The sequence below is a fragment of the Schistocerca piceifrons genome, chromosome 1, assembly GCF_021461385.2.
Source record: "Schistocerca piceifrons isolate TAMUIC-IGC-003096 chromosome 1, iqSchPice1.1, whole genome shotgun sequence".
Taxonomy (NCBI): domain Eukaryota; kingdom Metazoa; phylum Arthropoda; class Insecta; order Orthoptera; family Acrididae; genus Schistocerca; species Schistocerca piceifrons.
The window spans coordinates 541,315,432-541,459,610 of NC_060138.1; the positions used below are offsets into that span (position 1 = coordinate 541,315,432).

The 144,179-nt window shown below is 42.3% G+C and overlaps 1 protein-coding gene and 1 long non-coding RNA gene across 2 annotated transcripts; both read right to left on the minus strand.

The window, feature by feature from the left end:
- Positions 1-18,264: 18,264 nt before the first annotated feature.
- Positions 18,265-33,941, minus strand: LOC124799564 (interferon-related developmental regulator 2). Its single transcript, XM_047262932.1, has 10 exons — positions 33,727-33,941; positions 33,388-33,504; positions 31,981-32,143; positions 31,661-31,862; positions 29,404-29,654; positions 28,517-28,760; positions 23,991-24,086; positions 23,783-23,905; positions 23,453-23,575; positions 18,265-20,320 (listed from the first exon to the last, which is right to left on the minus strand). The coding sequence occupies exons 1-9, from the start codon at positions 33,755-33,757 to the stop codon at positions 23,489-23,491; spliced, it is 1,314 nt and encodes a 437-aa protein (XP_047118888.1). The 5' UTR covers positions 33,758-33,941; the 3' UTR covers positions 18,265-20,320; positions 23,453-23,488.
- Positions 33,942-39,766: 5,825 nt separating this feature from the next.
- Positions 39,767-63,921, minus strand: LOC124799581. Its single transcript, XR_007017048.1, has 3 exons — positions 63,823-63,921; positions 52,565-52,612; positions 39,767-39,866 (listed from the first exon to the last, which is right to left on the minus strand). It is a non-coding gene; the product is annotated as an uncharacterized LOC124799581 (long non-coding RNA).
- Between the last annotated feature and the right edge of the window lie 80,258 nt (positions 63,922-144,179).

Consider the following 144,179-nt stretch of genomic DNA (forward strand, 5'->3'; position numbering starts at 1 on the left):
TTGAGCTGCATTTCAGGAACAGCCAGAGACGTTAAACTGAGGTATTTCCATTAATCATCCTGTGTAGCTCAGTGTAACAGCAATGATCAGATTTCCTGTTTTAATTGAGTCTTATGGACATAGATGAGCAAAAGTGATTTTACTATATGTATTATGGAGAAAAGGGGTGATGTAACTCGTTTTTGGGAACATTGTAGCACACAAATGTAAATATATGTTACTGTTAAAGTTACTGTTAAACATATGAGCTACACACTTGTCCCTACGCATTGTTTGGTCAGCGTATCTTATATTGCAAAGACACTCAGAAATATTTGTATTCAAGGTGTTCAGATAGGAAGAAATTTGCTTTCATGTCACACAGGATATGTGGGACACTGGTACATAATGTTATTTTATTTGAAAACAATCATTTAAATTATCTATAGTTTATCTCTGTGACCCCAGATGTAAAGCATATTGGATTATAGTAGAGAGATTCTGTGTTTATGGGACAAGGGATATTGTCTTTGTACTCCATGTTCAACCAGAGTATGTAAAATGTAGAGTGCCAGCACAGATGATTGAGCAGGGAGTAGTGGTACTAATAGGTGTTCTATCTGTAGTGGCTACAACACAATGGTGTGTGGGGGGGGTGGGTGGGGGGGTGCTATCGCCAACAACTGAAGCGTTTCACAAATATTCCTGTGAAATGAGTTTAACCATATTGCACATAATCTCACGTGCTTAAATAAAGAACTCTCCCTGCTCATTCAGTTCGGAGTTCGGGTACTGCAGTGTGGCACTATGAACACTTGAACAGCACTGGTCAGTGGCTGACAGGCAGTTGAGGTGGCCTTGCGCAATACAACATTGACTTTTGTACAAACTGTATCAAAAGCATGGTCTGCAATTCCCTTACCATTCATTGATACTACATGATATAAGGGATTTGGTTGAATGGAAATGTGTGAACTGAGTGCTGTAAGGTGAACACTTTTGCACCCTACTTCCATGGTCCTTAAACCACCACTTACCACAGTGGCTCATTTAAAGTCAGTTGTCAACCATACTTATTCTAAAATTGGGCGAAAGTGTGGTGCACTCGTACACCCGACTTGTTACATGTCATTTGTAATAGGTGACAAATCAAACACAATTTCACTGTCAGTAACGGTTTGAAGTTCGGTATCCATTGAGAGCTTTGACAAATTTAACTTTAACTCAAAGAAACCAAAAGTGATCAAACGTAACAATATAATTAAGAAATTTGTTGATAACACAATTGAAAGCTAAAAAGTAATAGTACTCGGAATAACTTGCTGATTTTGGTCAGTACTGTTAAAACCATGACCTAAATTCAAAACTTTACCACTAATGCTTATCACTTGTACTATCTGGTTGTGCAGGTTGTGTGTTCCATTTTAACTGAAATACAGCAGAAATGGAGTGAGAGATCATCAGTGTACCGCATATAAGATGGAGCGTCATATTTGAGGTATGTGGAAAAAGTCACTTGACAGTTCATGGTTTTCTGCATCAACAGAAGTCCACTACCTTGTATTTCTTTGGTAAAGGGGGAATTACATTGACTGTTCATTAAAATTAGGCCAGATTTTTAGTTGAAAGAGTAGATTATGCAATCTGCGGTCCATTGCAGGGAGTGTTTTCTGTTTTTTGGGATATTAGTTCAAGGTTGGTCATTCATGAAAAGATCTCTCTCACAGCTGTATATTCAGCTGTCAAATACTATATTCAAAGGACACACAAGTTTCTTTTGTATTCTCACATTCACTTAAAGCCATATGTGACAAAGTTAAGAAGTACCTTCCATCCTGAGTAAGAGTGCTCCTGTAGATGTTACTAACTAAAGGCGTGGAATGGCACTCAAAATACTGGATAAGCATACACACGGAAAATTTGAAAGTGATATTGGCAGTCAGCTATGAGGTTGGTGACAATTGAAGTTAATTCATTGTTCATCATGATATCATCACCACTCAATTTGTAAGATGCCTACAGATTTTACATATTGATAGGTAAGTCCATAGTTATAGGAATAGTTACTTTCCTTTCTATAGCCAACTGAATGTTAAAAAGTCTTTAGGCTGTAACAAAACACTACTCATATGATTACTTACATTAGTTTCAGTATCATACTTCAAATTACAAGCATCCCTTCACACATTGGACAGACTATTGGTAATTTTAAATAGAGTTTTTAATTCTACATGTGCATTCAGAATATTGATTTCATTTTGAAATTTATTAGTTCATTGTGGTCCAGTTGTAGATATACTGAAATGAACATGAACTATGGAACAACCTTACCAATCAAGATTGTGTTATTGGAAACTCTCTCTTGAATATTGTGTAATATTACTAAACATTCCCAAGATTTTATAGCATTATTGTGTACTTCTTTTCATAGCTGCTCCCACTAGTTACCTACATCAACCAATTTCTTGTTAGTTAAGGTTCCAAAGACAACTTTTAAGCATATTGCCACAAAAATCAAATCACACCCATTTACATCTAATAAGACTGTTTTGGGGTAAAGGATCTACAGGGTCTTTCATATATTACACAGTTTTGAAATTGAGTGATAAAATTTTGTTTTTAGTGTTACAGCACTGTATTTAATAACAATTGTCATTCTGATTACGGCCTAAATCTCGTTTATTTTAGAATCTCAGTTGCCATAGAGCAGTTAACAAGTGAGAAACATGTTATCATTGCAAGCACCCATTACAGAACAAGCGAGTGCTATGGAGAGACTGCTCATAGACTTTGTGGGATCTTCAGATGTAATAATGCTTCTACAGCATCAACAGTTCTGCAGTTGATAAAGAAATTTGAGGAAATTGGGTGTGTTGCAACTATAAAATCACCCGGACAAAACATTGCATTGGCACAGGATAGTATGGCTGAGATTCCTCACAAGTCGCTTCAGACTCATTCTCAACAATTGGGAATTTCAACAGCCTCTTTGCAAAGAATTTTGAAAAATGATCTTATGGACCCATACAGGATTCAGTTGATTCAATATCTTAAACTCACAGATCATTTGAAACAGAGAAATTTTGCCGAGTGGATTCTCACAAAACAAGAAGAGAGCAGCAACAATTTTGCAAAAAGAATAATCTTCAGTGACGAGGCACATTTTCATCTGCGTGGGTTCATTACCCAACAGAAATGCTGTATTTGGGGTCAAGATAACCCAAGGGTGATCCAAGAGTGCCACATGCATCCACTGCAAACCACAGTTTGGTGTGGCTTATGGGCAGGTGGTGTGATTGGCCCCTTATTTTTTGAAGATTTTGACAGTAATGCTGTAACTGTTAACAGTGAGCGTTATCATGAAATGCTCAGAAACAACTGCTGGCCTGCTCCGAATGAGGCGGATACAGTCAGTATGTGGTTTCAACAGGTTGGGGCTACATGTCATTTATCCCACAAGTCAGTAAGCCCACTCCACGAAAAACTCCCTTAGCCTGTGATCTCACTTTGTGGTGACACAGCTTAGCTTCCCAGATCTTGTGACCTTACCCCATGTGACTTCTTTTTATGGGGTTATGTGATCCCAAGCTCTATGAGAACAAACCATAAACAGTTCTCCAACTTCAGGAAGAAATTCACTGGGTCAACAAAGATGTATGTGAAAGGGTCATCACGAACTTCATAGATTGAGTAACTCCGTAGCTGAGACAATGAAGGCGAACATATGTCTGATATAATTTTGTGCACTTAAGTGGGAGTGTGTGTAGAGGGATATAAAAAGGACATTTTTATTTTTGTGCCTTTTGACTTGATTACTGCATTTTCAAAAATTGCATAATGTATGAAAAACCCTATAAAAATCAGTTGACTGCCTTTTTATAGGCCGTAAACGCTATTTCCACTTGCATTTTAGCTGTAATCCAACTGTGGTACCATAGGGTTTTTGGATCCCATAATGTATGATTGATGACAACTGATTCATTATCCGTATCCTTAATGTAATGGCATTGAGAAAGGTGAATCAGTTCTCTGAAGGCAAAAAAAAATTAGAGAGAGAAAGAGAGGGATGAGCCTAACTCAGTTTATCAGCTTGTTGCTGATGAGAGAGAAACTGCCTAATTCACTTTTGCATGTGCACACTTAGATGTTCATGCACAATCTGCAGGTGATGTATACACACTTAGAGCTGCCCCATGCGTAGCAGCTACCATGTCATAGTGCTGCTCACGCCCACCCCTTGGCTCATCTTGCGGAATCCTGGCTCATTAGCATTGAACAGCAGATCTCAGCATTGGTTGGTCACTATCTGAAACATTCTCCAGTTGTCGCCGCTGCTTCGTGGGTCTGTCTCGGGTTCATTTGCTGGCCTCCTCAAATACGACTTTACGCTGTTCACATACGCTTTGATAGAGCAAAATGGCAATTGGACTTTTAATGTAATGAGGGAGCTGATTTCAAGGACTTTATTTGGTTCTTTCCAATGCAATTTAAACTTCCTGATGTGGTTGGTTGGTAGGTTTGGGGAAGACCAGACAGCGTGGTCATCGGTCTCATCGGATTAGGGAAGGATGGGGAAGGAAGTCGGCCGTGCCCTTTCAGAGGAACCATCCTGGCATTTGCCTGGAGCGATTTAGGGAAATCACGGAAAACCTAAATCAGGATGGCCGGACGCGGGATTGAACCGTCGTCCTTCCGAATGCGAGTGCAGTGTCTAAATACTGCGCCACCTCGCTCGGTTTCCTGATGTGACTGACCCCTCTTCATTGCTGGATTACTCAAGTCTTCAACACTGTATTTAGACTGAACATATCCACAGTCATATTGAGTGTCCCACTGGAGAAATTGCTGATGATTTTGAGCTTTTATATGCTTCTATATTTCATGTAGTTTGCTGCCTAAACCCCTGACATGTTCATAGCTGCTGTCTCTTGCTGATGTGAAGTCATTCACCTGCCGTAGATGATTTCGCAAGGACTGAGTTGCACATTGGTGTGGTTCTTCATGTTGTAAGTGCTAAGCATGTATGGTACATGTGTGTCCCATGAATCACACTTTCTGCCAACATGATGACATAATTTTCATGATGTTTTGATGAATTCCTTCCACTTGTCCATTCCCCGCGGATGAGCTGATGTCGTTCTTAGTCAGTCAATTTTCAGCAGTTGCCATACTTTCTGTGGCAATTTGGAAAAAAAATTGGAACCCTGGTGAGCCATATTTCAAAATCCAGTTTTTAACAAACACACACACCACTGTCTCAGCACTTTGATGTGAAATTGTTGTCATTAAGAGATATTTGGAGAAGTTTTCCAGAATAGTCAAGATACAATGATTTCCATCTTTTGTTTTTAGTAATAGATCTACAGTATAAAAGCTCTTGTTCAAAAGTTCTGCTCTTTTCTGGGAGTTCTTGCAGAGATGCTTTGCATTGCCCACATCAATCTGCTTACTGCATGAATCACAACATGAAACATAACTGTAAACATGTGATTTCTGGTTTAGTCAGCAACAGATGTATGCTACTCATACATTAGTTGCTCTTTTGCTACTGTGTTCTGCCAATTGACTGTTGTGGCACTCTTTTTAATACTTGTTATTGTAGACTTTCAGGTACAGTGATATGGTTCCCTTTGGCAGTGCTCTTGTACAATATTCCATCAACAAATTTGAATTTAGGATCTTATTTCCAGGATTGACACTGTGTTTCAGTCTCTTGTGCATTCATTAATTCTTCTTCCCTGCCAACTATGAAACATACTCTGACCTCCACAGTTAATCAATTTGCATAGCTTTTTGTAGTTTCCTGGATTGATGAACTACCTTTGAACTGCCATTCGGATGATGTGTCGATCTTTTGAGGGGGTGGTCTGGGTGGTGCGATCTGACCCATCTTGGCTTGTTCTATGGCCTTCTGTGAACCATTCTGGACACACCTGTTGCACTGTCAAAACACTACATCCCACAGGAGCAGCAGTTTCCCAGATGGATGCACCACATTCTCTCATGCCAATAATGCACCCTCTTTCAGTCTCACTGATTTGACAGTATGGTTCGTGCACACATCTGTGAGGCATCCTGCACATCTGCTCAAGTCACACTGGTCTATTACCTTCAGTTTATAATGACAACAAGAGCCACACATTTTACCAGTAGTTGGTGTTGCACCGTGATATTGAAGTTGACCGTGAACTCATAGACAGACGTGGTTCAAATGATAATCATTTCTGCAGAACATACTAATGTACATGTCCTGTGAATATTATTGTTCTATCTCTTGTCATTCAAGGTGTTCCATTTTTCCTTAACATGAGTGTACATTTGTATATGACACACTGACTTTTGTGAAAAGTCCAATCACTACTACATCCCGTGGAAGACTGTGTTTTCTTCTTCCCTCATGAACAATGATGGGTACAGGAACACTGAGGATCCCACATCTAGTAGCCTTTTGTAAGGGATCTCATTCAGGACGAGCAGTGATGGAGTGTGGTGGTATGAAGGGTGATTGAAACTAATAGCTGTAGTCCAGTTAATAGCACCTGAGTTTATTCTTACCACAAAATATACATACAAGCATCCAGTCAATGCCCTGCTGACCTACCAACTTAAACCAGGTGCAGACATCTTGGCTGTGACAAAATTGTATCAGACAGTGTAGATTCTGCATGGGCAGCTTTTATTCCCTGCCAGTGGCCTCACACAGAGTCAGTGACCGCTGTTATGTGTGTATGAATTCCACGAGGTGAAAGGTCGCTCACCCTACGCTCTTATGGTGGGTGCCTGAACACCTCTGTCTGATATGTTTGATTCCAGTAGGTTTATATTCATCTTCACACCTAGTGAAGTAAGTGACCCAATTAAACCTAAAGATCAAGTGGAAGTAATTTGACTGGAGCTTCTTTAATGACACTTGTCTAAGAAAGGGAAGGTAACAAGAAATGTGAGCTACTAGACATACCATCACAATCTATAACACTTCAACACATTCTATTTTTATGTCATTTTCTCCCCAGCTATTATTTAGTTTGGATGGGAAATGGATTAATGGATTACTTATAATCTGACAGTTGAAAATAGGAAAAAGAAAATTATGAGTTTACTCAATTTTATTATCTGTGTTGGTTTACATACTATAAGAACTGATTTTGTTCAGTTTTTTATATGAAGGTCATTTTTAAAGTAAGAACTGATAGTGCATTGTGTCTGCGCACCCTGTCATGTGACATCCATTCATGGTCAGCCACTCTTGGCCACTCTCTCACTATGCTGCCATTACGTTTCACATCTTTGCCAATGTTGGTTGTATGGTCATACTGCTTCATTTGTTGCCATGACAATCAGTAATCCTGCCAGTTGTGAAGTGCGCTTGGTTATTCAGTTCTTAAATGCCAAAAGGTTCACCCTGCTGAAATTCACCAGCAGCTTGTTGAAGTAACTGATGCTAGAGTAATGAATGATGGAAATGTGCATAAATGATGTAGACTGTTTAATGAAGGAAGGTCAAATGTTCATGATGAAGAATGATCTGGACAGCCTACTGTCATACATGAAGACTTGACACAAAAATTTGATGCCAATACATGCTGAGAGGTACTGAGAAACATCATTAAAGCTTAGGCACAGTATTCAAAATCAGCTGCGGGGACTGCTCTCTTCTGCTACATAACAATGTTTGTCCTCACATTGCAGCAAGAACAAAGAGGCAGTTGGACAAGTTTCATTGGGAATTAGTGGATAATCCACCATACAGCCCTGACTTAGCACCATAAGGCTTTCATCAGTTTCCAAAACTGAAGAAACTTCTTGGTGGAAGCACTTGGAAAAGGGTGACCACTATTACTAACTGGTTTAATGGTCAGGTGGCAGAGTTTTTTGATACTGGGATCCAAAAGCTGGTGCCACGACTTGACAAATATTTAAATGTTCATGGTGACTTTGTTGCAAAGTGAAAAATATGGATATTGCAGTTTGCGATACAATTTACATTCATAAACAAAGTTTCTCTTACTCCATTACAAATCAGATCTTACTTTAAAAATTCCCCTCATAATTATTTTGTGTGAGTTACTTATTAAAGCAGTTTCTAGGATGACGTTCAAGCTTAATCTTATACATATCTCAGAGGAAGAAAAAAAGTGAAAGAAGAGAAACCATCATTTCTTCTTGATGATTTTTGTTTTATGGGAATTAGGCCATTGTCCAAGGCATGTTATTGTGCCTAACATTTTGTCTCTTAATGACCCTGTCTCTGGCATTAGCAGACAAAATGTTTGGTGCAGAAACATGGCTTGGACAACAGCCAAACTCCTATAAAATAAAAATTGTGAAGGATGCAAATATTTCTTTCCTTTAGGCATCATAAAATGCATCCTCCCATTCAGCATCTCCTCAGTGTCAAAATATCTTGCTGCTACTCAGTCAAGTAGGTGATCAACTGGACTCACGAGGACTGAGTGTGCCATGCTTTCCCACATAGCTCAGCAGACCTGAGTGGTCACCCATACAAATGCTAGCCAAGCCCGACAGTGCATAACATTGGTGATCTAATGGAAACCAGTGGTACCACTGTGGCAAGGCCATAGAAAAACTTCTGTAAGACAGAACAATATTTTTTTCTGTCAGTTGTATGAGAACGTCTTGTTTGTCCATAAGATCCAAATACTGATCAGTTCTCTTCAGTCCTCCCACAAACCCCTGTTAATTCTAGAATAACTGTTGGTTTTTCAAACTGAATTGGCATTTCTTTCTGTAACTAGGTATCAGTCATGTCTGAGGACCAGAGAATGTACTCAGCATTTTTACCATCCTTTAATCAATGACAGACAGAAACACCATTTGCATGTTACACTGATGGATGCATAGTCCATATTGCTAAAGTTTCTTTTTCATATCAGATGAAAAATCTACCTTCTTAACATAACTGTGCCTTTTTTTAATACATTTTCATTTTATCCTGTTCCTGAGCAAGCTGATGGCTGGAAAAAATGTCAGTGTAGATATGTAAGCCTAATACACTAGTGCACACTTGGAGAGCTAGTTTCAGATGACACAGTATTAAAGATATGAAACCAATGCTGTCATCTGTAGTCACATTTTTTCCTTGCAAGCAAAATTCTTTGCATTTGTTATCAATATACTCACTTTGCTGCTTCTTACGACACCATACTTACTTGAAGATTCTGGGCATGACTGCACTTTTTTCATTTTCTTGCAGCGTGGCGTAATCTGACGTGTTTGGGTGCATTTTTCTCAAATCAAGTGATTTTTGTGATTTTAAGCTGTCCACAATTTGAAGTTTTTGGCAGCAGGAATGTGTACTATGAAAATAATCACATTACAGTTGATTTTTTTGACAGTGTTTCCTTGAGTAATATATTTCAAAATTGGGTTTCTGAACTATGTCTTGTAGGAATAACATTGTAGATGAAAAAAAGAAATCTCCGTCGTTGGTTGGTACGCATCTGTGCACATGCAGCTGGTGTTTCAGTGTACCCACATGTGAACTTACAAACTGTTCATCGTATTTGTTCATCCAAACGAATATTAAAATATGGAATGGAGCCTTGCAAGTGGTGTAAAGCTATAAATACACTTTATAGACTTTGCAAATGTTGTCAGCTGTGGGCCTAAGCTCAGCTTGACAAGCATGCAGCTCACTGCCATCAGGCAGCCAGAACTCAGTTCATTGACCATGGTCGAGGGATTAAACTCCCGTAACTGTCATGTTTTGATTTGTGTTGGTCTTAGTGACAATGTATTGTATAACATTGGTATGACATCTACCTTGTGGTTTTCTGATTGTCCTTTATAGCAACTCCATCCGTGTATATAAGACAATACTTAAACTCTTGACTTCTTCAAAAATAACAGTATAGCTTCTCTCTGTAAAACTGAGCTATTCCAAAAATGAATTTTTAAGATCATATTTGTAATAACTACACAGAAGAGCCAAAAAAAAAAAACTGGTACACCTGTCTAATATCATGAAGGCCCCCGTGAGCGCACAGAAGTGCTGCAACACAAAGTGGCATGGACTCTACTAATGTCTGAAGTAGAGCTGGAGGGAGCTGACACCAAGAATCCTGCAGGGCTGGAGTATGAGGGGGTTCTAAACAGCATGTTGCAAGGCATCCCAGATATACTCAATAATGTTCATATCTTGGCCTTTGGTGGCCAGCAGAAGTGTTTAAACTTAGGAGAGTGTTCCTGTAGCAATTCTGGGCGAGCAGGGTGTCACATTGTCATGCTGGAATTTCCCAAATCCGTCACAATGCACAATGGACATGAATGGAGGCAGGTGATCAGACAGTATGCTTATGTGCAAGTCAGCTGTCAGAGTCGTATCTAGATGTATCAGGGGTCCCCCTTCACTCCAACAGCACATACCCCACACCATTACAGAGCCTCCACCAGCTTGAATAGTCTGTTGCTGACATGCTTGGTCTATGGATTTACAAGATTGTTTCCATATCCATACATGTCTATCTGCTCAATACAATTTGAAACTTGTCTGACCAGGCAACATGTTTCGAGTCATCAACAGTCAAATGTCGTGTTGACGGGCCCAGGTGAGGCATAAAGCTTTGCGTCATGCAGTCATCAAAGGTACACGAGTGGGCCTTCAGCTCTGAAAGCCCCATGTTGATGATGTTTCGTTGAATAGTTTGCATGCGACACTTGTTGATCACCCAGCATTGAAATCTGCAGCAATTTGCGGAAGGGTTGCACTTATGTCACATTGAATTATTCTCTTCAGTTGTCATTGGTCCCATTCTTGCAGGATCTTTTTCAGGCCACAACAAAGTCAGAGATTTGATGTTTTACAGGATTCCTGATATTCACGGCACACTCATGAAATGGTCATAAGGGAAAATCTGCACTTCATCGCTACCTCGGAGATGTGTCCTATTGCTCATGCGCCGACTATAACACCACATTCAAAGTCACTTAAATCTTGATAACCTGCAATTGTGGCAGTAGTAACTGGTCTAATAACTGTGCCAGACACTTCTTGTCTTATATAGATGTTGCCATCCACAGTGCCTTATTCTGTTTACATACATCTGTATTAGAATACGCATGCCTATACCAGTTTCTTTGGCACTTCAGTGTATTTGAAATGTACTGTTTTTATAATAGATATGACTTTATGGAAATAAAATAAAATAAACCCTCTAGTACGTTAAAAACTTTTCTACGCAATGAAGATTATTTCATTTCTTAGTTCCCAGCAAAAATAATATCATCTCTCACTTTTTTAACATTTCAGTGGTCATCAACAGTTTTCCTCTTTGCTGTTGTCAGTTGGTTTCAAAGTGCTGAAATAAGTTAATATCTGTTATGTACCACAAAATAATACAAATTCTTTTAATGAATATTAATATTTTAGCATGAATTTAACATACGTTAAATAATTGCACAAAGCAGTAAGTGAAGTTAAATGTTTCCTGTTAATACACATCATACCAATCAGTTGAAACAAAACACTATTGTTTTTCTACAGCTACTTGCAGTCGTTTTAGTAGCACTAAATAATGTACTTCAAAGAGAATTCTGCAATGTACCTCCTTCTTCTACGTGTACAGAAGAAAGTGTGCGATTCACCCCACTTCTTAGTTGGTGAACAGTGAAAGGTCAGTACTACTACAAATTTGAAGATCCTTTGCTTTTACAGAAGAATATTGTTTGGCTGTAATATGGCTGAACCACAAAAATATTCATTGGCAACTATATTTGGCCCATAGGTTTGACACCACAGTGCACAGGAACTGGTTAAGATAACCATCATAAAGCTTCTAGTTACGTGCAACAGACCGCATATTGTCACTTTCTGCTTTAACACGAATAAATACTTCAGGATTAAAGGAGACCACTTACCAAAAACCTACAAAAACCCTTCAGATTCATTGGGATATAAATAACTGCATAGAGGAACAAATTCTTCTGGCTCACTCTCTTCAGTAGACTCACCATCATCAGGATCACCCTAACACTACTTCATATCATTGTAGCGACTGTATGCCGTTACATTGTGTTGTCACACACATGCTGTATGCATGTGTTTACAAACACTGTCTTGTCAAACATTTCATGCCAAGCACCAGAGGCACTATTTTATGTGAGAGCAAAATGCAGTTGGTGTCCCTGCACATGGCTGTGTTAATGTGTAATTGCTGGAAGTTTCATTGTTGTACGTCTGTTAGTTATTGTTCAGTGCTGTATTGAATAGGAAGTTGTTTCGCACAATTTGCAAATTTCGAGATGGCAGAGCTAGCAAAGCAATGCATCTGCATTAAATTTTGCTTGAAACTCAAGAAAAACTTTACAGAGGTACGCAAAATGATGCACAAAGCCTCCAGTGTTGAGAGCTTAAGCTGTACTCAGTGTTACAAATGGTTCATGTTGTTTAAAATGACTGGATGGGAGTTGTTTAAAGATGACCCTCGTTCAGGATGCCCTTCAGTGTCTACCGACAACACTCATCTCAGGAACATCAATGAAACTGTGCGTGTCAATCAAAGACTGACTGCCCGAGAGATTGCAGAAGAATGTAACATTTCAGCTGGATCATGTCATGAAATCCTGACACAGCAACTTGGAATGCATTGGTTGCCACAGTTCATGAGTCAAGACCAGAAAGACATTCGCCTCACAATTTATGAAGAGCTTTTGGATTGTGCAAATGAGAACGAGATGTTCCTTATGAGAATCATAACTGCTGATAAGACGTGGGTCTACTGTTATGATGCTGAGACTATGGTTCAATCTTCACAATGGGTCGGAATAGGTTCCCCAAGACCAAAAAAAGCTTGTCAGGTCAGGTCAAATGTCAAAGCCATGCTGACAGTTTTCTTTGACTTTGAAGGATTAATTCATCAAGAATTCATGTCACAAAGAAAAACTGTTAATCGATAGTACTATCGGAACATAATGCAACACCTGCAAAAAAATGTGAGAAGGAAACGGCCCAGAATGTGGCCAGGCACTCCACGGCTCAGTCAGGCAGCAGTAGCCGACCGTGACAGACACAGCAACAGATAAGTAAACTGCTTTTGTTACATTTACGAGTTCCTAACCAGGAGCGAATTTTATTATATGTGTGTGCTTTAATAGTTTGGTTTCTTGAGTTTCTGTGTGTGAATTTAAAATCGAATAGCCACAGTTCATGTGTTTTCGTTTGCATCAGAAAGTAAACCGATTTTGTGACATATTACAAGTTCCTTATCAGGGGCAAATTATTTAGTTTCACCTGAGTGCTTCGGTAGTTAGGTTTTTGAATATCTGCCTATTACTAGACACAGTTCGTGCATTTTCATCAGGGTCTACAGTGGATTTGCGCAGGATGTGCTGATAGTCCGTTTATCTGCATAGTTTAGTTTTTCATGGTCTTTAGTATGGACAGGGACTGCGAATGTGTGCAGATTCGAGCCGAGATGGTGACACTTCGCTCTTAGCTTCAGGCTGTGATGGCTTTGGTTACACAACTTGAGGCTGCAGTGGATGGGCACCACTGTTGTGAGCCGGCCGTGGGGATTCAACGGACGTCCACCACGTCCGAGTCCTCCGATCGGTCCTCACCGATGGCCAGTCCAGTTACTGCTCGCACTGAGGTTGACCCCTCACCTGTGGTCGCCCCGGGGAGAATCAGGTGGTGAAAGACTTCCCAGGCGGCCGCACGTAAGGCCTCCCCGGTTTGTCTGACAAACAGGTTCCAGGTGCTCTCTGTGGCTGACACTGTCGCTGAGCCAAATGCTGCTGCCTGTCCTGTTTCAGAGGAAACCACTCAGCCTGCAAGATTTGGGCAATCGCAGAGGGTGGGATTATTGGTAGTCAGGAGCTCCAGCGTTTAGTGCGTTATGGGGCCCCTTAGGGACTTGGCTGACAAGAAGGGTAAGAAAACCAATTTGCACTCCACGTGCATACCGGATGGAGTCATTCCAGATGGGGAAAGGGTCCTCCCGGATGCCATGAAGAGCACAGAGTGCAGCCAACTGCAGGCAGTTGCTCACGTCGGTACCAATGATGTGTGTCATTTTGGATCAGAAGAGATTCTCTCTGCTTTCTAGCGGCTAACAGAAGTGGTAAAGGCTGCCAGTCTTGCTTGCAAGATGAAAGCAGAGCTAACCATTTGCAGGATAGTCGACAGGACCGATTGCGGACCTCTGGTGCAGAGCCAAGTGGAGGGTCTGAATCAGAGGCTCAGAAGGTTCTGCGACCGTGAAGGCTGCAGATTCCTCAACTTGCATCAAAGGGTTTCAAGGTTCCGCTGAATAGGTCAGGTGTCCACTATATGCAGGAGACGGATACACAGGTAGCAGGGCCTGGGCAGCATCGATTGGGTGGTTTTTTAGGTTAGAGGGTCTTGGGAAAACACAAGAAGGGCTTCAGTCACAAAGGGAGCAGGCTGAACACTGGAGGAATGTAGATAAAGGAACCATTGGTATAACAGTTGTAAATTGTCGTAGCTGTGTTGGGAAAGTACCAGAGCTCCAAGCGCTAATAGAAAGCACTGATGCTCAAATTGTTATAGGCACTGAAAGCTGGCTAAAGCTGGACATAAGCTCAGCCGAAATTTTTGCGAAGAACCCAACGGTGTTCCGAAAAGATAGGCTAAGCACGGTTGGCGGTGGCGTGTTTCTTGCTGTCAGAAGTAGTTTAACTTGTCGCGAAATTGAAGTAGATACTTCCTGTGAGTATGGGCAGAGGTCATTGTTGGCAACCAGAATAAAATAATAATTGGATAATTTTACCGACCCCCCAATTCAGATAATACAGTTGCAGAAAGGTTCAAAGAAAACTTGAGTTTAATTTCAAACACATACCCAACTCATACGATAATAGTTGGTGGTGACTTTAATTTACCCTCAATATGTTGGCGGAAATACATGTTTAATTCTGGAGGTGCGCATAAAATATTATCCGAAATTTTGTTAAATGCATTTTCTGAAAATTATTTCGAGCATTTAGCTCATGAGCCCATGCAAATAGTAAACGGTTGTGAAAACACATTTGATCTCTTAGCAACAACTAATCCTGAGTTAATAACGAGCATCAAAACCCATTCAGGGATTAGTGAACACAGGTTTGTCGTAGCGATATTGAATATTGTAATCTCCAAATCCCTTAAAAATAGGAGAAAAATATACCTTTTTCAAACAAGCAGATAAAATTCACCTGACGCCTTCCTGAGAGACAATCTCCACTCATTCCAAATTAATTATGTAAGTGTAGACCTGATATGGCTTAAATTCAAAGAAATAGTATCAGCAGCAATTGAAAGATTTATACCAAATAAATTAACAAACGACAGAGCTGATCCTTCCTGGTACACAAAACAGGTTAGAACACTGTTGCAGAAACAACGAAACAAACATGCCAAATTTAAACAGGCGCAAAATCCCCAAGGTTGGCAATCTTTTACAGAAGCTCCAAATTTAGTGCGGACATCAATGCGAGATGCCTATAACAGTTTCCACAACGAAACGTTGTCCCAAAACCTGGCAGAAAATCCAAAGAGACTCTGGTCGTATGTGAAGTATGTTAGCAGCAAGAAACAATCAATGCCTTCTCTGCTAGATAGCAATGGATATACTATCGAAGACAGTGCTGCCAAAGCAGGTGTAGGCGGTTGTCATTTGTACTAAGACAGGGGTAGGATCGCATTGTAATATCTGTATAGTGGCGTAGTTGTGGTTATTTGATTGCATAGTTCGTAAGTAATTGTTCATATATCGCAGCTCAATCTGGCGCTGGTGACGCAACTGTGAAGTCGCATATTGCTGTTTTATTTGTCGCAACTCTATACATCCAGATATTAGCAGTAGGGGTGGATAGGGCGTGTGCATGCCGTGTGTGGGCGCAGGAGGAACTGGCCGCGGTTTGCGAGCAGCTGTTGGCCACGGTCAGCCATCTTCAGGCTGCTGCCTGAAGGTGCAGCGACGGCGGAGGGTCTGGCGCGTCGCTTGAGACACCCCAGGTGTCGCTTGCTGCGTCCGCTGACTCAGCCGCTGAAGCACCTTCTAGTGCACCCAGCGCATTGGGCCGCCCTCACCTCAGGGTGAGTGGCGGACTGCAACGCGCTTGTGTCACTCGAGGCAGAGGATCAATGTGGAGGCTGGCCTCGCCCGTTCATCCTGTCAGTGGGCAGGTGGCCGCTCCTTCAGCAGGGGCCGAGCAGGCACACGGGGGCAAAGGCTTGCTGGTTATTGGGAGCTCCAACGTTAGGCGGGTGATGGAGCCCCTTAGGGAAATAGCGTACAGAGCTGGAAAGAATTCCAACGTGCACTCGGTTTGTCTGCCGGGGGGCCTCATCCAAGATGTGGAGGCGGCCTTGCCTGCAGCTATCGAGTGAACGGGGTGCAGTCATCTGCAAGTAGTTGCTCATGTCTGTACCAATGATGCCTGTCGCTTAGGTTCTGAGGCGAATCTCAGTTCGTACCGGCGGCTGGTGGATTTGGTGAAGACCGCTGGCCTCACACACGGGGTGCAAGCAGAGCTCTCTATTTGCAGCACCGTTCCCAGAGTGGATCGGGGTCCTTTGGTTTGGAGCCGAGTGGAGGGTCTCAACCAGAGGCTTTGTCAGCTCTGTGACGGTCTTGGCTGCAGATTTCTAGACTTGCACTATTGGGTGGGGAATTGTAGGACGCCTCGAGATAGGTCAGGGGTGCACTACACAAAGGAAGCGGCTACTCGGGTAGCAGAGTATTTGTGGCGTGCACATGGGGGTTTTTTAGGCTAGGCAGTAGTGCGAGGTGTCCTGATGGACACTCATCAGTCAATATGCAGGCAGGGAAATCAGGACACGCTCAGAGTAAAGACACTTCAGCTATCAAGATATTAGCAGTAAATTTACAGTGTGTTCAAAATAAAGTTCCTGAATTTACTGCCCTCCAGGAAGCGTGTGGCGCGCAAATTATTCTCGCGACAGACCTGTCTGAACCCTGAGATAGGAAGTTCTGAAATATTTAGTGAGGGTTGGAACGTGTATCAGAAAGACAGATTAGACACCGTAGGAGGTAGTGTCTTCATTGCAGTTGACAAAAATATTGTGTCTACTGAGGTCGAAGTAGAGTGTGATTGTGAAGTTATCTGGACACGTTTAACAGGGCTAGGAGAAATAAAGTTAATTGTTGGGTGTTATTACCGGCCACCAGGTTCCACCGTGACAGTTCTAGAATCATTCAAAGGGAGTCTATATTCTGTATCGCAGAAGTACCTGGATCATGCTATATTAGTCTGAGGTGATTTCAATCTACCTAGTATAGACTGGGATGTCTATGGATTCATTACAGGTGGTACAGACAAGCCGTCGTGTGAATTACTTTTGAACACATTATCCGAAAACTGTCGTTGAGCAGCTAAATCGACAGCGAACGCGTAATGGAAATATTTTAGATCTGGTAGCCACGAACGGACCAGACCTCATCGACGGTGTCAGTGTTGAGACAGGGATTAGTGATCATGATGTTGTCATTACGACTATGGTTACGAAAGTTAAAAAGTTGGCCAAGAAGGCTAGGAGAGTATTCTTATTAGAAAGAGCAGATAAGTAGTTGTTAGCATCCCACTCAGTAAATGAATCGACTCCATTTACTTCCGGTACAATGGACATGGAAGAATTATGGGCAAAGTTAAATATCTTTCAGCACAAGCGTGCATCGCAATATGGCAACTCTTGCCTAAATATACACAATTATCTCTTAGATCTACCTGAAGTGATGCAGCAATTCATATCTCGATTGTCTGCACTTGTCAGCAACCACGAATTGCAAATCACTTTATTGTGCTAACAAATAAAGTGTGTATGCGAGAGGGGGGAAAAAAGAAAAGGAGGAAGATTGCCATCGAGATCACTGGAGACAGAGTACAAGCTCCGATTGTGTAGAGGATAGGGAAGAAAATCTGCCGTGCCCTTTCAAGGGAACCATCACAGCATCTGCCTGCAGCGATTTTGAGAAATCACGGAAAACCTAAATCTGGATGGTCACACACAGGTTTGAACCATCTCACTCAGTATATGTGAAAGAGGGCACATTTAACATACATTCTGCTCTACCATAAATTAAAAAGATCACAAACTACATAATGACCATAGCCAGTGACAGAATAAAAAATAACAAATGGGAAATGTAAATACTTTAGGATTAAATAACTGTTTGTTATATGCAGCTGTGGACAATTATTTTCCAGTCTAAGGTGCACTGCAAATGTAGCATCTAACCATGTAGAATTTCAACCTGATTAATCTCCCACAAGACCTTATCAATAAATTTTCAAAGACACCAGAATCCTGAAACAATTTATTCATTTACTGATTGTACAACATTTAATGTAAATGTACAATATAATAGCATTTAATGTAAATATACAACCACACTTAACAGATTCCATTTGTCTGCTTGGAACAAATGTGGAACATTCAGTACATGTTTCAGGAACTAAAATTTGACTGTACACAATATATTCCGTGGAATTAAGCCAACAATAAATTATGTGTTACCATTAACTAATGGTATTATATAAAACAGAACAATAACATGTAAAATGAACACAACCCAACTCTAGCGAATCTGTACACAATGTTACCCATGTTTCGTTTTCTATTATATACATTTTACGAAAGAGACACTACCTTTTTAGATATTGAGACAGAGCAGAATCTCACAATTTATCTGTGGGTTGTTTCCTTAGGAGATTTCTGTCAAGGAGTTGTAACAAAGTTAATAATTTGAAAATACCATCAAAAGGGCTAATAAAATTATTATGTTTACAAAGGACAAGCAAAGCCTACACAATTCCAAAACAAAATAGTGGAAGAACATTCAGCCAAACTTTTGTTAAATACAATGACTTAGGTTCAAAACTGTTGTCTCTTGAGAAGTTATTCCAAATATCTACCACCTGTACAAAAATGGTTTTTATATAAATGGACTAGTACAATTACTTTGCATTGATAACAGAACAACACAGTACAACTAACATGAGAAGCAGGCTCCTTGCCTTTCTTTGTAAAACAAATATGACTCATTTTCATTGTGATAATAAATACAAGCATATGAAGCCATTCTGCCAACATGACTTCAGCTTCCATAAGATGTGATACCATTATGTTCATTGCTTGAAACTGGTAAAACAAATATGCTTGATTTGCTTCAATGAAATATCTTTCAATTTATTTTCTGTAAAGTTTTGTGGTTAAGTTATTACATTTATAAAAATCACAACAGACCATTTGAAATATCAAATATACTCTTTACATTACAAATGTTAGTAAAATTAACCTGGCTGAAAGTTTTTGTCTGGAACAGTAACCTCCGACTGCAGAAAACAAGTGTTATGAAAATACAGTATATCTTGCATTTCTTAAATTTGTTTAATCCTATCCATTAGAAATCCAATCAGTTTCAATGTATTTGTTTCTTTACTGTCAAACATTTCCGCTTTTTACTAAAAAAAAATGGGGGAAGGGGGGGGAAGTCAGTGATGAAGTAAATGCATTTTATACACTGATCATTGACACACTTGCATAAAACGAAGCTGCTAAGCACGTAATATTTATCACTTCAACAGTGAATACTGTAAATACCTCAACTAAACCAGTCTACAAAATAAATTACTTGTGTTCAACATTCACAATCTTCCCACAGTACAGTATTTATTTCAATCTGGAATGCATTAATCTCCCAATTTTCATAGTCTGTCACATATATTATGACAGAAGTTAATGGAAAGAATGAATTTTTTCTGAGACATATCCACGGAGTTTCAGGGACCTGTCTTGCCTCCTCTAACAGCAAAATGAAGAATAATGAATGTTTTGTCAATAAGATAATACAAGGAAGATAAAATTCTCTCACCACAAAAAAGTTCAGAGTATTAGATATTCCAGGTTGCTTAACATGTAAGCAATTCATACTGTACAGTCTAGTCTTGAGAATGTAATTCAGTGGAAATCATCAACCAGCTCACGAGACAATTACAACCACAGAACAGCCACAATCCACAACAATAAAAAGTTTACAATTTATCTACATTGACAATGTTCCTAATGCTTACTATACATATATGATTCTGGATACATTTCAAAACAACTTCAAACATTCTTAAATTGTAAAAATCACTTCTAAAATGAAGACTCGTGCCCAAAGAAAAAGAATTACAGCAGTCATTGTCTAGCACCATTAATATTTCTGTCATCAAAGTATAATACCAAAACTATTAAAATGCAACATCTGTGTTATCATAAGAAACGAGTTCAGCAATAAATTATTTCCTGTAGTTTACCACTTCATAATGCAAGGTAATTCTGCTGTGTTTACGGAAGAACATGGTTGTACATCCCCTGGAACAAAAGATATTTTATTTTAAATCTGCTACACACTAAAAAGAAGTATTACACATTCATTTCAGAAGTAAACCCTTCAAGTAACCCACCATTTTCTTTCAACAATAAAAATAAGTTACTTACTGGAGACTGAAAGCTTCCTACATCCTGTAAATATTAAGGTACCTCCCAAATTTCGTATCTTTGCAGCAATGGCTGTCTGTCGAACTTCAGAAGATTCTGCTTCATGCTGAGATATGATCAATTATCTGGGCAATCAACTCAGCCTTAGTGGTACTCTAGAGACATTAAATCACACATGCACACTGGCCATGCAACACATCCTGTAAGACCTACCCAATTGTGGCCAAATTTCACAGCTGTGCTCCCACAACATATCAATGTTTTCATGGCGCCATCATGCTGGAGCAGAAGTCACTGCTCATCTATATGTAGTGATGTACTGAGAAATGTGATACGGGGGCACTGATGCTAATCTCCTCCAGTTAAGCAGGCTAGCAGAAGCACAAGTCACAGATGTCAACTAGCAACCATTTCAGAACATGCTCATACAAAATTGTAGCTGGCTAGTTTAACAGCAATATAGCAATTTTCACAGTTCTCAATGTAATTTTTCTGACTTTAATGAAGAGCATAAGTTAGTAAAACATAGGTTGTACAACCTATACCTGTAGCACATATAATGACTGGAGGCAAATTACCGAGCCTCTCCACAGCATCATGCTTTAAACAGAAGGGCTGTGCCACCAAGCTTTAGCAGCTCTTAAACCAGAAGTCTGATGACAATGGGATTATTTCAGTTGGAAGGAGCATTGTTTTTCAACATCAGAGCATGCACTCAGTGGTTCCCCAATTGCAGCATGGTTTACATGTTGTGAATGGTAAGTGAAGATGCAAGCAGTGCTAGGCCAGATGCAAGCAGTGCTAGGCCAGACAGAGTGCAAGGTGGATCTGTCAAGCCACCATTTTCATCAAATGGTTATTATGGCTGCGAAGGAGGAGTTAAATACAGAAGAATTTACCCTATCTGGTATACATTTCAGCGACTGCCCCTTTTAGAGCCACCACTGGAAAGTTGTTTTGTGAATTTTCAAGGAGGTCCGGAGTCTCTTGAATATAAATCTTGTCCCAGGCACCCAACAACGAAAGTCACTCAAGGAAACATTGATGCTGTTTGATGTTTGGTTTGTTGGGCACTCAGCTGTGCAGCCATCAGTGCCTGTACAAAGTCCCAATTTTGACAGCCAGTTTTTACACAATCCAATCTAGCCACTGCCACGAATGATGATGATGAAATGATGACAACACAAACACCTAGTGCCCGGGTAGAGAAAATCCCCAAACCAGTCGGGAATCGAGTCTGGGACCCAGTGATCCAGAGACAGCAACACTAGCCACTGGACCACGAGCTGTGGACACACTGTTGCTGTGAGGAAAATGTTTGAAATGATCACCTCAAATTTTCTGAAATTGAAGGAACCATAAATATTGGACCGAATGCAGCATAGACCACTGTTCACAATTATTTCAGTCTAACCAAGGTATGTTCTCCCACATTCTCTGGCAAGTCCAAAAAGACACAAGAATGAACTGGTGTTATTTTATGATTGAAAAAATTCGACAAAGGATGGTCTACAGGTAATTACAAATCGTCACAAGTGGCAAAACATTGGTGTGCCATTACGATCCCGAAGAGACTACGTTCTTCACCAATATGGGTCATCTCACCTCTGTGATCTTGGACACACACTGCACAGTCAACGTTCAGTGGTTATGCCAAAAGCTTTTAGCAGGAATTTAAAAAAGTTTACTTACAATTTAATTGTTACAATTTTTCAGAATACTCTCCATGAGCACTTATACATTTTTCCGTACTTTGAAACCACTTCAAAAATGTCTCACTCCAAGCTTCTTTAGGAAGTCACTTACAGCAATTTTACACTGTTGATAGCTTCTTCATCACAAGAAAAATGATGGCAACAATTTTTTTTCACTCATCTTTGGGACCAGGAAGAAATCACAAGTGACCAGGTCAGGTGAACGGAGCTGGTGCAATAGCACGCCCACTTCTTTCCTCCTCCAAGAAGTATATTATTTTGGCAGTTTTATGTGCTGGGGCATTTTCATACGCAGAAGAAGATTCCCACTCGAACTTTGGGTAGTGTGACCTCCATGTAGCAGTAACTTTCAGCAGACATTGTCATGCACACCGCTCTTACATCACAAACATTCCAGTGCTAAAATGCTCAGAACAAACACACTCTTTGGCAAAAACACAAATATAGTGCACAAACAACAAATGTCTGTTCCACTGCTCCACTCACAACAAAATCTGTAATTTCAAGTGGGATCTACAACCTCACCCTTAATCCACAACAGGTAAGACACTCTGAAGGCTCAGAAGAAAAAGTAATAGGCTTTCAGTACACAGGCTTTTACAGCAAGTGTAAATTCGAGTAAAATCCTTCTGGGCATTAGGCTGCAATATTTTCAAACTGACTGTTTGAACTGTTGAGAACAGACCACTGCAAAGGTTCTCAAAATGGCGGTTTTATTTCAAAACACTATAGTAACGTCCAAAAGGATTTTACTAAATACCTTGCAGTTTTATGTGCTAGTAATAGCACATGTCTTAAGGCCCAACTGACAGCTGTAGAGCATTGGTTAAACAGTAACACACCAGTCACTGGTCTTCAACACTGTGGTGACCCTTTACATTAGCCCTTGTAAGAGAGACGATGTGTGTTTGGAAACACCTCTTAGTGAGAGAGTGTTTTTCCTCCTAATTTGTCAGCTTTTAAAAATATCTTTAATGTGAAAAGTCTTTCACTGAAATGCTTAGAAAGATAAATAATCAGATAATGTTACATTCTTAACTCCATCAAACGAAATGAATTTCATACTGGATGAACAACGAAAATAATTTTGTATTTTTTAAAATGTAATGTAACTGGATAGATAAAAAGATCTATTCACCAAGTGGCGGCAGGAGAACACACATACATGAATGTTAAGTTTGCAAATTTCCTTAACCCTTATATGTACGTGTTCTCCTGCCACTTGGTTAGTAGATTTTTCACCTATCCAGTTACATTACACTGGATAAACAAATTTTTTACATCAACTTACCTATGAAAATTTATTTTGGTAAGCGTATTACAGCCATCAACATGCCATTACAGAGGAACGTTTATCTCTGTTTTTACTCCTCGAAATAGTCCTAGCTTTAAACGCTGCTGCATTCATCAAATGCTGTAAAATAATATTGCATGAGTATTCAAAGCTACTAAAAATTTTGTACTTATAATGAAAATAGAAATTAACACTGACTACATGTTACTTTTATCACTGGGAAATCATTACATTTGGAAATAGTTGCTACAAAAGTTACAAATTATCTGCAAGTGTATGAACACCAATATTCTATTAAATTTCACATAAAATACAGAAGCATATTACCCTTTCTAACTTTGTCTGCTTGTGAAGTGCTGCATTAAGAGGTGATATCCTTTCTCCGAGTTCAAATATCTCTCTAACAAGATCATTTTCTGTCAAATGAAGATTCATGCCAGACCCTAAAACCTGTACAGAACGGAAGTATTAGCACATCACATAGCATTTCAAAACGTCAAACTTTAGAGATAATAATGATTAGCTGAATGTTTACCTGGCAGAAAGCATCATATTGCTTTTTCCTGCACCAGGAGTCTAATGCTAACACCTCTTGACCAAATCTCACTTGTATATCTGGTGGATCACCATCCTGCAAATATTAAGAAGACTATGAATAAATTGAAGCAAACGTTGATTGGCTTCACAATGAAAGAGCATCACAAAGTAGCCTAAGAGTGTGCGCACCCCAGTGTCAGTATGTGTGTGTGTGTGTGTGTGTGTGTGTGTGTGTGGAGAGAGATAAACTAGTCCACTCTAAGACAAATCACAATTTTTCTTGCGATTCCATAAGGTTTATGTACATTTTTGTTCCTCATACATATTATAATGTTTCATTCCAAAACCAAGATCAATGTTAATGCATAAAAAACACACACACAAAACGCCTTTCATATTAGTCATTATTTATACAGAGGGGTCCAAAAAATGTATCCACTGTTAAAAAGTCTGTAACTTGCAAACTAATTGACGGAGTTCTCATTTTTGGTGAAAGTGTAGCTTAAAATCCAACTTAAAATATCACTGTAGGTGTTTGAAATGGTCACCATTAACATCCACACACAAACGATACCGCCAAACTGCAGCACGAACTACTGACTGCTACGTGTTCAGTTGGATATTTGCACTTGAATGTACGATGGATTCTCGAAGTTCATCCAATGTGCGTGGCTTTTGTCGATGAATGACGTCCTTTAGTGTCCCCCACAGGTAAAAGTCCAGATGAGTTACGTTTGAGGAACGTGGTGGATACTCCACAGCACCTCTACGGCCTATCCATCTTCCTGGTAGATTTTCGTCAAGATACTCCCCAACACGATTTTGGTAGTGGGCTGGGGAACCATCTTGTTGAAAGTAAACTCTTCCGTCTCCATACAAGTCTCGGATAGGAGATAAAATGGATATCTGAAGCTTCTGAAGGTACACCTCACCGGTAACTGTGCTGTCAAAGAAGAATGGCCCAATCAAGCCCCGGTAAGACAATCCACAACACACATTTACTCCTGGCAAATTCACAGCTTTGTCTACATGGACATTCGGATTTTCGGCGGCCCGGTAGATGCAATTGTGGCAATTTACTGTACCGCCGAGTTTGAATTGTGCCTCATCAGACCACACAATCATCTCTTAAAACTCTTCATTGTTGCGCCTCAAGTTAGTAAACCACCCACAGTACTCCATTCTACGATCTGTGTCGTCCTCGTTCATTGTATGTAGCAATCGTGGCATGTAGCACTTCCACTTTCCTGTCTTCAAAATTCGCCGAACATTTGAGCGACTCACTCCAGTTTCAGAGGCACACTGTCTCAGAGACTTCTGTGGCGAGCGAGTGAACTGTTGTAACACATGACAGGAGTTAGCTGGACTTGTTACTGTTACAGGTCGTCCAGATCGTTGTTTATGTACATCTTTAACACAGCCTTCAGCTTCAAATTTGTCTCGAATGCGACGAATTGTTAAACGTGTCGATGGCTCTGTTTGATTCTCATTTCCCCATTGTCGTTGAACCTCATTAACGTTTTTGTACTTAAAATACCACTTCAAAACTGACTTCCTTTCATCGAATGCAAGCCTTGCGCCAGCCATGTTTACTCGAGTAACTAGGTGCAACTAAGAACAAAACACTGACTATCTGGTGACAGGCATCTGACAAAACAAAACAATGCAATACAATGCTTGTGTGGCGATTGCCAGAACTACAAACTATTACACTACCAAAGATGAGACAACTCCGTTGCCAGTTATGGACTTTTAAACAGTGGATACATTTTTTTGGACCCCTCTATATAATTCAGTTTTCATTTTTTATTTCTGAAATACATTATAAGAACTCTGTATTTTCAAATTAATCTACTCAATACTTCCAGACATTTAGTGACACATGCCATCTCATCCATCAGTGCTTTGGATCCACAATTTTTTTTTGTTTTTACACACACACACACACACACACACACACACACACACACACACGACTGCCAGTTCCCTCAACAGTGTGGTTCATTTTTCCAGATAAAAATAATCCCTGCTCCCACTGGAATGCTATAGATACAAAGTATGAAATGTTTAATAACTCTGTATGTGAGCAAGATTTTTCTACAACTTATACAGGTTCATACCACCTTTTATGACTGTCATGTAAGTCTTATTAAGAGTATATGCACTTTATTTTAAAGTATCTTCAGTGATCACTGTGATAATATGATTGTTATTACAATTCTGTTTGCTATGCCATCACTTAAAACTTCCAGGCTATTAGGGGCAATGTATAAACCTTTCTCCTAACATTTCCTCTCCAACTGTGGAGACATCTTCAGAGGTAAAATGGCGAACTGCAGTCAGAACTCTAGAGAGCTACCAATTTATAGGCAACCTAGGGGGCACCACACACTATCGCATGACTTCTACTATGAGAATATTGTTGGTAATGCCAACATTCTTGATTGAAAGTAATCAAATGTCATTGTTATGTTACAATGTTGATATCCAAAGCTACGGAAGTGTACCCACCTATGTTCTATGGTTTACCCAAGATACACAAACCACAGAATCCTTTGAGGCCTACTGTGTGTGCTATATCATCTTCCACCCATGATTTAACTAGACACATTGACTCATTGCTGTAACCTTATGTTGGTGGAACTGATAGTCACATTAAAAATTCATATCATTTCACCAACAAATTTAAAGAAATGCATGTGGGACAAAGTGATATCCTTGTTATTTTTGACGCTGTGTTATTTACCGTGATTCTGTAGAATGAAGTTATTTCATGTATAGCTGACATTTTTCCAGCAGACATGGTGAAGTTATCCAGACACTGCGTCACCACGACCTATTTTCAATCTGATGTTTTTTATGAAGACTGGCAGTGTGGCTATGGGCAGTCCTCTTAGTCTGGCTATTGCCAATTTGTTTATGGAGAGCTCTAAACAAAAGGCGTTGCACATTGCCAGAAAACGACCAGCCAGATGGTACTCTTAAGTCAATGATACTTTCATAGTACGGACATACGGTGCAGAGGAATTTGATGCCTTCCTGATACATCTCAATGGTATCAATTCAAAAATACAATTTACTATTGAGATGGAGAATAACGGCCAACCAAATACAGAAAAACCTTACATACTGACTGTTACCAGCATTAAGATTCTAATCAACACCCCAGACAAAAAAGAGGAATGATTAAAACCTTGGTAGATGGGGCACACAACATCTGTGAACCAACTTATTTAAAAGATGAGCCTTAACATCTACATTTGGCATTCAAGAAGAATGGTCACTCTAACAATGAGCTAGATAAGAGTACTTCACCCTAGGGAGAGAATCAGGACTGAAGAGGAATGACCGCTACCCGAAGGGAAAGTTTTCCTTCAATTGATCGGTACAATCACAAATCACACTGGGAAAATGTTGACCAAGTAGTGTGGAAACTATCTTCAGACCCACCAGAAAGATAAAAGAATGTTTAAGATCGAACAATGAAAACTCCAGGTAGGAATATCAACAATGTAGGAAAAGGCAGATTGCTACTTACTGTGAAGAAGACACATCAAGTTGCAGACAGGCACAACTAAAAGACACTCACATGTAGCTTTAGGCCACATGTCTTAATTAATAAAACAAGCACACACACACGTGCGCACGCTTGTGTGAATTGTGTGTGTTACAAATGAAGACTTTAAGACTGGCCGAAAGCTACACGCAAGTGTCTTAATTGTGCCTGTCTGGAACTTTATGTTTCTTCTCCATGGTAAGTAGCACTCTGTCTTTTCCTACATTATTAATGTTTAATATCAGCAAAAGATATACGACATCCTTTGGCTACACTAGGTGTATATAAAATTCCTTGTAGTTGTAAACTGGTTTATACTGGTACTGTAAAAAGAAATGTTAACACCCGTCTCGTTGAACACGAAAGAGGAATTGTTGTCTGGGACATATGGATAAATCATCCATAGCAGAATGCCTTTATCGAGAGGGTGAACATGAAATAAAATTCAGTGAGACAAGTGTCATCTCAAAAACATCACATTATCATGTGCATGCGCACAGAGAGACTGAGATTTATCAATAATGGTACCAATTTTAACAGAAAAGATGAAGGTCTTACATCAGATAAAATTTGGATGTGAACATTGCAACATAAGAATGACAATCAATTACTTTCAATGGAGAATGTTGGCATTAACAGCAATAATATCTTAGCCAATATCACACGATATACTGTGGTGCCCTCTACACTGTCCACAAGATCGGCACTCTCTCGAGTTCTGGTTGCAGTTCGCCATTTAACCTCTGAAGATGTTTCCCACAGTCAGAGAGGAAACATTAGGAGAAAGTTTTATACATCAACCACAACCTAGCAGCTTAGAAGTTTTAAGTGATGTCAGTACCTGCCATGAAAGCTTATATTGTATGATCTGTCTGCTACGATTTTTTAATAACTTTGTGGTTTCATCAGCAGTTTTTGAAAGAGGGAAACACAAAATTATTATAGAACATAATACAGATTATAAATACCTCCACATAATGCAGAATGTCTCTGAAACTTGAACGCTGGGTCTTACGATCCTTTTTTGCTCTATATTTATGGGAATCTGTTGCCAATTCTCGCAAACGTTCAATAAGCTGAGGTGTGGCAGCTTCTTGGAAGTCTATGGAATGAGTGCGTCCCATCTCAAACACAAGAGCCATTGCTTCACCTGCCGCCATACGCACATCTAAGTGTGCAGATTCTAAGAGTTCAGCTAGCTGCCAAAGTTGCCTGTATATGAAAGTTTATTATTTGTATATTACAATTAAATCTAACAACAAACAAGTTACTATAATTTATTTGCTGCTCCTTTCATAGCTAAACAATCTCAATAAAAAACTTCAATATTTTCTATACAAAACAGATCAATACTTCACTTTCTTGAGAATCAACTGTCTCCAGAAAGAGCAGTTGTCTCTGGTCAACTGATACTGACAAATATACTGAGGATGTGGCTGATCAATCTGCAACTTTAATATAACTGTCTTGCTAGATGTTAAACTACTTTTCCAATCTTAGGCCATTCCTTAGAATGCATTTGTCCACTAGATGAGATTAAAAGCAGATAATGACTCGTTCACTTTTATACTAGCCACTACAATGCTGCATCAAACACTACAAATCCCATGATTTCACCCTATGTCCACATCCCTACCATAATTAGCAACAGAGATCAAGCAATCAAATATTTTAGAATAGTTGCAAAATTTTCTATTACGTCCCACATGCAAGTTATTTGTATAATAATTTACAAATGTTTAGTGAACCTGTACACCATTATCCAACGTCTTAATAATAATTCTGATTAATTTTGCATTAATAACTTATTTAAGGTGGCAATGTTCTTAATTTAAATAAAGATATTAAAACTTACGGTGAAAATGTTGTATCAGTGTCTGATAACAACATATACACATCTCCTGGTGACATTAAAGTCAAAAGAAGGCTCCATGAAGAAATAGCTGCTGCATGTAAAGCAGCCACTTCAGCTGATACTACTGGTACTGTGCCATTGCCCTTGAGATAGGAAGCACTGTATATTGTTTCCATAGAACGCATCAGTTGCACTATATCATTCATTTCTCCACCTGAGAGAAAACTGCACATGGCAAGAGCCCAGCAGCACTGCAAATAGAAACTCAAATTGTATACTTCAGTGAAAAGAAAAAGGAAAGTGAGAAAAAAGAAAAACAGGCATGCAGTGTATGTTAGTAAATATTTCATTACAACAGGAGGTTACAATCCCAGTGTAACCATGGTTTTAACTTTGTTTAAGAATGTTAGTGTGGCCTCAGCAGCCAGAGACTGCAGTCGTGTGTGTGTGTGTGTGTGTGTGTGTGTGTGTGTGTCAAGGACTGTACAGGCTATAATGGACATTGCGTTACATCTGCTTTAGTGTATCATCTAATAGTAACAGAACGACAGTTGTTAGCTTTAATAAAATAAACTATACCTGAGGTAGTATTAATGAAAAATGCTAGAAATGGGCAAAATAAAGTCTAGAAACATATTACTTGCATTTGACCACATCATTCAGTCTCCGGCATTGACGAGATACTTCCAATTTTGCACTTACTTTCTGAAACTATTTAGGGGAATACGGAAGTGTCCGATTCCACCGTCTGCTTTGACCAATGACATCACCAATATGGCGGAAATTGCTATTCTAAGCGTTTTCAATATGGCGCCTACATCACTACATACACACGGCAACAAACACGAAAAAACGTATAAATAAGACAATAACACCTCCCTCCAAAAATACAATCAAACTAACGAGACAACTACGGGAGATTGAAGGTTTTAGGGAGACGACAAGCTAAATATAACAGTAAAAAAACACACCATGATCCCAAAACACACAAGATGATGAACAAAAAAATAATTACAAAATCTACAGGAATCGGACACTTCCCTTGACCTTTATAGGCCAACGGCAGCTGACGATACCAAAACACCAATGCCTACCGCAAAAACAACGGAAATTGGAATCAGACATTTCCCTTGACCACAGCTGACAGTACCAAAACACCTATACCTACACATAAAAATACAAAAATTGGAATCGGTCATTTCCCTTGACCTCTATTTAGCGTGTTTATGACAGTACTACATGACTCAAATGCTGCATATATAATCTATGTTACAGTGGTACAATGGTGTTCTGGATTTACTATTCTGTAAAATTAAATAATAGTAAATTCAATATAGCATTTTTTCATTAATATCACTAAGGTATAGTCTATCTCATTAAACCTAATAAGTGTGTCATTCTGTTACTGTTACGTGAAAAGTCAACAATGTGGAACTTCTCCAGTATAGCCACACAGTCCACGAAAATGGAGTACTAGCTCTGAAGCACATTTGACGGCAATTAAAAAGTAGTTCTACAAGTTGTCGATTCTTGGTATTACTGTCTTCGTCTGAGCTGCACAGGTCAAATGAAATATTCAATTCTAATTGGGAGTATCTTTTTGTATGGTTTATTATACAAGTATTTGTGTGCATTATTTTCAGTTTTGGAATACTGACATTCTTCTTCTCGTATATTTAGCTTGTTCCCACTCTGAATGCCTTACTTCCTATGGTGGTCCCATTAGTTTCATTTCACTGCTGGAGTAAAATATTTCAGTTCATTTATATCTTTGTTCACAAGTGTATGATGCAAATGGGGGTGTCAGACTTTTTACATTGCAGGTCGAAACAGACTGGCAGAATCTGACACTTCCATATTTCCTAATTGTGATGTGCAGTTGATTTATACTGCTCAAAACAGTGCCCAAGATCTGGGTAAGCCCTTCTATTGACATAAAAAACAGTATATAGAATATACAAATAAGGGAAAGAATATCTTAAGTTACTTCACAGTCTGACAACGTCAAAAATCAAAACATCCTTCCCCCATCATTAAGTTTCAGCACAACAGCTGCTCAGTCATAAATGTATAACAAAGTAACTTGAAAAAGTAAACCACACTATATTTGGTCAACTTGATGCCGAAAGTTTAACAGCAGCCAAAACCTTTGTTATTGGTAGGAGACTGAAGTATCCAACACACCAGGATATTCAAAAACAAGTGAAAGTGTAACAGAGACAGATACATCTGAAGAATAGACTAGCTGCTAACTTACTTTTGCTCTAGCTAATGGAGAAGCGGAGTTGTCGTGAGCAACAACAGTTAACGTTGGTGATAACTCTCGACAAACTTCTTCTGAATGCTCCCCAGCACCCAATTGTACACAAAGAAGTGGTGCCAACTGTGCTGCAGCTGCCTGTTCCGCACTCCGGCCCTTCTTTAGGCTACGTTCCACACTATCAGTCAATGTGAAGCGCCTACATTATTCGAAACAAAAGGGTGTGAGAAATCCGTAGCCACATCAAGAGTGTAAGAAGAAAGTTAACAACCTGATACACCAGAAAAAAGGAACAAGCACAGAGGAGAAAAACCCACCTGTCAATTACATATTCAGGTACACATTTTTTAATGAATGCTTTTGCAACTGATTCAAGGGAAGCTGTTCGTCCCTGAGCCGATTTTTGATTTAAACCATCAATGGCTTCTCCTAATTTTTCTTCAAATATTTCTTCTTGTGTCTGCTCATCAATTTCATCTCCTGCAATAAATCAATACCACATTCATCAATTTCATGTTTGAAAACAGAACAAATAGTACTGTTGCTAGATATAACTCTGTAAGCACTGCTCAGACTGTTTGTTTTCTTGCAGTTCCAGCACTATCCTTATTTGGTTATTCCCAAACCTGTGAATTTTCTTTTTTGTCTATTGTGCACAGAAAATATTGTAGCAATTAGCCATCCTGTGTCAACAGAAATGAGAAGTTCTATGTCTGTTACAAATTACTGCAACGATAACAGGCAATGTTTACAACTGGGAAACAAAAGTAGTAAATAACATCTTGGAAGTTTCAACCCTTGAGGTTCAATGTGCTGCCTTCCAGAACTTATGGTGGTTGGGGTTATTTGTATATGGTGATCCCTTTGTCAGTATTGTAAGAAGTTTAGTAAACAGGTTATCTACAGTGAAATACCTCAGTTACAAGAAATAGTAAATTATATCTTTTAAAAGAAACATTTCATTTCAGCAACACTACAAAGACATGCAAGAACCTATCTTAGGAGCTATACAAATGAATATATTGCACAGAAAAGAAGCTGACACACTGATGCAGTGTTTATCCTGGAACTGGGGTACAAAAAGAAGGTATTTCTTTTGAGTGCATGTTGTTAAGACTTTTCCCCCCACTAATCACAAACACAAGAGATAATGAGAGATTGTAAATTTGTGAGACTTGTAGCAAGAATTGTCTCCACTCAGTAACAGTCTATGGCAAATCCCAAACTAGAGAGCCGGTTTCAGTACCTTTTTCATACATTCCTTTACCTTTGCATAGGCGTTATGGTCAGTACAACACAATATTTGTAATAAGCGTTTGTTATTTCTCAACCAAGAATTATAAATATTGTTGTTAACCTATTTATTAAAACGAGGGCTACCCCCTTCAGCAGAAAATACCTCCCTTCAGTCACTCTTACAGGAGTAGCTTATTAAATTTTACCATATACAGATTGTAGTTCAACATCGATACGGACTGTGAGAGAATATTTGTGTATGTGACTATTAAGGATCTAGTGCATCAAATTTTTTAAAATGAATGAACTAACTTTGGTTCAACCATCAAAGCCAAATCAGAATGTCTTAAATACGCAAGTCGTCACTGCTCTGCAATGTCTTCAAGCAACTTCTGCATTTGTTAGATTCTTGCTAGCGAAAACAGGTGTCGTCAATATGTGCGAGATATTGGGTAACATAACCTAGAAGGCGTGTATACACAACTTACCTTCTTCGACTATGCTACGATTTTCTGAGGCGAGACTGATGACACTTGCATTATCATTTAGTGAATCTTCATCTGATGTTACGCCAACAGCGTCTGGCCGTAGCTTCGGAGTGGACCCTGAAATTTCAAGTTAATAACATCACAGAAGTAGCATTACGCAACTTCTAAATTTAAACTTCAATATCACTAAATACATCCTTAATGGTTTCCTGAAACTTCGTGATCAATAAACAATAACAGGTACGATCATATGTTACACACATATATCTCATACGTCAGCAATTTGCGAGGTTATTTCGTTCGCGCTCAGAAAACCTCACAAGCTGCTGGGACACTTACCTGACTTCCCCTTTCGTTTTCCTTTGGGCATGTCTTCAACAATTATAATCCAGCCTAAAATTTACACTTAATCAAGAAGGTAAACAATTCAATATAGCTTTATGTTTACGTATACTTATCACTTGACATATAAATAAAATCTGACAAAAGCCCATGAACATGATGCAGCTCAGTGCATGCGAAGCAAGCCTTCACGGCCAATGTGATTCGCAATGAATGCTGGGAATGAATTCCCAGCTTGGATATGGAGCACGTGGGGCACCAACTTTGCGTTTTAAAATGAAATATGGTATGCTATTCACTAGAATTTTAGGTTAAATATGATGTCCATTTCAAGTTAATTCATAATTTAAGAAATTGGAAACAAATGTAGGCTTAATCTTTTACATAATGCTGCACTTTATAATACAGTGGCATATTTTACTGAGGTTGGATATTGCCAGAACAACCGAGAGTCTAATCCGCGGCCTACGCAAGTGCAGACATAACGGCCAGGACTATATCGAGTAGGGATATAGTTGTGTATATGTTGGCGATGATTCTGTAAAACAAGTAGTAAAAGTGCCATATATTTTTATGATAAAAATATTGTTTTGATAGTACTGGTAATAAACTGAATACTACTGTTTCTAACTTCCACAGCTAAAATTATGGATTACATCCATGAAATCGATTACATGACATTCTTGCTTGTGTGTCGTATGAGCAACATTCACTACGTTTACATGTAACACATCATCCGGAAGACGAAAATCGAATTTCGGAAACTGTTTTTCGATGTCGCGTTTACTTCGTAAGGTTTGAAGCGGATTTGCTAGCCTGGTTAAATAAGGCGCCTTGAAAACAGTTGATACAGTTTATGATTTAGTAAGCACATTCGCTATTTCCCTTCAATTAGATGAGGCGTCAACTGCTTCAATCTAATATTTCTAGTTATCCTTTACTGTAAAAAAAGCCGCTCCCTCCTTATTCGCCATAGATTAAAAAAAATAAAAAAAGTCGAAACCTGACAGCCCAAGTACGTTTCAAAACCGATTGAGTTTACATGGGGGGGAGGGGGGGCGAAAATCAATTGCGGAATAGGAAAACCGGCAACCAGAAGCGGTATTGGGAAATCTTATGAAATCCGGCTTTGGTAGCCCCATGTAAACGGGATGATATTAACTTACTGAAAGTGAATTGAACTGCACAAATACGTTCCAAAAAACTTGAAGGCCTCCTGGCTCATCTACGGTCAATGTCAATCATTGTTAAGAAGCACAGTGTGCGTCGTTTATTGCGCTGATGCAAAAGCCTTAATTCATTCTTATTTCATGACAGCTCTTTTGTGGGCATAGCGAGTCTTCTGCTGAGTGTCAGTCCATCCATTGACGCGATCTTTCTCGGTACGTGGGTGTCCCTATGCTCTTCGCTAGAGCTCCATGGGGCTGCGATCTGAATTTTAATACACCCCTCAACTTGTTCCCCACTGCAAAAAAATAATGAGATTCTCAGCCAGCTAGGCAAGAAGTTACAAGCTAACCTGCAAATGTCCTTGAAAATACTGTAATGAAAAGATCCGTGGGTACGTATCAACAAAGTGTTCGACTCCACAGCGTATGTGCAGAATGGGTTCCCATGGTTTAGCCTATTACCTGGCAACAATGAATGACTGTCTGTTTCTCAGGACTGTAAGTTCAACCTGTTTGTTCACGAACCACAGAGTGGGAATATCTATGTAATGACCTATTCTATTGCACGCTACACATTTGATAATTAGTTACAGCAACAGCAACTATTGTTGCTCCCATGGATGCAAATTGAAGTATGTCCAAGGAAGAAAAGTTACTTTTCATATGTTCGTACCACAAAGATCTAATAACAGGTATCATGTTAGTAAGATGAGCTGTAGAGGGTGCCTCAGAGGAATGGTGAACATTCAGGGATACGACAGGAGCGATCATTCGAAACAAAAATGACGAGTAAACTTGGGCTCAAAACTGTGTACTTCAAGAGCTAAGAACACTTGTTCCTCTTCGTTGCTGGAAAAACTGAATAAGTGCTTATAGCTCTAGAGGTGTGCATTTTAGAGCCCATGTTTACTAGATATTTTTTACTTCGGATGGTCGTTTCTGTCATATCTCTGAATACACACTAATGAGCCAAATCGTTAGGACTATTGCCTATCTGTGTTGCGAACTCTAAAAATAAACACAACGTCGTGAAAATCGGTCGCATGGCATGGTATGGGGAATCATTTTAGCGACAATAGAGGCCTTAAACGAGGACGTCCAGAGACATAAACGGCTTTGACAAAGGGTAGATGGTTATGGCCAGGCACCTAGGAACGAGCATCTCGGAAACGACAGAGCTGATCGGCTGTCAAAATGTTACTGTCGTAAACGTACACTGAGGTGAGAAAAGTCATGGGATGGTGACATGCACATAAACAGATGGCGGTAGTATCGCATACACAAGGTATAAAGGGACACTGCATTGGCGGAGCTGTCATTTCTATTCAGATGATTCATGCGAAAAGGTTTCCGACGTGATTATGGCCGCACGACTGGAGTTAAAAGGCATTCAAAACAGAATGGTAGTTGGAGCTAGAGGCATGGGACATTCCATTTCGAAAATCGTTAGGGAATTCAATATTCCGAGATCCACGGGGTCGAAAGTGTGCCGAGAATACCAAATTTCAGGCATTACGTCTCACCACGGACAATGCAGTGGCCGACGGACTTCACTGAACGACCGAGAATTTGTGTTTGCATATAGTTGTCACTGCTAACAGACAAGCAACACTGCGTGAAATAACCAAAAATGCAGATCCACACATGCCAAGAAAGTTAATGTTGCACTGAACGACATCACTGGTTGTCTGAGAGCCACACCCGTGGAAAAACTGCACTGGTTCTCCGGCATAGCCACTCCGGTCATCCGACGGGATACAGCAGCACAAAATGAAATGAAAAAGGCATTAACATCTAAAGCCCATCCACTACATGGTCATCAACCGGCACAACAAAGACTTCTGTCTAGAAAGAGCCTTCTTCGCAGCACTCGCTGGACTCCACACCAACACGGAGAGAAAAGATGGCAGGCAAGATAACAGCATCTGGAGGAATGGCTGATTCCACAAGAAGCTCTTCCCCCAGGCCACACACAGAAATGGTCCACATGGAAATCACTTAATCGCTTGCGTTCCTGTGTCACAAGATTGAGAAGCAACCCGCAGAGGTGGGGCTTCCAGGTGGTCTCTCTCAAGTGTGACTGTGGAGCTGCCGTGCAGACATCATCACGTCTTCTACAATGCACATTACCTTCAACTGTGTGCACTATGGGAGGTCTTGTAAATGCTACACAATGTGCACTGGGCGTTGCTAATTTTTGGGCACCCATTGCATAGTTAAATTAACCAATGTTTGTTAATATTATCTACATGTATATATACCTATTTTATTCTTTGACTGGTTTAATTTATAAACCATAATGTATGCAATAATGTTTTAGTTTGCTTCTGACACGAAATAAATAAAAATAATCACAGAAATCAATGTGGGACGAACGGCGAATGTATCCGTTAGGACAGTGCATTAATTGGCTATGGCAGCAGACGCGACCGACACGAGTACCTTTGCTAACAGTACGACACAGCCTGCAGCTCCTCTCCTGAGTTTGTGACCGCATGGGTGGGACACTAGACGACTGGAATACTGTGACCTGGTCACATGAGTCCCGATTTCAGTTGGTAAGAGCTGTTGGTAGGGTTCGTGTGTGGTGCAGACCTGACGAAGCCAAGGAGCCAAATTGTCTACAAGCCATTGTGGAAGCTAGAAGTGGCTTTGTAACGGCGTAGGCTGTGTTTACAATAAATTGGTTGGTCTTCTAGTCCAGCTGAACCAATAATTCACTAGAAATGGTTATGTTTGGCTAATTGGAGACCAACCGCATGCATTTAAGGAATTCATGTTCCCAAACAACGATGGAATTTTTATGGACGACAATGCAACACCAGGCCACAGTTGTTCGCGATTGGCTTGAACATTCTGGACAATTCGAGCGAATGATTCGTCCACCCAATTCTCCCGACATGTATCCCACCGAACATTTCTGGAACATAATCGAGAGATAAGTTCGTGTACGAAATCCTGCACCGGTAACACATTCGCAGTTATGGACGGCTATAGAGGCAGCATGGCTCAATATTTCTGCAGGGAATTTCCAACGGTTTATTGAGCCCATTCCACTTCGAGCTGCTGCATTATGCCGGGCAAAAGGAGGTCCGATACGAATTTAGGAGGTATCCCATGGCTTTTATTTCCTCAGTGTACATGAACACTACAGTGGACAAACTGCATCCCTCCGTGCTCGAAGGTCTTCTCCGACGGCGATGGCATCTTAACATAAGTATAATTGTACATGTCACAAGACCAGAATAGTGCTTCAGTGGTTTGAGCAGCATGAAAGCAAACTCACATTGATGGAACACGTCTGGTACGCTATCAGGTACTAGTTTCGCGTCCGCAAACCACCAGCCCATAATTTACAGGAATTGCGTGACATCTGGCGCCGCGTAATGAAGGAAAGCCAAAGACTTACGGAATCCACGCCATGCAGAATCGATGCTGTATTGCGTTCCGAACTTGTATCAACACGATACTAAACAGGTGTTCAAACGTTCGGCCGTCCACCTCGGTAGCTGCACGGCCAGCGTGTCGGACTGCTAACCGAAGGGGCGCGGGTTCGGTTCCCGGCCTGGTCGGAGATTTTTCTCCGCATAGGGATTGCGTGTTGTATTGTCTTTACGTTTGGAGCGTCATAACTGATATTCCACTGCTGATATGGCTGTATGGGCACGTCCCGAAGCCAGCAAATTAAAAAAAAAAGTTTTGGCTGGTCAATGTCAGTTCAATAGAGGGAATGTATGCTGCCAGTCAGTCTGTTGAATGTATACACATTTCAAGCAATTATCATATGCAGATAAGATTTATATATGTGACAGTCTGAGACATTTCCTCACAATACCATCCAGCTTATTTTGCTGTTGTCACAATAAGAAAGTGTAGTAAAGTATCTAAGACATACATGACGTATATGTACGATTAATATTTTAAATTTGCCAGAAGATGACGAATATCAAACACATTGTGCCAGAAAAATATGCAAGAATTTTGTCGCTAAAAAAATTTCACAGTCTGACAAATCGTTAATTTGCTGCGTATTATAGCTGGAAATTCGACTTTGTTTGGGACACTTTCACATTGGCGAACGGGGAAGGAATTTCGCAATGTCGCTGGAGCATACTTAATTAAAACAGATACGCTAATATAATCACGTGTGTTACAAATACCTACAAAATAGCGGTGGCTGTCCCTCAATACAAGAAATAGCGGCATCTGAACTGTGACACTTCTCTTTAACAAGTGGAATGCCCATTTATTTCTTGAGCCAAGTCCATTCCGTGTAGTAAAAGCAAAATATTTTGACATTTATGAAACGTGAGTGCAAAATCCACAGTACTTTTGAACGGGATCTGTCTGTGCTAGCGATAGAATGACGTCCGAAATCCGTAATCCATTTACGGGCAAACCTTACATTGTATCAATGTCACATGACTTTGGAGGCACAGTTCTGTTCGGAGCATCTGAATGCTTACTCAGGGCTGTTAGCATAGGCTAGATCGGCCCTAAAACTGCGACAGATTAGTTACGGTTACTTTCGTTTTTTGCTTCCCATGGATTTGCTGAAGAGATGTCGTAATACTGTTAACTGCTCATTGATGTTTAATGTTACTGAAACGGACTATCGAAAATCTACTTCTGTTATCCACGAATCGCCGCGCGGGGTTGCCGCGTGGTCTAGGGCGTCTGTCACGAGACGCGCGGCTCCCCCCGTCGGAGGTTCGAGTCCTCCCTCGGGCATGGGTGTATGTGTCGTCCGTAGCGTAAGTTAATTTAAGTTACATTAAGTAGTGTGTCAGCTTAGGGACCGATGACCTCCGCAGTTTGGTCCCATAAGACCTCACCACAAATTTCCGAGATTTATTAACGATCACTTACCTATAAAACCAGCCATCCTCATCTTACGGTCCCAATTTTCGGCGTACTCTGCGTAGTCTTCTTGTGACATATTACACTCACTCCACGTATCCTCCGTTCCTGAAACATAAAACAGTACAAAAACCTCAATAACAGCTGACTAAATTGTACATCACATATAAACAATGGCGAATTTCGCAACTGTTGTTATAACGTAAACCAGCAGTTCACAACCCTGTCCAAAAAATGAGCAAGATGTGTGAAAATCACACTGCTGTATGCGAAATAATCAAATTCGTAACAGCATTATTTGAATGATACACGCTAAACTAAATAATCGATTATCCGATGCGACGAAAACAGCCTTTCTCTGATTCTGATCACCATCCGAGCTTGGGTATTCGCAATTGTCTAATAACTATTAGCAATTAGGGTTTCCACTATCAGGATAATTTGAGAGCCACTTCTAGTAAGAGAGTATATGTGCCAGCAGTCTTAGCGGCGTTATTATTGATACAGAAGGAAGATCATGCAGTCAACGTGCGGCTAGTCTCAATACTTGGGCCTACATCACCAGCGAATAGGAGTCACCGAACAAACACAACAGTCCCTTTGAACATGTATCTCACTTTGCATTAGCATCTTTCTATAGAGAGCGTTACTACTACCACGGTTCGAGTAACAATAATGCTTAGAAACTAAGGTTATTTCACAGAACACACACTGATACACTGTAGTCTTGCACTGGTAGTTATCGCTTTTCAAGACAGTCACAATGATTGTCCAAGTCTTTGACACAGTGACACATTAAAGTATCGATGCTTATAAAGGAGAAACCTGTCATCAGTTCATGACGCTTTTATGAAATTCCTTCGTGAGTTGAGAAGTTTGATAAAAACATTGACTTCCATGCGTCGATTGAAATTCCATTTTTTTTCCCCTCAGAAAATAAAGTCGCGTCCAGTCATGCATAGCAATCGTACTTACAGCTTAGTAAACAGAATTCGAGAATACCAAATACCGCGTCAAATTTGTGACTGGATTCACGACTTCCTCGCAGGTAGGATTCAACGTAGTTCTTAATGGTACGATATCGTCAGACGTAAAGACAACTTCGGAAACACCACAAATGAGTCTTACGGGGATGTTGCTGTTTACAACAAGCGTAAATGAACTCTAGCGGATAACGTCGGAAGATCTGTGTGGCTGTTTACGGATAATTCTGTTGTCTGTAAAGAAGTTACAAGACCAGCAAACTAGAAAAATGCAGGAAGGTCTGCGCAGGGTCAACGATTGTTGGATAGTTTGGCTCTTGAAACCTCACGGTAAATAAATGTAACGTACTGCGTGTAAACAGGCGAAGAGAGCTACATTACAATATTGGTGACAAAATACTACCAAATATGCGCGAATAATCGTCCGGAGTGACCTAAAGTACAATGACCACCAAAAACTAATAGCAGGAGAAAGAGATCCCACGGTGAGATCTACTGGGAAAATACTAAGAGAATGTAGTTCATCCATAAGAGGAGTAGTTTACAAAACACTCGTTCGTCCGCTCCTTGATTATTGCTGTTTAATGAGGGATTCTTACCAGAAGGGTTTAACAGAAACGATCCCGAGAAGTACGGCCCGTTTCTTCACGAATACGTTTAATAACGACAAGAATGTTATGGAGACGTTCATAGAGCTCCAGAGACTGAGACAGAGACCGTGCTTGGCGGAGAAGCAGACTGCTACAATTTCGAGAGAGAAAGTTCCGAGTAGATGATGATGTTTGAACTGTGGGGCGCTCAACTGCACGGTCATCAGCGCCCGTACGAAGTCTCAATTTTTACGCAGTCCAATTTTTTTCCCACAGTCCAGTATAGACATTGTCACGAATGATGATGATGATGAAGTGATGAGGACAACACAAACACTCAGTTCCCAGGCAGAGAAACTCCCCAACCCGGCCGGGAATCGAGCCAGGACCCCGGGATCCTGAGGCAGCAACGCTAGCCACTAGAGTTCCAAGTAGAGTAAGGCAATAGGTTATTAATTTCTTGCGCATACATCTCGCGAAGTGATTGTGATAAGAAAATCAGAAATTATAACTCGTAGGGAGGCTTACCGAGAGTCGTTCTTTCCACGCAGTATTCGCGAAAGGAACAGGGAAGGGAGGAAGTGAAAGACTCTCCGCCACTCACCATTACGTGGCTTGGGGAGCGTGTATATGGACCGTCGTGTCCTCTTCAAAGCTTCTGTACTACAGTCGCCTTATTTCATTTGGGGGAGCACCGGAAAACTCGAACGGGGCTGAGCGGACGGGAATTTGAACGCCGCTCTCTCGAACGAAAGAAGGAAGGAACCAACGAAGATCAGAGTCTTACGCCCCATCGACACTGACCTCATTAGAGACGGAGCACAAGCTCGGAATTGTGCAAAGATGGGAAAGGAGATTGTCAGTGCCTTTTCGATGAAACCATCCTAGCATTCACCTTAATGGATTTAGTAAAATCACGGTGAACCTGATTTGGATTTAGATTGCTGGACTGGAATCCGAGTGCAAGTATTTGCTTTAACCACTTTGTCGTCTCGCTCGGTAAATGCTGTGGTGGCTTCAGGTCTTCCATATTGCTGTCTGATTGCTTCTGTTGTCTTCTAACAAATATGTCATGCAGAACAGCTTCTTTTTTACCTGCAATTATTGCGAAGCACAACGAAGGGCGAAGGCTCCAATTTCTGCACTTCGTCTTCCCCTATATTTCATTACATGAATACGTAAAAGAAGAAAGAAAGTAGTTCAGAATTTAAAGTCCCATAGACGACAAAATCCTTAGCGGAGTACATGCTCCTATTAGGCAGGAATGGTGACGGAAGTCGGCCATAACCTTTTCGGCAGAACCATCCCAGTATTTGTTTTACGCGGTATATGGAAACCAAATATGAGCGTGCGTTCCATTGCTTTACCCAGTAGAACTAACGTATCATCTTATGTAATTCTGGTTCGATCTTTTGATGTCAAGTCGTTATCTTTTAACGACCTTGTCACCGGAGATCTTTATCATACGCTGCGTTACCTTAAAAATGAAAGATCTTGGATAACCGATGGCGTTACGTGTCACGGGATGGTCTGCATTTCCAATTTATTCTCCAACTTTGTACCGAGGTGTTCCTGCGCCCTTGACAGAACTGCCAAAGCGGCCCCTCCCCCCCTCCTCCTTCTCCTCCCCTACTGTAAAACTACCCTTCTGCAAATTTTAGTTTGATATACACTCCTGGAAATTGAAATAAGAACACCATGAATTCATTGTCCCAGGAAGGGGAAACTTTATTGACACATTCCTGGGGTCAGATACATCACATGATCGCACTGACAGAACCACAGGCACATAGACACAGGCAACAGAGCATGCACAATGTCGGCACTAGTACAGTGTATATCCACCTTTCGCAGCAATGCAGGCTGCTATTCTCCCATGGAGACGATCTTAGAGATGCTGGATGTAGTCCTGTGGAACGGCTTGCCATGCCATTTCCACCTGGCGCCTCAGTTGGACCAGCGTTCGTGCTGGACGTGCAGACCGCGTGAGACGACGCTTCATCCAGTCCCAAACATGCTCAATGGGGGACAGATCCGGAGATCTTGCTGGCCAGGGTAGTTGACTTACACCTTCTAGAGCACGTTGGGTGGCACGGGATACATGCGGACGAGCATTGTCCTGTTGGAACAGCAAGTTCCCTTGCCGGTCTAGGAATGGTAGAACGATGGGTTCGATGACGGTTTGGATGTACCGTGCACTATTCAGTGTCCCCTCGACGATCACCAGTGGTGTACGGCCAGTGTAGGAGATCGCTCCCCACACCATGATGCCGGGTGTTGGCCCTGTGTGCCTCGGTCGTATGCAGTCCTGATTGTGGCGCTCACCTGCACGGCGCCAAACACGCATACGACCATCATTGGCACCAAGGCAGAAGCGACTCTCATCGCTGAAGACGACACGTCTCCATTCGTCCCTCCATTCACGCCTGTCGCGACACCACTGGAGGCGGGCTGCACGATGTTGGGGCGTGAGCGGAAGACGGCCTAATGGTGTGCGGGACCGTAGCCCAGCTTCATGGAGACGGTTGCGAATGGTCCTCGCCGATACCCCAGGAGCAACAGTGTCCCTAATTTGCTGGGAAGTGGCGGTGCGGTCCCCTACGGCACTGCGTGGGATCCTACGGTCTTGGCGTGCATCCGTGCGTCGCTGCGGTCCGGTCCCAGGTCGACGGGCACGTGCACCTTCCGCCGACCACTGGCGACAACATCGATGTACTGTGGAGACCTGACGCCCCACGTGTTGAGCAATTCGGCGGTACGTCCACCCGGCCTCCCGCATGCCCACTATACGCCCTCGCTCAAAGTCCGTCAACTGCACATACGGTTCACGTCCACGCTGTCGCGGCATGCTACCAGTGTTAAAGACTGCGATGGAGCTCCGTATGCCACGGCAAACTGGCTGACACTGACGGCGGCGGTGCACAAATGCTGCGCAGCTAGCGCCATTCGACGGCCAACACCGCGGTTCCTGGTGTGTCCGCTGTGCCGTGCGTGTGATCATTGCTTGTACAGCCCTCTCGCAGTGTCCGGAGCAAGTATGGTGGGTCTGACACACCGGTGTCAATGTGTTCTTTTTTCCATTTCCAGGAGTGTATAACAAAGAACAGACTACATTTCTTCCTCATAAATTTCTAACAATACATAAATTACTAATTAGAAATAAAAGGGTTATAATGAAGAGTTGAGAAATCATTCCTTTTTAGGAACTGTGTTTTTATTACTGCATGATTTTATTTTTATTTCCTCGTTCTGGGGGAAGCAAACTCGTTGATTATGTGATCGAAGTCAAGTTTGGCAGCTATGCCATATTCTATCGACAAGATAGCTAAATGTAACAGTCTGCTACTCGAACTCAAGTAGTTTTTATCCTCTTTAATTTGCAAAGGCTGCGTTCACTGATACCGTCGTAAATATTCTCAAAGTTATTCCGATGTCTGGGTAAGCATACTACAAAAAAAAAAAAGGCAAAATGAAAAACGTTCAGTATATTCAAATGGAAATGCTCTTAATTAGCTCTTTCACCTGAAAGTTGAAAGCAGCTGTTTCGGTCCACTAGTTCAGCTGTATCAATAATCTGCTATATTTGGCACGAAAAACAGCCGCACAATTTTACTAGATAAGATACTCTGTTAAATACTTGGAAGCACACTAGCTCGAACAGTTTCGCGCCAGTCCTCAGTCGGCATAAATAGGCTAAAATCGGAAGCCTTCGGTCAAACAGCATGTTTGCTTTAACACCCACACGCCGACTCTACAGATTTCTATACAGTAGCGAAACAGCAGATAGGACTCTATGACCGAGTAGTGTAGGTAGATGTATGTAACAAGCGCACTGTTGTCACGTAAACGATAAGCTACGATTGCGATAGACGTCTGTTCGGTAGTAATTGTTTCTTTATTATGGTACTTGGATGAAACGGCACTGTGGCAACAGAGTGCATTTACAGTCTCTGACCGAGGAAAAGGCTTCTTTTTGTAGGTTGAAAAGAAAAATACCTCTTCCTCTTAATTATTAAGAGTCCTTCTGTATTCCTTTTTTTCTGGTCAGTTTTTGTGCCCCCTCTGTGCCTGCACCTTCCTCTTCTGTCCCTTTCCTTCCCAGCCCTCCTTCGGCGCGGCCCCCACCTCATCCCAGCTATGTTAGCTGTGTGACATTGGCTGAGGTCTGTTGCAGGTAGAAGATAAAAGAAATATGAGTTTGAGACTTGACACCGTTCCGAGTTAATGATCAGTGATAAAGGTACTAATATTATGTCTGTTTGATAACGTCAAATCCCAAGATAAACGCCAATAATGGCTTCTAAATTATTAGCGTGGGAATAGTTATGATCTGAGCTTATAAATTCTCCAGCAATAAAGTTGAAACAATCATATTCAAGATGTCACGTAGAACTGTCATAGTGTTATCCGTAAACTTGCTTCTACATCTACATCTATGTGTATATGATTATTCTGCAATTCATAATTAAGTGTTCATTGAACCACCTTCAAGTTATTTCCCTGCCGTTCCATTCTCGACTAGCGCGCGGGAAAAACGAATACTTAAATCTTTCCGTACGAGCCCTGATTTTTCATATTTTATGATGATGGTCATTTCTCCCGTGTAGGTGGCATCAAAAAAATATTTTCATGCTTTGAGGAGAAAGTCGCTGATTTAAATTTAATGATAAGATCCTGCCGCAACGAAAAAAAACCTTTGTTTTAATGATTGCAGTCCCAATTCGCGTATCACATCGGTGGCACTTCCTCCCTTATATCGTGATAATACGAAATGAGCTACCCTTCTTTGTACTTTTTCTCTGTCAGTCGCCTTTGACGCGGATGCCACACCGCACAGCAAGGGGGCAGTGAAGCGTAATGTAGGCAGTCTCTTTTGTAGGCTTGTTGCATTTTCTAAGTGTTCTGCCATGAAATAGCGATCTTTGGCTTGCTTTCTCCATAGTATTATCTATGTGACCGTTCCAATGTAAGTTATTCGTTATTGTAATCCCTGACTATATAGTTGAATTACAGCCATTAGATTTTTGTGATTTATCGTGTAACCAAAATTTAGCGGATTTCATTTAGTACTTATGTTGATGACTTTTCATTATTTAGAGTTATTTGTCATTTTCGGCACCATACAGATACCTTGCCTAAATCATTTTGCAGTTGGTTTTGATCATCTGAAGACTTTACCGGACGGTAAATGACAGCATCGTCTGCAAAAAATCGAAGAGGGCTGCTCAGATTGTCTCCTAAATCGTTTATATAGATTATTAATGGCAGAGGGCCAACAACACTTCCTTGAGGAACGCTAGATATTACTTCCGTTTTGCTCGATGACTGTCTGTCAATTACTACGAATGTGACATTTCCGACAGGAAATCATCTATCTAGTCGCATAAACTGAGACGGCACTCCATAGGCATGCATTGCGGTTTTAAGTTGCCCGTGGGGAACGGTGTCACCAGCCATCTGGAAATCTAAAAATATCGAATTAATTGGACATCCCATGTCGGTAGCACTCATTATTTCGGGTGGATAAAGAGCTAGTTGTATTTGCAAGAACGATATTTTCTGAATCCGTGACTGTTTGTCAGTAAATCGTTTTCTTTGAGGTAATTCATAACGTTCGAACAGAGTATATGCTCCAAAATCCTTCTGCAAAAAGACACTAGCAATGTGGACCTGTAATTCAGCGGATTACTTCTACGTCCTTTCTTGGTTATTGATGTGACTTGTACAACATTCCAATCCTTACGTGCAGTTCTTTCGACGAGCGGGCGGTTGTATATGATTGCTTAGTATGGAGCTATTGCATCAGCATTCTCTGAAAGAAACCTGACTGGTACACAATCTGGACCGGAGGCCTTGCCTTTATTCAGTGCTTCCTTGAGCTTGTCTACACTAGTTTCCAAGGGCCTTCAGAAGCTGCTCCCAAAGTGAAGCCGTAATTGCGTTCTTATTAGCGTCATTAGAAGGACTGTTTGAAGCACTAAACGTTTCGCTATTGCTTCAGAAGCTGGTAAAACATACCGCAAAGTCAGCCGCTGCAGTTCAGCTCAGCGCTTTAACAGATACGCGCCGGTATTGCACAACTTTTACACAGTATTCAACGCAAAAACATACATCCACGTTCGAAATGTTCCAGGCGCTAGAGGCAAAAATGTTCGCGTATGGCTATAAGTCGAGTCAACGATAGCACATGCTACTGCAAGATTATTGTAAAGATACTGCTACTTTTTTTAATTTTTTTTCCATCTATCGCTCCTGTTACTATTGCAATCTTCATCCCCGTGAACAGTAGATACGCATTGATTGATGTGTATTTCAATATGAAACGTATACTTGTTTTCGTTGTTGGTCACGTTGCAGACATACGAAAGGGAAGTAAAAAGGTCTTTCATTAGTAATATACTTCGTTCGAGAAAATACGTTTGAGGATTGGTTTCAACGCCATCCAGTAAAACAGTACATACTGTGCATACGGCTTAAAATACACCTTTTTAAACGCTATCAGCTTATTATTAAAAGAGAAATTTATTTGTTAGATAACACAGGTTTCAGTGGCGATAAAAGAAGCACCGAGTGTTACGGGAGAAAAAATCCATGCGGTCATAACCTTGATGCGGTACATAGCGACAGCTTGTTTGCCCCTCTGCGCTCGCAGCACTTGTGCCTGATGGTGTGTTAAAGCGCTCGAACGGTCGAACGACGAGGCACGGAGAACAATTCGCTACTAAGGGGGTTCGTTAATACTGAGCGACCACTGGGACTTAAGCGCTGTTCTTACTTTGCAAATATGTTCGAAGGAACACTGCATCGTACATCTGAACGATACATGCACTGCACGCCGACACTGGGCAAGCGACTTTCGATTAAAATATCTCCCCTGTTACGGAATGTACATAATGGATGTACGAGTGCAGGTTGTCGACACATGGTTGACGACAAATGGAAGTTTGTATCTGGCCTTGAAGGGTGCACGGATGGCCTAAGGTAAGGCATCGCTCGCGATGTGAACCTGTTAATTCAACGGATTACGCCTATTTCCTTCCTTGGTTAAGCGGTATAAGCGGGAAATCCGAGTTCGAATCCCGTTGGGGCAGAAATTTTCACTGTCGTCATTCCCTTACACAGCTGATGATTGTCCATATTCGCAACCGAGAATACATTTCTTTTGGTTCATAACGGCTGAAGCCGCTGCAGCGCCAGTTCCTTCAGACGTGTATGCATGACCGAAGGAACATCGTATCGCCCTTCTGAACGACACAGGGACTGCAATACCGTACCTTTTGGGCAAGTTATAATTTGGCATAGCATACAAGGACGCTTCATACTGATGGTACAGTCAGAGGCGTATCGAGGGGATGGTGAGGTAGGCTCCCTCGAAGAACGTAGTCGCTGAGGGTGCGCTGAAACTGATCGAAAAAACAACAACAAAAAAGACTGTTTTAAAGCCAACCGAGGGAGGTACATGAGTTCTCCTGCCACTCATGCCTACGGTAAGAAGTTTTCCTCTCGGCTCGAGACTGTAAACGTACATTGTCATCACAATGCCATTTCTGTAGTGCCATTTCGTCTGAAGTGGCCCAACAGACAAACAACTAGGCTTATTTACATACAGACGTCTATAGCTAATATGGTTTATGTAGCAACAGTGCGCTTGGTTTCTCACACGTTTAGTCCATGTAGTTCCTGTATCAAATCTCATTGGGTAGTTATTATTCAATAATGCTTCACACTTATTAAACCAGCTAACAAAATCATAAACTTGCTTCAATCCGCCAAAAATTGGTTTTAAATAATTAACCTGGGAACTGTTGTGTTCCGATCTTATAAATTCTCTGGGAAGAAAGTAGAAATAGTCATGTGTCAAGGGTCATGGAAAATTATCGTGGAATCATTATGCAAACCCCATCCATTCCGAGCTCGTTTTTTCCGCTAGTTCCCAAGGAACGTGGAGTAGAAGCTGACATAAAAAATGGCAGAAATGTAGTTTTACTAGAAAAGGGGAGGTGGGGGCCTTGGTAAGAATGCTAGACCCAGAGGACCATGTATGGTTCTTGATACAGCAGTGAATGCGGCCTTCTCTGAGCTTAAAAGTGGATCGGGAAAACAAGATGATGTCGCCATTGATTCGAATAGTGGTTAGATGCGGCTCTCCAAGATTTTTGAAAGTCTTGGTATTTGCATGACTACTGCACTTTACATCCATTTGAGTCTGCTTGTCTTGTTCCTGCTCTACAATTTCTGCCCCTACACCCCTTCGATTAACACATTAACTGTTTCTTTATGGGAGGTGCCCTATCAGTCTGTATCTGAAAATACTTTACTCCCCGATTCGATTACATTGCTCTTCATTAGTTGTTCGATCTGTCCAACTAATCTTCAACATTCTTTTGTAGCACTACATTTAAAACGCTAATATTCTCTTCTTATCTTTACTATTTATCGTCCGTATTCTGATTCCAAAAAAAAGGCCTCTCTTCAAACAAATACCTCCAGAAAAGACTTCCTAACATCTAAATTTTTATTCGACATCAGCAGTTTCGTCGTTTTAGAAAAAGATTTTGTTGCTGTTGTCAGTCTGTATATTCCCTTTACTTCCGTTAGACGCTATACATTTCTCTGTCAGTTGATCTCCCAAAGTCCTTTGTCCTCTTTGGTGGAATTACAGTGTTATTAGCAAACGTTAAAGTTTCCGTTTTTTCTCCCTGAACTTTAATTGGCTCTCAAATTTCTCCCCAATTTACTTTTCTGCTTGCTGATTGTACAGACTGAATAACGAGGAGAATAGACTACACCCGTGCATCATCTCCTCTCGACTACCGCCTCCTTTTCGTGTCTCTCGACTTATAGTTGCAGACTGATTTTTGTTCAAGATATAAATCATATTCCATTACATGTATTTTATGCCTGGGAACTTCAGAATTCCAGAGCAGGAAAATAACTGTTAGTTTCATAAGAGAGTGAACTGGTTTTCTTCGTTTCATTAGCACTGATTCTCCACTGTGGCCACGGAATCAGTGGCGAAGTTGTTAGAACTGCCAATGGCTGCCTGCATCCGCTCCGGCCCAACCTGCCTCCGACCAGCTCTGGACCACGTTGTGCTGCCGCGGCCTTGATATGACGGCGTTACTACACGGGGCCAGCTGTTCACGCCGCCAGCTGGGAAGTGGCCACCCGCACTTTCTCTGTTCCCGGCACAGGCCGATAAGCACAGGTTTCCCTCTCACCGAGCTTCTGGCGGAAAAGTGTGTCGCGCTTATGGATAACAGCCGGGAGGAATCGCCTCTCACACAGCAGGATACCTTTTGAAAATCATGTTCCAGTAACAGGCTTTTATTTAGCAGGCAGCAAGGGGGCGCAGAGTTACCGCATTGTCACACCATTAACTGTTTGGAGCAAAGCAATGACGGGGCCACCTACTCTAAGAGTTGGTCCACGACACTAGCAGTTAATCGTCAGCTCTCTATCGTTATCAGGTTCCTCAATAATAAACTAGATTACTATTACGTATCATCAGAATTTCTCAAAAGACTTCGACAGCGCTGCGCAGTAGGGTAAAGCACCCATATTTCGGGGTGGTTAGAAGTTAAGTCCCATAGTGCTCAGAGGCATTTGAACCATTTTTCGGGGTGGTTGCCTAATTCTGGGTAGTCTGGATAGCCCCCTTGCTTGGCGTAGCACTCTGTAGCTCTCTCTGACAATCAGCATCGAAGGTCATTCTGAAACGCCATTGTGAGTTTAGTGCCGGTGCTGTTCACGTTTCGTTCATCACAGCTATTTTTGGATAGTGGTCAACATAAAAATTTTGTACAGAATTCAGTTGGAAGTCCTTCCTCCAGCCAGGTAAGACGTACTTTCAAAGCATTTCATATGAGACAGTAGTTTGAAGCATGCTCTCACTTAGCTAGTCTATAAAAGTGTCGTCTGCAGTTCGCTTAAGGGCCAGATTGTGCCTAAATGGACTTAAGGGATGGTCCCTAATACCGGGTAGTAAAAGGTTGCACTATTCCGCTTACACGAAATTTGGGATGAGTTTATACAAACTCATGTTCTGAATTTTATTCCAGATGCCACATTTCCTGTGTTTCAGATACAAAGACATTGGGCCATTGAGAGGTTGGGCATATTGCAGAGCCGCAGCAATAGAAGAGGCTGCAAACAGTTTCAAAATATGTGGGATCTATCCTTGTGACTCCCTGGTTTTTTCGTCTATGGATTTTCCTCCTCAGCAGTCTGCAACATATGGTGATGAGACCTCAGAAGCTGTAACCGGGCCACTGCCGATAACAGTTACTGGGATGGAATAAACAGTGGTTTCCACTTTTAAAATCAACACGCCTCCTCTGCTTGCACCATCAAACCCGTCAACAAGAGCAGGTAAAAAAGCTATAGACGTCATATCCTTTTAAATACGCTTTCGAGCAGTCCCTGGCTAAAGGAAAAAAGAAAGCAAATTCCAAGAGTACAGGAAAGACACCATCTTCAACATAATTTACGCCAAGGGCTTCATGTGATGCATCAGATAGACGTTCGACATCTGGGACTACCAAAAAAAGCTCCTCGTGAGAAAGAACCAGAGGGTCACGAAGCAGCAGGATCACTCCGATTAGAGCGTTGATGAAATCATATTAAAAGATTCGCCATCTGAATATGAAGAGGACGAGAGGTGCATTTACTGCGACCAATTGTACATCTAAAGAGACCTTGGTTAAATGCATCGGTTGCTTTCGTTGGTGTTATGAGCTTTGTGCAGGTGTCGACGATGATGCTTGGAAAGATTTTAAATGCATCATTTACGAGTATATCAAAAAGTACAAGGACTAAACATTTTTCTTGTTGTGGCTGAAACGGCTGCGGTGCAACCGACAACTATGCAGCACGATTTACTTCCGAAACAAACATTTCGTCGTTAAATTTTAGTGTTTATTTACGACCAGTAATAAGGTAACTCAAAATCTCGAAATTAGGAACCATATTTTCCGGAGGAAAAGACTACACGTTTTATTTCTTTGTTCTGTGATTACGGAACAAGAAAATAACCAAAAGATTTTTTGCAAAGGTAGTATTTAAATATTCCCTAGTAATAGTATAGCACATTTTCCTTAATTTAAAGAAAGCTAATTTATTGTCAGTCTTAAATTTAAAAACAGTACCCGATAAAAGGCCACTTTCCCCGGTATCTCGTTTCACATTTCGACATGCAAAATTAGAAGTTCAGGGGTTCAGTGTGGAGACCAACCTGTGTGAAACGCTCCTCTTCCTTCCGCCTCGCCGATGGCTAAGGCACCTGAAAATAAAAGGGAAAAATACTGTTAACTTTTATGCTGAACGAAGTTCTTAAAAAGAAAGGAGAAATCGCAAAAACATTTGTCATTACATCGTACTTCATAGTCCTCCCATTTTCACTGTCAGGAACGCTGCACACACAGAGCGACTCATCGACTTCACTCCCTTACACGAATAAACAGATATTCAAAGAAGGGTATAATACAGGGATGTGATCTTTCGTACCTACTGTTCAATCTATATATCGAAAAGCAATGATGGAATTTAAGGAGAAGGTCAGGGGTAGCATTACAAACCAGGGTGAAAGAATGTCAACGACGAAAGTCGCTGATTACATTGCTGTCATCAGTGAAAGAGAGAAATTATTGCAGGACGTGTCGAATGGAATAAACAGCCTAATGAGCACACATTGTGGTTTGAGAGTTAACCGAAGACGGACGAAAGCAATGAGGATTAGCAGAAATGAGATTAGCGATAAATTTAACATTCAAATTGGCAGGCGGCGAAACAGACAAATTGAAGGAATTCTGGCGCTTTGGAAGCAAAATTTTTAATCACTCAGTTCGGACAGAGGTTTTCAGCAGGTTTACCATTGTTGTAGGCAAAAGGCGAAACAGGAAATCCCTTCCTGATTTTCTCAATTGGGACCAGATCTACCACCCAGCAACCGAATCCATAAATGTCAACTAACGTTAAGAGCTTCTTAAGAGTGACAAATGAGTTATTCAAAACCTGCATATATTTACGCCAGATATAGTTACTGATACAGAGCCGCCTTCGCAGATAGACTGGAGGCTAGGTAAATTTTACATTTTCGTTGAATCATACGCAGTTGATACCTTTTGTTATTAACATGCTCTCTCATTACCCGTCAGAGGCAAGATCCTTATTGATTTAGAGTATATTAAAATACTCAGTCACACCATTACTATCAGTTCCTCAAAAATGGAAGAATCTGCCGAATTACTATGTTTTCAAAACATACAGAAACGTGAGAAACAATGTGGTTACAGCGATCTGATAAATGACGTCTGCACTTGAATACGGAACTCGTACCGTACACATGGCAAGACAGTTTGTATCAAAAGGTATCATCAAGTTAGTATGCTATGTCTTTATTTCTTCCATGTACTTTATGTTTCGCTTGGCAGATCATTGTATTTAGCAGCCTAATTATATACATTATGTGCTCACAAGCTTTCGGACACCTATTAGTGGACATTAATATGCTGTGTTTCCACCTTTCACCCTTATGACGCTTGAACCCTGCTGGGGATACTTCCAACCGCATGACTGAAGGTCTGTGGAGGAATGGCAGCTCCTTCTTCCCCAAGACCCAAAACCAGAGAAGCTAATGATGTTGGACGGCGGGGTCTGGAAGGAAGTCGACACTGTAGCTCATTGCAAAACTTTTCCTTTGGGTTCAGGTCGCCAATCAGGCCTGGCCAGTCCATTTCCTGTCCACAACCATTGCTTCACAGATGCTGCTTTATGACAGGATGCATTGTCGGGCAGAGACAAACAACCATCTTCTCTGTTCTGTTCCTCTACTATACCAGTTCACAACACTGTCAAACGTATTTATATCTTTCCGCACTTAACCATTTTAATCAGCGCAATAAGGGGACCATCGGATTCATAACTACAAATCATCCGTTTCCACTCCTCTACTGTCCAGGACCGTCGCGCTTTACTCCACATCAGACATCGTTTAGCGTTGACTACAGAATGTGTGGATTACGAGAAGCTGTCCGACTATCGTACCCAATTCTTCTTTACTCCCTACGCACAGTCACTGTGTTAGCCGTTAGCACTTTGGAACTCAGGGGTGATACCTTCTGCTGATTTGATGCGATTTTTTACAACCACCTTTCGCAAAGCTCGACTATTCCCGACTATGTCCGTCAGCACATGAGATGCGCATGGTCTTGGTTTCGCAGTGGTTGTTTCTTCGCGTTTCCACTTCACAGTCACGTCACTAACAGTGGACTTGGGCAACTTCGAAAGGGTGGAAAATGTCCCCGGTGGATTTGTTTCTCACGTGACATCCAATGACTACTCCACGTTCGACACCACTGAACGATTCTGTTGTTAATGCTTCTCTATTGCCAGCACAATAGCCTATTTTCATATTGCTGGGTCACATTGCTAGTGGTCAGTTCCGCATGACATAGGGGTGTCCGGATATTTGTGATAAGATAGTGTACGTCTTGTCAATATTAGAAACACATTTTGTTCTTATTGTGTTAGGTAAAACGATTATTTGTTATTCTGTATTCAACATTGTTTGAATAGCCACTCATACAGTACAATTATACAAAAAAAAAAAAAAAAATGGGATTGCGTCGTTCAAAGAATTGAGTTGAATGCAACGAATACGATAAAATCGAATGTCAGACTGCCATTCCAAATATTTAGAGTTCGATTTCCAGTCTATCATAGCATGTTTCCTGTCATTTACCACTTCTTACACTCTTGACAATGACTTTCTACTGTGAAAAATGGCGCGTTACACTGTAGTTCGTAGTCCACATCGAACTAAGGGTCCTCCTCTAGCTGACCGAATAATGTGGGTGTACAACCTCGACGGTGCTATTAAAATAATCTTCTACGCTTATACAGGCGTTGTGTCTTGAATTGATCGTTTACCAATAGCCTTGATAAGATGTGAGATTTTTATATTGACAAATTTCGCGTTAATAGGAATTTTGCTTACAAAAGGCCTTAGTTTACTTGTAAAAAGTGTGCTACAACATTTATTTGTAACGTTTTGCGTGAAAGATGTTAACATTCGCAACATTTAACGATGTACAGAGCTCCGCACTGGTCTGATGTTACTGTATTTCTACGGCGAAAAGCCCTATTTTTGACGATGACATATAAACATGTCCGAGAATTTTAAAGTCTCATATGTGCTGAAGTAGAATCTTTTGCTGTACCACTTGAAAATGGCCGAAAGATCGAAACAGCAATTGCGAAATAAACAATTTCTGCAGTCAACGGCGAATGCGATGTCTTTAAAAAAATTTATTTAGTATCTGCTCGGATCGCTCGGTATGTCTCATCAGTGAGAACATTATTAGAACGTCACGCATTGTTAATTCACTTTCCGTTAAAAGACGAGACTGTTACATTTCTTACACTACTCTCCCCTGACAAAGGATAGTGGTCCTCTGAGGGCTCGATATAATGAGTTCGAGTAATATGAATATAGAAAGTATATTGCAGCAATAAAGTGACGCTGTTTATTTGTGGTTAATAATAGGGCTGATTTTAGTATGTATTGTGGAATTCACAATCACAGCACTAGCAGTTACTACAGTTTCCACATAGGCTATGCATGATCGTCTCGTGTTCAAAATTGAATTTTATATTCTGGTACTGTACCGATAGACATCCGACAGGTGACGTGGAAACTCCACATATTTAAACGTGAAAACTCCACATATTTAAACAGAAAGAATAAGAGAACCATTTCAATGCTCCTTCCGTAATTTGTCAGAATATTTGGACTCAGATATGAAATTTCGGGTAACTATAATGTTGGCATTAAACGGAATCTGACTATCCCAGTACATAACTGATAAGTGTTCTGTCTTGTTGCATAAAAGCGTCGTTTGAAATAGAAGATAAAAACAGCAGCCGGGTGTTTTATTACGATGAGTAATGACTTTTCTTAAAATAGCTGCTTACTTCCTAACATGTGTATTATATGCATATAGAAGTAATTCCCAGAATGATCCTTGGTAGCAAGGTAGCACTAATTAGAATTTTTTGATAGTATACTTTAGAGAAGCAGCCTGCCGGGACTGCTTCTGCCTGTTCGTGTGTAATTTGTCTCGGTCTGTATCCCAGAAGACCCTCCATCAAGGTGGTTTTTTTGTTTGTTATTAAGTTATTGGCTTTATGTCGATACGAACTTAAGGACAATACAACATCCAGTCCCCGAAGGGAGAAACTCTTCGGCCCGGCCGGGAATCGAACCCGTGCCCCTTCGTTTAGCAATCCGCCGCACTGACGGCGCAACTATTAACACGACGTGTGAACGAATGTAGCCTCGCGAATGGCGCCAGAGGAGTTCTGCCAGTCAGCTGACTGCTGTGACGTTGCGTGCAGTTTCCGCTTTCGTGGTATCTGACACACGGGGACGCAGCGCATTGCACAACGTGAGTCATCGGCTGTCCCCAGTTACGTCACAAGTGTACACGCATCAGACCGCACGAGCGCGTGGGCGTTCCGGTAGGAACACAGCTCTCTACACGGACTACATTCACTATAGTTGCGGAAATGAAATGAACAAAAATGACTGATCCGTTTTCCCTTCAGCGTCCCACTCATTACCTACGAGGAATAGTCATAAAGTTTTAATTATCATCTCGAAAAACTAAAGCTCCGTAATCAATTTTTTTTTAGTTTGCAACTACACGTCTACACTACTACTACACATTGAAATTCCCGCTCCATAGTACCACAACACATCGTCAGGGGCGCCAAAACAATAAGGGAGAAGAAAACTGATTAAGCGGAGACGAGCTGCTGGTTTGTCACCCCTAGCGATGTGTTGAGGTAGTGTGGAGCGGGAATTTCAATGTGTTCTAGCCATTTAGACGCGTGTCTGAAAATAACAAAAAAATAATCATCATTCCGTAAGGCTCTTCGGTGACGATGTTGTCTATACATACACAAACTGAAACAATATCCATCTGGCAATTGTTCAGTTTCTTTCTCTATTTCTCTATCTTGTACGTGGTGTGTGAGAAAAGTAATGAGAATGATTTTTTATCTGCCACCGTTTTTATTTTTCTCAAACAATAGTATTATCGCCGTCAAAGAAACTTGTGCTCTTGATAAGGAATGTTCCCCTTTGGCCTGTTTCAACTTTTCAAATGTCACACTCGCAGGTTCCCTAAGTTTCACATAAAGCTTGATTGCATACCATTGCTTTAAATTCTGCTGTTCCATTTTCGTAACACACGACAAAAACATAACTTCACTGAAGGCTCTCTCAAAACTCACGTGACGGCTGTGCAGATCTGAAACTCGGACTGAGCATCTGGAAGAGATGAACATATCGGTCGACACAAGCAGAACAACACAGTGTTGTCAGATCGCTCGGAGTTTTGTCAATCTCATTACTTTTCTCGCACACCTAGCGTATTAGCAAGTCTTCTGTGGAGCAGACCACATATGAGAAGTTCATTTGCAAAAGGTAAAAGGTACCGTATCCACAAAATCTTAACAGGAGAGACAAAAAGTTTTACAACTACAGTAGCATCAGAATATGTTTTGTAGCTTTGTTGTTATATTCAGACAGATGTTGGGACACATTACGCCAAGTCTAAATTGATTTGGTGCCTTCTGACAGAAAATTGCGTTACTTATGGTAACTGTTGTTCTGGAGTTACTTTATATTACTACAAACAGTAGAATATAGTTGAATATTTAATTTGCAGTGTTCTGTACTGCAGTTTACACTCTTCAAGGCTTACTTTGAACTGTTACTGACTTCAAAGTTTCGAAATATTGCAAGGCAAATTAATGAGTATATATTTATTTCGCAAAATACTTTACTCGTTATTTTCACTTACACACAATCTGAACAATGGACTAAATGGCATTCCCTTGCACTTTTGCAGCAATGCCATCACCACGCAGAAAATATTAAAGACCTACTCTACAACAAAGTCTGCAGGTGAGAAGGAGGTAATCCGCGAACATCTATCATTATCACACATCCGTTTCCTACATGTATGCTTTGACTTTCGTTCCTGTGTAAATTTTTGAAAGATATTGATATTATAAACATAAAAATTAAAACTCTCTTGAAATTCAGTTGGTAACAAACGGGCAGCATTGCAGAAACCACTGTCATGTTCACAACTAATTTGAGGCCTAACACTAGCATTTTTTGCATGCTTATTTTGTCTCGCGACAATTTTCTAATGTACTTTCAGTTTCTGTTGGTGAATCACAGTATTCAAATGGGTCTGAGCACTATGGGACTTAACATCTGAGGTCATCATGAGAACTCAGAACTACTTAAACATAACTAACCTAAGAACATCACACACATCCATGCCCGAGGCAGGATTCGAACCTGCGACTGTAGCCGTCGCGCGGTTCCAGACTGAAGCGCCTACAACCGCTCGGCCACACTGGCCGGCAATCACAGTATTCATCTGATATATCAAACTCTATAATTTAATTAAAAACTCACAATAAAAAAACGCCAGATACGTCCTTACTACATACAATGTCTTGTAAACAAATGTCGGCCATGTTGTGTGTGACGTCATTACCAAGAAGAGCAACGATACTCTTTATTATGAACCGCGAGTCTTAAGGGGAAATGCACAACAGATACGATAAGTTTTGGCAAACACAACAGTTCTTATTCCATAGGTGATGGTTTTAGGCAGCACTGGCACCTGTTACCTTGTTTTTCAGTTTTTTGTGAATTAGGTGTGTGTGTGTGTATCTGTATATGTAGGTGTGTGTAAACGAGAGAGAGAGAGAGAGAGAGAGCGAGAGAGAGAGAGAGAGAGAGAGATGTTGAACACATTAAGTGTGTAAAACACAGTATGCCAAAAAGTAGCTTCAGAGAATAACTTAGATGCTCAGCATGTTTTTTTCACTAAGAAAATGTACTATAATTCTACACAAACCCTACGCGTAACATAACGCTAGAGCGCAGTTACGGTTCATGGAACACGCAGGCAACTAAACTGACAGGAAGCTGTCACATCGCCAGGTGACTGCAGCGCGATGGAGAATGATCTGCAGAGGATTGCTGTTTGCTGCAGGGCCCTGCAGTTGAGATTCATCGTAAATGAGTGTATAGTAATGCACTTGAATGAGCAGGGAGATCCATTAATGTGCCATTGTGCAGTTGGCTATAAATCACAAGGAATATCACCTGCCGTAAAATATCTAGTAGTAAGCGTCCGGAATGACCTTAAGCGAAATGACCAGGGACTGGAAAAGCAGATTCCAGGCAGAGATTTATTAGAAGAGTCCGAAGTCCTAAGCGACGTAACTGATTCACAAAACGGGTGGCTTAGAAAACACTCGTTTGACCGGTTGTTAAGAGTTACTGCTCATTCTGGGACACTTACTCGACAGGACTAATGGAAAAGATGAAGAAAGAACGGGCGTTTCGTCAGGATTCTTCCAATAAGCGCGATTTTAATACTGAAATATCAAAACACACAGGCAGAGTCATAGTAGAGCTGCATTAATAAATCACTGACAATCAGTGAGAAAATTTCGAATTCTGTGCAATGGTATTCCAAACTGAACATGAAAAACGTTTTACAAACAAACTGTTTTAGCAGTTCATATTTTTTATGTACGTTATCAGCGATTCTTAAAATGCCGTTCAGTTTATGAATCTCTTTGTTTAGCTAGAATCTGTGGCAGCAATAAAAAGAAGATATAGCACATAGTTGTGATATTTCTTAAATCCCAATCTGACCTTTTCAAAAGTGACGTAGCTTATCAGAAGGGTGTGTGCAAATCTCGCCAAGTCTTTAGATCAACGCTTATCACAATTCATTGTTTCTCAACAGCTCGCGTAAGAAATTTTTCGGTGAATAGCGGACGTAGCTTGCTTATCGCGCACTTTGTCTGAGATGTCATTACGTGCGTTCTGGGCGCGCAGTCCAGAACCGTGCGACTGCTACGGTCGCAGGTTCGAATCCTGCCTCGGGCCTGGCTGTGTGTGATGTCCTTAGGTTAGTTAGGTTTAAGTAGTTCTAAGTTCTAGAGGACTAATGACCACAGCAGTTGAGTCCCATAGTGCTCAGAGCCATTTGAACCATTTTGTCATTACGTGCAAGGCAAAATATGTTTCTGAAGCTCACTGTACTCTTGTGACGTTGATTTCGTCTATCTCTTTGTTGATAACATTCACGGAGTTCCTGAATGCACGTCTCAGTGGAGGTTACCTTGCGACTTGTTTACGTGTATTTACCAGAACTTGACATTGCTATTTCTGAAATTTTGGAAATTTGTGGTAAGTACCTATGGGACCAAACTGCTGAGGTCATCGGTCCATAGGCTTACGCACTACTTAATCTACCTTAAACTAACTTAACGCTAAGGACAAGACACACACCCATGCCCGTGGAAGGACTCGAACCTCCGACAAGGGGAGCCGCGCGAACCGTGTCAAGGCGCAGCCGCGCGCGGCGCTATTTCTGAAGTGAGCTGTAGCAACAATTTTTTAGCGACGTTGAAGTGGCCGAAATTGCTAACCTGCTGTCGTCTATGCGAGAAGAGACGCTTCTATTGTTGCAGGGATTTCTGTTGCCGGAATTTGGGAACTAAGGCGAAGAGAAGGTTTGGAACCCATTTTATGAACACGAGGTTGTACAACAATCTCCAGTATTAAATTCCGAACGTCTCAGGAATTTATATAGAGTACAGTCAATGGACGATTTGGTTGCTGACTCGTTCTTCGGGCAGCGGCTGTAGGAAGTGCCTTGTTGGCTCGTAGTTCCTTCCTCGCGGAGCAACGTCAGTCACTTGCAAAATCGCAGACACTATACTGCACCACGTAACCGCTGGTTACCGTTAGACTACTGATCCTCGAGAGCTAGGGCGGTCAATGGTCTAGTACATTCACTAGAAACTGGCAGTGAGGGCAAATGAAAGTTCTGGCAGAATAGCCAAGATTCGTGACATATTACGGTGACTGAATTCCTTTTTTCTCTTTTTGCTCCATAGCAGACACCGAAGGTATAGGTGCTCAACATGCATAATGATATATCCCTTAATGGTAACTGCCAACATAGCACAAAAGCTTTATCGTAACTGCATAGGATATGCGACCAGGATGGATACGAATCCAGTAGCTGATATATGGCATAGTGAAAAGGGTTACAGACTAACGTCTCGTCAACTTCGATGTCTTTAGAACAGATCACTTGCTTAGACTAATAAGAATATGCCGAGACGTTACATATTCAACTTAACACTAGCCTGAACTAATCTGAGGTAAGGGAAACACAGAAGGACTAAGCCAGGATTTCGAATCAAACTTCTCGCGGATGCAGGTCCTGTGCTTTACACACTACAGAAGCTCTGTGTGACGACGAACAACGCAAAAACTTTGATTTTGCTTTAAGGTTGCAGTAGTCTCGTAATTGGGTTGGAGTTGTTTGGGGGAGGAGACCAGACAGCGAGATCATCGGTTTCATCGGATTAGGGAAGGACGGGGAAGGATTCGGCTGTGCCCTTTCAAAGCAACCATCTCGGCATTTGCCTGGAGCGATTTAGGGAAATCACGGAAAACCTAAATCAGGATTGAACCGTCGTCCTCCCGGATGTGGGTCGAGTGGGCTAACAACTGCGCCACCTCGCTCGGTGTTCTCGTACTTATGTAGACTTGGACGAGACTATCGTGGAGAGTTAGATCAAACCAGTCTTCAGATCGATGACAGCAACAACAAAAACTCATTTCAGCAAGTGGATCATTGAATTCCGTGATGCGATGAAAATATGAATGCATTCATAAAAGGATTGCAACAGTAGTCACGCTAACTCATTTGTGAAACATAATTATGTTCCACTGCAGCTGATTTCAGGTAGCGCCTGATTATTATTCAAGCCAAGGTCGTATGGCGTCTCCTACTGGAAATGAACTTGAAGAGACAGCAAAGGGCTTGGAAGAGCAGTTGAACGGAATGGACAGTGTCTTGAAAGGAGGATATAAGATGAACATCAACAAAAGCAAAACGAGGATAATGCAATGTAGTCGAATTAAATCGGGTATGCTGAGGGAATTAGATTAGGAAATGAGACACTTAAAGTAGTAAAGGAGTTTTGCTATTTGGGGAGCAAAATAACTGATGATGGTCGAAGTAGAGAGAATATATAATGTAAACTGGCAATGGCAAGGAAAGCGTTTCTGAAGAAGAGAAATTTGTGAACATCGAGTATAGATTTAAGTGTCAGGAAGTCGTTTCTGAACGTATTTGTATGGAGTGTAGCCATGTATGGAAGTGAAACATGGACGATAAGTAGTTCGGACAAGAAGAGAATAGAAACTTTCGAAATGTGGTGCTACAGAAGAATGCTGAAGATTAAATGGGTAGATCACATAACTAATGAGGAGGCATTGAATAGAATTGGGGAGAAGAGGAGTTTGTAGCACAACTTGACTAGAAGAAGGGATCGGTTGGTAGGACATGTTCTCAGGCATCAAGAGATCACCAATTTAGTATTTGAGGGCAGCGTGGAGGGTAAAAACCGTAGAGGGAGACCAAGAGATGAATACACTAAGCAGATACAGAAGGATGTAGGTTGCAATAGGCACTGGGAGATGAAGAAGCTTGCACAGGATAGAGTAGCAATGAGAGCTGCATCAAACCAGTCTCAGGAGTGAAGACCACAACAACAACAATATGATTGTAAAAAGAACGAAAGATGCGTAATTTTCGCAATATTTGTATGTTGTTTGTTTATCGGTAATAATAACAAGGTAGCGAACTTCTATGACCAGTTTAAGCGATGCACTGTCACAGTCTTCAGATCTAAACATGATTAAATTGCGACTGACAGGTAAATAAGAAAATGGAAATGTCATGTAAACAAAACAAAATTTAATTGTCATCCGACACCTTGTTTTCGTGTAAACAAGAAAATATATGACAGTTATATTTCAATTAAGTTTAGAATATATTTTCCTCTCTGTTTTAGATCTGAAGACGGATGCAATCTACAGCCGAAGCGGTGATAGCGTGTGGTGTTTGTGACTGTAGCTGTTAAGAAAACACTGTACTGGAACGGGAAGGTAATAGAAAGCTTTTGATTTGTGCTCGAATCAATTCAGGGCAGCGCTGTAGTCAAAGGAGAGTCCTTAAACATAGGTGGACTTATAGTCATTGTCAACGGAAACACGACTCACAAAAGCGAGACATGTAAACAAAAGTGAAAGCACTTAAACTCCATAGCCAGCCTGTGAAATCGATATTAGAAGATAACGCGGAAGTCGAAGTTCGCTGCGCGCTATATTGCAAAACTGACTGCAGAAGCAGGCATACATAACAATTCCGACTATGCGAGTCTGGCCTAACAAATCGTAACAGCAAGTCGCGCCATGAACCGCCTAGCCTAGGCAGTGGAGAGCTGCGACACGGCTGTCCTCCGGTGGGAGTGAGCGATCGTTACAATTAGGTTACGGATGCAGAGCCGGCTTGGCGGACTTACGGTTCTTGCGGCGTCGTTGACGCTGCTGTTGACGGGGCACGTATATCCATCCCATTGCTGACCGGGCTGCGGCGCTGGTGCTCCTCTCCAAGTGCTGAGAGAGGAATGGGTACCGTTACCGGCAGCGTCCGTATCTATATATCCGGACAGAAGTTGCATGACTCAAGTGCTGCTTTCCGCAAGAGCGCCGCAACCTGTTGCGCAACTCGCCGAAATTTGATGGGCATCGTCTCTCAGTCTTGGCCGTGACCTCTACTGCAGAATGTATTGACCTTCTATGCGCTGACCCACTTATACGGTATTTACTTCCGGATTTGGCACAAAGGCCTCATTTCCGGCTACTTGTTTCGGACGTACATTCAACAGAGACAGTGGAAACAGTCGTATTTGATCTGTGTACCAGCAAACGTGTCATTTAAAAATTACTCCCTCAAAACAATGTTTAACAAAACTGTGAAGAACATTTTAATCATGTTATCCTACTTTTACAATGTATTACGCGTTTGACAATGTAAATCGAAATGTCGTTCTTCTGGTGCTCAAAAACCTTAAGTGAACAACAGAGACCAAAGACTAATTCAATAGTGTATGGGTAGATCAGATTAGTAATGATGTGGTTCTGAATTGTATTGAAAATTTAAAAAAATGCGGCACAACTCGCCTAAAAGAAGTGATCAATTGACCGGACACATCCTGGGGCATCAAGGAAATGTGAATCTGGTAATGGAGGGAAGTGTGGGGGTAAAGTTCTAGAGGGAGACCAATTCTTGATTACAGTAAGCAGGGTGAAGTGGGTGTAGATTGCAATAATTACTCAGATATAGAGGCCTAGACTAGCGTAGAGAGTTGCAACATAACAGTTTTTGAGCTGAAGGCAACAACGGCCATTCAAATGAAAACGAGACAGGTGCAAAAAGTAAATCAAGTGTCTTATTATTTCAAAAATAATTGTCATAACGGGTAACATGTTAATGCCACTGTAAGAGAATTCTGCAGCGTAGCCGAAACAACAGCCACGCCAGATCCGGGACGGTCAAGATGACCTTTTTCTTCGACTGCAAGGGCCCGCTGCTCACTGACTTTCTGGATCACGCCGCCACAATTAACGCAGTAAGTGGGAACCGTGCAAAGACTGAAGCGCGCTATCAAGTCCAAACACCCAGGAATGCTGACAGACGGCATCAAAAATGGTTCAAATGGCTCTGACCGCTATGGGACTTAACACCTGAGGTCATCAGTCCACTAGAACTTAGAACTACTTAAACCTAACTAACCTAAGGACATCACACACATCCATGCCCGAGGCAGACTGAAGCGCCTAGAACCGCTCGGCCACAGCGGCCTGCACAGACGGCATCATTCTGTTCCAGGATTATGCCCGCACCCACGCTGCCAAGTGTTTCGACTGTGCTGCAATGTTTAGTTGGGAAGCTCTTACACATCCTCCATAGAGTCTCCATGCGATTTCGATATTTATGGAACCCAGGAAAAGAGACGTTTGTGGCCGCCGACTTGCTTCGGACGATGCAAGACTGGATGCTATCATGGTTTCGTAGTGTAATAAAACTGGTTATGGTGAGATAGATGTACTAACCGATCCCGGATCATGTGAAACGACTGATACAGTACTGAAAACATAAAAAAACCAAAAGCCGCTACTACATAGGCATGCGAAAATGTTTAAATGCCCACTACTACATAGCTATGCGAAAATATTTAAATGTCACCTTTAATAAACATTTAATGTAGTTATAACGATGATTTTGGTCTTCTTAAAGAAGATAAACAATTATTTGTATTTTATGTATGAAACGTATTTTCCAAAGATGATTTTGCATAAGTAATCAATATATGATTTTAATTTCTTGGCTACATGTTAGAAGTAAATCTCTGGTTTTTAGTTCAGTTGGTTGTACGAGTTTGAAGTGAGAGAATGGAGTACAAGTATTGTATGTTTTAATCATTTGTATTGTGAAGTGAAATGAATGAAAATATATGTGTAATTCTCCAGAAAGTGCACCAGGGTACACATAATTTTCGTAGAAGCAACCCAGTCATCCTCCAGACGATCATAAAAAGCTAAACCAAAGAAAGGAAATGGATATCCAGCCATCATCTCACAACAAAGAAGAGCAACAAAAAAGATGACTATTCTTTGTGAAACTGATTAATTCTCACTGCAGTGTGGCAGCGTGGCAAGTACTGTGAAAATGTGGCCAGCTGCCCAAAGTAGTAACTTAAAATTAATAAATCAACTTTGGGCGACAGGAGGGTGGTGACGGTCAGAGCAGGCAACTGGTAACATTTTTCCATGAAGGAACTGACCTCTTGTCGCACACTGTGATCATATATTAACAACTGTGGCGATTACTTTCAAAGGAATAAGCAGTTTATTTACTTTTTTCCATCTGTCTCGTATTCATTTGATTACCCTTTGTATAAAAAAAAACAAACAGCAATTTTAGACAAATAAAAATAAATGCAAAGGTTGTCACCACTCCTATTCTGCATATTATAGGCAATTAAAGAGTTCTCAGACGACACACTTATGGAAAAAAATTGCACAACGTTAGCAGATTCGCATATGACATTCTGATTACAATCGAATGAAGAATCATACGATTCACTGAAAAAATTGAATGAATTACTACAAGTCAAATTAAAGTTGAAAGTAAACGAGTCTAAAAGAACATTATGAGATTCTCTAGAGACAGATTTTGAAAAAAAGTACAGATCACTCTGGAATATACACACTAAGAAAAAAAATGAAAAAAAAACCGCAACGCACCACGAAGAAATTATCCTAATGGTACGGAAATCGGTAGATGTGTTGTACATGTACAGACAAACAAGTGATTACAATTTCAGAAAAGTTGGTAATTTGTTGAAGGGAAAGACCTTCACGAACTGAACAAGTCAGTAACGCGGTCGTCAACCTATGGCCCTTACGAAAGCAGTTATTCGGCTTGGAATTGAATGACAGAACTGTGCGATGTTCTCCTGAGGGATACCGTGCCAAATTCTGTCCAACTGGCGGGTTAGATAGTTAAAATCCCCAGCTGGTTGGAGGGCTCTGCCCATAATGCTCCAAACGTTTTCAATTGGGGACAGATTCATCGAGCTTGATGGCCAAGGTAAGGTTTGGAAACCACGAAGACAAACAGGAGAAATTCTCACCGTGTGGGGGCGGGCATTATCTTGCTGAAATGTAAGACCAGAATGGCTCGCCATGAAGGGCAACAACACAGGAGCTAGAATGTCATCGACATACCGCCGTGTTGAATGAATGCCACGGATAACGACCAAAGGGGTCCTGCTATGAACAGAAATACACCCCAGACCATCACTCCTGGTTGTCGGGCCGTATGACGGACGACAGCCAGGCTGGTATCCCACCGCTGTCGGGGCGTCTCCAGACACGTCTTCGCCGGTAATGGGGGCTCATTTCGAAGCAGTACTCGTCACTGAAGACCATTCTACTCAATGACATTCCAAGCCAAAGCTCTTTCTTGAGACGCTCCGGACAGAGGTAGGCCACCGGCATAACTGTACCCACCGTACGGCCTGGCAACCAGGAATGATGGTCTGTGCTGTATTTCTATTCATAGTAGGACCCCTTTGGTCGTCATCCGTGGCACCCATTCAGCACGGCGGTAAGTCGACGACATTCTACGCCCCGTTTCTTGCCCTTCACGCTAGCCATCGCATGCTTAAATTTCAGCAAGATAATGCCCGCCCGCATATGGCGAGAGTTTCTACTGCTTGTCTTCGTGCCTGTCAAATCCTAACTTGTTCAGCAGCGTTGACAGATCTCTTCCCATCTGAGAAAACCTGGAGTATTATGGGCAAGGCCCACCATCAGTTCGTTATTGTGAGGATCTAACACGCTAGTTGGCCAGAATTTGGCCGATATCCGTCAGAGAGACGTCCAATAACGCTATTAATCAATGCCAAGCCGAATAACTGTCTGCATATGGGCCAGAGATGGACCAGTCCATTATCGATATGCTCAATTTTTCTGAAATTGTAATCATTTGTTTGTCTGTACACGTAATGCTTTTGTGTGTGTGTGTGTGTGTGTGTGTGTGTGGATTCCTAAGGAACGAAACTGCTGAGGTCATCGACCCCTAGACTTACACACTACTTACGCTAACTTAAATTAACTTGTGCTATGAACAACACACACACCCATGCCCGATGGAGGACTCGAACCTCCGGCGGGAGGAGTCGCGCAGTCCGTGACATGGCGCCTAAAAACCGCGCGGCCACTCCGCACGGTGTCTGTACATGTACAGTACATCATGTCTACCTATTTCCGTCCTATTCAGATAATTCCTTCATGGTGCGTCGTTTTCTTTGTCTTGCAGTGTACAAAACCCACCCAAGTAAAGGATTTGAGATCGCTGTGGAGCATTATCTCCTCATGCGAAAGATGCAAGCGAGAGATAACATCAGGAACTGGTAAGGCCATAGAAACATTTAATAAGAAGGGACTCTTTCATATTAATATCCAATGCAACTTAAACAGGAGTGCGGAAGCCATGTGTAATAATCTTTGCGTGGAGTTTATTGAGCCACTGCTCAGTGTCATGGACCAGGAGGAATATTAAGTAACTGAATTGGAAGCTTTTGAAATGTAGTAGCGGCGAGCATTGCGGATACCATGAACGGACACCATGGGAAATAAAGAGGTTTTGGAAAGAATTAAAAAGTTCTTCGGGAAGATTAAAGGAAGCAAAAGATGACTTCATTAGTGACGTTCTGCATCGCTCCGGGTGCAGCACCGAAATTATTGAATGGAAAATTGAAGGAAAAAGAGTAAGAGGAAGACCTCGAGACCAATTTATGGACGCCATGAAAGAAACACGGTCATACCATCAACCTAAGAAGATTCAACTGCAAAGAAAGCGTCTGAAATGCCATCATGCTTTTCGCTAACCTCCGGATTGAAGAATAGGAGAAGAAAAACAATTTGGGTAAGTGGTCAAGAGTCAACTGTGGTGTATTCATTTTATCCATTACAGACAGAAAAAGACGGGGAGTTAGTATTAAAACAGGTCTGTGTCAGATGTGCAAGGGAATTGGCCGTTAACTTCACAGAGCAACCATCTCAGATTTGCCTTAAGCGATGTATGGAAATCCTGAGACTTTAAATGTAGATGGACCGGCAGGGATTTGAAACGCGGTCCTCCCAAATGAGGATCCAGCGTGTGACCACTGTGTCACCTTTATTGTTCGACTGTGTTCAAGTATATCTCACTGGAGTGTGGCACTACCACAGGTTGAAATTCATGCCCTTTTATTCGTTTAATGAAAGTTTCATTGTGGTACACTCGTATAATAAAATTATATGATTATCTCTTAGTACGCAGATTACGTTTACTGTCAATGTTCCGCAATTAGTAGTCTTACGTCTACGCTACGTGCAAAGATTATATGGCAAAGTGCCTTCAGGTTAAAAATAAAGAGAGTAAACAGAGAAAAATTGTTTTTTGTGTTTTGTTGCGTCTCTGAAGTTTGTTGCAGCTTCTTCTAGGATAGATATATAAGCGAGGAAGAATCTAGAACTTTTTAATACTGTTGTCAAGTGGAACTTCAAAACCGGCAGCAACGTTCTACATCAGCAAGTCCTTATATAACACAAGACTCAGTCAATTTAGAATGAAATAAATGGCCGTATTTTTTCCACTATCATCCTACACGCGGCATCTTTGTAATGTGACCACCGCTGTTCTATGAATTCTTGCTAGAAATTGTTTTCCTGTTCTGCAGTCTATGAGGCGTTGGGTCAAACTGGACGTTGCATCACAGCAATGTTGCTTGCCACGTTGCAGTCTCCGTTACCGAATGATTTTGTTCAAATGCACACTTAAATGAATTTCCTTTTTTGAGATCAGGCACATCGCATGTACTTCTTTTACCGCACTGAAAAGAAATTTGAAATGTCACGTGTTCGACAATGAGAACATGATATTAATTTTTTTTAAATTTTATTCTAGGAACGTTTGGCATACGCACAATGCAGTCAGCGTCGTAATTTGTACGTGGAACACCCCACGAATAAAGTTAATTTGCTTTGCAAGTAGTTACAGAGCATAAAGTAGCTGATGGCGTATCGCAGTAACACAGTTTGGTAGCAGATAATATTTTTTAACCCACTGTTGAATCGTCTCAGTAGTTGTACTTCAGGTACTCTCGATACCCTGTCTTTACGAGTGAAAGATTAGACTTGTCGGTCTTTGATTCTGTGACGATTCTGTCTTGGAATACTTTGCGCTTACGTCAACACCTTTAATTCGTATAATGCAATATACAACCGTTCACTACTTTTTTGTCAGGCAAAGTGCCTCGGTCGTGGAGCACACTGTCTTCCACGAGTCGTAAATGCTAATACTAATACACTATGAGGGGAACAAGAAGTAATCGTTTTGCAGAGCAGTAAACTGGAGACAAAAGCATACCGCCGTACACTTTTAGAGAGACTGTGATGTAACAGTTGCAACAGGACTGCCACACTGTGTGCGTAATAGGACCGAGCCTGGCACGTACTGCATCGAGAGTTACGCAACTGTTACGCTAAAGTGATTGCGCAATGCTGGGTTCTGAATGGAAACAGCTGAAGCGACTAGCGGGCAACTTTTGTCTGATGGCTCAAGAGCGCACGCCTTTGAAGGATTTCACGGCCTATAGAGTCCATTTTACAAGGTGATCAGTTGTTTGTTTTTCAATGTTTATCCACTGTAACACCGTTCACAAAATTACAGTAGAGGAAGATGTCTTTCAACAACGACCATTGATGAACGTCATGTCACGTGCCATTGGCTCCCTCCACCCGAGAACAGTTTCCCTTGCATGCGTTTCAATGTAGAAAGCGAAGCATTTTTTCGCATAAAATTTTCACCGCTGAAACTTAGGTTACGTGCCAGAAAAGCCTTTTTATGGACCACATCATGACAAACACATGGATTGCAAGTGGAAAATATGGTTTGTTTACACGAAAAATATGTAAAATGTGATTTCCGTAGTGGTGGAACTGAACAATAGCATCTGTTCTATGATATGAGGATGGCAAAAAAAATGGTTCAAATGGCGCTGAGCACTATGGGACTTAACTTCTGAGGTCATCAGTCCCCTAGAACTTAGAACTACTTAAACCTAATTAACCTAAGGACATCACACACATCCATGCCCGAGGCAGGATTCGAACCTGCGACCGTAGCGTGAGGATGGCAGATGATGGCCGAAACCAGTCATCATTTCGACGTCGTTGCGATTGTAGAGGACAGTACATTATTTTCAAAACAAGCAATAACCACTTTGTATCTCCAATGCAGCTGAAGTGTCGTTCTTTTAGAAATATTTAAAGCCGATCTTTGTCTGAGTCTCTTGAGCCCGGAATTTCATGTTAATACACTGTCTGATCAAAAGTATCCGGACACTTATTAGTTAACATTCATAAGGGACGTGCCCAACCTTCGCCTTTTTACGATGGCTTGCTGAGGGATGAGGACACTTTCAGTGAGGTGTCTCGATGTCTGTGGAGGAATGAAAGCCCGTTCTTCCTCACGAGCCGAAACCTGAGAAGACAGTGATGTTAGACGCTGGGATTTGGAGTGAAATCGACGTCCTAGCCGGCCGGTGTGGCCGAGTGGTTCTAAGCGCTTCAGTCTGGAACCACGCGACCGCCACGGTCGCAGGTTCGAATCCTGCCTCGGGCATGGATGTGTGTGATGTCCTTAGGTTAGTTGGGTTTAAGTAGTTCTAAGTTCTAGGGGACTGACGACCTCAGATGTTAAGTCCCATAGTGCTCAGAGCCATTTGAACCATTTGAACCATCGACGTCCTAACTCAATCCAAAAGCGTTCCATTAGTTTCAGATCGGCACTCAGGACAGGCCACTGCACTTCAGGGACGTTATTGTCCACAAACAATTGCTCCACAGATGTTGCCTCATCAAAGGGTGCATTGTCGTGCTTATATAAATAATCGTCGCCTCCAATCAGTTTCTCTACTATACGCAGGTGCTGTCAGATATGTTCATATCCTTCTGCATTTAGCGTTTCATTAACCACAGTAATGGTACCATGCCCCAACCACGAAAAACAGCCCTACACCGTAACAGCAGCTTCTCTGCACTTCAGTGTTGGCACTATGCAGATAGCAGGTAACGCTCTTCAGGCGTTCGCCAAATTCAAATCCTCTGATCGGACTGACACAGTGTACAACGTGATCCATCGCTCCAAATCATTCGTTTCTAACTGTCCAGTGGCGTCCATAGTTACGTCACCTCAAGCATCGCTCATCACTGATTACAAAAATGTGTGGTTTATGCGGAGCTGGCCGACCAGTATTACCTACGCACAGACACTGTGCTAGCTGAACTGCTGGCAAAACTTTAGAACTCTTTATAGCGATTCCTTCTGGTGATTTCATGCTGTTTTTTACAACCATTCTACGCAATGCTCAACGGTCCCTGTGCGTCAGTACATAAGGTACGCCTCTATAACACTATTTGTTTATGGTTTATCTAAATTTTAAAAAATTTTTGCTTCAAAAATTTCGAATATTGGTACTATAGTTTCTGTATATGTAAAGTAAAAGGTTGAAGTTCTTTGCGTTGTATGTGGGTAATATATGTAAAATACTACCTAAATTGTTTATTACGTTAAATAATTTTCTGATGACATTTTGTATTTGAAAATATTTGTGTGTATAAACTGTTCATGTTGATGCAGATTTGACAATTGTAAGAAATGGTCACGCTAAGGAACAATGTAAGAAATAGATGTTATGTAAAAGCCAGTGTGCTTTTGTTTGAAACGAAAGTGACTCTGGGGAGTGGAAAAGGTGGCAAGGGCGAACTGGCGCGCAACCTAGAGCAAGTGCAGGAAGTAAGTCACACAACCTATAGGAAGCAGTGACTGAGGCAACGCCGTTGTGGAGCATGAGAAAGCTTTCCCTGCAAATTTGCACAGAAATGCCTCGGATGAAGACTGCAAACGGCACAGCTGCGAGTTGTTGGGGTACTGTATGTAAAAATTGAACGACACCAAGAACAGGAATTGAGCCCACATAGCAAATTACTGGTAGGCCGTACTGTGGGTAGTGTAGCCGTCATAACTGTTGGCCACACGCAAACCTACAGCCACCAGATAAGATTTTATTTTCGTATTTTACTTTTGTACACCGTGAGCCATTAATTTAAACTGTGTTTTATTAGCGAATAATCATTCTTGAACTTTAAAGAAACTCGTTCACCCTATTATTTCATCCGAATCATACACCTACGTATGGTTCCTTCCTGGTATTAGATTAATCCGAGTATCCTGTTTTACAGACTTACGAAGTGCCAAGTTAATAGAAAGAGGCACCATTTAAATTGTTCTTGTGTAAATAATGAGATATATGTTTGAGGGACTAAATTCTGTAGTGATGAAATTACGCCTCAGTAGCGGAAGAGTCTAAACTGAATACAGTCGATTTAAATGCAATTTTGCATCATAAAGCTAAAGAGTTCATAAATATTTTTATCTTTAGCATTAGTTAAAAGTTGTCGTAGTTGTTTCACTGAAATGCACAATGAAAATTTTACACTCCTGGAAATGGAAAAAAGAACACATTGACACCGGTGGGTCAGACCCACCATACTTGCTCCGGACACTGCGAGAGGGCTGTACAAGCAATGATCACACGCACGGCACAGCGGACACACCAGGAACCGCGGTGTTGGCCGTCGAATGGCGCTAGCTGCGCAGCATTTGTGCACCGCCGCCGTCAGTGTCAGCCAGTTTGCCGTGGCATACGGAGCTCCATCGCAGTCTTTAACACTGGTAGCATGCCGCGACAGCGTGGACGTGAACCGTATGTGCAGTTGACGGACTTTGAGCGAGGGCGTATAGTGGGCATGCGGGAGGCCGAGTGGACGTACCGCCGAATTGCTCAACACGTGGGGCGTCAGGTCTCCACAGTACATCGATGTTGTCGCCAGTGGTCGGCGGAAGGTGCACGTGCCCGTCGACCTGGGACCGGACCGCAGCGACGCACGGATGCACGCCAAGACCGTAGGATCCTACGCAGTGCCGTAGGGGACCGCACCGCCACTTCCCAGCAAATTAGGGACACTGTTGCTCCTGGGGTATCGGCGAGGACCATTCGCAACCGTCCCCATGAAGCTGGGCTACGGTCCCGCACACCGTTAGGCCGTCTTCCGCTCACGCCCCAACATCGTGCAGCCCGCCTCCAGTGGTGTCGCGACAGGCGTGAATGGAGGGACGAATGGAGACGTGTCGTCTTCAGCGATGAGAGTCGCTTCTGCCTTGGTGCCAATGATGGTCGTATGCGTGTTTGGCGCCGTGCAGGTGAGCGCCACAATCAGGACTGCATACGACCGAGGCACACAGGGCCAACATCCGGCATCATGGTGTGGGGAGCGATCTCCTACACTGGCCGTACACCACTGGTGATCGTCAGGGGACACTGAATAGTGCACGGTACATCCAAACCGTCATCGAACCCATCGTTCTACCATTCCTAGACCGGCAAGGGAACGTGCTGTTCCAACAGGACAATGCACGTCCTCGTGTATACCGTGCCACCCAACGTGCTCTAGAAGGTGTAAGTCAACTACCCTGGCCAGCAAGATCTCCGGATCTGTCCCCCATTGAGCATGTTTGGGACTGGATGAAGCGTCGTCTCACGCGGTCTGCACGTCCAGCACGAACGCTGGTCCAACTGAGGCGCCAGGTGGAAATGGCATGGCAAGCCGTTCCACAGGACTACATCCAGCATCTCTACGATCGTCTCCATGGGAGAATAGCAGCCTGCATTGCTGCGAAAGGTGGATATACACTGTACTAGTGCCGACATTGTGCATGCTCTGTTGCCTGTGTCTATGTGCCTGTGGTTCTGTCAGTGTGATCATGTGATGTATCTGACCCCAGGAATGTGTCAATAAAGTTTTCCCTTCCTGGGACAATGAATTCACGGTGTTCTTATTTCAATTTCCAGGAGTGTAGTTAGAGTAATAACACGTCCAAGCTTTAGTACATTACAGGGGAATAAAGTCAAAGTATTCTTCCTTTAATAGTTTTCTTAACTATTGCAAAGTGTTATAGTAAAAGTTTGCTAACGTAAAACACAGTCAGAGTGAAGCAGAGTTACTAGAATCTGTTAAATGACTGTACAGAGTCAGTTAAAAGTTGAAAATACATTCCAGTAAGAAACAGGTTTTCTTGAAGTGAAATGTTCAATATAAAAAGTGTGTGCTGTACTAAGTAAGTGTTGTTGTATTTAAGTTGGTTTGTTACGGCCAATTTTTTTTAGCTTCCTTGAAGTTACCTACTGAGCTTTTTCTCTTTTAAAAACGTAATGTGTAAGGGTGTAGTAGTCAATTAATTCGAGTGTCTGCACCAACATTGTTTATGCGGAGTAACATTTATTTGAAGAAGCAACTTAAACAGTAGCAAGAAAGTAGCAAAATTCATACTTCTGCTATTCCCATACTTGTTTCATTGCCTAGATAGGCTGGCGGCTGTTAGTACATATTGTAAACCACTAAATGGACTTGGAACTGAACTGTCCAAGCTTCAATATAATACTATTCATACTGGGTTTCTTTCTAACCGCTGGGTAAGATCTTAGTAAAAGAATTGGATAGTCTGATGTATTTATCCATTGGACACAACATAGGGTTAAATCCTGTAAAAAGGTTAACTGTATTGATTACCTTTTCCAATTAACAAGACTATCCTCCAATAGTGTACTTTATTTGGAAACTAAAGTAAGAAGGTTATACGTGGCAACATAGAGACTGGGTTTTCTGTTATTTAGGTAGAAGTATACTAAATTACAATAGTAGTGGAAAGGTTATACCTGGGCTTGGTTTAGCTGTGGTTGTTCCTTCGCATTTCGACTTCTCAGTCTATCACCAACAGTCGACTTGGCCAGCTTTAGAAGGGTTGAAATGTCCCTGTTGGATATGTTACTCTGCTGACATCCATGACTAGCCCACGTTCGAAGTCACCGAGCTCTCGTGACTGACCCATTCTGCTGCTACTGCTGCCCTACTGACAACACAATATTCCCCGCCCGGTTTTATACTGGAGGGTCCGCATCTCGTGACATCTAGTGGTCAATTCCACGTTACATACGGGTGTCTGGACACTTTTGATCAGACAGTATAATTTACCGCAACTGCAGCAATAATGGTGGGCATATACGTTCAGCGACCGCATTCCCTCCGTGGCAACGCCGAGTTCAAACTTCCAGAGATAACTTGCATCCTCTTCGCTAGAGACTGCTGATACTGTTACGCACGTTCAGAGCCGTGCTGAAATACAAAGAAAGGAGGGGTTGCTTCCATTTGCAAGTTAAAGCAGTGCCAATCACGAAGAAAAAATAATTGAAGCAGTAGCTTTCACGGAGCACAGTGTCTCGTCGACGTTCAGTTACGCTTGAATACCTCACCAGAAAATCCAAAAGGAGGCTACGGGGAACACGAAGGATGTAATGCAAGAGTAGCATATCAGATGTCCCTCGAAGATGTCCACTGTTGCGTTCATTATACAGGGTCCGGCAAAAGTGTTTGGAGAGGTCGGTGTGTGGGTTGTGTTGGGGATAGTAATATGGAAGGGGTATATATCCATAGCGGTATACCTGCCATTTTCAACAGGCGCAATGGCTTTGCCAGTCGACTATCACGCGAATTTTGTGCAAGACTATATTCATAACGGTGGATCTGTGATTACTATGCAGCGGGTATTTCGCATTCGCTTCGAACTTGGCCGGCATGATTCTGTTTCCGACAGAAAAACGATTCGCGTTTGACAGAAAAACGATTCGCGTTTGGGTACCAATTTTTAGACACAAGGTTCCGCACTAACAAGAAAATCACAGATTGTAACAACGTCGGAAAATGTGGCGCATGTGAGAGAGAGTCCGTCCAGCAATATCTCTAAGGCGTTCAGCTGCCCTGGGATTGCCTGACAGGAGTGTATGAAGAATATTCACACATGAAATACAAAATCATAGCTACCCAAGAATGAAGTGAGAGAAATTTTGAAACTCACAGAGCTGAGTATGAGGAAATTCTTCAAAACATTCCCTCTGGCTCCGTTTTGATTTCTTCTGATGAGAACCACTTTCACTTATCAGATACCGTAAATAACAGAACTTCTGTTACTGGGCAGCAGAAAACCCACGGAAACTTCACTAACAACGCTTCGCAGCCGTGTGACAGTTTGGTGTTGGGGTCCGTACTTTTTCGTAAGAAGATGGCGTATTGGTAATGGTTATTTCAGATCGCTACTGTCACATTGTAGAAACCATCCTCCGATCTAAGTTAAACCAGATTATTGGGGTCCATGACGAGGGAGAAGTCTGGTTCCAACAAGACAGAGCCACCGCTAACACTGCTCGGCATTATCTAGAAACTTTGAGAAAGTTGTTTCCCAGACGTTTCTCTCTTTACGAGGATACATCGCCTAGCCTCAAAAGTAACTCAGTTTGTCACCTTGTAATTTTTTTCTTTCGGAGCACTTAAACGCTCAAGTGTACAAACATTGCCCCGCACCCCTCCAAGCACTTCACCCAGGAAGTGGCTGCCATTCCACCGGCACTAGGACAATTGCCAGGAAAGAGTCTGTCAATCCATCAACGATGGAGGACGCCTTTTACCGGACATAATTTTTAAAAATAGGTTACGTAAAACGGCATACTGTGTCTTCTTCATAAGTAAAAATACTTTCTCTATATCTTTGTTTGTTTGTTTGTAATCGCTTTTTGAAATATGGAAGGACTTTTCGTTGGACCCTGTACAAGGTACATAAAAACAGGCCTGATATTGATGTTAGACCAGGGTGCGGAACGACAAATCGAGCGAAAATTGACAGATAACTACGCGTCCGGAAAAACACGGTTGTATAACCACAGCCGTAGAAAGGCTACCAATCAGCAACGAACACACGAAAATGTGTTCGTCTCACTTAACTTTCCCCTACGCTAATGAGCGGTGTTATCGGTTAAACCAGCTCTAGATAATTGCTTAACCTGAACACTCAGAAGCAAGCAAATTCTTTCCGCGGGAGGTCTTGTTGAGCGCGATTTTCCCGCCATGTTTAATGATCAGAGTTTAACTATTAAATCAACTAAGCTAGAGTTACTGTAGTAATTCTATTAATCTGTCAAGAAAACAAGCTGCACTACAGAAACGGCGTTGTAGTGACGCTATCAACATCTGATACCGTAAGGTTTTAGTAATAGAGTCTAAAATGCCAGCTGCTTTAATTTCTCCTATTGTGCGGATAACATGAGAGTACTTCTACTATATATATAAAAAATGGGAACGGTTACTGAGGGCTAAGATGCTGATGAAACATGAAATACAAATTTACATTTGAAACATTCTTCTTTTCTCAACTCACGAGGATAGCATTTTTAGAATTCAGAAGTTTGTTATAAGTATTATGTCATGATAATTCTAGAACATCCTACAGAGCCCAACTCAAAATACATGGTACTCTGGCAGCTGTTCCACAACACATAGATTCGTTAATGCATTTTTTCCTTACCAATAGTTCTCTTTTCTAAAAAAATATAGTGAAAGCATGAATGTTATGACACTAAAAGAACCTCTACAGGGACTTGAATGAAGTGAACATAGTTACTGGCAGGTTTCAATAGCTAGCCAGAGCATATTAATTAATGCCATCTGTAAGACCGAATTCAAGAACTTTCTGTTAGACAGTCCCTTCCCCTCCATACAAGAGTATCTTCTCATAAACTCATAAAGTTAATGGTTTATGTTAATTAGTTAGTTAGCACTGTAGTATCACAACATCTCACAAATTTAAGTTATTCCACTGTATTGCTCATAAGTAAAATGTATATTCTTGACTTCTCCCCATACGTTAGAGACGCCTTTCTATAGCATCCAGGGAATAGCAATTTAATGTGTTACTGTTGTAAGTCTTTTAAAAAATCACCTCTTTTTTCCTCTCTTTCGTCTTTTCTTTTAATTATTTCCGTTTTTTTTCTCTTTTCGCATTATACTTATTGTAATATAAAGTGACTGAACATCATCACATATAAAGAAACTGAACAAGTAAATAACTATACACACACTGTTCAGCCATAGCGCCAAGTTGTCAACAAGGCACTTTGCAAGGTGGTGGTGGCTCGATATTGTTGTGGTCTGTATTTACATGGAAAGGAGTCGGTCCTCTGGTCGAACCGAAACGATAATTGCCTGGAAATGGTTATGTTCGTCTACTTGGAGAACAGATGGATTTTTATGAATGACAATGTGGCATGTCACCGGACCACAGTTGTTCGGGATTGACTGAAGAACATTCTGGACAATTCGAATGGAAGATTAGGCCACCCAGATCGCTCGACATGAATCCTATCGAACATTTATGGGACATGATCGAGAGGTCCGTCCTTGCATAAAATCCTGCACCAGCAACACTTTCGCAGTTAAGGGCGGCTATAGAGGCAGCAAGATTCAATATTTCTGGAGAGTCCTTTCAACGACTTGTTGAGTCCATGCCACATTGAGATGCTGCACTGACCGGGCAAAAGGATGACCAGCACATGACTTTTGTCAGCTCAATGTATTATACACGTATCTGTATCTAATACAATAAATCAATAGCGAAATTTTTTTCTATCCAGTGGCAATACTAACTACATAAATAATATGGTTTACGTGGAAAGTGAAAATATGGAATCATGCAGATGTGCTGAAAAGGAATAGTGTAGAGGAAAAAGAAATAATTTATTTTCACGAGTAGTTCAAGATCTACATGGAGTATTTTTGCACAATGTAACAAAACTTTTTTCTCAGAGAAAAGAAAAGAGTAAACTCTGCAGTGCACGCACCAGATCATAGAAATTTGCCGTGGTTCAAATTAGGCTACAAGTAATGAGTCTCCAATTAAAAGGAAATATACTTTATTCTAAACCCGGAAGGTCAATGTGGCTTACGCCCTCGCGGGAAAAAGCGTTCTGCGAGCGATCGAGTTACCAGTTCTTCGAAACCAGATCATAACGCCACATATGTCGACACTATCATAGGACTTATAAAGAAGAAACAGAGATTCAGGAATCAAGAAAAGCGGGCGCATGTTGAAGTTTACCTCGCCTCAGCATGCCTCATTCGTACAGATCCTAGAGCAGAGGGACGGAAATTTCGGTTGGAAAGTAACAGTCATTTGTCAAATCGTTCCCCTTGTTTTAGACTGGAAAGGAACCCACACACTGTTATCGCTCTTAAAATCTTTGTAAGTTTTTTCCTGTTACAAGAAAGCGCTGTAAAATGAAAAGTAAGCGGCTCTTTTACTTTGCTAAATAGGCCTATGTTTAACATTGTTGTTCAGACTCGGAAAACTTTTAGAAAAGAAATAAAAGACAGTGCTTATTATGACATGGAAGGACACTAGTGTCGAAATTCGATACTTTCGATAACCAAATTTAATAATTTTCTGTTATTTTTTAATTAGTGTCACTTGGTTTGTAGATTTGTGCAATGAGGAATGAGGTAACCAGTGAATGTCCTATTGCCAGATGATCGATGTAAACTCGCTCAGCCACGCGGAGTGGCCGCGCGGTTAGAGCCGCCATGTCACGAATTGCGCGGCAGCTCCGGCCGGAGGTTGGAGTCCTCCCTCGGGCCTGGGTGTGAGTGTTGTTCTTAGCATAAGTTAGTTTAAGTTAGCGTAAGTAGTGTGTAAGTCTAGGGACCGATGACCTGAGCAGTTTGGTCCCTTAGGAATTCACACATATTTGAACATTTTTGGAAACTCGCTCAGAACTGTGATCGTGCACAATATGTAAAATATCTAGGTGCTTCACGTTCGACAGGTGTACGGATAGTTTGGTGTGTTGATACGCATTAACAGTAAATTATATTCTGTTATTTCAAGAATATGACTAGAATGGTAAGAGCAGTGCTAGACGCGTCTAAGAGTAAGGTCTGGCACGCAAGTTAAGTGACAATAGTAAACCAAAATATTCAAAGAATTTTGAGACATCCAGTAATCAGCGAGAGCCCACATCCTAAAACCTTACTGTTGGAAGACCCTGTTATTGGATTCATTAAAAGATTATACAGCTCTGACCGTATGAAACAGTTTTGTAGATCAAGTACGCTAAATGTAACGCAAACAAGCGTGTTTTTAGTAAATCTTCTCTTATTTTTTGTGAATGCTTTAGTGACTAGTAGAGTGATAGTATAATAGTAATCCTTTTTCTCTAGAGGAGGTATTCTTGATAGCTATACTGATCGTTATTTAAAACATTGAATTGATGAACAGAAGCCATTATGAAAATAATGCTATCGTCTAGATGCGGACGTCAAATTATGCACTCACGGGAATTTGAATGAATTGCACGGACATTGGTTACGTAAAATGGTGGGGTTGGGACCACTTTTCCGAGTTGGGATCCACGTAACCCGCTCTGCACGATCGACGACCATCTCTGTCCCTGGGGACACAAAGCCCTGGGGTGCTGGGTGGATTGGGTTCTCTGTCTGGGAGGACAGCCATCTTTCAATTCTTCGCTTTTAACTTTTTGGTCGGTCTTCTTTCCTTTTCTTGCGACTCTGAGCAAACCGGACTCATGCCCCAATATCCATCCATACGTTCCCATTTAGTTTTCATCATTACACATTATAAAGAGTCGTTTTACGTACAACCATTCAAAGACCAGGTTACAGAGAGAGCGAAACGTCACTCGCCGATCACATTAAGCGTAGCTTTTTTTTTTTAACTCGGTGTTTATCGGGATGGGCAACGTTCGTCTGTTGCCACACTAAAGACTCGCTAATTCGACCCTAAGTAGCCCGTCCTCTCAGTAATCCGACCACATCCAGTCTCAAACAGAAATAACGCATACAAAATGAAATCCTGTGTGCAACAATATTGATAGTTAATCACAATCTTAAACAGTGCTATGTTGTTATTGCGGTCTTCAGTCCGAAGACTGGTTTGATGCAGCTCTCCATGCTACTCTACCTTGTGCGAGCCTTTTCATCTCCAAATAACTACTGCAACATATATCTTCCTGAATCTGTGTTCATCTCTTGGTCTCCCTCTACAATTTTTACCTCCCACACTTCCCTCCAATGCTAAATTGGTGATTCCTTGACGTCTCAAAATGTGTCATATCAACCGATCCCTCTTTTGTCAAGGTGTGTCAAAAATTTCTTGCCTCGCCAATTCTGTTCAGTATTTCCTCATTAGTTACGTGATCTACACATCTAATTTTCAGTATTCTTCTGTAGAACCACATTGCGAAAGCTTCTATTCTCTTTTTATCTAAACTGTTTAACGTCCATGTTTTGTTTCCATACATGGCTACACTCCAGACAAATACCTTCAGAAAAGACTTTCTAACACTTTAACCTATATTCGATGTTTACAAATTTTTCTTCGTCAGAAATGCTTTTTCTTGTCATTGCCAATCTACATTTTATATCCTCTCTACTTCAACCATTATCAGTTATTTTGCTGCCCAAATAGCAACACTTCCAGTATCTCGTTTCCTAATCTGATTCCCTTAGCATCACCTGACTTAATTCGATTACATTCCATTATCTTTAATTTGCTTTTGTTGATGTTCATCTTATATCCTCCTTTCGCTACACTGTCCATTACGTTCAACTGCTCTTCCAAGTCCTTTGCGTCTCTGACAGAATTACAATGTAATCGGCAGACATCAACGTTTTCAATTCTTCTCCCTGTACTATAATTCCTACTCCAAATTTTTCTTTGGTTTGCTTTACTGCTTGTTCAGTGTACACATTGAATAACATCGGGGATAGGCTACAAGCCTGTTCCACTCCATTTTCAACCACTGGCTCCGTTTCATATTCCTCGATCTTATAACTGCCATTTGGTTTTTACCCCAGCTACCTTGAGAATTTGAAAGAGAGTGTTCCACTCAACATTGTCAAAAGCTTTCTCTAAATCTACAAATGCTGTAAACATAGGTCTGCTTTTTCTTAACCTATCTTCTAAGATAAGACTCAGGGCCAGTACTGCCTCGCGTGCTTCTACATTTCTCCACAATCCAAACCGCTCCTCGCCGAGGATGGCTTCTACCAGTTTCACCACTCTCCTGTAAAGAATTCATGTCAGTATTTTGCAACCCAGACTTATTAAATTGATAGCTCTGGAATTTTCACGCTTGTCATTAACTGCTTTATTTGGCTACAACAATACTGTTGGAGGAACATCCGCAACTGTACATTATACCAGAGGTTGAAAATAACACTAGTTGTGAGGTACAACTTACAACTGTAGCGCTATTTTCAACCTCTAGTGCTTTATTTAGAATTGGAGTTACTACATTCTTCTTGAAGTCTGAGGGTATTTCGGCTGTCTCATGCCTCTTGCACACCATGTGGAAGAGTTTTGTCATGGCTGGCTCTCCCAAGGCTATTATTAGTTCTGACGGAATATTATCTACTCCGGGGGCCTTTTTTCGACATAGATGTTTCAGAGCTTCGTCAAATTCTTCTCGCAGTATCATATCCTCCATCTCATCTTCATCTACATTCACTTCCCTTTCTGTAATACTGCTTTCAAGTTAATCTCTCTTGCACAGACCTCCTATATACTCCTTCCACCTATCAGCTTTCCCTTATTTGCTTACGACTGGTTTACCACCTGAGCTTTTGATATTCGTATAGCTACTTCTCTTTTCCCGAAAGTTCTCTTTAATTTTCCTGTAGGTGATATGTGTCTTTCCTCTAGCGAAATATGCTTATAAATCCTTGCATTTATCCTCTAGCCTTAGCGATTTTGCGCTTCCTGACAATTTCATTTTTTAACCGTTTGTATTCCCTTTCGCCTGCTTCATTTGCTGTACTTTTAAATTTTCCCCTTTCATCAGTTAAATGCAATATCTCTTGTGTTATCCAAGGATTTCTACTAGGCCTTGTCTTTTTACCTATTTGATCCTCTGCTGTCATCACAGTGCTACACATGTTTGAAAGTGTGGCTTTCTTTACGGTTCAGTATCATGGTTACTAAAAGGAAACACGTTATGATAGATCTCAAGCAAAAACTCGTAATTAGAGAGAAGTTGAACTGACGTTATCTGCAGAAAGCCTTTGCAGCTGAGTACAGTAGTAGACGAGCAGCTATTGAAGACCAAACTTTAAGAGATGAAGAGAAAATCAGAAGCATATAGGAAGTCGTGATGAAAGTGTTGAAGGAGAGAATATATGAGGAAAGAACACGAAGATTGAAATTACGATGAAATCTAGACCATTAGCTGCTTACAGGGGTTGATAAATATCAACGGGGACAGTTGAAAATGTGTACCCCGACCGGGACTCGAAACCGGAATCTCCTGCTTACTTGGCAGACGCTTTATCCGACTGGGGCCATCGAGGACGCAGAGGATTGTGTGACTGCAAGGACTTGTCTCTGGCACGCTCCCTGTGAGACCCACATTTCCAGCTTACTGTCCACACACTACATTTGTAGTGGCCCCGCCGACTGTACTCATTACTCGCGACAGTCAATCTACACTACAAATGTAGTGTGTGGACAGTAAGCTGGAAATGTGGGTCTCACGGGGAGCGTGCCAGAGATAAGTCATTGCAGTCACACAATCCTCTGCGTCCTCGATGGCCTCAGTCGGATAAAGCATCTGCCAAGTAAGCAGGAGATCCCGGTTTCGAGTCCCGGGCGAGGCACACATTTTCAACTGTCCCTGTTGATATTTACAATCCCAGTAAGCAGCTAATGGTCTGGATTTAACTGTTATTTCATTCTTCGAGAGCTGCAAGATCACCAATGGTTTCTGTTCTCACCATCTACATATAGAACATGAAGATATCTCACTCTGCTGTTGCTGAAGCTGCAGACCTCTTCCTGGAGTGCATTATGGAACAATCACAAACGTGCAGTAGCGACGTAATGCTTCCAAAGAAGTTGTATGATGAAGCACACTGCTGTCGCGTATTATCATCGCAACAATTAAAAATTTCGGACATGTTTCATAGTGAGTGATTCTAATGTATATGTACACACTCAATGACTAACTTTTCTGTGAAAATGAATATAGCTTTGACTTTAATAAAGCATTGTCCCTATGCGTTTACACTAATTTTAAGACAGTCTCAGTAATCCGGCACTTCCGATAGTCCGGCACCAGTATGTGTAACGAATGATAGGATTAGCAAGAGTCTAGTATATTTTGCTATAGAGTTAATGCTAAAGTATATGTTGTAAAGTACAAGCAATAGTATTTTAATTCTGTTGCCCACACTTTATGTTTATGAAGTGAGGCACCAGTAAAATGCCTTATATATATATATATATATATATATATATATATATATATATATATATATATATATATTTCGAATAACCCATTTGGAGGGTACGATGAATCAACTTTGGCTACTCTTCATTGTATTAGATTTCTTCAGTTTCCAAATTTCCTTCATCCTTTTAGAGTGTTGTTTCCTTTCTTCTTGAGTCCACTTTCGTCTAGTTATTTTCTTTCTCTCCTGAAATTCTACCTTTTGAACTGCCTTTCTGAAATGTGTTCTGCTTTCTATTGTGTCTATTGTAACTCCAGCATTTTCAATGTCCTTTTCAGTCTCTATGAACCATGATGGCTTGGATTTGTAGCTATTGAGTAATGTGAATATCTGCTTGGTTAGTCTGTTGTTATCCATTCTGAATATATGTCCAAAAGCTGTAGACTCCTCTTCCTCATTACATCAGTTAGTTTCTCCGTTTTCAGATATAGCTCTCTGTTTGGTCTTAACCTGTATTCAGCATTATCGTTTCTTTTAGCTCCCAGTATTTTCCTTAAAATTGTTCTTTCGACCTTCTCTAGTTTCTCAAGATCTCCATTTCTTGTTAGTTTAAGTGTTTCTGCCGCATAGAGAGCTTCAGGTCTGGCCACTGTTTGGTAGTGTCTTAATTTCGTGTTCCAGGACAAGAATTTTTTATTATAAACGTTTTTCGTCATATGAAACACTCTTTCCATTTTGTGCACTCTAGTTTCTATAGCTATCTTTTCTTTGACATTGTATGTAATCCACTCTCCTAGGTATTTAAAGGAATCTGTTTTGTGTATTGTGTTGTTGTCAACTGCAATATTTTGAGGAGCATCACAGATGTTTGTCATAAACTTTGTTTTTTCATAGGATTTTGTAGTCCTACTTTGGCTGCTTGTTTTTGTAGTTCTCTTATTTGTTCTTGGGCATTGTCTAGTGAATCTGTAATCAATGCCACGTCATCTGCGAAGGCTAAACAGTCGACAGTGATCTTGTTTGGATTTCTCCCTAGTTGAATCCCTTTAGTATTGATGGCCTTCCTCCATTCTCGAACTACCTTCTCCAAGACACAATTGAAAAGCAGAGGTGACAGACCATCTCACTGTCGAACACCTGACTTTATTTCAAACGATTTTGAGAGCTCTCCCCTAAATTTTACTTTCGATTTTGTATTTGTCAAAGTACCTTTAATTATTGCAGTTGTTTTAGCATCGAGTCCCAATTCTTTTAAGTTATCAAGAAGTGTATTTCTGTCAATTGAATCATAGGCTTTTTTAAAATCCACATAAGTAATTACATATTTTAAGTTTCTGATTTTCCTCATTTCTATTATGTTCTTTAAATTTAGTATTTGTTCTGCACATGACCTTCCCTTCCTAAATCCAGCCTGATACTCTCCTAGCTGTTTGTCAAGTATCTCTTCTGCTCTTTTTAAAAGCGCCTTAGACAAGATCTTATAGGTCACTGGTAAGAGGGAGATTCCCCTATAATTGCTAGGATCTGTTTTCTTCCCTTTTTTATGTAGTGGATGTATTAATGGAGATGTACAGTCTGGTGGTAATCTGTGTGTTATTATATTACCTTATAAGAATGGAAAAGTATTAACGTTAAGTTAAATATTGGTTCAGAAGATTTAACCTTAAATTGCTTGCAACGTTTAGGCTAGACAGAGCTGCGCATAGACCTAACTATTTAGCGCCATGGATGTCCTGGTCGAGGTGACCGTGTGGGGGTAATGGTAACCCTCAGTTGTACTTTATGCAATAACAAGTTCTCGTACCAGTATTATTTAGGTACAGTGCGTAAAGTGGCGCGAGATATCTGAAGCAAGTTTTAGTATTAGCTTTATGTTAGTACTATTGTACCTACCTTGCACTAAAAAGAGTACTGAGCGCTGTACCAATATCACTGATCAGTAGGCCTATAAGCTCAGGGACCGTTGTATCAGGAGCTGCAGGAAGAAAGCACCCCCAACCTTCTGGCATAACACACGCTTCATGTAATATTATATATTGCATTCTACGGACCTTGTAGACGACACTCGATTCAAACAAGGAAGTGTTTCAAACATGGTTGTGCTAGAAGGATTGGTACAGAAATATAAAGCTTAGTAGGTTAGCAGGAACTGTTAACTTTCGATAGTATGTTCGAATAATTATTGCTATATAATATATGGAATACAGTGTTGTATATTTTTAAATGGCCATTGGTACCAGTAGTAAAGTTTCTCAGAAATAAGGGCTGCAGCTAGGTTAAACAATGAAGCAATGACTTGCCTTATACCTGTCAACGAAATATATGATTTCAAATAAAAGAATTAGTATCTTCCTCAAAAATGTGAATTCTCCAGGGCATTTGTGTTGTACTTGAATTGATTATTCTGCTGTTCAGTCAGTACATGTTTGTCCTCATCTTATTAATACTGGAAAATGCAAATGTGTGGCCAGGGTCTCCCGTCGGGTAGGCTGTTCGTCTGGTGCAAGTCTTTTGAGTTGACGCCACTTCGGCGACTTGCGCGTCGATGGGGATGAGATGATGATGATGAAGGCAACACAACACCCAGTCCCTGAGCGGAGAAAATTTCCGACCCAGCCGGGAATCGAACCCGGGCACCTCTCCTTCTAGGTACATTGTTATAACCACCCTTTTACTTTTATTTTTGGGGTTGTTACTCTTTAACAATCTTAAGAATATTGTTGAAAAGTGTTGTTGTTGTTGTGGTCTTCAGTCCTGAGACTGGTTTGATGCAGCTCTCCATGCTACTCTATCCTGTGCAAGCTTTTTAATCTCCCAGTACCTACTGCAACCTACATCCTTCTGAATCTGCTTAGTGTATTCATCTCTTGGTCTCCCTCTACGATTTTTACCCTCCACGCTGCCCTCCAATACTAAATTGGTGATCCCTTGATGCCTCAGAACATGTCCTACCAACCGATCCCTTCTTCTGGTCAAGTTGTGCCACAAACTTCTCTTCTCCCCAATCCTATTCAATACTTCCTCATTAGTTATGTGATCTACCCATCTAATCTTCAGCATTCTTCTGTAGCACCACATTTCGAAAGCTTCTATTCTCTTCTTGTCCAAACTATTTATCGTCCATGTTTCACTTCCATACATGGCTACACTCCATACGAATACTTTCAGAAATGACTTCCTGACACTTAAATCAATACTGGATGTTAACAAATTTCTCTTCTTCAGAAACGCTTTCCTTGCCATTGCCAGCCTACATTTTATATCCTCTCTACTTCGACCATCATCAGTTATTTTGCTCCCCAAATAGCAAAACTCCTTTACTACTTTAAGTGCCTCATTTCCTAATCTAATTCCCTCAGCATCACCCGACTTAATTCGACTACATTCCATTATCCTTGTTTTGCTTTTGTTGATGTTCATCTTATATCCTCCTTTCAAGACACTGTCCATTCCATTCAACTGCTCTTCCAAGTCCTTTGCTGTCTCTGACAGAATTACAATGTCATCGGCGAACCTCAAAGTTTTTATTTCTTCTCCATGAATTTTAATACCTACTCCGAATTTTTCGTTTGTTTCCTTTACTGCTTGCTCAATATACAGATTGAACAACATCGGGGACAGGCTACAACCCTGTCTTACTCCCTTCCCAACCACTGCTTCCCTTTCATGTCCCTCGACTCTTATAACTGCCATCTGGTTTCTGTACAAATTGTAAATACCCTTTCGCTCCCTGTATTTTACCCCTGCCACCTTTAGAATTTGAAAGAGAGTATTCCAGTCAACATTGTCAAAAGCTTTCTCTAAGTCTACAAATGCTAGAAACGTAGGTTTGCCTTTCCTTAATCTTTCTTCTAAGATAAGTCGTAAGGTCAGCATTGCCTCACGTGTTCCAGTGTTTCTACGGAATCCAAACTGATCTTCCCCGAGGTTGTCTTCTACTAGTTTTTCCATTCGTCTGTAAAGAATTCGTGTTAGTATTTTGCAGCTGTGACTTATTAAACTGATAGTTCGGTAATTTTCACATCTGTCAACACCTGCTTTCTTTGGGATTGGAATTATTATATTCTTCTTGAAGTCTGAGGGTATTTCGCCTATTTCATACATCTTGCTCACCAGATGGTAGAGTTTTGTCAGGACTGGCTCTCCCACGGCCGTCAGTAGTTCCAATGGAATATTGTCTACTCCGGGGGCCTTGTTTCGACTCAGGTCTTTCAGTGCTCTGTCAAACTCTTCACGCAGTATCATATCTCCCATTTCATCTTCATCTACATCCTCTTCCATTTCCATAATATTGTCCTCAAGTACATCACCCTTGTATAGACCCTCTATATACTCCTTCCACCTTTCTGCTTTCCCTTCTTTGCTTAGAACTGGGTTTCCATCTGAGCTCTTGATATTCATACAAGTCGTTCTCTTATCTCCAAAGGTCTCTTTAATTTTCCTGTAGGCGGTATCTATCTTACCCCTAGTGAGATAGGCCTCTACATCCTTACATTTGTCCTCTAGCCATCCCTGCTTAGCCATTTTGCACTTCCTGTCGATCCGAAAAATAAAAGTAAAAGGGTGGTTGTAACAATGTACCTAGAAGGAGTATTTACATCAATGAATGTATAAGCGGAATTAATTACCATTGTAAGTTTAGCAAAGGAGGCTCATAACATGGGAAAAATACCGTATAATTAATAAGAACTGACGTTTGAGCCCAGCAGGCCTATAGTGTGTTTAAAGCACAATTAATTATAATATGTAATCTCGCCGTGACGGCCTATAGTAGATATAAAAGTTGATTTATAGCCACATGCCTGTTAGCCTAAAGAAAAGAAAATTTTTAAGCAAGTACGATGTGGAAACTGTTTTCAGACTCACCACGAACATCAAAGAATGTTTAAGATCCGCAAAAGATAAACGACAGCCTCTAGCTACACCAGGTGTCTACAAAATTCCGTGCAGTTTTGGAAAGGTCTATATAGGCACAACAAAAAAAAAAAAGGGTCAACACCTGCCTGGGTGAACATAAAAGGAAGTGCCGCCTCGGACATATCGATAAATCAGCTGTAGCAGAACATGTGTTTCAGGAAGGTTATCATGAAATAAAGTTTACTGAGACGACCGTCATAGCAAAGACGTCGCATTATTATGCGCGAATGTACAGAGAGGCCATTGAGATTGCCAAACACTGCAATAATTTTAATAGAAAAGATGAAGGCATTAACCTGGGTAAAATATGGATGTCAACATTGCAGCAACAGCGTGACAGTCGATTAATTTCGAATGAGAAACTTGGCAATATCAGAGAACATAGCACAGCCGACGTCACGTGATTGACAGGGGCGATCTCTGATTGGCAGCTCGTCGTCTTGCGGTAGCATTCTCGCTTCCCGCGCACGGGATCCCGGGTTCGATTCCCGGCGGGGCCAGGGATTTTCTCTGCCTCGTGATGACTGGGTGTTGTGTGTCTTTCATCATCATTTCATCCCCATTGACACGCAAGTCGCCGAAGTGGCTTCAACTCGAAAGACTTGCACCAGGCGAACGGTCTACCCGACGGAAGGCCCTAGCCACACGACATTTCCATTTCTGGTTGGTTTATACAGGGCTATTACAAATGATTGAAGCGATTTCATAAATTCACTGTAGCTCCATTCATTGACATATGGTCACGACACACTACAGATACGTAGAAAAACTCATAAAGTTTTGTTCGGCTGAAGCGGCACTTCAGGTTTCTGCCGCCAGAGCGCTCGAGAGCGCAGTGAGACAAAATGGCGACAGGAGCCGAGAAAGCGTATGTCGTGCTTGAAATGCACTCACATCAGTCAGTCATAACAGTGCAACGACACTTCAGGACGAAGTTCAACAAAGATCCACCAACTGCTAACTCCATTCGGCGATGGTATGCGCAGTTTAAAGCTTCTGGATGCCTCTGTAAGGGGAAATCAATGGGTCAGCCTGCAGTGAGCGAAGAAACGGTTGAACGCGTGTGGGCAAGTTTCACGTGTAGCCCGCAGAAGTCGACGAATAAAGCAAGCAGGGAGCTATTTTCATCTTTCAACAGGATAGTGCTCCACCGCACTTCCATCATGATGTTCGACATTTCTTAACCAGGAGATTGGAAAACCGATGGATCGGTCGTGGTGGAGATCATGATCAGCAATTCATGTCATGGCCTCCACGCTCTCCCGACTTAACCCCATGCGATTTCTTTCTGTGGGGTTATCTGAAAGATTCAGTGTTTAAACCTCCTCTACCAAGAAACGTGCCAGAACTGCGAGCTCGCATCAACGATGCTTTCGAACTCATTGATGGGGATATGCTGCGCCGAGTGTGGGAGGAACTTGATTATCGGCTTGATGTCTGCCGAATCACTAAAGGGACACATATCGAACATTTGTGAATGCCTAAAAAAACTTTTTGAGTTTTTGTATGTGTGTGCAAAGCATTGTGAAAATATCTCAAATAATAAAGTTATTGTAGAGCTGTGAAATCGCTTCAATCATTTGTAATAACCCTGTATATACGGCGCTCACTCGTGTTCTCGTTGCAGTTCGCCGGTTGCCCTCGGGGGACTCCTTCTGCAGTCGAAGGTGAAACGTCAGGCATCTCAGCGCGGAAGTGTTAAGTGATGACAACACCTGCCGTGAAAGCCTTCATTCTATGATCCTATAAGTGTTACGTTTTTACCTATTGAGGTACGGAACCCTAAAAGGTGAAAAGAGTGTTCTTCATCACTTGGTGATCAGCTGACCTCAATACTACGAACACACCTGAGTGATGTCTTTGATTAATTTCTCACAAGTGTAGCAGCATTACTGCACAGATGAGTGACATTGATATTAGTTTTATTTTGGAACTCACAGACTATTTTTGTACTAAATACCACTCAGCAGTATTTGTTGTTTACTTTATTTGCAATTTATTTCGAAATCTTTGATGACTTCATCTTGAAGCACTTAGACGCAGGTATCGAAACGAACCCGCAAGTATATCTTGTTCCCGTACCGCAGCATCCTCTAATATATTTCAGCATCCTGGAAGCAACAAGACATATGTTAATGTCAGTGACGCTGTGAAAAAGAAAGAGGGCTAAAACTGAATGAAGCCCAGAGCGCCCTTTGGAATCCCTATCAGTTTCTATATGGCATTTGTCCCCCTTTTAACCACAATCTACTATAGTTTTCTGGAAGGGAAAACAGTTACCAGTGCTTGGAAGAAAAGACAGGTCTGCTAGAGGAAACAGCTGAATTTATCCTCAACGGTATTGTCCATTATTGTTGACATCAAACTAATGTAGAATATTAGAGCATATTCTGTGATCCAACGGAATAAAGTCTCTCGAGCCGAATGACCCCTTCCATGCCAGTCAGCATGGATTCCGAAAACATCAATCATGCGAAACACAGTTCGCAATTTTGACACATGACATGTTGAAAGACACACATTAAAGTAGTCAGGTAAATTACTGAAAAGTATCTGACTCAGTAGTACATTGACGCTTATTTAACGTAATGCAATTATATCTGGTATCAAACGAAGTTTGTGGCTGGATCTACAAAGGACATTACGTACAAAACACTCCTATGACCTATCCGGGATTATTGCTCAAATATGTGGTATGCATGTTAAATAGATCTCTCATATGAGATATTGAATATATACATGCAAGAGAATCACGAATTTTGACATGTTCCTTTGCACCGTGTGAGGACGTCATAGACGCTTGTAGATAGAGAACTATCCAGCGAAAACCTACTTGCAAAGTTTCAACAACCGGTATTCAGCGAGGAATCTATAAATCTACTACAGACTCCTGCGCGTTGCTCCGGAAGGGGCTGCGAATAGAAGACTGGACCAATTACAGCGGTCGCAGGAGCATTTAATCAGTCAGTCTTTTCGCTCTCTAGGTGCGAATGGCTCTGAGCACTATAGGACCCAACTGCTGTGGTCATCAGTCCCCTAGAACTTAGAACTACTTAAACCTAACTAACCTAAGGACATCACACACATCCATGCCCGAGGCAGGATTCGAACCTGCGACCGTAGCAGTCGCACGGTTCCGGACTGCGCGCCTAGAACCGCGAGACCACCGCGGTCGGCTAGGTGCGAATGGAACGAGACGAAAGTCTGCTATGTTGTACATTGAAAGGCACCCTGCGCCATTAACTTTACAGTGGTTTGCCGAGTACGGATGTAGATACGACCACGTAGTTATCATCTTACATAACCACAGTCCAGTCTGTACATTATGTGGATAAAAGGTGGTCTGGAAGCATTGCTTAAGGATGTTCATTTTTCCTTTACCACAATTGCATTTTTAATAGTAAGTGCCAGTTAGTTAGTATCAGGTCCGGAAATAATCAATGGACTAAGTTAAAATCGCCACTTTGCTGTGCTTTCACTGAAATACACAAAAGGAAAAAAATCGCAACACCAAGAAGGAGTTGTGCGGCATAAACGAAAGTTGGTAGGCGTGTTTCTACGTCTGAAAGGTGATAGCTATTTAAACTTCAGCCGCGCGGGATTAGCCGAGCGGTCCGGGGCGCTGCAGTCATGGACTGTGCGGCTGGTCCGGGCGGAGGTTCGAGTCCTCCCTCGGGCACGGGTGTGTGTGTTTGTCCTTAGGATAATTAAGTTTAAGTAGTGTGTAAGCTTAGGGACTGATGACCTTAGCAGTTAAGTTGGTTTTTGGTTGTTTTTGGGGAAGGAGACCAGACAGCGAGGTCATCGGTCTCATCGGATTAGAGAAGGACGGGGAAGGAAGTCGGCCGTGCCCTTTGAAAGGAACCATCCCGGCATTTGCCTGGAGCGATTTAGGGAAATCAAGCAGTTAAGTCCCATAAGGTTTCACACACATTTGAACAATATTTAAACTTGGCGCCAGTTGCATAAGAGTGGCGCTAGTATCGCCACTATGAGGATACAAGTCAGGTATGCTTTAAATACGCGTTGTAGTGGTCGTGAGTGTTAGTTTCTTTTGAGATTAGACAGGGTGAATTGATGTTAGTCAAGAATGCCTTTATGGCGACAATGACGCCATTAGGAACAGCTCACTGAGTTTGAGCGAGGTTGTGAAATAGGGCTAGGAGAAGCTGGATGTTCCTTCTGCGATACTGCAGAAAGACTTGGCAGGAATGCAGCCCTTTGCATGACTGCTGGCAGCGGTGGTGACGGGAACGTATGGTCGCGAGAAGACCGGGCTCCTAACGGCCACGTGGCACTACCGAGAAAGAAGAATATCGTTTTCGGCGTATGGCCCTGGCCAATCATACTGCACCTGCAGCAGCATTTCGAGAAGCAGTTGCCACCACAGTGACGCAACCAATTCTTACAAATAGGTTACTTCAAGGGCAGCTCCGAACCAGACGCCCTATATCGTGCGTTCCACTGCGACTCCGCTCGATCGCCAGATCTGTCTCCAATCTACCACATATGGGATACCATCGGACGACAACTCCAGCAAAATGCACAAGCAGCATTAACCGTCCCCCGTATTGACAGACCAAGTGCTACTAGCATGGAAATGCAGCCCACAAACTGACATCCGGCATCTGTACTACATAATGCATGCACGTTTGCACGCTTGCATTCAACATTCTGGCTGTTACACCGGTTATTAACGTAACAGCATTTCACATCGCTTAAATATGTTATCTAGACAAACGTATTCACGAAATTTCATTACGCTACATTAATTATTTTTGGGTGCTGCCATTTTTTTCCCTATTAGTATAGTAACGTTTTTCAATTGTACAGCATATTCTGATTTCAGCATCGTTTCTGGTCTTCGTCGAGCTCCTCACCTTGAACAAGACGTACGCCCGCTTGGTATAAGGATCTTCTCCACTGGACAAGGTGTTTCTTTTCATTTCATTTTTCTCGGCATAGTTGTCTTCTGCCAGGTGCTCCGTTCTTCAATCTGAACTCTCTCATTTCCGAAGCATATGAACAGAGCTGGCGAATATCAGGCGAGCGTTGGATGGAGCAACATGCTGACAGTAAGATAAATGGAGAAGAGATATCAGTGAGCAGAAATATTTGCCACAGTGATACGAAGCAATAGCAGATTATCAGTAATTTAGTCCGGAACTAAAGCTAAGAGTGGAAGGCTGACAGGTGGCTGGAATACACAGAAGTGCTGTATAAAGTAAAAAAGCTTTGAAAAATGGAATGGTAGTATGGCATTATTGGTCGGGAGACTCCACCCGGTCTGGATGGTTCGGCCTCCTGGTGCAAGTCTTTCTACACTGCCGGAAGAAAAAGAATTGGCTCACCTGGAAAGACGACGTCGATTCTGACCCGATGATGGCACATGCCACATGCAGGATAGTAGCTGTACTGACAATGGGTTCAACGTCGTCCGCCAACAGATGGTGTTGTGCCATAGCTACCATATCATTATCTGTGTCTATCCATTAATAGGGAATGCTCACAGCCAGAGGGCTCCGTGCGGTGCAAACGTGTGAGGCGAGCGGGCAACCGTGCCACTGGAACGCACTCGTGCCGCCTGCAGCCAGATGAGTGAGTCTGAAAGAGGTCGCATAGTGGGCTTCTGTGTGGCAGCATGGACCTTTCGGAGAACTGTCACACAAATTGGACGTGCTGCGGCAATTGTCCACCGATCCTGGTATCAGTGGTCATTGGAACATTCTCGCACCAGTAGATGAGGTTCTGGACGCGGGACAACTCCCCCGCTCCCTCCCTCCCCCCCCCCCCCCCCCCCCGCCCTACATCACAAGAAAACGAAAAAATTAGTATAATTAACTACTTCTGTTTCCAGAAAATGATTTCAAATTCGGTATTACGCAGGTTTTTAACATGGTCAGAAATGAACTTTTTTTATGGCTATTTACAAGTCGCTATTCGTCTTCCAATACACTAAAAATACTCCATACCCCAGTATAGTCCCCCATTCCCATACAAACTACCGTATGGGAGCCCTTGGCTTGGCGCCAGTTGTAAGTTGCCGGTTCATGTGGCTGACACTAGTGGTGTCCCTGGTGCAGACAACTACCTTGCTCGTTCATAGCCCAATGTGCGTCGAGTCGGAATGGTGACAACACAGCAGAAAGAGGCGTTCTGTGTTCCCGTTTCAACAGATGCAGTTCTGTTACAACTGAGCGGCGTGATTTTCGTCCAGAGTACAGCAGTGCATGTCTTGAAGCATTCGACGATGGCACCTGCATTTCGAAGGCTCTGGTTGTTCTTGTCCGGGGAAATCCACAGGTCGCCCCCATGCACTCGTTCAACTTGCAGAGGAGAGTTTTGTAAGTAGTCCATAAAAGTCTACTCGTCGTGAGACCCGAGAGTTAGTCTTCCTCATGTTTCTGTCGTGGTTTGCAGCGACATTTGCGTTTCACATTGAACGTAATTAATTTGCTACAAGTAAATCATGATAAACAGCAATGAGTAGTGGTTTTTTGAGTTTTCCTTTCGCGTTTAGTATTTGGTGACTAACCGATGTTCCACATAAGTGGAAAAGTGGACTGCCACAACGTAAGAATATAGGGAACACAACAGCCATTTACAGTAGTCGAGCACGAGAGAAACTTTCGAAAGCTTAATCTGTTTTGCGACGTTTCCTAAGATTAGCATTTATTGCCCATTACTTTTTGCGGTAAAGTCTATTAAAGGAATCACATACCTGGATCTATTGGAAATCTAGCTTTTGGCACAACTGCGTGAACACACTTTTTAGCTGGATGGAGTGCAACTGTACCAGCACCTATATGTGAGAGCATTTCTTATCAATGAGCTGTCTCAACGATGGATGGGCCATAAAGGCATTCGGAACCTGCATTGCACCGCTGGCCCCCAAGATCGTCTCACCTCACGTATGTCATTTTTTTGTGCAGGTTAGTAAAAGAGTCCGTCTATGTGCCTCCGCTTCCAACAGCTTTGGAATAACGGCCACGCCACACGGCACCGGTAGTAAATGGTGTAATTCCAGACACGCTCGCAAAAGTATGGGAGGAGTTTGACAGTCGTCTGGATCTGTGTCATGCGACCAGTGCATGGTACATTGAACATTTGTGAAAAATGAAAACGTTGATCCTAAACGTAACTGCAAAGCGTACCAAAAGGTTTTACATGTATGCACGTAAATGATATATCCAGTCAGTCCAACAGTTTCGAGACTGGAGTAGAGGAAAGCGAAGATGGTGGTTTTAATGCTTCAGGTGTTCCACATAGGCCTTCCCCACTCTACAACATGCAGAATGATTGTACTGCCGTGTGAAACTCTCAGAAAAGTCCACCTTTGGGATGTTCTTCAGCTCCCGCTTCACGTTAGCTTGAATGTCGGTTATGTCGCCAAAGCGTTGGTCTTTCGTGATTTATTATCTGTTCAAATTGATAACACCAAGTCGTGTCCCCAGTGATAATTTTTTCCGGGTAGGAGCTGTCCAGGTTTCGATTCCAATCAAGTCGGGAGTCAAGGTGTGTAGGAAAATCGTTGCACACATTTTCTCTTCTCCAAAACATTCTGGAGAATTTCTTGAGCACTTCATTTAGAGATGTTGATTCATTGTGATTTGTGACATAACAAAACTGACACACTATGGACGCACGCCCGCAACTTTGCACTACCTGTGCGCAACTGGCTGATCGAATAGCACATCTGTTGTTTGCAGTTGTTAGTCCAAATTGCCGCTGCACGTTCTGTGTTGACATCGCTTATGCGTCAGGAACAAAACCTCATAACTTTTTGGATGGATGGTGTATGCTTGTAGAATCAGATGATTCTACAGAAAATAAAAACTGTGATACGGATAGGTTAAAATCCATCCAAAATTTATATCTTATTTCATGTGGAAGATATACGTGGTCTAATCAGGTTTAAATTATCGCCTAGGATAAATGAATCTGTAAACATAAGTATCTACATATTCAACCTTCAGTGGGAAAGAATTTTCCGAGTGATGGATGGCTTTTCGAAGCCCTTGGTTCTATAAGTCTGCAATTAGGCTTTCCTGGAAACCTAGAAACTCCTCTCGTCGACATTCTGAAAATGCCTGGAACGCAATGATGATGATGTTCGGCTTATTGGACGCTCAACTGCACGATCATCAGCGCCCGTACAATGTCCCAATTTTTACACAGTCCAATTTCTACACAATCCAATCTAGCCACTATCACGAATGATGATGATGATGACAACACAAACACCTTATCCCCGGCAGAGAAAATCCGCAACCCAGCCGGGAATCGAACCCGGAACCCCGTGATCAAGAGGTAGCAACGCTAGCCACTAGACCACGAGCGGCGGACCTGCAACGCAATGAATGAGTCCTTGGGTGCTATGTCAGAAGAATATGAGAGATGAGGCAGAATTTGAAAGTCGAAACAAGCAGGGATGGATGCATCAAGTCAGCATCCATCAGACCTGCGAGCAGCTCTGCAGGGAGAATGGGCGTTATTGCCTCAACATGAGACTGATGACATCACTACAGCATGCTCCGTTGTTGTCAGGCCTGTATTGCAGGCAGACGTGGTGACACCCCATGCTGAGCACATTAACCAGTTGTCAGAATGTGTGTATAAATCTGTTAAGTTGAAAAAAACAAAGAACATTTTTGTCTATCGTTATTCAAGTTGCAGTTGTTTACGTTCTGTTTTCTTTACATTGTTTGTACTTTGCTATCACCTGTTTACATTTTTTTGGGGCGAAATAAACGCTAGCTTGTAAAATTTCTGTTTGTTGTTGGACGGCAGTGTATGTAAACTGCAGGTGGAGAGGGGAAGAAAGGAAAGGATTTGTTCATAAGTATCTCTGTCCTCGTTTATTTTATCGTTATGCTGTTGTGGTCCTAATTATTCCATTTGTCTTACTTTTGTTGCCGATAGACCATAGCGCTTCGATTAGAAGTGTGCATGAAAAAGGAACAACGAGCGGTGGTACGGATTTTGTGGTCGGTAGATGAATCGGGGATCGCAATCCATAGAATATTTTCGACAGAATACTGGAACAGTGTCTTGCTGCAACGTAGTGTCTACGAATGGACTGCAAAATTCAGCCGGCCTGAGTGGCCGAGCGGTTCTAGACACTACAGTCTGGAACAGCGCGACCGCTACGGTCGCAGGTTCGAATCCTGCCTCGGGCATGGATGTGTGTGATGTCCTTAGGTTAGTTAGGTTTAAGTAGTTCTAAGTTCTAGGGGACTGATGACCACAGCAGCTAAGTCCCATAGTGCTCAGAGCCATTTTTTTGCAAAATTTGAAAATAGTGGCACAAGCACTACGCTTGAGGAAGGAGGCGGGCGACCATGCGTGGCCACAAACGATGGCAGCAATGAACGTGCACGTGGCATGGTTCTGGTAGACAGAAGACCTGAGTGTTGACAAAGTGGCACATCGTCTGCAAATTAGTCATGGTTCTGTCTTCGAAATCATCCACAACAGACTTGGGTTTCATAAAGTCCATGCAAGATGGGTCCCGAATCAATTCGATTCACATTTCTGCTTAAACAAACGCGCTTGGACATCGCCCAAAAACATTTGGATCGCTACTGTAACGAAGGTGACGACTCCTTAGGCGAAATCGTCACTGGTGACGAAACATGGATCCGCCACTACGAGCCAGAGAGTAAAGGGCACAGTATAGAACGCAGACATTCACAGTCGCCCAGCAGGAAGAATTTCAAAGCACAGCCATCTACAGGAAAACTGATGCTTATCGTTTTGTGGGACGCAGAAGGCCCTGCACAGAACCATTATCAGGTGAGTGATACAAGAGTAAACAGTGCCCCTTACAGTTACATGCTTGCTGACAGGCTAAAGCCAGCACGTCTTGTCACGGTTCGCGGGGCTCCTCCCGTTGGAGGTTCTAGTGCACGATCGGGCAAGGGTGTGTGTGCTGTCCTTAGTGTACGTTAAAGTTAGATTTAGTAGTGTGTAAGCTTAGGGACCGATGACCTCTGCAGTTTGGTGCCATAGTACTTACCACAAATTTAATTTTTAAAGCCAGAAATGCAGAGCAAAGGCAGAGGACTACTGTCGATAGGTGTGGTGTTGTTGCACGACAATGATCGTCCACGTACCGCTGCCCAACTGCTGAAACACTCCGGAAACTTAAGTTTAAAATACGACACGACACAGCCAGGGAAATGGCACCACAGGCGCAAAGATGCGAGCTGGTGTCAGGGCCATAGAGACTCGCCACTTACGCGAGCTACACCAGTGTCATGGGCGGCACTGAGGATGAAGATACCTATTTCGACTCGGCCATTTGCTGGCCGAGTACAATCCGCCAATGACTGGACAACAACGGGCAGAAGCCTACTCGGAAGACAGAAGAGCAGCTCTTGCTCACTTGGTTATAGATCGTCGTCCAAAGCTGATTAGACAGGGAACGCCGTTTAGTGACCTCTCAGAAGTGAACAGGCAGTTGTAAATTGCATTTGCTATCTATTGTGAAGTTTATCTACGATTTTATTCACTTAGCCATTGAGGGCATTTTTTTGTTATATTACATGCAGTCTTACAGACTTAATCATTAGAAGAGTCACAAAGATAAGTAAACCTATTTAACTCATTTGAGTGACTTTGTTACTAATTTGTTGGAGTGTTGTGGAACCTTTGTTCGCCTAACCTGTTACCTGACCCTGCGGCATAGATGCATAATAGTGGCAGGGACAAACTGTCTTAGCGGTGTACTGCACCAGAGCCGTTTCACGAATTGACTAACTCGGCGTCTACAGCAATACCGACGAGGCTTTACAAAACTGGTGACGAGGGTGTGCAAAAAAGGGCTCATCCTCCGTATACTCCAGATCTTGCCCCTTCCAACTGCCATTTGTTTGGCCCAATCGAAGAGGCATTAAGGGGCCGTCGATTCACCTCGGAAGAAGTGAAGGAAGCGGAGCATGCGTGGCTCGCTGCCCAAACGAAAACCTTATTTTCCGAGGGCATCAGGTAGCTTGTGCAACGACGGACCAAGCACGTTGAAAAGCGAGGGGACTTTACTGGAAAACGATGTTAACATACGTGTCGTATTTGTATTGGAAGGAAAGGTATAATTAAATCGCGGATAATTTTTTAAATACGTTCGTAACAGTTCATCACTACCCTTCGTAGTCTTGTGAAATCGGACGAGTGTTTTTGAAGCATCCCGCGCTGCCGACAGTACCTGTCCCACAACACTCCCTGGCAGTACTAATGGTTAGCGTTCTCGGCGGTCAGGACGGGCGGCTTTTCCACTGGCTGCGTGCGAAGCGAACGAGAGGCGCCCGCACGCGAGGCCAACCTGTGCCGGTAACTGGAAATGTTTCGCGGCGTTACGTAAGGACTGGCGGGCTGGCAAACGTCACAGACGCGGAAGGCGGCGCCGCTCGCCGAAGGAGGCAACTGCCGGGGCTCGGTGCGCGGGAATGTGCGTCCACCGCGGACCGATCGGCTACTGCACTCGACGCACACTGAACCCCAAGTTCGCCTTAAAACTACAAGTCCCTTGGCACAAGATGTACTGATAGGTCTCAGTAGTGCAAAGGTGCTGCGCCAGTTGATTCATGTACAATGGATTCCCGGTCATGTTACTACTAGGAGCAAAGAAAGTGCAGACAAGCTGTAGAAAATGCTACAGCTTTACTTCCAACTCGTACATCCCTACCAGACACTGATTTACCTAACATACTCGTCAGTCAAGCGAAATCGGAATGGTCAATGATAGTGGACAGGAACCGTAACATCAAAGGCACATCGTATTCGGCGGTACGGCTGAAAAATTTCGCGTTGCCCTCGGTTTCTGATCTCGGCGCTCACGAGAATAGAAAAAAGTTACACTGATTTTTGTTTATTTCAAATTAGTTTTCGGCTTATTGGGCCATTTTCATGAAGATGGTTCAATAAGCCGAAACTAGTTTGAAACAAAAAAAAATCAGTAGAACAAACACAGTAGGTACTTGCTATGCAGTTTAAATTTGAAGTTGTTCTACCAAGAAGTAATGGAAGAACCCACACATTAGAAATAGTTCCGATAAACAGACTAAGAGCAGACCACACAAGTACTAGTAAAGCGAAGCAGTTGTTAAAATTAATACTCTCTGCTAGCTGTGATTCCTGACTCGCCGAACAGGACATTGTACATATACTAATAGAATGCGATAAATACAATCATCCAAGAACAATTACGCCGCATATACCGCTTTATAACCAGTACTCCAGCATCGACAGCACGGCTCTGGCACGCACTGACTGCTACCGTCATGCAGGAGCGTTTTCAGTTGCTGCTAGATAGAGTAATGGTTACTCCTTGCGTTTCCCTCTCACTTTTGATACACATCGCCAGCCGGTGTGGCATTGCGGTTCTAGCGCTTCGGTTTGGAACCGCGTGACCGCTACGGTCGCAGGTTCGAATCCTGCCTCGGGCATGGATGTCTATGATGTCTTTAGGTTAGTTAGGTTTAATTAGTTCTAAGTTCTAGGCGACTGATGACCTCAGCAGTTAAGTCGCATAGTGCTCAGAGCCATTTGAACCATTTTTTGATACACATCGGCAACATAGATATCGTATTATATTAATTTGGGACAGCTCTGTCGTATGGACGCGTAAAATTCCGCTCTAAAATCATTTTATTTGCAACTTGAAATAAACAGACGCTTTCCGTCGACAGGATGTCGTATGAAAGATGAGATAAGCAGCATTTGTTTGAGCTGTCTCCAGCTACACATTGAAAAATCAAATTTCTAATATCTGCTGAGTCAGAAAAGATGCGCCTGACTACTCTCCCGGTATATATAGTAAAAACAAGGTAGATAATATAATATATGATGTACTTTGTTGACTAAATATTTCGCCCAATTGTTTGCTTATCTTCATACACACATCAAAAAACGTTTTGCATCACCTCGGTTCCGAGAGTTCCGGAACCTGTACAGAAAATTGGAATAGAGATCAACGTAAACATCATTTCCGCCCGTTTTGTTGCTCATGGCTCTGAGCACTATGGGACTTAACATCTGAGGTCATCAGTCCCCTAGAACTTAGAACTACTTAAACCTAGGTAACCTAAGGACATCACACAAATCCATGCCCGAGGCAGGATTCGAACCTGCGACCGCAGCAGTCACGCGGTTCCGGACAAGCACCTAGAACCGCTCGGCCACCGCGGCCGACTATTGCTCATGAAAACCACACATTGCATGTTGTAGCACCATACAGCGAGAACTTCAGAGGTGGTGGTCCAGATTGCTGCACCTACCGGTACCTCTAGTACCAAATTGCACGTCCTCTTACATTGATGCATGCCTGTGTTCGTCGTGGCATACTATGCACAAGTTCATCAAGGCACTGTTGGTCCAGATTGTCCCACTCCGCAACGGCGATTTTGCGTAGATCCTTCAGAGTGGTCGGCGGGTCACGTCGTCCATAAACAGCCCTTTTCAATCTAACCCAGGCATGTTCGATAGGGTTCATGTCTGGAGAACACGCTGGCCACACCAGTCGAGTTATGTCGTTATTCTGAAGGACGTCACTCACAAGATGTGCACGATGGGGGCGCGAGTTGTCGTCCATGAAGATGAATGCCTCGCCAATATGCTGCCGATATGGTTGCACTATCGGTCGGAGGGAATCTCCACCTTGCTGCATTCGCAGGACAGTGTGTTTAAGGCGTTCAGCCTCACCGGATTGCCTCCAAACACTTCTCCGACCATTGTCTGGTTGATGGCATATGCGACACTCAAAGGTGAAGAGAGCGTGATGCCAATTTTGAGCGGTCCATTCGGCATGTTGTAGGGCCCATCTGTACCGCGCTGCATGGTGTTGTGGTTGCAAAGATGGACCACGCCATGGACGTCGGGAGTGAAGCTGCGCATCATGCAGCCTATTGCGCACAGTTTGGGTTGTAATACGACGTCCTGTGGCTGCACGAAATGCACTATTCAACATGGTGGCTTTGCTGTCAGGATTCCTCCGAGCCATAATCCGTAGGTAGCGGTCATCCACTGCAGTAGTAGCCCTTGGGCGGCCTGAGCGAGGCTTGTCATCGACAGTTCTTGTCTCTCTGTATCTCCTCCATGTCTGAACAACATCGCTTTGGTTCACTCCGAAACGCCTGGACACTTCCCTTGTTCAGAGCCCTTCCTGGCGGTAACAATGCGGACGCGATCGAAGTATTGACCGTATAGGCACGGTTGAACTACAGACAACACGAGCCGTGTACCTCCTTCCTGGTGGAATGACTGGAACTGATCGGCTATCGGACACCCTCCGTGTAATAGGCGATGCTCCCGCATGGTTGTTTACTTCTTTGGGCGGGTTTAGTGACACCTCTGAACAATCAAAGGGACTGTGTCTGTGATACAATATCCACAGTCAATATCTATCTTCAGTTCTGGGATCCGAGTTAAAGCAAAACAATTTTTGATGTGTGTACAATTTGGTTACGTAATACATTTTGTTTTGTGTATTATAATCAAATCAGACAAAAACCTATTTCGTTGGTTATATAACATAATTGCATCTGGTGAAATTGGCTTTGCCTGAAACCAGTAATCAAATAAAGGAATAGTTCGCTTTAAAGTTATGACGTGTTATCCGAAAGGTTGCAAGTTCGAGTTCCAACGAACCTGAGCTATTGCTTGAGCAGAAATCGTCATTATTTACGAGTTATCAGAGAATAAACTCCGTGGTACTGGAGGGAGCTTTAGAGAGTAAAAACTGTGCGGTAGGACAGAGACTGGAATACATCCAACAAATAATTGAGGGTGTGGGTTGCAAGCCGTACTCTGAGATGAAGAGGTTAGAGAAGGAGAGGAATTCGTGGTGGGCCGCATCAAACCAGTCAGAAGACTGATCACTCAACACAAAAAAAATCCTAGTTATATATTGCAGCTATATTTGAGAAAAGACTGCTCGTGTTACTACGCAAGGATCGCAGTAAGTTGACCTTCATACGACGAATAGCTGCTCCGCCAACGGCAGCTGATTATTTCTCTCAATTTCCACATTTTCCCGTCCGAACACCTCACGCTGCCTGCTTTCGCGAGCGATACTCATTTGTTGCTGGAATTTGCGTTTTTCTTCACGTTTTGCTGTCCTTGTCGTTACACGCTGTTGAGCTGAAAATTGCGCTAGATTAGTCTGGGTGCACTCTATCGAATTGGTACATTAAACTTCAATGTGAGAAACATTTCATTTGTAACGAGTAATAAACCGGCGCTATCCATTGAAACTGGTCGTCGCATGAAACACGTGACGAGCAGTATTTTTTTGGGATTATTCCGTCTACGCACTGTAAAAACGATTTTGCAAATATTTTCAGCCCAAAGACTGGATGCTGCAGCTCTCCACACTAACCTGTTCTATTCAAGCCTCTTCATCTCTGTGTAAACAATGCAAACTACGTCCATGCCAGCACGCCTTTATCTCCCTCTGCAATTCTTATCCCCCCTTTCTTGTTTTTACAGTTCTCTCCATTGCTGTATTGGCGTTTACTTGATGCTTCACGATCCACGATGAATCCTATCAACAGATCCGTTCTTTTAGTCAAATTGTGCCTTAATTTCTTTTCTACACAATTAGATCCAGTTCCTCCTCGTTACCCAACTGTTCTTCAGGACTCAAGTATAGCACAATACTGCAAAAGCTCCTGTTCTGTTCTGGTCTTTTCTGCTTATCGTCCACGTCTCACTTTCATTCGATGCTACACTCCAGACAAATACTTTAGGGAAAGGCTTCCTAAGACGGAAAGTCATGTTAAACATTATGCACTATGGGACTCAACATCTGTGGTCATCAGTCCCCCAGAACTTAGAACTACTTAAACCTAACTAACCTAAGGACATCACACACATCCATGCCCGAGGCAGGATTCGAACCTGCCACCGTAGCAGTCGCGCGGTTCCGGACTGAGCGCCTAGAAACGCGAGACCACCGCGGCCGTCCAAAGATTTGAGAAAATATTATTATTTTACTAAACAAGATTCTATAGTGGATAATGTATTTGAATACAAGAGACGAAATTTGTACTCCATATTGTGCGATCAAAGGATTTAGGGGAACAAATTATATTTACAGACAGATTCTAGAGAAAGCGTGTATTTTGACTATATCCGCTCATTGCCATTACTACGAGATGTCAAATGAAGTCTCGACACCTAGACGAGTTAATGGCACTGTGCAACACAACTATAAGATCACTTTTTCTAAACCCTAAAACTGTCTCCCACTGCGAAGCATCAGAGTGAAATGTGCCTCAAAGGTACCTAAAATAGTCTTCTGCAACGGTGCAAAAGTGTGGCGACCTGCGACGTCACCCACTGGCTCGATGACCTTCAAACAGCAAGGTGCCGACACAAGCGAAGAAAAGGCCAGAAATCATAAGTTCCTGACGGTGTAAGGTGGGTTGAGGATGTCACATTGGTACCAGATTTCACCACGATTGTGCCCAGCGCCACCGTCGACGTGACACACGGTGGGAAGATTGTCTCAGCCCATGTTACCCTCAGTTCACCTCTTCTTTTGACGGCTCGGCGATGGAGGTCAGAGCAGCGACACCCAGCGTTGAAATCACACGGGTTTCTTAAGTGCGACCGAAAAAAAAAAAACATTTCAGATGCACCGCCGCCAGGATTCGACACGGAAAGTCCTCAGGGGCGCACATAAAGGGCGTCAAATAAAATACCCGTCGGCCGCGGTGGCCGAGTGGTTCTAGGCGCTTCAGTCTGGAACCGCGCGACTGCTACGGTCGCAGGTTCGAATCCTGCCTCGGGCATGGATGTGTGTGATGTCCTTAGGTTAGTTAGGTTTAAGTAATTCTAAGTTCTAGGGGACTGATGACCTTAGATGTTAAGTCCCATAATGCTCAGAGCCATTTGAACCATTTTTTAAAAAATGCCCCTTTTCTTGGCGCCTTGATTTCCACACATTTCGCGGTCGAAACCGACAGTTCGCATTGCGATGAGCGACAGGACCGCGTTTTCACAGCGTTTGACACTGCGGACACCCGCTGACATTTCAACCCTTCTCTGAGGACTCTGCGGGACAGCATCCCCATTGAACGTGATCGCGCCCCTACGGAGTGCAGCGCGACCGCAATTATTGCTCTCGTGTACGGGTTGGAACCGCTAGGCAACGTCCTGGAAACCCTCCCAGTCACATTTTTAAAATCTCTGTACATGAAAGAAAATGTCCTGACTGACTAACTCATCATCGCCAAGACAAGCCGCTAAAGACAGAGACTTGAAATTTGAAGACAGTGTTGATCTTATACTATAGGCATCGTTTAGTAAGGGATTGTACGAAATTCCACCAATAACGGGGTGAAGAAGGGGACGAAATCTTTTTTAAGACTATCTAGCTATTAAGGCAATTTTGTAGCTAGAACTACGAAAACTGGTATTTGGTTTCTTAGTCAGAAATAAAAAATACGCGCTTCTGCATTTTTGGAAATTCAGCCATTAAGGAGGTAAAGTAGTGGGTGAAATTTTTTTAAACAAATCATTATTGAAGTACTGGTAAAACATTTTTGAAGCTGCAGCTATGAAAATCGGTATTTAACTTTTCGGTCAGAAATGAAAAATGTATCTTTGAGTGTTTTTTGGAAATTAAACCCTCAAGGGTGGTGAAATAGGGAATGAAAACTTTTATGAAAATATTTCGTTATACATATAACACGTCACCCTCAGTTGTAAATAGAAACCAATCTTTACCTAGGTTTCAGCCAGAATAATTTGGCCTTCTTCAGAAGTCATTGACACTAAACTATTGCATAGCTTCTGAAGAAGGCCAAATTATTTTAACTGAAACCTAGGTAAAGATTGGTTTCTATTTGCAACTGAGGCTGACGTGTTACGTGTTTAATTATCAAAGTTGCTGACTGGGCTACAAAAATTCTTATATTTCGTTATCTTAAAACATTTATGAAGCTAAATCTACGAAAACTGGTTTTCGACTTCTGAAGAAATACTGTACGTGCTGGGGGACGAAAGTTTCTATGGAAGTACGATTCTCATAATATGAACTCAAAAGGCAGGATTAACGAAGACCTGAGACTCCAGGTACCAGAACCGCTTTTTGGTCAGAAGTGCATTCGGAAAAGACCATGCTTCTATGGCCTTAATTAGCATGAAAAGTTTACAACATGTTATAGTCTATGTACAACACAAAAATTCGATAAAAAAGCAGACTATACAGTCTACATGAGTGAAGCAGCGGGCGCTAAACTCGTTCTCAATAAGTGTGAGCAAGTGGCCTCGAATATGTTGTCGAATTGAGAGATCTCAGAGGGACCCACTGCCATTTTATTCGCGCGTGTGTTAACGACTTCCTCTTCCGTCCCCGTCGTCACGCCACAGGATGGCTGAAAATGTTTAAACAGCCTTTGTTGCTTCGGATCACTTTATCACGTTTAAATTTCGCCGAATAGTTTTGAACGGTCCCTGAAAACCTGTGCACGAGAGCAATAAATTGCGGCCGCACTGCGCTCCAAAGAGGTGCGATTGTTGCACAGGAATGCTGTTGGCACCTTCGAGCGAAATTTCAAATTGATTTGTCGCGGTGGCAGACAATTACGGGGTTTCGAAAAAGTGACCCTTTAATTGTTACTAGTCACAGGAGTGGTAAGCAGAGCATTACTCAGGTATTATAGGTCGAATACAACATTTTTTGCTAAGTACAGTGGGATATAGAGAGAATTTGTATTTTTAAACTCCACCATCAGCAGTATACACTGAAGCGCCAAAGAAACTGGTGTAGACATGCGTATTGAAATACAGAGATATACAAAGAGACAGAATGCGGCGCTGCGGTCAACAACGCCTATCTAGGACAACAAACGTCTGGCGCAGTTGTTAGATCGGTTACTGCTGCTACCGTGGCAGGTAATCAAGAGTTAAGTGAGTTTGAATGTGGTATCATTGTCGGCGCACGAGCGATGGGACACACATCTGCAAGGTAGCAATGCAGTGGGGATTTTCCCGTTAAGACCATTTCTCGACTGTTCCGTGAATATCAGGTACCTGGTAAAACATCAAATCTCCGAAATCGCTGCGGACGGAAAAAGATCGTGCAAGAACGGGACCAATGACGACTGAAAAGAATCATTCAACGTAACGGAAGTGCAACCCTTCCGCAAATAGCTGCAAACTTCAATGTTGGGCCAACAACAAGTGTCAGCCTGTGAACCATACAACGAAACATCATCGATATGGGCTTTCGGAGCCGAAGGCCCACTCATGAACCCTTGCTGACTGCAGGACACAAAGCTTTACGCCTCGCCTGGGCCCGTCAACACCGACATTGGACTGTTGGTGACTAGAAAGATGTTGCCTTGTCGGACTAGTCTCGTTTCAAATTGCATCGAGCGGATGGACGTGCACGGGTATGGAGACAACCTCACTAATCCGTCGACCTTGCATGTCAGCAGTGGACTCTTCAAGCTGGTGGAGGCTCTGTAATGCTGTGGGGCGTGAGCAGTTGGAGTGGTATAGCACCCCTGATACGCATAGATATGTCTCTGACAGGTGACACGTACGTAAGCAACCTCTCTGATCACCTGCATCCATTAATGTCCATTGTGCATTCCGACGGGAAATTCCGGCGGGACAATGTGACACCTCAAACGTCCAAAATTGCTACAGAGTGGCCCCAGGAACACTATTCCGAGTTTAAACACTTCCGCTGGCCACAAAACTCCCCAGACATGAACTTTATTGAGCATATCTGGGATGCCTTGCAACGTGCTGCTCGGAAGAGATCTCCACCCCCTCGTACTGTTACGGATTTATGAACAGCCCTGCAGGATTCATGGTGTCAGTTCCCTCCAGCACTGCTTCAGACATTCGTTGAGTCCATGCCACCTTGTGTAGCGGCTCTTCTTCGTGCTCACGGGGGCCCTACGCGATATTAGGCAGGTGTACCAGTTTCCTTGGCTTTTCAGTGTACAATGCTTTTTTTCTATCTAACCGAACTTGTTTCGACACTCATTTGCCATCTTCTGAGGCTCTCGATTTGTTTGTCCATAAACACTATAAAAAGTTCTTTGTATAGCAGTTAACGTTTCTTTAAACTTTTTTGTAAGAAAAACGAGTTTCGTTCATTCAGTATTTAGTATTATTTTCGACTCACAAGACTTTCATTCTTTTATTGTCAGTTCTTCCTTTATTAATGAAGCTTTGTGAGAGACATTCCCTCTGGAATGGTGCGACATATGCAACAAAACTCTCTCTGAGACAGTATGCAGCTGGAAAAAATCACATTTCCGTAGTTGCTAGCATCCTCGGCGCTAGTCAATCTTCAGGGCCTCATATTTACGAGTATCACTGAGCAAGTATGGCCCTACTGCCTTTGCTACCAAGTAAAAAAGGTTCGTAATGACAAACAAAAAATTCTCATTAATTTTCCTTCAAGGTCGGTGACTTTTGTCTATTGAGCCAGAAATGTTTATTTTGTTATTGTATTCGTAACAGGCCTAGTAGTACGACTACACGAGTCTCTTAACCGATTTCGAGGAGCCCTCATGCATTCGTCGCAGAGAGCTTCACGGCTGCGATAAGTGTGAAACACCATACCCAGTTGGCAGGTATAGCGTAGGAGTTACCGATAACGCTACATCCCCTAGAAACAGTACATTACACGGTGTACTTCATAAAAGCAATCTGTGACGCTTGTAAAGCTGTTTCTGCAAACCAGACAATAGTAATATTGGCACGTGTTAACCACACTTAAGCCTAAGTCCGAAAGCAGGATCCTCAAAGAAGTATATCACTTAGCACTTTTATTACGTTCACCAGCATTAGCCAAGACAGAACTGAACTCCAGCTATTTTTACATAAATCGAATATTTGATAATATACAAACATTTTGAGAATAAGACATTTCAAGAACCTTCGAGAACCTATAAATACTACTAAATATTTGTGGAGATCGGGTTTTAAGTGGCGACCCACAACATGCCAGCCAGTGACGCTATTCGCTAAGTCTAACTGTATGCAGTAAAACTGGCTGCAATATTCTGTAATGATAAGAAATAATCACGATAAGTTGATGTCTAGTTGTGACTGGACATGTTTCTGAGTTTTAAAGGTTTTCTAAACTGATGTTTCTTATGAATTTAACATTTATTGCTGTAAAAGTATCGAATGTCTCCAGTTACAGGACACACAGTACACCAGAGAACGTGGTCTGCAATGGAAATAAGACCAAGTCTCGATTCGGAAACAGTAAACTGAATCATGGTTGAATATCAGGTGCGGTTTCTAAGTAGTTTACAAAGGTGTGGAGCAAACACATCAAATATGATTATTACGTAGTAAAAATGTTTTTCTGTCTGAAAAACTGATGGAACACCTAGCGAGACAGCTGCAGATTGGGTGGATAGGTCTGCCAAAAATACCAGGCGCTGGGAAGCAGAGGCCGCGCGGTATGAGGTGAAGGCCGGGAAGAATGGTATTTTTATACGGAAAGTTCCACTAGGGAGAGGCACGTGACAAGAAGCGCTTATAGAAACGTCACGCAGGTCTGGAGCGTTTCTAAAGCTAAACACACGAGGAAATGAAGCAGTGCGACAGTTCTCACACGGGTGTAATGTACGAGGCTCAATCAATAAATAACGCAACACATTTTTTTTCTGAAAGCAGCCTGGTTTCGCTTATGATTCTAATACGCCATATTATTTCTCACTCTTTTGGCTACAAAACCCTATTTGTCGACGTAATCACATTTAAATGTGACGGCCTTACGCTACCTTACTACGAGGGCCTGCCCGCATAGTACCACTCTACTGATCAATAACCTCCCTATCACCCACGTGCTTCTTCCCGTAGAGTGCATCTTTGATTGGGCTCTTTCGCCGGCCGGCGTGGCCGAGCGGTTCTAGGCGCTTCAGTCTGGAACCGCTATGGTCGCAGGTTCGAATCCTGCCTCGGGCATGGATGTGTGTGATGTCTTTAGGTTAGTTAGGTTTAAGTAGTTCTAAGTTCTAGGGGACTGATGACCTCAGATGTTAAGTCCCATAGTGTTCAGAGCCATTTGAAACATTTTTGATTGGGCTCTTTCATTGGGCCAAACAGACGGAAGTCCGAACGTGCGAGATCTGGGCTGTAGGGCGGGTGAGGAAAACAGGCCAATGAAGTATTGTGAACTATCGGGTGTGCAGACTTGTGTGAGGTCTTGCGTTATCGTAGACAAGAAGTTCGTTTTCATTTTTGTGTCGACGAACACGCTGAAGTGGTTTCTTTAATTTCCTGGGGATAGCACAGTTCACTTCAGAGTTGACCGTTGCTCCGTTAGGGAGGAGACCAAACAGAATAACCCCTTCAGAGTTCAAGAAGGCCGTCGCCACGACTTCACCGGCCAAGGACACTAGTCAGAGAAGTGGTGTGGCGCCACTACACGAATTGCACTTTTGTTTCCGGTTCGAAATGATTAACCCATGTTTCATCGCCTGTGACGATGCTTCGACAGAAAACTGTCTCGACAAGCCTCGTAAGAAGCAAGCAATTCCGCACAGATCCTCCTTCGTTGTTCCGTTATGCGGCGAGGAACCCGGCGGGCACACATCTTTGAACGCCCCAGCCGGTGGCCGAGTGTGTCAGCACTGCCAACAGAGACGTCCAGTTGAGAGCGACGGGTTGGATTGTGATCCGTCGATCACCTCCAGTGAGAAAAAATGAAATGAAATGATAGTGAGGCATTGATGGCCAGGAGGCCTCCTTCGAGGAAGTTCGATCGCCGGGTTGTAAGTCTTATTTCAGGTGATGCGACGTTTGGCGACTCGCGTGTCGGTGATAATGAGATGATGGTAAGGACAACACAACACCCAGTCACGAGCGGAGAAAAATCTACAACCCGGCTGGGAATCAGACCCGAGCCCACTGCGTGGTAGGAAAATACGTTACCACTCTGCTAAGCAGGCAGACACCTCGAATGAGAGTGTCCGCACGTCCCAACATTGCAAGAGTCCCAGCTGTGTGCGGCCGGCAGGGGCGCGAGAGATCGGACAGGTTTGCGCGACCTTGTTGCCATGATGACGGACGCCTCGCCCAACGACTCACCGTACTTTTGTTCATTCCCAGGTATCCGTAGACATTCTGGAAGCACCTATGAATATCGGCGATGCTCTGGTTTCCACCAAAAGAAATTCAATGACAGAACTGTGCTTGGAACGCACCTCCATTTTGGAGGCTACGAATAGCGCCATCACCTATCGGAGCTTCATGAAACTATGAGGGCTGAAGCGGGAATATTCCACAATGTTTGAATTTTCACATAATTCTGCTGCCTGTACTGGGATTTCAATATTTCAGCATCAAAATAAGTTTTATAAATTTTTCAGATACCAACCTGACATGTGTACGAACCTAAGTATTACAATAGACATTCATGTTCTTCCAGAACTGCACATCAGAAATGATATTTTAATGATTCGAAGAACGTTAGACAAATTGAATTCATCTAAAAGAGATCTACGTCGTAAATAACTGCATGTATCACTTGATATACACTTTCTCTGTTAGATATTGATTCAGCCTTCCATTTATTCTTTCACACACCACTTTCTGTAAATCCCATTATGAAGGAGAATCTTCAGGGATGTGGAAAGAGTAAAGTTATAAATTAACAGACAGAGTCAATCATTGCTGACTAATTCTGTAAAGTTACTGACAACAATAAGAGTATTTCACCCCGAAAATTCTCGGAAATATTTCTGGATTACTTTATGTACGTATATATCATCTGAGAAACCCCGTGTTGCCCTGGTGCACTCCAAGACAAAAAACGACGTACCACAAAGGAAATTCCGAAAAGGACGGAACCCGGGATGTGACGTACACTACAGACAAACAAATGATTACAATTTCAGGAAAATTGGATGATTTATTCAGGAGAAAGAACTTCATAAATTGAGCAGTCAGTAACGTGTTGGTCCACCTATGGCCTTATGCAAGAAGTTATTCGGCTTGACGTCTATTGATAGAATTGTTGGATGTCTTCCTGAGGAATATCGTGCCGAATTCTGTCCAATTGGCGCGTTAGATCGTCAAAATCCATAGCTGGCTGGGGGACCTTGCCCATAATGCTCCAAACGATCCCAGTTGAGAAGAGATAAGCCGACTTCGCTGACCAAATTAGGATTTGACAAACACGAAGCCAAGCAGTAAAAAGTCTCGCAGTGTGAGGGCGGGAATTACCTTACAGAAATGTAAGCCCAGGATGGGCTTGCCATCAAGGACAAGTAAACGGGGCGTAGAATATGGTCGATATATCGTTGTGCTACAAGGGTGACACGGATGACAACCAAAGGGGTCCCGCTGTGAAATGAAGTGGCACCACAGACCATCACTCCTGGTTGTCGGGCAGTATGGCGGGTGACAATCAAATTGGTACCCCATTTATGTCCGAGGCGTCCCCAGACATGACTTCGCTGATCATAGGAGCTCAGCTCGAAGCGGGACTCAGCACTGAAGACAATTCTACTCCAGTCAATGAGACTCCAGGCCGAAGACGCGTCTGGAGACACATCGAACAGCATTAAAAGTATTCCAAGTCAACTAAATATAGGAAATAAATATAATCGAGTCTTTTTCGAACATTTTTAAGTCACCCCTTCTTGTCCACCCCTCACCCTTAGTGGTAATGGGGGATCTTACTTTTACTCTATTTTTATACAAATAATAGTCATGTACCTAAGAGTGCTTCTTTCCACATGGTAAGTTACCAGTAGGCCCCTGATTCTTTAAAGAATTGAACTTCTAATTGCTTTGCAAATGAGGTAATGTGTTAATATTTGACCTTAAGCATGTTAGTGAGAACAACTTTCGAAAAGGTAAGATGATGATGATGAGCTCCCATACTCCGAGGAGCATAGGGGACAATGCGAGAGACCCGCACCGCTGTACTAGGCAAGGTCCTACTGGAGGTGGTTTGCCATTGCCTTCCTCCGACCGTAATGGGATCGAATGACACCCAGTCATCTCGAGGCAGGAAAAATCCCTAACCCCGCCGGGAAACGAACCGGGGATCCCGTGCTCGGGAAGCGAGAACGCTACCGCAAGACCACGAGCTGCAGACTGAAAAGGTCTAGAAAATGTGTTTAAAGTTTGTTGTAAGTCGTTAAGTGCCCTCATTCTCAAAAACAGGATGAGAGAAGTATGGGTACTTGCACGCGGTGCATTAACTTCTTTTTCACCCCCAACCCCAGCCCTTTGAGGTGCAGCTGCGGCGCTTCTTTCCAGATAAGACATACCAAGCTTCGCTGAAGTAGATCCAGTGGTTTAGAAAATGTTGAACGTACCTACATACATCCATACATTTTTATAATATGTAGAGTTTAGGAGAAAAACATTTATTAATTGTTTTGGAAACAGCCGCTACTCCTTCTCTTATACTACTTAGCTGCGGATCTGATATAATACTTCACACACACACACACACACACACACACACCACTACTAGCTATATTCGTTGCTACATAGTGATGCGTGTTGCGACATTTACTCAAAAGGCTAAGAAGAAGATAATGGGAGACGTCAAGGGAAGGAATTTATAATCCATCCCGCCGGGAACGACACTATACTAAAGATAAGAGACCACATCGCTGACTGTGCTAGTTCCCAGTCACTAGTAAAGATAGAGGCACTTTCCTGCTCAGCTCCATGTGCTTACATGATGAATGTAGGACGAAGTGTAGTGTCATGGTAACCGCAAATGAAAAACAGGTCTGTGCTATGATTTTTGCAACATCTCATTGAGTACAGACCAAAAGGTCAAGTAATCGTGAGCTCAGAAAAAGAATTACTAAAAAACAGACAAAACCGCCTAAGGAAAACAACGAGTGAAGAACAGTGACTAACTTACCCACACTCAGGGCTGATCTTGAAACGGCAGCGGATACCCTACAGGAACCATAGGAAGAATCTTAAGGAAATATAACTCATCCGCGAAATAAGTGCCTTACAAGGCGCTTGTTCGGCCGATTTTTGAGTATTGTTCATCAATCTGGGATTCTTACCAGTTAGGACTGATGGATGGGAGCGAGAGAGAGAGAAAGAGGGAGACAGAGAAGGTCTAACGAACAGTGACGCGTTTCGTCAGGGAATCATTTTGTTGGCTCGAGAGTGTCACAGAGATGCTCAACAAACTCCAATGGCAGACGCTACAAGAGAGGCGTTCGGCATCGCAGAGAGGTTTACTATTGAAATTTCGAGAGAGCACTTTCCGTAAAGAGTCGTACAACATGTTACTTCCTCCCACATACATCTCGCGAAACAGCCACGAGAACATTCGAGAAATTACAGCCGATACAAAGGCTTAGCCGGCCGGTGTGGCCGTGCGGTTCTAGGCGCTTCAGTCTGAACCGCGTGACCGCTACGGTCGCAGGTTCGAATGCTGCCTCGGGCATAGATGTGTGTGATGTCCATAGGTTAGTTAAGTTTAATTAGTTCTAAGTTCTAGGGGACTGATGACCACAGATGTTAAGTCCCGTAGTGCTCAGAGCCATTTGAACCATTTTTGAACAAAGGCTTGCCGACAATCATTCTTCCCATACGACATTGGCGAATGGAACAGGGAAGGGGGGATCAGTTAATGGCGACAGAAGTGCCCTCAGCCAGACACTGTCAGGCGACTTGCGGATTATTGATGTAGGTGTGATGTAGATTCGAGTGTGCAAAATAATGTTTTTGAACATATTTGATACATTGCACAAGACTGGTTTTACAAAGAACATCAAAATATTGTTATCTTTGATCAAAGAGGAAAACTGAAACATGTAACAAAATACCCAAATCAGTAACTGAGTCCGCAAAATCTCAAATTTAACAAGATCCACAGTATGAGAAATGACACGATACATTGCTCCTTAGCTTTAACGTTTAAACTACACTCCTGGAAAAAAATTTAGTATACCCGTTTTAGAGGTTTCCATTTCACTGTTACGATAGTGCATATGGAGTATATGAGATGATTACATCTAAAAACCAACTGCACAAGCGGTTTTGAGGTACCAGGTATCAACCCAGGCTGAAACATCCATATTAGTACGTATTGTAGCTTTCACGGGCGGCAATGCAGGCGCTGACTCTGGCATTCAGTCGATCGTACAGATGGCGAATACTGTCCTGGGATACGTTATGCCACGCCTGCTCGACCTCTTCGCGTGTGTCTGTAAGAGTTATGGGCTGACGAGTCGCACGAGTCACTTCTCGTTGTGAGTAGGCTGTTTAGTCTTTTATGTTGGTAACGCCACGTAGCGCTCTATATTAAAATCGCTGACTGCGCTGTGTGCAGTCTGTGGCTGGTTGGACTCGTTGTTGGAAGTTCATTCGCCAGTGTAGTGTTGGGCATTTGGAGGTGAGCTGCCAGCAGTGGTGGATGTGGGGAGACGCCAGAGTTCTGAGATGTGAATATGAGCGGACGATCTGGACGTGTGTCCGTCAGGAAAAGGAAATTTGTTAAACTGAATTTTGAACACTATTAAGGTAAATACATTGTTTGTTCTCTAAAAAAAGACTGTTAGTGCTCGCACGTGTGTTGATAATTCAGCAAGGGACTGGTTTACAGCATTGCTGGTTCTAAGGACATTTCAAATACTTTTTTTGTGAGTGCATAAGTGGTGGTTCATGGACTTGCTATATTATTCGCAAGACTCTCCTGTGGTGATTGAGCACCTGCACAGTCGTAACGGATGTCTGTTGGCCATCTCTACAAGGACTACAGTGGGTCTGCACCTTTGGTGGGCCACCAATACCATAATCTCTACCAGGACCACAGTGGGTGTGCACCTGTGGTGGCCCACTAATAACAGTATCTCTTCAAGAAATACTGTGGGGCTGCTCTGTGATCACCTACCTACCAATATTCTTGAAAACTTAAAATGACTCGGCTGTGGGTTTGCTCTGTTGTGACCCATTACATATCTGCATGTCAAGAGTCAGCACTGACTTTCCGTTGGAAGGACAACACTACTTCTTCAAGACTCCATGGAAATCCACTACTCCCATGTGCATTTTCTTTTACTGCTCAGAGTTTGTACATAAAACTGTAATTACTTCTGTGATGAATGATCAGGACTGTCTTTATGGACTATGAGGACAATTTTTGAATTTGACCAACAGTGTATCAATGAGTGTGCGCATTTTATGTGTTTGTTATTGTTAATACGAAAAATTTTATCAAATCAGTATTGGCTACTGCCCAAAACAATTTGTAAAATTTTTTGTGGGGAGCATGGGGGCTATGTAAGTAGACTGTTTAGGTTTTTGTGTTGGTAACGCCACGTAGCGCTCTCTATTAAAACCGCTGACTGCGCTGTGTGCAGTCTGTGGCTGGTGGGACTCGTTGTTGGAACTTTATTCGCCAGTGTAGTGTTGGGCAGTTGTAGGTGAGCCACCAGCAGTGGTGGATGTGGGGAGAGAGATGGCAGAGTTTTGAGAGTGGATGATCTGGACGTGTGTCAATCAGAAAAATTAAATTTGTAAGACTGGATGTCATGAACTGATATATATATTATGACTTTTGAACACTATTAAGGTAAACACATTGTTTGTTCTCTATCAAAATCTTTCATTTGCTAACTATACCTATCAGTAGTTAGTGTCTTCAGTAGTAAGTGCCTTTTATTTAGCTGGCAGTATTGGAGCTCGCTGTATTGCAGTAGTTCGAGTAACTAAGATTTTTGTGAGGTAAGTGATTCATGAAAGGCATAGTTTATTGTTAGTCAGGACCATTCTTTTGTAGGGATTTTTGAAAGTCAGATAGCGTTGCGCTATAAATATTGTGCGTCAGTTTAGTGTTGATCAGAATAAGTAAAGAGAAAACAGTCTCAGTACGTTCAGTTTCACTTTGGAATTTGAAAATCAAGTAACGTAGAAGTTTTACCAGCACAGTCTTTCTTGGCATTCAAAGGGGAAGTTTCATCGTTCCATCATATTCCACACATCCTCGATTGAAGACAAGTCCTGAGATCGTGCTGGCCAGGATGGTTGCTGTACGTCTTCCAGAGCACATTGAGTTTCATGGGCAGTGTATAGGCCATCATTATCCTGCTGGAACAACACATCACCTTCCTTTTGCAAGAACGGCAAGAGAACGGGTCTAACAACATTCTGCACGTACCGAGCGCTGGTTGGTTTACATCAAAGGGGAACGAGGGTTGTAGCTTATCGCACTCCAGAACGTAAAACCTGGAGTGGGGCTAGTGCGTCATGAACGAATGCACTGTACGAGATAACGCTCACCACGTTTACATTGTACGCGCAAACGACCATCAATTGTGTGCAGGCAGAATCTGCTTTCATCGCTGAAGACCACGGGGCGCCATTCCACCTTCTAAGAGATCCTCTGATGGCAGCACTCCAGGCGTGCATGTCGATGCCGTGGCGTGAGTTGAAGACGGGCTAGAGGTGTTCGTGTCCTTAGTACCTGTGCTAATAACTGGTTCGCAACAGTTCGTGTTGACACGTCTAGGCTCACAAGCTCTGTTACTTGTAATGTGGTAGCTGTACGATCTGCCACTGTTACCCTTACAATATGACGATCCTGGTGGGCGTCCGTGCTGCGTGGACGTCCAGAACTTCGTCTACGGGTGTGAGAATGTTCACGTGACCACTGATACCAGCATCGTTGCGCAACTGACGCAGCACGTCGAGCTTGTGTGGCAATTCTCCGAAAGGACAACAATTTGAACCCTTTCAAACTCGCTCAGTGGGCTACAGGAAGCACGAATGCGTCTCCGTTGCTTTACACTTTTGCACCACATTGAGCCTTTGGCTGTGAGCATTCCCTATTAAAAGGTATACACACATGGTGCTCTGACAGCTATGTCACTACACTATCTGTGGGCGGACAATGTTGACACCATTACCAGCACATGTACCCCCAAGTGGCATATGCTATCATCTGATCAAAATCGATGTCATCTTTCCAGGTATACTAACTGTTTTCCGGCAGTGTACGTACGGAGCGCTTGTAACAGAAAGTAACGAAAATACTGTTACTTCAGACAAAAGAGCAAAGGAACTGTTTCACAGTGAAATTTTCAATGAAAAACTCAATCTTTCTTTACATTTCCGAAATAAGGAGACGAGTTACGAATGTGACAGATGTCAGAAGCGTCTGAAGGATGATTCTAGTGAAGAAGAGCAGGAGGCTGCATTTGGAAATGAACTATCATCAGGAAGACGACGTGCGGTTGTATTTGCAGAAGAAAATTGACACGTAAGAGAGAAAAGCAGACCTTGAAAAATGGCAATCACTGTGACCCTTAACAGTGAAAACCCATTAAGTCATATCAACTGCACAGCTTAAGTGTGGATCAAGTGAGAGTTTAATAGAGCTTTGGAAGAGTTAAAATCAAATAAGGCAGAAGTGACAGATAACATTTCTTCAAAATATCTGAAATCAATGAAAAAATGCATCCAAGTGATTATTACATATGGTGTGCAAAATCTAAGAGTCAGGAGACATATCATCAGATTTTCGAAAAAACATCATCCACACAATACTGTAGACAGCAAGGACAGATAAGTGCGAGAACTACGTGTGGTTCAAATGGCTCTGAGCACTATGGGACTTAACATCTGTGGTCATCAGTCCCCTAGAACTTAGAACTACTTAAACCTAACTAACCTAAGGACATCACACACATCCATGCCCGAGGCAGGATTCGAACCTGCGAACGTAGCAGTCCCGCGGTTCCGGACTGAGCGCCTAGAACCGCTAGACCACCGCGGCCGGCACTACGTGTGGTGATCATTGTACTATGTAGTAAGAAATATCTGAGCTGCTAAGTACTTTATTAAATGAACTGTAATCCCAGAAGAACTCTCCATATAGCTTTGTGAAAAAAAGGCATAGGCCTACGTCCTATTGCTCTGGCTCATGAAATGTACTCGCCGTTGCGAATACGAACAACTATCAGCTGGATAAGGCATTAACGACAATGAAATTTGTGCCCCAAGACTCCAACCAGAGTTTCCCGCATTACGCGAGCAGTCAGTCGCCTTGCCATTACGCTATCCGTGCACGTCTGATGGCCACACCCAAACTTCCATATGCCGTCGTTCCTGCGTCGCAGCCTACACTCGTACACACATTGCGTAATACCCGTACACGGGAGCACATTTTAACTGAAAGTCTCTACTTGATATCGGCGGATAAATACGATATTGAAGTGCCAGTGTTGTTAGGAAGATGATGCAATGTCATGAATGCATGTCCGATGAAAACTGCATCATTCTTCTCAACAATACAGGCACTGCAATTTCCTAGTTCTCTATTTTGTGTACCCAGAAATAATCACGATAACGATTTTGCATACCATTTAGCTTAATAGGCAGTTCTTATTTTCAGTCATTTGAAATCAGTGTCATCTTAAAGATGTATCCTGATGTATTCAAAATATTGTGAGCGTCAGCTTTTTCCTTCTGCTGCAAAACTAGTAAAAAGGATCTACTCACTACATTTTAGGTACCGAATTTAACAGTATTTTAACAGTTAGTCATAAAAATGGAACAGTGTAAGTATAAATACCAAAATTAATAAAATGTAAGTTAAAAAAACAGTTAGTAAGCGTCGAATTATAAACAGAAATGTCCTGAGCCCAGTCCCAAGGATTTTTTATGTCGTTTAGCACTACTTCCATCTCCGGTGAATTATTATTTATTAATGTGAAAAATGTCGAGTTGCACCATGGTTCGAAGTCCACGTCAACCTGTAGGCACTCCCGTAAATGACTAGGTAAGTCAGTTCAAAGGTTCAAGCCACCCTCCGGGTTGAGAAGAACTTTACGTTTTTTTTAGGATTAGGATTGTCCATGAATGGTATACTGGAATGTAGGTAGAGGCGGTGGTGCAAGACAATGCAACCGATGTCCATAGCGTCCGCAAGTTTGTGACCCTTGTGATTAGAACCTGTATCAGATGTCAATAATTCTTCATTCTTATAGGCCCACTCTACAGGGTTCCCATTCCCTGTCGTCCTCTAATGTTAATTAACTCGACGATAGCTGTCTCGTTTAGAACTGAAGGAAGCGGAGTTGCGGTACTGAGGCACACGATCGTATAACGTTAAGGAACGGTTTTTTGTTATGTTTCTGATTTCAGCGGTAATATTGTAAACAGTAATGAATAATTTTGGTTCTGACAAACAACTTACATCTTATTATGTGGTGATAACGCTTTGCGACTGAATAATTCAAGTGAAAGTGATCTGAAGTCACAGATGGTATGTTTAGTCATTCGTATGTTGTATCGTTATCGAGTCATAAGTCCAAGCGCTTACTTGTGGCGACTAACGGGAGCGATAGATTACCAGAAATTACATCCATGAGTTATCGTGGGAATAATGTGAATTTATCTATTCGCGTCTTTAGATTGACGTACACAGCCTTCGTTAACGACGGAATTGTTCTTTCGTTAGACCGGAAATCATTGGCTGTGTTATCAGATCGAGCAACCAATGTGCAGCTTGGGAAAACTTAAGTGGGACCGTGCATTCTGGAAACCAGCACAGTCCGCGATAAGCGACGTCAGGGCACCGGCTGTGGCAGGCGACATGTGGCCAAATGCTATTCGCGGCCAAGTACGTCGTGTCACCGGTAAGAGCCACGTGCGACCAAACGTGTGGTCTACAGCTCCCGCGAGAGATAAAGAAACAGCTGTTGCCGAAGGCCTTTGCGATGTCACTCACTCGCTTACAGCCACCTGTATTTACGTCTAGATACGAAGGAAGCGAGATACCCAGATAACACAACGCAAAGCTCTGTGAAAAAAGATTGATAAACCAGGAGAGAAGGCTCGCGAATGGGCGTACTCTCTAACACACACAAAAAACCGGCGCACCCCAAAGAAATCATCCGAATGGGGAGGAAATCGTTAGATGTAATGAACGTATACTTGGTTGGCTCTGAGAACTATGGGATTTAACTTCTGAGGTCATCAGTCCCCTACAACTTAGAACTACTTAAACCTAACTAACCTAAGGACATCACACACATCCATGCCCGAGGCAGGATTCGAACCTGCGACCGTAGCGATGATTACAATTTCACAAAAGCTGAACGATTTATTGAAGAGGAAGACCTTCATGAATTGAGCAAGTCTAATGCCTTAGTCCACCTCTGACCCTGACGCAAGCAGTTATTCGGCTTGGCATTGACTAATAGAGTTGCTGGATGTTCTCTTGATGGATATTGTGCCAAAGTCTGTCCAACTGTCATGTTAGATCTTCAAAATCACCAGCTTGTTAAAGGGCCCTGCCCATAATGCTCCCCACTTTCTCAGCTGGGGAGAGATCCGGCAACCCTGCTGGCCAAGGTAGGATTTGGCAAGCACGAAGACAAGCAGTAGAAACTCTCACCGTGTGCGGGTGGGCATTATCTTGCTGAAATGTAAACCCAGGATGGCCTCCCGTGAAAGGCAACAAAAAGAGGAGCAGAATATCGACGACGTACTGCTGCGCTGTAGGAGTGACGCGAATGACAATCTTAGGGCTTTTGATATGAAATGGAATGGCACCTCAGACCATCACTCCTGATTGTCGGGCTTATGGCGGCCGACGGTTAGGTTGGTAGCACACTGCTGTCTGGGGCGTGTCCAGACACACCTCCGGCCTGGAATCTCATTGACTGGAGTAGAATTGTCTCCAGTGATGAGTCCCACTTCGAATTGAGTCCTAATGATCAGCGAAGATCTTGCCGATCCAGCGCCCCAATTGGACAGAACCTGGCAAGATATGCCTCAAGCGCATTTAAGTCAGTGAATTTTATGCCGGATAACCGCTTGCATAAGGGCCAAAGGTGGACCAACGCGTTATTGACTTGCTCCACTTCTCAAGATCTTTCTCTTGAATAAATAATCCAATTTTTCTGAAATTTTAACCATTTGTTTAACTACACGTATGCATCACAACTACAGATTTCCATACCACTTAGATAATTCTTTCGTGATGCTTCTTTTTTTTTTTTTTTTTTTTTTTTTTTTTTTTTTTTTTTTTTTTTTTTTAAAGATCGGACAAGAGGACACGTACTTTAAATTAGTTTCTGTTTACTTGCGTCCACAGTCTTTCAGTATTTTAGAAATGACAGCTTGTGGGGATATGAACTGGAATGATAACATATGCTCAGTCGTTGGTAAAGCGGGTGACGGATTTCGGTTCATTATTAGGAAACAGGTTAAATGCAATCAGTTTACAAAGGAGACTGTTTATTAAACACTCGTGTAACTCCTCCTAGACTGTTGCTCGTGTGTGTGTAACCCGTACAACGGGATAATGTAGGTCTACAAAGAAGACAAAGAAGAGCAACATGGATGGTTAAAGAAGACGGAATATGTATCGACGCGTTTTATAATATCCTGTTACGTGGGACTGACACCGCGATTGTAAATAAATACACTGTAGCGATACTCAATAAAAAAATAAAAATAATATATTTTATATTATTATTGGTTAGATAGATATTAAAAAATTAATTAATTAAACTGGAATGTCCATAGATTTTATTTCTGCTAATAAACATGACTATTAAGAAAGCATTGAATAATTGGTAAGTACTGGTTTAGAACATTACATGAATGTTTCTTGCTTTGATGGAGGCAATACTTTTGAAATGATAAAACTTAGCACAGAAGAATTTTACTGCCTTTTCTAATCAAGCCGAACTCTGCCTTCCAGCGTCGCCTTTACATCAGACCGCCGAGTTCGTTGGTAGCCGACATTGTTAGGAGGCCAATAACCTATCTGAATACACGCGGTTCGCGTAATAACACTGCCCGGATTTTGAGAGAAAAATATCGGTAAAATGATTTCAGGGACTTATGAATTATAATATGATGGATTAAACGGCGAATGAACTGTAACAGTGTTCGGCCGTGCCCACCAAACAATGCGCCAGCAACTTCTCTTCGATGCAGCCTGAAACTGAACTAAAAATGGTTCAAATGGCTCTGAGCACTATGGGACTTAACATCTGAGATCATCAGTCCCCTGGAACTTAGAACTACTTAAACCTAACTAACCTAAGGATAGCACACATCCATGCCCGAGGTAGGATTCGAACCTGCGACCGTAGCAGTCACGCGGTTCCGGACTAAGCGCCTAGAACCGCTCGGCCACCACGGGCCGGCGAACTAAAAATGCATAATTAAATCATATATAAGATGAATAGCAAGGAAAGGGATCTTCAAATGAAACTCGGCTACTCAACATCAAATTAGAAAAGTTTTTCAACAAAAGCGTACAAGACACAAAAGTGACACTTACTCGGTAGCAGAGGACAAAAGGGAGAGAGCGAACAAATCGCGTTTCACGTTTTTATATCGTTAGACAAACGAATGTTTCACTACATTTTGTTTCACAGATTTTCTTTACACATTTTAACTCATAGATACTTCTTTACAAAATAATTCATAAATAATTAAAAATACACCATCTCATTAGTACATCATTTCTTTCAATTAATATATAAATTTATTTATATGTGTAAAATTATTTATAATATTTTCAGGAGTTCATTAAAAAAAAGGGGCTACTTTTTATACATTTATAAAGTAACATCTCAGCACTAAAAGATATAAAACAAGTCACCACGAAGGAATTGTCCTATTGGGACGCAAATCGGTAGATGTGGTGAACACATAAAGACAAACAACAGAAAAAACTGAGTGATATATTCAAGAGAAAGAGCTTCACAGTCTGAGCAAGTCAATAACGCATTGGTCCACCCCTGGCCCTTACGCAAGCAATTATTGGGCTTGGCATAGATTGATAGAGTTGTTGGATGCCGTCCTGAGAGACATCGCGCCAACTGGTGAGTTAAATCGTTGGTTGGAGGGTTCTGCCCATAACGCTCCAAACATTCTCAAAGGGGGAGGGATTCGGCCATCCTGCTAGCCAACATGGGTTGTGACGAACACGAGGACAACTTTCGCCATGTGCGGGAGGGCATTATCTTAATGAAGCGTAAGCACAGGATGGCCTGCCATGGAGGGCAACAAAACGGGGCGTAGAATATGGTCGACGTACCGCTGTGCTATTAGGGTGAGGCGGATGACAACCAAAGGGCTCCTGCTATGAAAAGATGTGCCACTCCAGGTCATTACTCGTGGTAGTTGGGACGTATGGCGGACGACAGTCAGATTGGTATCCCATCGGTGTCCGTGTCGTCTACAGACGCGTCTTCGCTGGTCACTGGGGCTCAGCTCGAAGCGGAACTCATCACTAAAAACAATTCTACTCCAGTCAATGGGATTCCAGGCCGAAGACGTGTGTGGAGACGACACGTACGCTGATTAGATACCAACTTGTCTGTCGTCCGCCATACGGCCTGACAACCAGGAGTGATGATCTGGAGTGACACATCTTTTCATAGCAGGAGCCCTTTGGTTGTCATCCGCGGCATCCTTACACCACAGCGGTACGTCTATGGTATTCTACGCCCCATATTGTTGCCCTTCGTGACAAGCCATCCTGTGCTTAACCAAGATAATGCCCGCCCTCATACGACGGTGGTTTCTACTGCTTGTCGTCGTGGTGCCGCGATTCTTTTTTTTTTATATCTTACCTAAAACTCCTCACAACTTCTTTTGATGCCTCAGCGATGGTTGTCAGGTCCGCGACGCCTAGCGTTGAAATCACGCCGCTCAGGAGCGACTCATAAAAGGCCTCAGAAGTTGGTATAAAGGGCGTCAATGAAACTATCCCTTCCCTTGGGGCGTTTACACATTTCGCCGAACCCCGAAAGCGGATATGCCAGCCAATAAATGCCATACGATAATTTCATTTCACTGTCGAAAACGACAGTTTTGCAGTGCATTGTGGAACATAACGACGTTCGTGACAACCTTTGCCATTACTGGCACCCTGCGGACCATTCAACCCTTATGTAAGGACATCCTCGAGCTGTAAACCCGTTGAAAGTGATCTGAATTCTTTGAAGTGTAGCGCGACAGCAATTTTTGCTGTGTTATAGAGGGTGGAACCACTGGGCACCGTTCGAAACTATTCCACGAAATTTGAACCTGATCCGAAGTAGCAAATGTACACTTCTTCTACTCTCCTGTTTCGCGCTTTCCTGTGGTGTTATCCTGCGTGGGAAGGAGGGTGGGGGGGGGGGAGGGGTTGGGGTGCGATATTTACGTGAGCATCAATAAAACAGCAAAGGGGCATTTTAACACCCTTGGTGCCACCCGCTCACCATGTTGAGCACTTTAAAAATGTACCTGTACAAAGATTGATTGATTGATTACTAGATGCCTGTGGGCAAGCAATCCCTTCGCCACTGCCGCATGCCTGCAAACGATTAGTAGATCAGTAGTGTAGTGACGCTCGGCTGAAACGTGACTTCCAGTCACTTACTACAAATTGTAGGTCTTCTCAGAGGAAATCGCGAATCCAGTCGCATAGCTGAAATGATACTACATAGAATGCAATTAGAAGCCGCTTGTGAAGAACGGCGTCAAAAGTTTTCAGGAAATATACAAATGCGGAATCAACTTGTGACTCCCTAATGAGAAAGCATTCAAGTTTTTCACAAGAATTGCATTTTCTGTACCCATGCTGGTTATGTGTCATAGAGGTTTTTGAAAGTGCTGGAACAGAACATATTCCAAAACAAGTTGACAGTCATCAAGGAATAGTTGATTCGGTTATGGACGTAAGGAGGAGACTTACACATTATAGACAGTGAGCAAGGCTTTAATTCAGTAAGGAGGTTTAAACTGATGTAGAGTACACTAATTAAGCAGGTAAGAAAAAAAACTTGCAAAAGAAAAGAGCAATCAAACTAATGACTGCAAAAGTAGTGATGTTCCCCGAAACATATTGATTGAGAAACCGTTTCTTCAGTTCCAGTTCCAGTTTGGCAGGCAGTTACTGCATCAGTTCTCGTGTCTTTATGCTTTTCATGTTTCACTAACTCTCAGTAATACACCTTCCACGATTCTTTAAAGTTCTCTTACTGTTTAGTCGAAGCACGAATTCCACCCTAAACATTCTTTCCATTTTCTCTGATTACCTTATTCTCACCGAGACTGGCAACATTTTCTTTTGCGAACCTTCGGGAGCTGTTTCGACTGTTCTTGCGGTTTCTTCCTATGCGGTATTTTCTAGTACTTTCTCTGTTGCCTCTTCGACGTAAAATTTAACAAACGAGTTGATAAATTCTACCTCTGTCTTACATCTCTTAATAATAACCAGTATTTCTTTGTTTCGCAGTCTTATTTTCTCAGATGGTTTTTTTTTTAAAAAAAAAAAAAAAAGTTAAGAAGGCTGAGAGGAAGGGAGAAGGAGTAGATTTTCATGTCACGTTGACGATGAGGTCATTAGCGACGGATAACAAGTTCGGATTGGGGAGGAAATCTGTCGTGTTTTTCTCAAAGGAACCATTCTGGCACATAACCACAATATCTCGCTCGGCTTCTCTTCTTTAGGTATATAATTTCTGCTTTTCTCGAAATTTTCGGTAGCAAACGACAAGATTTTCAGCGTATGTAAAGTTTGGATGGCATAATCTACTCTTGAAGAGCTATAATGCTCTGTCAAACGTTTAAGAGAGTAAGACAAGTATTACAGTTGGAACCTGTTTGTATGTCTTAGGGCAGCGTTACCACCCGGCGCGCCAATCACCCAATATTTGAGAAAGAGAGCAACTCCAACAAACTTTACGCATAATTTCAAACCTTTACGAAACTTTATGTCGCTAACACCTCCCACAAAATGATGAAAGGAAAAAAATTTATCGCTTACTACATTTTCGCAGTGCTTGCAGCAAAACTGCCGAATCAGGCACGACATTTTAATTTATTACTCCTTTATTACTAATTCTATCCGTAGCGCATTTTATGGACAGTATCCACATATACTACTGAATTTATCTCCAAAATTATATTATTTTATCCGGCAGTACCTGATTTGTTAAAAAAAATGGTGGCCTTCCGAAGAGCGTGTTTTCTAATCTAGACCTCTTAAAAAGTTATTTGAACGCTTTTCTGCATATAGTGCTGAAGCCTCGATCTCCATATAGACCTACAAGTTTTACCTCCCACCTTTCCCTCCATTATCAGATTGACAACTGCTTGATGCGTAATCCAGAGTTATGCTGACTGATGCGACGATTCCCCACCGAGTGCAATTTAAAAAAACGAATGTTGATACATCTTCCACGAGTGACGGAAGAGACACTTCTAATGATCTCTGAGAACGTGTCAGATAACTTTCTGACGCATTATCAAAAGTAAAAATGGTGTTATCTCATTGCCACTGTCATAGGAAAGGGCAGTTCTTATGTACTGAGTGTCATATTGTCGTCCGTTTCAGACGTAACAGTGATTCGCTATCTCACTGATCGCGCTCATTTTCTGTTACTTAATTTATGTAATGAAGACATTAAATTAAGATAAGAAAGAATGGTGGAACGTGACATGTATGTGTGATTTACTTTATTTAAGACTGATTGGTGGAAACGGCATCGAGGTCCAACCTTTGGATTAGATATTTAAATTTTAATTGATGCTATCATCAGAATTCACTGGGGCACGTGACGACCGAATGCGACCATTGTCACCATATGGGAGCTTGGAACGAGGCGTTCGGAATTCTCTGGCATGGTGGTGGAACGATACCACGGGAAAAATAACCACGTAAAGCTGCGGTGTAGTCTATGAGGCCAGACACCACTTAGCAACAGGCAGTTGGATTCCTCTCAAGCCCTGAAGCCAGGGACAGGAAAAATAGTCCATTCAGAAAAATATGTTTTACGTTGTTAGAGTAGCCACAAAATTCTATTTGGTAGCGGTACGAAAGAGTTAACACTGGAGGAATCACTGTAGGACAAGATATTATCAATAAGTGTAAATATTAGTAAAGTGACTTGCCTGACGTCTTAGTCGACAGAAATGTTATAAATGTCACCAGAACAAATGCGGCGCTGGATGAGAGCAGCGTTTCCAGACTGAGTTTTCGAAATTCCCCCATACTAGACAAAATGATACAACTTCGCCACCTTTTCCCCAAATATCCTAATCTATCTGTTCCTGTACAATATTATTTATTAACAGTGTTGGCAGCTTGAAGAGCTGGATTTATGTGTTCAGGGCCATAAAATTATCGTACATATGAAAACATTACAGTACATAAAGTAAAATTTTTAATTCGTAAAGAAACAATAACTTGTCCAGAAAAATAAAAAAAAATTGTCAAGGGCTTTTCTTAGTTTCTTCAGGCTTTTTTCATTATTCTATCGATTTATCATTAGCGCTCCATCCATATCTCACTTCGCAACTTGACACTCCTATCAACTACGCTACTGTGAACACATAAAATCCGTACCTATCCTTTTTACCTTAACCCCCTGAAGACTCTTAACCACCGTCTGTCATTGCCTTATATTTAATTATAACAAATTATACCACTACCGACGCCTTTTTGAGAGATCCTCAATATCTGAAACAGCATATTTTCAAAGGACTTACGTTGCAATACAAAACCCATCAAATACAAGATTCAAATAAAACGACAAAATCCAATATGGCGTTTCCTCAGCACTCGATAGACCACGAATGTTGATAGACATCTCAAACTGTCAAAACTGGGCATTTTACTCATCATCGTGACGTCACGGAGAGGTATCACCGTGGTGAACCCAACGCCTTCCACAAAAGGAAAGGTGTATCGATTGATCAGAAGAGATAGTGACATCTAGTGAATGTCTAGAAAACTAAATATGTGTTGTTTTAACTAAAATATCAGTGATGGCATAAGTAGTAAGGCTAGACAGAGCAAATGGTTCACCAGTTTCCCTGGTACCGAATTTTTCTTTCCGAAAAATTTCTTCACCGTTTCCGTTTCCCCAAAAGTTCCCCACAGAAAGTATTTTTCCCCAATATTGTTAGAAAAAAACCCGAATCTGGAGTTGTTGGCTGAGGCAGGGTCTGTGTCTGATAGCAGCCGTATCTCAATGGCGCAATAAGTTTTGTAATTCTTCCTTTTACGTTGATAAAGTCTGAAAGTGAACAGTCGTGTAGGCAATGACTTTACTGGCGTTTTGAAAGTACGCTTTTGATTTTAACAGTACCTATAGGCTTAGACGCTGGTAGCGTAAATTAACAGAGCTTATCTAGAGTCGTTACGTAATTTTCATCTTCCCATTGGTACGTTGGACGATGTTTCTTATCTGGTTGTGAACTCTTCTCAGTGTTGAATTAAATCGTCGCTGATGACCTTCGGTCGTGACTGTGAGGTGAGATTTTTTATTATCTTGAAGAATACAGTTCGAGTTGTTGCCAAGAAGATTCAGAACTACCCTGGTTTTTCGTTTCCAAGTCCTACATGACAGCAACTGTGTTATTGTGATTTTATACGGAGTTAAAAGGAGAAGTGTTGCTTGTGAGGCAGAATTAGCGTCTATCGTATAGGCTCTGTGAATTCTGCTGAGTGGCCATTGTGGCTTTGCGTTTTTCTTGTGACTCATGTACACCAAACAAACTGGAGGACAAAAAACCCCAACAATATACTTCGATTTTGCCGGAGTAGCGTGTTGTTTATTTGGTGGTGTACCAACCTCTCCCAGAGTTGCTTATGGTTCCAGGTTAGTCGTTCTATCACAAGTTTCAGCATTGTTTTTGTGTATACTCCTTGTCTCCTTGTCAACCGATTTTCACGGCTAAATAGTCTCCCAAGGTGCTAAGGTATGCAAGTCTTGTTCTGTGCTCTAATAACATTAACAAAATCCAACGAAGAAGGGAATAATATGTTTTACACATTCTCCTCGGCTTACTAGAATAGCAAAGAAGATTGTTGTACTGTCGATAAGAAGTATTAGGCTTTGTTACACACATTGCACAACATGATTACAGGATCATTTTTTCGCAACCCTATAACTATCTCCCATTGCGACGCATAAGTTTGAAATTCGGCTCAAAGGTGCCCAAGACCTTCACCTGTCGGGTGGTAGGACTGCTTGTGGACTGTACTGCCAGCAACGAAAGTTGCTATAGATTGCTAGGATATGTTAGTAATTGTCAAGTTCCCGTTGTTGCTAAGCGTCTACGATATCTCCTGGACTAAAAGCAGCAGTCGATTTCCTGTAACTCAGAGAGGCCAATTTGACCCTCAAATCGGTTCCTCGATGTAGCGTGTCGTTTGGACTTGCCCGTGATTTATGCGTTATCAGCTTCCCTGTTGCAGCCGCGTGCTAGGCTGACTAAGCCTGTATGAGGGGGCAGTCAGACTTGCCTCACATAGAGAGACTCATCGGCATAACGTTGTCTGCGTTTTTGGATTTGAATGTGCCGTGGCCGTGTATTGTATTGTGTGCATTAAACCGGGAACCTAGCAACGGCGGAGAGGCTTCGTCCCACCGTAGTCCTCAGTGGTTCACAACCGCACAACAAGCCACAGCAGTCCACCCACGCCACCGCGGCCCCACACCGAACCCAGGGTTATTGTGCGGTTTGGTCCCCTGTGCCCCCCCCCCCCCCCCCCTCGCCCTCCTCAGGAACGGCTCATACCAGACGACCAGACGAGTGTCACCTCAAATGTTTGTGTGGTAGAGTAATGGTGGTGGTGTGTGTACGTGGAAGTGGAAATTTTGTTTGCGCAGCAATCGCCGACAGAGTGTAACTGAGGCGGAATAGGGGGAATCAGTCCGCATTTGCCGAGGTAGATGGAAAACCGCCTTAAAAACTATCCACAGGCTGGCCGGCACACCGGACCTCGACACAAATTCGACGGACGGATTCGTGCCGGGGACGAGCACGCCTTCCCGCTCGGGAAGCAGCGCATTAGGCCGCTCAGCTAGCCGGGCGGGCCATACCGTGGGTGGTCAAGGTGTTGTTGGCAGGCTGTCTTTCCACCTATGGTTGTGGGCGAGTTTCAGTTAAAGCGGAAGAGTAAAGAGTGCGCATCAGTAATCTTGTGGGAGAAAAAACATAGCATGTAAAAAGAAGACGATTGAAGCAAGTACAATCTGCGTCTGACAAACATGAACTTCTGAGCATGTGGAGGTCGTCCTAGTCGCAAAACTGCGACGCCCAGCGTTGAAAAGATGCTGTTTCATTATGGGTGGTCGAGCCAACCATTTCAGACACAGCACCACTGAGAACCGACACAAAAATTAGTCAGGGGATGACATAAAAGCGTGAATGAAACCAAACCTTTCCTTAGGGCGTTGATTCCCACATGTTTCCTGGTCGAAAACGAAACTTCGCAGTGCAATGAGCAACAGGGCGACTTACTTGACCATCTTTGACACCACTGGCGCCCACCGGGCGATTCAACCCTTCTCTAAGTACCGGGTGATCAAAAAGTCAGTATAAATTTGAAAACTGAATAAATCACTGAATAATGTAGATAGAGAGGTACAAATTGACACACATGCTTGGAAACACATGAGGTTTTATTAGAACCAAAAAAATACAAACGTTCAAAAATGTCCGACAGATGGCGCTTCATCTGATCGGAATAGCAATAATTAGCATAACAAAGTAAGACAAAGCAAAGATGATGTTCTTTAAAGGAAATGCTCAATATGTCCACCATCATTCCTCAAAAATAGCTGTAGTCGAGGAATAATGTTGTGAACAGCACTGTAAAGCATGTCCAGAGTTATGGTGAGGTATTGGCGTCGGATGTTGTCTTTCAGCATCCCTAGAGATGTCGGTCGATCACGACACACTTGCGACTTCAGGTAACCCCAAAGCCAATAATCGCACGGACTGAGGTCTCGGGACCTGGGAGGCCAAGCATGACGAAAGTGGCGGCTGAGCACACGATCATCACCAAACGACGCGCGCAAGAGATCTTTCACGCGTCTAGCAATACTTTTTTTTTTGTTCTAATAAAACCCCATGTCATTCCAAGCATGTGTGTCAATTTTTACCTCTCTATCTACATAATTCCGTGGTTTATTAAGTTTTCAAATTTATACTGACTTTCTGATCACCTGGTACATTGTTGTCCCGTAAGACCATTGAAAGCAATCACACCTCTTTAGAGTGCAGTGCGACAACCGTGTTTGTTCTGGTGTACAGGGTGTAACTACTAAGGATCCTCCAAAACTATTCGACGAAATTTGAAGTTGATCCGAAGCAGCAAAGGGTGCTTGCGCTTTTTCAGCCCTCCTGTTTTGCGCCCTGGCTGTGGCGTGAATACAAGCAGTTGGGCTATGGAGACATGGGTGCATAAAACGGCAAAGGGTTCCTCTAAGACGATCCAGTTCGTTAACACACTCGGTCTCACCCCCCCCCCCCCCTCCTTTGTTGAGAATTTAAAAAACATCTACCCGCACAGAGAAAAACAGTTACGGAATTCTAGGCAGCTGCAGGTAGGCAACCCCATGACACACCTGCGATTCCGCTAGCCCACATACAGGGGTTAGAGTAGCAACAGGCAGTCATCTTACTTGCCAGTAACATTTCATACGAAAGTTAGTATCGTCTTAAGTTTTGTACACCAGTATATAATGAGAACATTAGAGTTTCTATTACGCGTCATTCGACACATCCGGCGTGACTTTCATTTCTGCTGTATTTTACTAATAGACCGAGTGTACCTATTAGACGAACTTTACCCAGAAGTGTTTCTTCTGAGGAAAAGTTTATGTGAATAATGTGGTGTCACAGAAGTGACCACTACGATTTTATTTCTACCGTTTCTGCGAGAGGGTAATGCGAGCGAAGAACGTGTGTTTTGTATTCGTATTAACTTTTAAAGTGTAAGAATCAGTAATATTATCCAATAGTATAACCGAGAGCGTGGACCGACATAGCATGAGGTGACGAAAGTCATGGAATGGCTTGATCCACATGTACAGATGGCAGTAGTATCGCTTACACAATGTATAAAAAGGCAGTGCATTGACGGAGCTGTAATTTGTACTCAGGTGATTCAAGCCAAAAGGTTTTCGACGTGATTAAGGCCGCACGATGGGAATTAACAGACTTTGAAAGCGGAATGATAGTTGGTGGTAGACATATAAGACATTCCATTTCGGAAATAGTTAGGCGAATTAAATATTCCGAGATCCACAATGTGAGGCACTACCTTTTACTACGGACACTGCAGTGGCCGATGGACTTCACTTAACGACCGAGAGCAGCGACGTTTTTGTAGAGTTGTCTGTGCTAACGGACAAACAGCACTGGGTGAAATAACCGCAGGAATCAATGGGGATGTACGATGAACGTATCCGTTAGTACAGGCGGCGGAATTTGCCGTTATGGGCTATGGCAGTAGACGACCGACGCGAGGATCTTTGCTAACTGCACGATTCGCCTGCTGTCCCTTTTTTGGGTTTGTAACCATATCGGTTGGAACGTTGACACTGGAAAACAGTGGCTTGGTCAGATGGGTCCCGATTTCAGTTGGTAAGAGCTGATGGTAGCGTTCGAGTGTGCCGCAGACTTCACGAAGCCATCGGCCAACGTGTCTACAACGCACTGTGGAATCTGGTGATGGCTCCATAGTGGTGTGGACATTGTTTACATGGATCATTGACTGGAAATGACTATGTTCGGCTACTTGGAGGCCATTCATGGACTTCAAGTTTGCAAAGAAAGATGGAATTTTTGTGGAAAACAATGCGCCATGTCGCCGGACCATAGTCGCTCGCAGTTGGTTTGAAGAAGATTCTGGATAATTCGAGCGAATGGTTTGGCCACTCAAATCACACGATATATATGCCATCCAACATGCATGGATCATAATTGGGTGGTCAGTTCGTGCAGTACATCCTGCGCAGGCAACTCTTTTGGACTTATTATCGGCTATAGAAGCAGAATAGCTTAATATTTCTGCAAGGGTATTCCAACGATTTGCTGAATTCATGCCAAGACGATTTTCTACATACGCCGGTCGAAAGAAGGTCCGTATCCCATGAATTTTGTCACCTCAGTGTACATCAGTATACCAAGCATTACGAAGTTGTACTAGGGCCAATACTTCAACAGTCTGCTTAATTTAAATATGTCGTTCGACAGTGACTAGAGGATGAGTGGGTAGCACTACAATAGAAGTAGTAAGGAAAATAGACGAATGAAAATTGCAGTCGCAGAGTATTGTATCCACTCACTGTCACACCTCTCATTTGGTAGGAATATATTGATAACCGAAAGAAATAGGGATACGTTCACTGCAGGCACATTGCATAGCGAGCTGTGTCCGGGAGAGTCGCTGGCGAGGAAAGGCTGAACAGTCTTAGGCAAGGTCGCGGCTGTTTCCTTGTGCGGTCGGCGTGCTAGCCGGGTGACCTTCTAAGAAGGACGTTCAACCAGGAGCAGTTCGATAATGTGTGAGACGTGCGCCTGTGTCAAGGTTCGTATCAGACAGACACTTGCAGTCAGCGCAGGAGATTACGTCTTATCAATTCATTCCTAGGGAGGATGGCGGGACGGTCAAGGCGGTCATGACCAACCAACAAATAACATTTTCTAGAAAGTGTTTATATTTCTATATGTATTAATTTCCAAAATTTTCAAGTAACTTTCCGTTAATACACCTTAACGAAAACTAACTGTCTCGAAATGGCAAAAATTCTAAAAATTTGCGAGCTTTGTTTAACACAGGAAACTTTTCAGCTGCTTTGAAAAACACGCCCGCTGACAGGCTCACCTTAAATGCTGCAAACAATTAGTCATTTACAGTTTGTGAGGCCACATGAGGAACTGACAAACTGCAGGCCGTTGCGGGGTGGTAAGACAGAAGGGGGAAGATCCCCACTAAGAAATACACTACTGGCCATTAAAATTGCTACACCACGAAGATGACGTGCTACAGAAGGGAAATTTAACCGACAGGAAGAAAATGCTGTGATACGCAAATGATTAGCTTTTCAGAGCATCCACACAAAGTTGGTGCCGGTGGCGACACCTACAATGTGCTGACAGAAGGAAAGTTTCCAACCGATTTCTCATACACAAACAGCAGTTGACCGGCGTTGCCTGGTGAAACGTTGTTGTGATGCCACGTGTAAGGAGGAGAAATGCGTACCATCACGTTTCCGACTTTGATAAAGGTCGGATTCTAGCCTATCACGATTGCGGTTTATCGTATCGCTGCATTGCTGCTCGCGTTGGTCACATTCGAAGCGTGTATTCATCATTGCCATACTGGCGTGTCACCCGGCGTGATGGTATGGGGTGCCATTGGTTACACGTCTCGGTCACCTCTTGTTCGCATTGACGGCACTTTGAACAGTGGACGTTACATTTCAGATGTGTTACGACCCGTGGCTCTACCCTTCATTCGATCCCTGCGAAACCCTACATTTGAGCAGGATAATGCACGACCACATGTTGCAGGACCTGTACGAGCCTTTCTGGATATAGAAAATGTTCGACTGCCGCCCTGGCCAGCACATTCTCCAGATCTCTCACCAATTAAAAACGTCTGGTCAATGGTGGCCGAGCAACTGGCTCGTCACAATACGCCAGTCACTACTCTTGACGAACTGTGATATCGTGTTGAAACTGCATGGGCAGCTGTACCTGTACACACCATCCAAACTCTATATGACTCAATGCTCAGGCATATCAAGGCCGTTATTACTGCCAGAGGTGGTTGTTTTGGGCACTGATTTCTCAGGCTATGCACACAAATTGCGTGAAAATGTAATCACATGTCAATTCTAGTATAATATATTTGTCCAATGAATACCCGTTTACCATCTGCATGTCTTCTTGGTGTAGCAATTTTAATGGCCAATAGTGCAATAACAACAAGACTGACTTCCCCGAACATAGGTGGCAACCACAGGAAGCTACGAGGAGACTTTTGAAAGTAAGTTACGGGTTATTTTAGGAGTCAAATAATTTTTATTGAAAATTGCACTACACTTCAAGCTGACACAGATATATGACACTATTTTCCAAAGTAGTTACCAAATCTCTGCATACAACGATCTGAACTTTCTTCCAATCGCCGGCCGGGGTGGTCAAGCGGTTGTAGGCGCTACAGTCTGGAACCGCGGGACCGCTACCTTCGCAGGTTCGAATCCTGCCTCGGGCATGGATGTGTGTGATGTCCTTAGGTTAGTTAGGTTTAAGTAGTTCTAAGATGTAGGGGACTGATGACCACAGCAGTTAAGTCCCATAGTGCTCATAGCTATTTGAACCATTTTTTCTTCCAATCTTTCAGCTCTTCGACGATAGAAATTCGCTCCTTGGTCACAGCGCCATTCGAGAATCCCTGTGTGGACATCCTCATCGATGGAAAATCTGTTTCTCACCAAATGTTCTTTCAACTTGACGAACAGATGGGAATCGCATGGTGGACGATGTGGACTGTATGGCGTATCAGCATAGCTCGCATCTGTATGGCCTTGGTCAAATTGTTGGCTCCATATCGCTATGGCTGGACACGACACTGCATTTGGTCCATATACCACTAAAATTTCACTGCGCATCTGTGTGCAGTTTAGACTTTTGCGCTCAAGAATCGTACTGTTCCGACAACTTCAACTTTGAAGTAAAATGGCTCTGAGCACTATGAGACTTAACATCTGTGGTCATCAGTCCGCCGGCCGCGGTGGCCGAGCGGTTCTAGGCGCTTCAGTCCGGAACCGCGCGACTGCTACGGTCGCAGGTTCGAATCCTGCCTCGGGCATGAATGTGTGTGAAGTCCTTAGGTTAGTTAGGTTTAAGTAGTTCTAATTTCTAGGGGACTGATGACCTCAGATGTTAAGTCCCGTAGTGCTCAGAGCCATTTGAATAATTTTAAGTCATCAGTCCCCTAGAACTTAGAACTACTTAAACCTAACTAACCTAACAGTCCAATCAAAATGCAGATATACCTTGCAAAAGGTGGGGTAGAAGATTTTATTTTTTTAACTCGTTCATATTGTTGTAAAAGTTACAAAACCAAGTTTTGCCAACAAAATTTCTCTTGGGAAAACTTTGTGCGGTGAAAAAACTTCGAAAGTTACAGACATTTTTCAGTTTTTTCAAAATATCTCAGTTTCATTTGCTCCTATCGCTTTAACGTCTATTTTCTTTTTTAAAGAGCACAAAATTCTCTACAAATTTGATTCTTACCATTTTTTTCTACTCCCAGTATCTAAGGCGCTGCAGCGCGTCAAAAGAACACCAATTTTTCAAATTTTGAGCATAGTGGCAAGATACCTTATTTTTGAACACTATTTTTTCAGTTTCTGTTTTTGTAGTATAAATACATTATACATCATCCTATATGTTGGAATTTACCACCTCACTTTCAGGTATTCAATTTCTCTGTATGCAACATGAGGATTGCTGGGCACCCAACTATTGTGATTCTTAAATCACTATATGAAGTTCACTATGGGACAACTCAGCCTTGGTATTTGTAAAACTATAAATATAAAAATACATCATTAACTGACTCACAAACACACACAAAATAAATTGTCTCAGGAAACCGAACTATTATTAGTGCAATAGGCAACCTAATTAGGTAGGTAATTATTCTTGTGTATAAAGGCCACACAGTTGACATTAAAAATAAGTAGCTTTATTACAATTAAAATGCATTGTCAGTTACTAAAAATGTTGACAGTTCTCGGTATGTAATACTTGTAATATCGCACTTTAGTGCACTTGAGACAGGTATGAGCATCACTTCCAACGTTTTGATGGGCCAGGTTCCTCAGTGTCACCAGAAATACCTTGAGTTACGGATTCAGGGTCTGTACATAGAGTTGATTCCAGATTGACCTTTTCTTTAAACAGCGAGTCAGCCTCAGCAAGTTCGTTGATTTCGTCAGCGGTTCCTCAACATCCTCCATAACATCTTCTTCACTGTCTTCATATAAAAATTTTGGCACGTTTTCACAGTTGACCCCAATACATTTCTTGCAAATTGAAGAACATTTCAAACCCGCTTTTCTGCAGGAGCACGCTCCGCCACAGTTCAGCTTACATGAGCATGGAACAATGTGAAGAAGTGCTTCAGGTGCTGGATGTTGGCTCATTATAACGAATATTGGACCGTGGTCACTGTGATTTCAGCCCCATTTCTCAGAAGGTTTCCAGTTTTCCATCCAACTTTGGACTTGTTGGTAAGTCCGCAACGAATGACGTTGTGCAGCATCTTGTGTAGGTGGCAACCGTGCAAGATTGAGTTTGCTTTTTGTGGCAGACTTGGCGGATAGCTGGTACCGCAAATGGTGTAGTGTGCGGGAACTGCTGACACCTCCACTATACAATGCGATAGTAACCTGTTCTCCTGTTGTTATTATTTCTTCACGGGTAGCATGTGGTTTATTGAACGTGCAAAGCGCTGAGGTTAGGAGTTCATTTTTCGTAACAATATTGCAGCACTTAATTTTTCCTTGACCAAAAGAAGCGGATGTCGCATCACATCCGCTAAAGGCGCGAGTGAACAGAATATATTCACTGTCATACTTGTAAGATGCAGTGGAAAACCACTTGTTTTCTGCTTTTCCTCTTCCTGGCTTTAAGAAAAATAAGTTTTCAATGCCTTGCCCCAAACCGGTCATGAGCAAAAGCAGATCAACATCTTCTCCTACAATGACAACACTTCCAAAATCTTTGGTTCTTGAAATGGCAGATGTTACAATCATAACGTCAGCATCTTCTTGTGCCTGGCTTTGTAGCTGTTTCAGCTATCACCACATCGTCACCATATTTCTGGAAAATGCGAGCCTTGACAGTTCGAATATCAGGACGAGGTGATGTGGGTATTTGCTCTAACAGATCGTCCATAGAAAACTGACATTCTTCCGGATTGGTTTCCAGGTAGGCAAATATAGCCTCCATGCCTTCATCTACTTGTCTTGCAGGTCGGTAACCTCGATTCTGTCCAGTAGCTGAAACACGGTGAAAGAACTTTCTGTAGCAAAATGTGTGGTATCACCCATCTGCAGCAACCAAATCATTTACATTTTGAATCCGCTCTATCACTTGTTGACCAAATTCATCACCACGTCGTTTAGCCTGTTCTAACACTGTCGATTGCACTTCCAGTTTCATTACTTTGTAAACAAAATTTCGTTTGGCATAAGGCAATCTTAATTGCTTGGTTAAAAAGTCATCAGAATTCCCTTTTGCAAATAAGAAGCATTTCTCTTTGAAATTGAACTGACCTTCCTGCGACCGACGTACACGCCTGTTGGTTCCTGAGGCTGTCGAAGGCTAGCTTCTATCATTCTCTCATTAACGTACTTCTTGTAGCATGCTTCATGCAACATCACTTCACTGAGCATTTTCAAAAAACGGGTGTGGGCAGACTCCCTGTGTTTAACACTACAATCGATAAGTGTGCTCAGTCCTTTCTTTTTCACAAATGGTTCAAATGGCTCTGAGCACTATGGGACTTAACATCTATGGTCATCAGTCCCCTAGAACTTAGAACTACTTAAACCTAACTAACCTAAGGACATCACACACATCCATGCCCGAGGCAGGATTCGAACCTGCGACCGTAGCGGTCACACGGTTCCAGACTGAAGTGCCTAGAACTGCACGGCCACTCCGGCCGACTTCTTTTTCACATTGCGTCCACCACTCACCACAGTTTTTTCGCAAATGAAACACAAATTCATGTCAGACACACTCATTTTCAGCACCACAACATATACTGAATGGAAGCGACTCCAAACTGTAGGACCCTTATTGTTGTGTGCTAATAGCTGTCAGCGCGCTGTGAACAATCATCAGAGATAATCGCCTGCCGCCCGCCAAAGAATAAATACGCTTTTGTCCGCTAAAGAACAATTCCTACATACTTTTACTTATAACTGATCATTAACGTCAATCTACTGTAGAAAATGTACGGCACCAGCATGCAATCGTATTAGATATTGTGACATAAATAAACTTCACGCAATCCAACGTGAATGTGTTCGTAGTTACTGAATATGATGCTGTTTGTCCTGGCCCTGCAGCAGAGTGAGATGGTAAATGCCAATGAATAAGATGATGAGTAATATGTTTATACTATACAAATAGAAACTGAAATAACAGTGTTCAAAAATTAGGTAATTTGCCACTTTGCTCGAAATTTGAAAAATTGGTATTTTTTGACGCGCTGTAGCGCCTTAGATACTGGGAGTAGAAAAAAATGATTAGAATCAAATTTGTAGAGAATTTTGTGCTCTTTAAAAAAGAAAATAGACGTTAAAGCGATAGGAGCAAATGAAACTGAGATATTTTGAAAAAACTGAAAAAAGGCCGAAATTTTCGAAGTTTTTTGACTGCAGAAAGTTTTCCCAAGAGAAATTTTGTTGGCAAAACTTGGTTTTGTAACTTTTCCAACAATATGAACGAGTTAAAAAAATAAAATCTTCTACTCCACCTTTTGCAAGGTACAGGCTTTTTTTCTGACAGTTTCACTGGACTTTAAGGACATCACACACATCCATGCGCGAGGCAAGATACGAACCTGCGACCGTAGCAGTCGCGCGGTTCTGGACTGAAGCGCCTAGAACCGCGCGGCAACTTTGAAGTAAGTTTCCCGTTGTCGCGTCATTTCACTCCCACGCCGTAATGTACCTTTTCCCCGTACCGCAGCAGAACTGTTTCTACAGCAAACTTGGGTACCTCTCCTGACAATGTGCCACTTTTGTTGTGCAATGCTCTTAGCGTTGGACGACACGTCTAACTTACTTTCAGTAGTCCCTACGTGCCACATTCACTTAATTTCTATGTTCACAGAACCATTGTGTGCAGACCTCAGATAACAGTCATGGAACTAAGCGAAACATTTAAAGATGAGTGCACACACCGATTGTATTTCATATGTAACGTGATTGACACAGATCACTATACACTTAAACAACATTTCTTTCATGAATAAAAGCGGGCAGTACAACCAGTTGGAAGGTTGTTAACAGCTTCTCACGTAACGTAGTCTACACCAGGACAGCCCGTATTTGCTGTCGAATTGTGGCATAGATGCTTTACTCAAGATTTGAGTGGCAGTCTAGGAGGTTTCGAGGCCCTACTCACCGTGTTCTGAAGTAAAGATTTCCAGATGCACGGTCGAAAATGGTGCCTGAGCTCCCTAGTGTCCACTCGGGATGTGAGAACTACGTATTTAACGTGAGTGTTCCACAACGAAACATTGTCTCGAAATTTGGTAGAAACTCCGAAGAAATTCTGGTCGTATGTAAAGTACACAAGCGACAAGACGCAGTCAATACCTTCGCTGCGCAGTGCCGATGGTACTGTTACCGACGACTGTGCCGCTAAAGCGGAGTTATTGAATGCAGTTTTCCGAAATTCCTTCACCAGGGAAGACGAATGGAATATTCTAGAATTTGAAACGCGAAAAGCTGCTAGCATGAATTCCTTAGTAGTAGATACCTTAGGGGTTCCGAAGCAACTCAAATCGCTTGATACGGGCAAGTCTTCAGGTCCAGATTGTATACCGATTAGGTTCCTTTCAGATTACGCTGATACAATAGCTCCCTACTTAGCAATCATATACAACCGCTCGCTCACCGATTGATCTGTACCTACAGATTGGAAAATTGCGCAGGTCGCACCAGTGTTTGAGAAGGGTAGTAGGAGTAATCCATCGAACTACAGACCTATATCATTGACGTCGGTTTGCAGTAGGGTTTTAGAGCATATACTGTATTCAAACGTTATGAATCACCTCGAAGGGAACGATCTATTGATACGTAATCAGCATGGTTTCAGAAAACATCGTTCTTGTGCAACGCAGCTAGCTAGACCTTTATTCGCACGAAGTAATGGCCGCTATCGACAGGGGATCTCAAGTTGATTCCGTATTTCTAGATTTCCGGAAAGCTTTGGACACCGTTCCTCACAAGCGACTTCTAATCAAGCTGCGGGCCTATGGGGTATCGTCTCAGTTGTGCAACTGGATTCGTGATTTCCTGTCAGGACGGTCGCAGTTCGTAGTAATAGACTCAAATCATCGAGTAAAACTGAAGTGATATAAGGTGCTCCCCAGGGAAGCGTCCTGGGACCTCTGCTGTTCCTGATCTATACAAATGACCTGGGTGACAATCTGAGCAGTTCTGTTAGGCTGTTCGCAGATGATGGTGTAATTTAGCATCTACTAAGGTCTCCCGAAGACAAGTATCAGGTGCCAAGCGATTTAGAAAAGATTGCTGTATGGTGTGGCAGGTGGCAGTTGACGCTAAATAACGAAAAGTGTGAAGTGATCCACATGAGTTCCAAAAGAAAT

What these genes read in the sequence shown, in the direction of transcription:
- LOC124799564 (XM_047262932.1), bottom strand. Translation starts at nt 33,757, where the DNA reads ATGCCCAAAGGAAAACGAAAGGGGAAGTCAG. An exon ending in ACTGATACAACATTTTCACC is followed by an intron (nt 28,761 to 29,403) that starts GTAAGTTTTAAT and finishes TTTCATATACAG; the next exon opens with GCAACTTTGGCAGCTAGCTG. An exon ending in ACATTCTGCATTATGTGGAG is followed by an intron (nt 24,087 to 28,516) that starts GTATTTATAATC and finishes TAATATTTGCAG; the next exon opens with GATGGTGATCCACCAGATAT.